This window comes from Botryllus schlosseri, chromosome 4 (genome assembly GCF_051294905.1).
Source record: "Botryllus schlosseri isolate E-star chromosome 4, Bs_hap1, whole genome shotgun sequence".
Taxonomy (NCBI): Eukaryota; Metazoa; Chordata; class Ascidiacea; order Stolidobranchia; family Styelidae; genus Botryllus; species Botryllus schlosseri.
Genome location: NC_137239.1, coordinates 20,193,891 through 20,315,786, shown reverse-complemented (window position 1 = coordinate 20,315,786; position 121,896 = coordinate 20,193,891). Strand labels below are relative to the sequence as shown.

At 41.4% G+C, this 121,896-nt stretch overlaps 8 protein-coding genes and 1 non-coding gene across 12 annotated transcripts; 5 read left to right on the top strand and 4 right to left on the bottom strand.

The window, feature by feature from the left end:
* The first annotated feature begins 672 nt into the window (after nucleotides 1-672).
* Nucleotides 673-3,892, top strand: LOC145437329 (dynein axonemal heavy chain 2-like). The gene is made up of 2 exons (XM_080314535.1): nucleotides 673-890; nucleotides 3,552-3,892. The coding sequence occupies exons 1-2, from the start codon at nucleotides 704-706 to the stop codon at nucleotides 3,704-3,706; spliced, it is 342 nt and encodes a 113-aa protein (XP_080170661.1). The 5' UTR covers nucleotides 673-703; the 3' UTR covers nucleotides 3,707-3,892.
* A 19,810-nt stretch (nucleotides 3,893-23,702) lies between these two features.
* LOC145437328 (organic cation transporter protein-like) lies at nucleotides 23,703-35,643 on the top strand. Its single transcript, XM_080314533.1, has 13 exons — nucleotides 23,703-25,114; nucleotides 25,231-25,309; nucleotides 26,282-26,437; nucleotides 26,492-26,595; nucleotides 26,663-26,817; nucleotides 27,035-27,224; nucleotides 27,399-27,528; nucleotides 29,992-30,142; nucleotides 30,212-30,388; nucleotides 31,054-31,162; nucleotides 31,229-31,328; nucleotides 34,610-34,767; nucleotides 34,834-35,643. Exons 1-13 carry the CDS (start codon nucleotides 24,972-24,974, stop codon nucleotides 34,904-34,906), a joined length of 1,725 nt encoding a protein of 574 aa, XP_080170659.1. The 5' UTR covers nucleotides 23,703-24,971; the 3' UTR covers nucleotides 34,907-35,643.
* An 8,497-nt stretch (nucleotides 35,644-44,140) lies between these two features.
* LOC145437324 (organic cation transporter protein-like) lies at nucleotides 44,141-53,605 on the top strand. 2 transcript variants are annotated; one of them, XM_080314530.1, is made up of 13 exons: nucleotides 44,141-44,375; nucleotides 44,474-44,552; nucleotides 45,495-45,650; nucleotides 45,706-45,809; nucleotides 45,874-46,028; nucleotides 46,220-46,409; nucleotides 49,950-50,079; nucleotides 50,452-50,602; nucleotides 50,674-50,850; nucleotides 51,726-51,834; nucleotides 51,895-51,994; nucleotides 53,227-53,341; nucleotides 53,402-53,605. In XM_080314530.1, the coding sequence occupies exons 1-13, from the start codon at nucleotides 44,233-44,235 to the stop codon at nucleotides 53,413-53,415; spliced, it is 1,623 nt and encodes a 540-aa protein (XP_080170656.1). In that variant the 5' UTR covers nucleotides 44,141-44,232; the 3' UTR covers nucleotides 53,416-53,605. The 2 variants fall into 2 exon arrangements, with proteins under 2 accessions (XP_080170656.1, XP_080170655.1); XM_080314529.1 differs by having other exon boundaries at nucleotides 44,143-44,375; nucleotides 53,227-53,384; nucleotides 53,451-53,605.
* A 156-nt stretch (nucleotides 53,606-53,761) lies between these two features.
* LOC145437323 (organic cation transporter 1-like) lies at nucleotides 53,762-66,481 on the top strand. 2 transcript variants are annotated; one of them, XM_080314528.1, is made up of 13 exons: nucleotides 53,762-55,237; nucleotides 55,342-55,420; nucleotides 56,789-56,924; nucleotides 56,981-57,084; nucleotides 57,153-57,307; nucleotides 58,079-58,268; nucleotides 60,542-60,671; nucleotides 61,428-61,578; nucleotides 61,645-61,821; nucleotides 64,594-64,702; nucleotides 64,762-64,861; nucleotides 65,675-65,832; nucleotides 65,900-66,481. In XM_080314528.1, exons 3-13 carry the CDS (start codon nucleotides 56,802-56,804, stop codon nucleotides 65,970-65,972), a joined length of 1,470 nt encoding a protein of 489 aa, XP_080170654.1. In that variant the 5' UTR covers nucleotides 53,762-55,237; nucleotides 55,342-55,420; nucleotides 56,789-56,801; the 3' UTR covers nucleotides 65,973-66,481. The 2 variants fall into 2 exon arrangements, with proteins under 2 accessions (XP_080170654.1, XP_080170653.1); XM_080314527.1 differs by having other exon boundaries at nucleotides 56,769-56,924.
* Nucleotides 66,482-66,538: 57 nt separating this feature from the next.
* On the bottom strand, nucleotides 66,539-71,200 carry LOC145437327 (uncharacterized). The gene is made up of 2 exons (XM_080314532.1): nucleotides 70,565-71,200; nucleotides 66,539-67,550 (listed from the first exon to the last, which is right to left on the bottom strand). Exons 1-2 carry the CDS (start codon nucleotides 71,053-71,055, stop codon nucleotides 67,202-67,204), a joined length of 840 nt encoding a protein of 279 aa, XP_080170658.1. The 5' UTR covers nucleotides 71,056-71,200; the 3' UTR covers nucleotides 66,539-67,201.
* A 1,137-nt stretch (nucleotides 71,201-72,337) lies between these two features.
* On the bottom strand, nucleotides 72,338-82,063 carry LOC145437322 (uncharacterized). Its single transcript, XM_080314526.1, has 12 exons — nucleotides 81,851-82,063; nucleotides 81,419-81,641; nucleotides 81,192-81,361; nucleotides 79,299-79,688; nucleotides 77,719-77,824; nucleotides 77,178-77,660; nucleotides 75,946-76,576; nucleotides 75,485-75,858; nucleotides 74,920-75,155; nucleotides 74,760-74,853; nucleotides 74,588-74,689; nucleotides 72,338-74,173 (listed from the first exon to the last, which is right to left on the bottom strand). Exons 1-12 carry the CDS (start codon nucleotides 81,936-81,938, stop codon nucleotides 72,460-72,462), a joined length of 4,611 nt encoding a protein of 1,536 aa, XP_080170652.1. The 5' UTR covers nucleotides 81,939-82,063; the 3' UTR covers nucleotides 72,338-72,459.
* Trnam-cau (transfer RNA methionine (anticodon CAU)) lies at nucleotides 78,446-78,518 on the bottom strand. Its single transcript has one exon. It is a non-coding gene; the product is annotated as a tRNA-Met (tRNA).
* Nucleotides 82,064-82,142: 79 nt separating the features above from the next.
* Nucleotides 82,143-88,925, top strand: LOC145437326 (stabilizer of axonemal microtubules 4-like). The gene is made up of 9 exons (XM_080314531.1): nucleotides 82,143-82,390; nucleotides 83,315-83,461; nucleotides 83,519-83,641; nucleotides 84,453-84,567; nucleotides 84,640-84,749; nucleotides 87,697-87,800; nucleotides 88,271-88,391; nucleotides 88,455-88,633; nucleotides 88,708-88,925. The coding sequence occupies exons 1-9, from the start codon at nucleotides 82,221-82,223 to the stop codon at nucleotides 88,911-88,913; spliced, it is 1,275 nt and encodes a 424-aa protein (XP_080170657.1). The 5' UTR covers nucleotides 82,143-82,220; the 3' UTR covers nucleotides 88,914-88,925.
* Nucleotides 88,926-93,238: 4,313 nt separating this feature from the next.
* On the bottom strand, nucleotides 93,239-101,156 carry LOC145437321 (uncharacterized). Of its 2 annotated transcripts, XM_080314524.1 has the most exons (8): nucleotides 100,958-101,155; nucleotides 98,691-98,878; nucleotides 98,498-98,623; nucleotides 97,665-97,808; nucleotides 96,243-96,356; nucleotides 95,144-95,241; nucleotides 94,282-94,447; nucleotides 93,239-93,528 (listed from the first exon to the last, which is right to left on the bottom strand). In XM_080314524.1, the coding sequence occupies exons 1-8, from the start codon at nucleotides 101,025-101,027 to the stop codon at nucleotides 93,442-93,444; spliced, it is 993 nt and encodes a 330-aa protein (XP_080170650.1). In that variant the 5' UTR covers nucleotides 101,028-101,155; the 3' UTR covers nucleotides 93,239-93,441. The 2 variants fall into 2 exon arrangements, with proteins under 2 accessions (XP_080170650.1, XP_080170651.1); XM_080314525.1 differs by lacking the exon at nucleotides 97,665-97,808 and having other exon boundaries at nucleotides 100,958-101,156.
* Between the last annotated feature and the right edge of the window lie 20,740 nt (nucleotides 101,157-121,896).

The window sequence follows — 121,896 nt, the reverse complement described above, 5'->3', positions numbered from 1 at the left end:
GCTAATCCTCTGTTTTCTCGAACAGCACGTTTTAGAAAATAGCATGATACGGCGCCATTCCCCATATTATAAGTCCCGTAGTTTAGTCGAAGAGCAATACGGAGAAGTTGTAGTGTGTAAACACTTTGCGCGATTAGTAAACGTTAATAAAAAAATTGCTCTAAAACTAAAAAAAAGTCCGCCATGGACATGCCAGATAACGATATGAATGCTAGATTGCGAAACATCAGTTTCAAACGTTATATACTGTGATGAATTATTTGATATGGACGAAGGGCGACAATGTAGTGTGAACGGAACCACGCCAATCCTCTACCTAAATTATATTCACCGATACTTTCGTGAAAACATACTGGCGACTCCGTATCCAGCACTGCGTGCGAAGCGCGACGAAAATTCTGGGCTTTACTCAACTTTTATGAAAATTAAATGTTGATACTCCGTGAAAATAGCCCCGAAATTCCTCTGGCTATCTTCCTGATTGGAAGATTAACTACTTCTACTTGACAAACTGAAAATAGCGAAAAGTAAGTAAGTAGATCACAAAATATTACGAAGTAGAAGTAGAAGTACCGAAAATCAGATTTACTTGAGTAAGTACCAGAAGTAGAGGAAAACTACTTGAGTACTTCGAAAAAGTAGAAGTACTTCGTTACTGACCACCTCTGCTGTCGACTCGCTGTCTTGGGAGTTTATCGTCTCCATGATGGACGACAACCACATCACATCTCCGCCGAAAGACGGGGTTTGGATCAAGGGTCTGTTCCTGGAGGGTGCCGGGTGGGACAAGAAGTCGGCTTGCCTGGTAGAAGCGTCGCCCATGCAGCTGAACTGCCCGCTGCCCACCATACATTTCAAACCAACGGAAGCGAAAAAGAAATCAGGAAAAGGTTTGCAGGCTTGGATGTTATGAAGTCATTTGTTTTTGCTTGGTCACCGATACATCCGTGCTATTGTAAGGAAAGGAAAGGACGGAGTTTATTTATGTCCTTGATGATTTTGCGGCATATAAACCAACTCATGATACACATACACGCGATCTGCGCATATGCATACCATGAGGACATGATGTGCATATGCCGCTGGACAAGGAAGTGCAGATATAGCCTTTACAGCTTTTTAAGTCATGCACCACCCCTCCATGCTATCCCAGTAATGCATGAGCGCCAAGCAGGGAAGCCATGGATACCAGTGTTACTAATCAGGTCTTTGGTCTGGCCCCGGCCTACCGATCAAGAAGCAGGACGCTTAACCATTACGCTATCATTGTTAAATTCTCATTGTCACTAATATGTTTTCAGCCAATTCATGGTCAAAGCAGTAAGCTTGCTACTGAACTTGTAACACTGTAAATTTCTACCAGATTACAAGTAAAAGTATCAATTTCCAAGGCGTGTCAAAACTGCTTTAAATTATCAATAGAAGACTAAAGGTCTGAAATAGACTCGTTTTTTATAAAGGATAGTTTTATAAATTTGATTTGGTCGTGGGACTGGGTACATTGGTCAGAATTGTGAGATTTCTCTTTGTATTTAACAAAAGAGATTACCAGCACTGCTAATCGATGAAACTTCGGAAAATGTATTCAGTTACGGTCGTGCAGGGGCTATTTCTTTCATTTCCGAATCTACCTGGTTTTTTACAAAATTGAAAATGTAAAAAGTAAGTTTTTTGCCTAAAAAAACTGTCGAGTACAAGTGGAAGTAGTAAAAAAACTAAACTACCCGGGTAAATAGTACAAGTTGGTAAAATCTGCATCAGTACCCCGAAAACGTATGAATACTTCGTTACTCCTCTGCGTCCGTGTCAGTATACATTGCAACCTAGAACAGCTAGAAAATTTTCAGCTGTTCCGAATTAGATTCGATTTAGAATTATTGCTACAGAGTTTTTTTGAATAGCATATTCATATTGAAATGAACCCGAATATTTTCGGCTGACACTCGTCAGGGGTAATCGTCAGCAGCTAGTAGAGAATCGGAAAGAACTTCGTATATCAACAGTCGTACCACAAAATATGATGTCACCCGCATGAAATTTCGAAATAGAGAGCGTTCAATTTACCATTTTAGGTGGTACACGAACTCCTTTTGTTGACAGAGTTTGGGTTGGTGTATTTTGATAAAGGTCTACTCCAAGGCACACAAATGAAAGTGTGAACGGCCCCTTCTGACAACGCGTGACTGTCGTCCCGATAAGCTTTCGCACCAGCGGGATTATCCGACAGATGCTTGCCAATGGCACAATTTATGGCCTTCAGATTAGATTAAAATTACACTTAAACAATTCTATTTTCAAAATCGATTAGAATTGTAGTTACTGCATTCGCGAAAACTTGATCGTTGAATCAAGTTTGGTTGATGTCAAATCATAGTTCATCCTAATGAGAATTGAGAATAGCAATGTCTGTACAGTACAGTGTACACTGTACAGTAATCTAGTCTCGTTTCTCACTATACAATCCTCTTGTAGCAAGCACAGGAAAACCAGAACAGAAGCATTTCTCAACTTAGATTGGAGCAAAGATACATTTCACGTATTGGATTAAAATTAGAATCAGACTCGAGTCACCTTTTTCGTATGACTTGACTTGACTCGAGTCACTTTGCTAAAATGACTTGACTTGACTTGACTCGGCGTATCAGAAATGCGGATTGACTCGTGACTCGGAGCAAAATTCACGAGTCAATTTCAAGTCATCAAGTAATCGGGGTCGATAAAAATCACAGTAACTTGCATATGTTCGTATTGTTCGCTAAACACTGGTTTAACCCGTGAGTGCGATCAATCATTCAATGATCATGCGTTTTACTGAGCCTCTATTGCTCTCTCACAGATAAATTGACCACAAACGAAGTGATCGAAGCTTATAGCTTACGTTGTCGTAAACTAGTATAGTGAATTCATTCGATAGTAAAATTTCTATTTCTGTTCTCTATTCTTAGCTTAACCAAACCTCCTGTTTTATTGAAATTGAATTCGAATATTGTTTATTTAGTCCTTAACCATTGTCGCAGGCTCGATTTGATCATATCAATATGTAAATGGGTAATGTGATGTTTTGCATCTTATCATCTATTCATTCATATCATCTATTCATCTAATCATCTATTCGTTTCTCTGTTCTCTATTTTGCCTGGTAACTACAAACTGAGGCTATGAATACGTATTTTAGCGATACAGCGCCTTCTTGCGTGTATATATTTAACTCTATATTCGTTCATCGGTTCGAAATCAATGAACACTCAATCTGTATTTCAGTTAGCTAACATAATGCAATGACGCAATCATGCCTCATACTTCGAAAAGGCAACTTGACTTGAATTGTGACTTGACTCGTGACTTGACTTGACTTGACTCGAGTCACCTCAAAAAATCGATTGACTTGACTTGACTTGAGTCAAAATGTGCAATGACTCGAAATGACTCGTGACTCGAAGGTAGTGACTTGATCCCAACACTGCCACATTGAACTTATTCGTGGCAGTCCAAATCCTAGCACTTAGACCACAAGTATGATATCTCCGTTCAAACCCAACTTTTTTTGACAGGCATGTACAGCTGTCCCTGCTACTACTTCCCCAACCGCGCTGGGGCGACAGGGCGTGCCTCGTACGTTGTGGCGGTGGACCTCAAAGCCGGCGCCGTCAACGCAGACCACTGGGTCAAACGAGGAACCGCCATTCTGATGTCATTGGACCATTAGAGAATTTTTGTCTTCATTTTTATGTGTAGTTGAGAATGAGCATATTGAGCAGTGTTATCTATGCTGGATTTTTCGTACCTTTGAGCATTTTTTCCCCCGTTTCGAGTTTATCTTCCGTCTGGCACTTTGTAGCGACGATGCAATGAACGAGTATTTAGAAAGAGATGATAAAGAGGTATTTTTGCATGTGGTCTGCGGACAAATGTCGTGTCTTATAGTCGTTTGTTCCGCAGTTAATAGACGCAGAATTGCAGAATGCAGACGTGTAAACATGTGTAAAGACACGCAGAGAGACAGAAGTTTTTGAAGAGACTGTTGGAGCTACAGAACTTCAATACACAATTGATTAATATATTCATGTTGAATAAACTGAAATATATTTCCGACTAACACTTGTCCGGTGTAACCGTCGGCAACTAGTAGAGAATTGGAAAGAACATTGTACATCAACAATCGTATCACAAAATATGACTCCAATGGCATGAAATTTCGAATAATCAAGACCCGTTAGTTTAGATCTCAGGGGTTCTCAACCCGCGGACGCTTATTATGCGGCCCGCGAGCTCTTTCAATATGATCGCAATTACTACCGGCACAGTATTGTTGCATATTAATTTAGCTACTTAAGCTCTCTTATCGCACCGTCTCTGTTTCATTTGATTTATTCTCATTCTTCAGTGTGTCCTGGCTTCTTGATATATGGTCGAGTTTAGATTCCTATTGTTTTGAATAGGTCTTCGGACAGTTCCATTTGGAGTTATACATATCACCTGATCTCAGAAAAAAGCGTTGCTAGCTTGGTCTCAGGCCCAGAAATCCATATTTTGAGGCATTGTTGTGATTGCCGACGACGTTAAAGACTCATGGTTCAAAATTGCTTGGTATATCGCTGAACCAATGAAATCTGCTAGAAAATATGTGTCTCCAACAAAACTATACTGTGCGAATCTCCGCTGTTTCCGGAATTTAGCAGCATGGACAACTTCACCTAACAAATTTCGAAGCTGCAGTTGTCTGATTCAACCGTGACAAGAAGAGTAACAGCAATGTCAGTTGATCTTTTGTCGCATGTTTTGAAACACGTTGCCGCGCAGACTACTTTAACCTAGCATTGGACAAAATCCACGGACATTGCAACGCTATTGTATTGGAGTATTCTATCGGGGTGGATATATTTGTAGACGTAATGCTAGCCGGGCAAACGTCGGGAGAGGGGACTAGCAAACAACATCAACTTGACAAAGCTGACATCTGTAACTATTGGTGCAGGGCATCAGCCATGGAAGGAAAGGAGAAGGGTTGATTGGTTTGCTCAAAAGTTCCCCCGAACACGAGACTTCTCATATCACTGAGAGCTCAAAGTGACAATGGCCTCTGCAACGAAAAAGTCACCGTAATTTTATACTTGCTCGCTCACGCATTAAAACAGAGTGTTCAGTTCTGTGGTGCAAGGGTTTGAAGGTGCACATACCGACTTGGGAACGAATGCAATGTACGCTTCATGAAGGGATTTACTTGTTCCGTCGGAAGATGACATAATCTCACTAGAAACAGCAACTGAAAGCTTAAGCACGCTGCTGTAGAATGCATACAAATGTACTAAATGCCCATATACGACAGGTAAATAGGCTATATTAGCCTAAATATAATAGTAGTCCACCAGGGTTGTAACCAAGTCACAAGGCTCCGAGTCACAAGTCAATCTCACTTTTTTTAGTTTTGACTCGAGTCAAGTCGAGTCATTTTCACTTCACCACCGAGTCAAGTCCGAGTCCAAGTCATTGAGCAGAGGATCAAGTCCCTAGTCATTGTATTATGACTCGAGTCCGAGTCCAAGTCAATGTGTTGACTGCTCAGTTTCCAGTTAAAGTCTTGTTAAACTCACTTTTTATTACTCTGTTTGCTGATATCAAATGGTTCGCATTTATAATATACTCATTTTCCTCACTTTTAGCAGTTTCTGGTCGCATTTTCAAGAACCAGTACCAATAGACGAAATTCCAACAGTGTGGTTATTTTACTTCTCTTCGAAATTACAATAAAATATCGTTCTTGGCCGTCTGGGTCTCGATTCATATGACTTGGTTCGAGTCATGCGCAATGACTCAAGTCAAGTCGAGTCATCAGAAAATCGTGACTCGAATCGAGTCATGACTCGAGTCATTACAACCCTGTAGTCCACAAATATACGGTAATAATGCTCTGCGGCCCGCAGCGGTTTTTGCTGTTGAGATGCGGCCCGTTATGCAAGGAAGGTTGACAAGTTGTCAATGACAACCCCTGGTTTAGATACTCAACCATCGGTTCTCTGAACATTGTCGGTCCGCCTCAACTCTCAGGCCGGTACGCAAAATGTTAGACGCTGAACCCATATCACTTTTTGGAGAAATATAACACCGACATATCCCACATCACAATGATGCAGGTATATAATCATAAAAGAAGCCTAGAACTCGGTGAGACCATTAATCTTTAAAAGCTACGAAGACTTTTTAGACAAGAGATGGCGACATTTGACAGTATACTAAAATCTAACGAACAGCGAAGTCACATTTATTTCGAGAGGCCCGAGTGTCAAAACTGTATTGCTGGTTTCAACGGGATTTTGCCTAGCAGAAATGTCAAGAGAACCACGCATAATCGGTGTGATATCAAAAAGATAGCAGCAAATTTCCTATTGAATTGAAGTTCCAATACTTCGTTTCAGTTGCATATTTGTCGCAATTAAATTTTGGCTCAATATCGACAGTTTAAACTTCATATGTCCCCAAAACTATTTGCAGTCCGCTTGCTGAACGGGTTGAGGCACCGCTGGTTTAAACAGATGTATTGCACAGATGCCGTTATTTTGGTTGATTGGTACGGTGGTGGGATGGGGTGCTTGGCTGTTGTAGGCTTGTGTACCCGAGCGACAGGTTTTCCAACTCCCTCAGTAAAATCCATGGTGCCAGTTCCAGGATCATGTCATCAACTCAGAAATGCTATCATCTCGAAAGTACCAACAAAACGCAGTTTCTTCGAATCGAAAGTGTGATTCCTTCACTCTTTTTCTAAGTAATTATTCTGATTTATTCTGACTGCTAAGGATTCCGAAGCTTATTTTGCAAGTACCGAATCTTGTGCCAAATCATTTACCTGTGTTGATAGAGTACTCCACGTACTGAATCATCTTCCACTTGTAAATCTTCATAATGACCACTGGTATAACTAATATCCGAATCTGCAAGGGTATGAGCTTGAAGGAACACTGGAACAGCTGAATGAGACATTGGACATATAGCCGATAGTATAGTTTACGCGCCATTATTACCCGTGCTCAGCAACAACATGATAGTGCGCTAGCGTTGTTCAAGACACATATGTAGTCACGACGAATATATTCTTTTATTCTCAACAAAATTCAAATTTCATTGTGGAATTCTTTATTGTATGATGTTTTTCTCAGTTTCACAAATCGAAGAAAGTACACTAGACCCGATTTTCCCAATAAGCTTCGAACACAAATTCACATACACAGTATACAAAAGTATAACATGCTTGGCTCGTTTCGCACTATACAGTTCTCAAGTAGTAATTTCTGGAGAACCATCAATTAAAATTAGAATGAAAAGAGACATTCCAAAAATTGCATTATACTTAGATTACCGACATTTCGTTCTAACGAACAAGTAGCATAGACAAGCAAGTAATCATTATTAAATTTGTCCAAGTATGAATTAGTGTACGAATTCCCAGTGAAGGCACCGAGGCACACTTTTTCAACCTCATGAGGTGTGTCAAGGGCGCAGCGAAATGGATACGCGCGCTTTCTTTCCCGCCGTCCCGAAACCGTATGTGAATCTTAATGGACCCAACGCAGACCATTCTCAGCGATACACATCGATAGACTATCATGGAAACACCGCCGAAAATATGATCGAAGGTTATGGGGAGCTGAAGCAGTAATCAAAAATGCAGGTCCTCACGAAACCACAATACATCTTAAATCTATATCAAACTAAGAATGCCATTCAATCTACTATTCACTCCAAGCATTTTTCTGCTCACGTGGCAGCTTTTAAAATCCTATAAGACTTCTCAAATGATTCCGAAGCAAATAAATGAAAGTCGCAGAATATTCATATTCCAATGAATTTCATGATATCCATGAATGGAACTACTTGCTTCAGATTTCACAGTTTGCTTTTAAACTTCCGTTTTGATATGACATTTCATATGCGAAACATAATTAGATTTATACCTGAATTCTCTGTCGCATATTTCACAAGAGTGTGGCTTGCCGTCCTGGTGGATCAAAATATGACTTTTCAGATGAGACTTTTCCCGAAAACGAATATCACATATATGACACACATGCTCTTTGACGTGGCTGTGAATTTTCATGTGCTTTTTTAAGTAAGACTTGTGACGAAATGATTTACCGCACATTTCGCAATTATGTTTTTCCTTTGCAGCGTGGAGTCCGGAATGGAACTTCAGGTATCGTTTTTGCAGAAATGTCATATCGCAGACGTCACACTTATGACGTTTTGTCTCGATATGAATTAACGAGTGACGTTTCAATCTGTACTTCTGCGAATAGCAAAGTCCGCATATATCGCACTTGTGGCGTTTCATTCCGGAGTGAGTGTTCATGTGTGATTTCACGTTGGTCATCCACCGAAATCCTTTACCGCATATATCGCACGAATACTCTTTGTCTTCGGTATGAATTAAAAAGTGAGATTGCAGAAAAGGATATGTCCTAAAACACTTCCCGCATATCTCGCATTCATGGACTTTGATTCCGGTGTGGATCGACAAATGCTGCTCCAAGTAACGCTTATTTACAAACGAAATCCCGCAGATATCACATTCCAAGTCCGTCACTCGGTTGTGAGTCGGAAAATGAGATTTCAGATCCCACTTTCGCAGGAACGACTTGCCACATATATCGCACTCGTAGTCTTTCGATCCAGTGTGAATCAATGAATGACTCTCGAGCAACCCCTTTACCATAAACGACTTTCCGCATATGTCGCACGCATGTTCTTTCAATCCCGTGTGAAACAATGAGTGTCTTTTGAGTAACGATTTACATGGAAAAGACCTACCACATATATCGCACTAATGTTTCTTTAATCCGTCATGAACCGACGAACACGAATGGCGATTCAGGAGATACTTTTCCAGGAAAGATTTGCCGCATGTGTGACATTTGTACCTTTTCACTCCGGTGTGCGTTTTAATATGTCTGATCAAGCTACCCTTCCAGTTGAATGTCTTGCCGCATATCTCGCACGCCTTATCGTCGACTGGCAGATTTCGTCCATAATCAGGCTTTCTTGTCCCGGTTTTAAAAGTCATTAGAACCAGAAAATTAGAAGCCTCTCCTGCTAAATGTTGCAATTATTGCAGAATAGTTGTATAATGTATAATGTATATACTGAATACTGATATAGTATATAATAGCTGAAGTCGTGCTCTGTAATATATTAATAAAAAGAATTTTACTATGACACACTGCTATTCAAATCTTGAAATTAAATTAAACGTGAATGATGACAGGGGTGGCCAAACTTTTGGCCAGAGGACCCATAAGGTTTTTGAAGCCACTGCGCGGGCCACTAGAGTATTGATGATATTTTATTTAGAGAGGGGTTGCCAACTCAAAACGGGTCACGAGAAACTTCTCAAATTTCGTAGAGGCCGCAAGAACGCGATATCGAGACAAAATAAGCCCCACCTTTACGTCAGTACAATGCTTTGGTCACCGACATGGGCGACGGTATATAGTACTGTAGGTAATTCAAAAGAAGTACTATTTCGTTAAACGTAAGACCTTGGTAGCTTTCACACCTTATTTAACGTCCACTTGCGAATTAATATAACTTCATTAGTTACACGAGCTTTCGGAGCGCCGCTCCCTTTACACACGAACTAATCAAATCTGGCTATGATCGACAGCTAATAAAGAACCAAATAAAAAAGGCCCACATTGTACGATGAGGAAACACGAGATGGCAGGGGGCCGCTGATCACTACTTATTTCCCGGGAGCAGAAAAGATTCGTAAGATTTCACAAAAACATCAACGAATACTCATCAACGATCCGAAATGCAATGAAGTATTTCCGAGAAGACCTATTCTAGCCATCCGGCAATCACGCAACTTGCGTAACATTTTGGTAAACAGCAGGCAACCTCGGTCAAGACGAGAAAACGGCGTGGAAAATTGCGGATTGCCATTGCCATTTTACTTGTAAATCAAGTAATGTCGTATATTTGAATCGCTGTCGAAAAGGATGAACGAATGCATGGTACGTTGGAGAGGACAGTCAACCTCTCCACAAGAGGGTAAATGGTCACCGACATGACATATCAAAAGTTAACAATCGAAGCCGGTTGGTGATCATTTTGCTTCGGCTGGGCACTCGGAGAACGACATGACAATCTACGTATTGGTCGGGAACATGGAAGACTCTACCCTCCGCAAGGCTACTGAACAAAAATATATTGACAAATTTCATATTTTCCGACAAGGGCTGAATATAGCTGGAGGATGTATGTCTCACTACACCATGAAATGCTTGACTTGACACGTTTTGTTCATGTGAATTAGCCTATAAACTAGGGATGGTGTGAACTCTGAAAGGTTCAGGTTCGTGTGAACGCGAACCCTTTTGAAAGGTTCTATCATAGAACTTCTATGTGAACGCGAACGTGAACCTCATGACGTCACGTGACGTCATATAGCTAATTCCAACCCTGCATTGCAGTGCAGTGATATATATTAATGTACAGAGGCGACTCGGGCCACATAATGCCACAATGCAGAAGTACATACTGACTTATTAAACGTCGACATGGGTAGATAAACTGGAGCTATCAAATGATATAATAATCCCATAAAATCAATATCTTCCGTCGCTTTGCCAACAATTTCGAAGAGGACTTGCAAAAGCTTGATCTAGGCCAGACCGGGCAATGTATTCGGCGTCTGAGTGTTGCTACGCTGATAATGAGCAGACTGTAAAACGGGTTTTACCCCATTAACAAGTTATACAGCAGTAGCCAACACCTAGCTACAGCTAGATTTTTTTTACCTCAGACAGCGATATCAATTTCATTGATTGATTGAATAAACATCATTCCCTGACCTACATATAGCGTATTTCGCTCTTGATGTTGTGTGATTGCGGGTCAAGCTCACAGCAGAGAGTCACTAAATATTCACAAACAAAAAGCTGGATATTTCGAGCATGCTTTTCTAATAAAGCCGGTAAATTAATTGAGATTATCAAAATACATGCTCGTTTAGTGTTGATTTTTATGCTGCCAGCGCCATGCATAGAGTGGCCCGCAGTTGTGATGCAATAAATTTCTGCCAAAGACGTTAAAATGAAGTGGAAATTGTAATATATGAAAAAGGTTCACACTGCAGAACCGATCACGGTTCGTTTGTAAACGTGAGCCTTTAAATTTCCGAGGTTCGCACACAGAACGCGAACGTGAACCTCACGTTCACACCATCCCTACTATAAACACACCTTATGGAATCCAGTTTTAGGAACACAACTTACTGTATGCATTTCAAATATAAACTTGATATTGGTGTCTATGACGTCACAAAGTACGCGGCTTTGGAATCAACAAATTCTTATTTCCTATGATGTCATGATATGCATATGTTGAAAATCTTTTTGCGTTGCTCTTTTCGCGTTACTTTCGCTTTAACACCTGATGAAGGAGCGGCGCTCCGAAAGCTCGTGTAACTAATAAAGTTATATTCATTCGCAAGCGGACGTTTAATAGGGTGTGAAAGCTACCAAGGTCTTACGTTTATATATATCGTCTGCTATCGGCGCAACAAAGCATATTTCATTAAAGAAATACAAATACAACAAAAAATAGCATGCTCGTCAATTTCATTTCATTTTCGACTATGAGGCTGAGCTGCGCACGCTACCTGACAGCCCTTTTCAGTGACCAAGGAGTCGATATCGGGGCTAGCGAGACACGGTACTAGCTGAAATACTATCTGCCTGAAAAGCTTGCTCTTGTGGAGAAGCTCTAAGCCGATTTTTTAAGCGTCTCGATGTTGGTAGCGCCTAGCCCTAGAAGCTGGTGCATTGCACGTCAAGGCAATATGCCCAGCCCATTCATATCAGCTGATTCTTCCTCGATGGAACGCTGTTGCCATCGCCGAAACCGTGTCAGCTAGTGAGGAATTGTGATATTGGGCACAGGAGAAAAGCTAATGTTTCGACAACAACAACAACAACAACAATATATGTAGAAACTGAAATCAATCTCAGCATTTCAAAATGCTATACTGACCGTTCTTGCGAAATTTGAAATCAGATCGTGAGCCGCGTGTTGGTGACCCCTGATTTAGAGCTAGATCAGATAACAGTGAACTTATCTTACTACGCCCAAAATCGCTGACATTTAAGTCATAAAAAATCTGCCGACTGTGGTCATTCTTGTTATAGCCGAGCGAAGCGCGAATATATTCTAAAAGTAACGTATGAATTCGGTCAATAGCATCAATACTTGCATGTATGTATTGATTGCATGTGTTGCGGGTCACATTTTTACCGTGAGGCTCAGATTGTAACTAAGGAAGTAGCTATTCGATGCATGTACAAGTACAATGTACATTGTACAGGTTTATGCCAACGCGCCTCGATCATTTTGGTAGCTCACTCGCGGAATCGAATGTTTGCCTCCATTTTCTATGCCTCGAGTGACCTGGCTTGCAGATGGCTAGCTCTGAAATGCTGGTCCTGCGGACTGCACACCATTAGACTGAAGCATACGAACGGCCTCACGTAATACCGGGAATATTCCGTTCTCTCATAATTGCAAATACAGATCGACTCAGTTCTGTGCATAAAGCATATATATTAATTTTTCGGAAGAATTACTAAAAGCAAGAAATCTGGAGACATATCATCGAGCGAAACAATGTGAATAGGACGTTGCATGTTATCTGTCCTTGAATGTTTTTTCGGCATATACACCGACTCGTGATATACTTACTAGGGGTCTTCAAAAATGACTTTTTGGTTCAAATCGTACTGGCTAATTGATAAAATTGTTAGGTTACCTAATTTAAGCCTACACACCAAATTTGGTTCAATTCCAACCAGTAGCCGCATTGCTACAGGAGAAGAAAGTTTCTATTTCTTATATAAAAATAAACATAAAAAAATTTGAAAATTTTCTGTTCACCCAGTGAAAGTGTTAGGTTGTCTTGACCCTAACCCTAAACCTAGTATCCCCCTCCCAACCCTAATACCCATCAATCCTAACCCTAATCTTGGGATACCTTAACCCGAACCCTAATATCTCCCCTCCGCAACCCTAATATCCCACTCCCAGCCCTAATACGTAATACCCATTACCCCCAACCCTAATCATGGGATACCTTAACCCTATCCCTAACCCTAATTTTATCTCTCCCCCAACCCTAATATCCCCCTCCCAATACTAATACCCATCACCCCAGCCTTAATTTTGGGATACCTTAACCCTAACCCTAAGTCCCTAACCAACCCAAATATCCCCTCCCAACCCTAATACCCATCACCCCCAACCCTAATCTTGGGATTCCTTAACCCCAACATGGACCCTAACCCACCTCCAACCCTAATGTACCCCCTACCCACCCACGGCACGTAAAATTTTGCACTGAAATCATGTCGCGGACCGCATGCGGCCCGTGTGCTGGTAATTCCAGTACCCAATAACAGTGAACAGGTAGCGTGCGTGGTGGAGTCTCGCACTGCGACATCTACCACGGCACGTAAAACTTCCATATCTGAGAATAAAAATTCGTATTAGATGCATTTATAACGGCCGAATTTACCGAGGGCCGAATTTACTGGCAAACGTCATAACAAGAGACGAGAGAAAATCAAATCATAAAATACACGGAAGACAACACACAGACAAATAGCGATACATATTAATTGAAAATTTTAAGATTGTATAGAAATTTCTTCTGCCGGCATAAATCAGGATTGGTCAATTTTATGATAGTTGACTTCAAGAAGCTCTTTAAATGTATACATATATATTAATCAGACTGGTACAAACCACTGCGTTCTTAAAATACGCTTCTACAGCTAGAACTACTGAGACATCTACTAGTTGAGTGACCGTCATCGAACTAGATTGGTATAGTGCAGGGGCGGGCAACATACGGCCCGCAACGGGATTTTGTCCGGCCCGCGGACAGTTTCCCGACTTACATGATAATGTGGCCCGCGGCCCCAGTTTACCGAGATTCCCCACTTCGTGCTTAAACGTAAAGTTTTGGTGACTGTATGCAAGACCCTACCTGCCGCACCGCAAACCCCCGAATTGGGGGGCGCCGAGCTCGGAAGTGGCCAAAAATATTTTGCGAATTTAAACGAATTATGAGGTATTTCTTTAGAAATTTGTGCAACTTTTTTAAACAAATTTTTCGCGCTGCGCACGATTTAATGTTGGCAATTACCTTCATTGTTGGTACCCTTCCCCCAACAACAATACGCATGATTTATAGAAATGGAGACTTTGGCGTTGGCCATTACCGCGCCACTACGCACCAAGACATGCTGCAACATGCGACTCCGAGAAGTGTGTCAGACCGATCAGCAGCAAGAAGACCTTGGCCGAAAAGGACTGCCCTCGTGCTGACCGAAAACTTCGATATATATATACTATAAAATATATGTTTAAATGTCCATTGGCGCCTAAATGGCTGGCGCCGAATGTTCCTGTCCTGGCGCTCTGACCCCCACAAGACAAAGCGATGTTCACCAAATTTGGTTCAATTCCAACCAGTGGAAGCGGAGGTAATGCCGTCGAACATTTTTGGATTTGAATAAAATAGTATTTACGGTGACCGATTCTTTGTTTATTTATTATAGTTGTGCTCACCGTAAATACTATTTTATTCAAATCAAAATTTTTCGACGGCAATAACTCCGCTTCCACTGGTTGTATGTACACTGAAGCGTACAAGTCTGTTATATATGTCATGAGCGAGGACATCGTGTGTATCACGCTGAAAATTGTAACTTGATCAAGTCCGCTGCTATGCAATGAAAAAGGCGATATCTCCATCTAACTGCGCCATTGCGACTAGCAATATCTGCTTCAAAAGGTTACTAACAAACTCTCCTCATAGACTCACTAGACGCAGACTAATCTACATTTTGCGCGCTAAACCACTACAACGAGTCATCAATAACTACCCATCGCTTTCTCGTCGCATACGACAGAAAGCGGTCACAGTCGGTAAGGAGTCCATTGTGGTGATTAATACTGCTTTGTTCCCGCTGACAATCGTAATTTATTTCACGGCGTGAAGCGTTCGCCTGATATAGACGCAACAAAGGTGACAATTATACCTGATCAGTACCAACAAATCCTTACTATATGCAAATATAACCATCACGGAGTTATGCTCATAACGTGATTGGCATTGCTAACGCGAATGCAGGAATCACAACAAATGTGTCGTAATGTCCATACTGCTATATCCTTCCACAGCATAGACGCCCTATGCCCTAATCGGCTTGCAATATAAGACTCCGGATATACCTGTGGCGAATTCAATTTCGTTATATAACGACTCTGCTGAACACGGCGTAAGCTATCCCCGCATAGTATGCAGCTACGCACCATTATCACTCAAAGTTGCAAGTGATTTTAGTCGATTGAATAAAACACGAGTTGCTGAGAGAACACGCTCGAAAGCCGGTATTTATCGCCGACGCTCTCGTGGGATTAACCGAGCGCCGACAAAGCAGTGATTATTTTTAGCAATATGTATCACACGTGTTAAACAGCAACATGTAACAATGATATAGTGCCTTTTCGCCTTTGCTAAGAGCTAATCAGGGGTCAAATATTAGGAGTCGACATTAAAATCGTACGGCCCGCGGCGTCTATCAAGATCGCAACTAGAACTTATGCCGAGTCATCACAATGGAAGTCAGCATTTTTTATGTCGTCATTTTTTAACACAGTGTATAACGGCCTAAAATCCCTGGGAATGCTCTTCACTGATTAATTCCAAAACAAAAACTATAATGTAGGCAAAGCGGTGCCATTTTATACACGTGAAAATCGGAAGAAAGCATTCCCTATTGGTTGTCCAGTTAATGCCACTTTTCAAAAGACGGTGTTTATACACGGGTGAAAATGTCGCCCTTGTAACTCGAAACTACTGCTACTTCCTGGCTTGATGTCTTTTGTAAAGGACAAATCAAGGACCAATAACCGTGGTCCCGAACAGATTTGATGATCAGACCATAGCAATTGAGGGAAAATGTCGCCAAGAATTAGGGGGACACGAAATTTTCTCCCAAATTTGTTGGTACCCCAACTGCAACAAAAATAAGTACGATTGTCTCCCAAAGTAGCCTAATAGGTAAATATATATATTTACGATATATATGCGATGAGATCTCTTGCATTTTTTACAACTGATTAGGAACTGGCATTAAATTTATGTTTCCTTTTATATATTTTCTATGACTGGTTTTCTGAATTTAGACTGTGCTTTGTATGCTTTTGTTATACGTGATGAATTTCAACAAGACAAACATTGGCAATGAAAAATTATTGTCCACATTGTGATGACTTGCAACATAAGGGATAATAGCGATTGTAAGCTGTATAGTGTATAGTAACGGCGGCAATAAGAGCTATGAAACTGCGGCTAAGTGCGATAAGTGATTTTTTTGAAGCATCATTCAGACCGATAGTATCCAATTTTGTTGACTGGGGCGGCTGAAGGCCGACATTTCCACAGGATTTGGAGCACTATATGTTCGTTTACTGAAGTCAGCCGCGAACCAGTCTTTTTAGTTTATGGTGAACCGAGTACCGAGGAGGTCTCTGTATCTAAGGAATATAGTTTGAGTCGGCATTTTATAAGAAAAATTATGTAGTGAATACCTATACACTGGACCGATGCAAGGCTATTTTAACAAGCAATACATAGCTACAGCACAGCCTAATTTTAACGCATCCACAACCAGAGTTGGATCAATTGTAATTTGTAATTGAGCTGAATGTAAATAATTACATTTTTTCATGTAATTGTAATTGTAATTGAAGCATTTCCATTTTGTGTAATTGTAATTGTAATTGGATAGAAAACTTACCCAATTACAATTTCAATTACATTGTTATTGAAACCTGACAATCACAACATACAATAATTAGCCTATATACATCGGTGTTCTATACGTGCCTCCTTAACTAGATAATTCAGCCATGCTAAAGTGTTTCCCATACTTCAGTAGCAACAGAAAACTTGATGAATTTCAATATAGGCTAAACTAGTGGTTCTCAAACTGGGGGCGTGCCCCCCCCCCCTCGGGAGGCCTGAAGCTCCGGTTAACTGAAATTTTTTTCGCGCTTGACACAATTTACCTCCATTTCATAGTTGTTGCTTTGTGTATAGTCCGAATTTCATATTGGGGAATTCTCTCATCAACAATCATAACCTTCCATGCCATCAAACTATCTGTAAGGATTGCTAACATTCTGGTTTCATTGTGTGGTATTGTAATAAGGGACACTATAAATATTTCACTGCCTAAAAAAGTTAGAGAACCAGTGGGCTGAACAAAATCCGAATATTTCTAAAATGGTTGAACAGCAAGTAAACTCTTCTGAAACCTGTGCTGAATCATTTCCTGGTCGGGGCAGGGATATCGGGGCAGGGTCGGGGCAGGGATATCTAGAACTTATTGAAGTTCTAGATATCCCTGGGTCAGTGTTTTTTAATCTCTTACCAGTACTGAGGCTTGTTGCAACAATTGAAAACAAGAAATTCAAGTTTTCAACCAAGGCTTTATCAAACTTGATCACGCATTTGTGGACATTTTATCCCAATCTTACCTCCAATCTCAGACAAATTTATCAAGGCCAGAAACTTTCCGCACCCTAATGTTCATCAAATCTAATCTAACAGTTTTTGAGCAAATGAAAATGTAAAGGCGAACCAAAATTTTGTAATTCGTAGTTATCAGGAGCTTCTTTCCTTTTGCATTTGTTTTAATTTTACACACCTTATCGGTATCATCCTTATCGCTGACGCCTTACCAAATACTAGGGATTGTGTGAACCTCTGAAAGGTTCAGGTTCGTGTGAACGCGAACCTTTTTCAAAGGCTCTGTGAGAACGCGAACGTGAACATCATGGCGTCACGTGACGTCATATTTCTAATTCCGACCTTACATTGCAGTGAGATAGCCTATAGCCTATATTAATGTACACGATACGTAGCGACGACTCGGCCCACATAATGCCACAATACTGAAGTACATATTGACGTTTCAAACGCCGCCTAGTGTATCAACTGCTGGGATCAAATGATATAATAATCCCAGAATATCTTGTCGCTTTGCCAACAGTTTCGACGAGGACTTGCAAGGGACTATAAGCTTACGCCTTATCTTCTAGGCCAGACCCAACAATGTATTTGGCGTCTGAGTAATGCTACGCTGATATTGAGCAGAGTGTAGACGGGTTTCTATACTTGCTACCGATATTACCCCATTAACAAGTTATACAGCAGTAGCAAACACCCCAATCGCACGGATCTGGTTTTTATGATGCACTAAACACATGAAATCAAGATTGACCCTTGCGCCTGCTAGATTTTTTTACATCAGACAACGATATAAATATCATTGATTGGTTGAATAACCACCAATCGCTGACTACCTATAGGTACCTACATGTTGTGTATTTCGCTCTTGATGTTGTGTGATTGCGGGTCAAGCTCACAGCAGAACGAGTCACTAAATATTCACAAACGGAAAGCTGGATATTTCGAGTAAACTTATGTAACAAAGCAAGTAAAATTTTTGAGATTGCCAAGGTGCATGACTGTTTGGTGTCGATTTTTTCATGTTGGCGGCGTCGTGCATAGAGTGGTGCGAAGTTGAAATGCAAAGAATTGCAACTAGACGTGTAAAATGGTAGCCCATGAAAAGATTCACAGTGCAGAACCTACCAAGGTTCGTTTGTGAACGTGAACCTCTCATTGTAGTTTTCAGCACTCATGATTCGGAATAGTTCGAATACGTTCGAGTTTTTTTTAATTAAAATGTATTCTACGTATCATGAATGAAACATGAATAGCTTGAGATTGTTGCTAATTACGTTGCTACGGTTGTCAAAGAACACCTCTCTATACCGAATCAATTACATGTTTAACAGTAATTGTAATTGTAATTTAATATTTTTAGCATTGAGTAATTGCAATGTAATTGAAACATGCAAGGGAGTAATTGCAATTGTAATTGTAATTGAACTGAATTAGTGTAATTGATCCAACTCTGTCCACAACATGTGAGAATAATATAACTCACTGATTCCGATTTAGAAATAAAACTGCACGCCGCAGAACATATAGTCCAGTGGTTCTCAACCTTTTTGACCCGCGGACTATTTTCAAGCTCGCCTATGTATCCGCGGACTCAAGCTTTATATTAACGAAAAGTAGGTTTTTTGGTTTCTATCCACGAGAGTGTATTACGGTAACAATAGAAAAGCAAGCTCTGTTTTCACCCAACCCACACTTAATGAGAGGCTTGTCCTTGATCTTGCTTGACAAGTTTATCAAATTCCGGAATTATGGTTGTCAATGTAGGCTCACATCTGATGTGATCTTCTGGTTGTAGTCTATTGCTATACTTCTTTTGTTTACCGTGAGAGTTGAATAGCCAGATTCCCACAGGTAGGCTATGTGGCCGGAAATAGAAATAGCAAAAGAGCTGTTTCTGCTTGCTAGCAAAGATCTGAAAGACTGTGCTCCATCGACTGCACATTTGGCCAAAATTGATTCAAGGAAGCTTTTTTAAACTTGTCTTTCCACATCTATCGGCTTGCAATTCAAGCAACTGTTCAGTAATGCAGTCCATATCTGGAGTTCCACTTATAGACCACTATAGATTGTCTTTGTGATTAGCACATTTCCCTACGATTTATCAATATCCGAATAACGTCTGTGAGTGAAAGAGTCGCAATAATCAATTACCAATTCTCAGCGTGTATCGCGCCGCAAACGTGTGCTATGTGCCTACGTGCAGGACCGTAACAGCACTTCGTCAGCCCCCCCCCCACAAAACGTTGGTTTTGGGCCCCCACAGGGTGATAAATCTAACTTATGGGGGGGGCTTCGCCCCAAACGGCTTCGCCCCCTCTTCCGATACCTTTTTACCCCTACTTCTCAGCTAAATTTTTGTACTGTTGAGTTAGCCATCTCGTTTCGAATGAACCGCGCGAAGCGCGAAAATATTCTACATTTGGTCAACATGATCGGGAATTGCATATATATTGCTGTAAACTTTTTATCATGTCTCTGCTCATGTAATGAGATTTACCGGTAGAACTGAGTGAGTCGTTTCGGAAAATGATATAATTCATGCGTATTTTTTCTTGGGGGAAGGGTACCTAATAATCAAGAAATTCGACACCATTAAATCCCGCTTAGCGCGATTTTTATTTAAAGTTGCATAAATTTTAAAAAAATACTCTATAATTTATGTTAATTCACGAAATAGTTTTGGCACCCTTCGAGCTCGCCACCCAATTATGGGGGTTTGGGGTGTGGCAGTTACAGTCCTGCATACGTGTGTTTGAGGAACTGTCCTAGGGGTTTATACCTGGCATATTCGGTATGTAAATTGTGAATACTAATCATTAAATTCCGAGTCCATTCGTACTAAATTCAAGTCAATCCGACCAAAATTGTACAGTTTATGACCATGATAGAATCGCTTATGACAATTTTAACTATAGGCTACCTTGGACATAAAGTTTGAAAAATTCCAGTTGGCGATAATAGGGGTTTATACCTGGCATGTTTGGTATCAAATCAGGAAGATGCTACAGATGTGCAAAGCATACCCGTTTTGCTTGTGATACTTGCAACCAACTGGTTTGCCCAAGTCACAGAAAATCTCAGAAGAACGAATATTATTTGCAGTGCTGTTTCGTTGTTCTTGCGTTTGAAATATACGTGGTGAAACATCGCTTATTGAGGTATCCCTGATATTGCTTTCAAAACTATATTCGCTGCAGTATAATTTATTCACGTGAAGGCATTTCGTATGGCCCTTATCAACAAGAGTCGGCACAATAAGAAGCATATAGAAAGAGATTCAATTGAAATCCAAATCGACATAATGTGACGTAACAACGCAATAATAAAAAGTAACGGTAGCTGGCCAAAGTCAGCTGTACCAGTACTCCGGTAGTCATAATAAAGGGATAAGAAAGAATCAAATTATACAATACACAGAAGACGTTACATAGACAATTAGCGGTATACAGATTGTATACAAACTCGTTCTCCTTCTTATGGTGCCGTTAATTCTTGATAAGGGAAACCTGAAAAGCCACCGAGGTAATAAATTCTACTGCAATGAATGTATAGTTCTGAAAGCACTATTCAAGTTGAGTACCGCCAGTCACATATTTGAGGCATCTATGCATTTTTTATGACAGCTATTAAGGTTACTGACATTTCAAAATAGGTATTACGCAGCCTCATTCTCAAATCGGGATTTGACGGAACCGGACCAGGACGGGGCTCATTCACTTTCGGACCAAAAAGCTATTTTCTCCGTAAGGCTGCAATGACTTTGGTCCGAAAGTGAACGAGCCCCGTAGGTCCGTCAATTACATGTTCCGAAATCATATCGGAAGTGAAAGAAATAATTGAAAATTTTGACGTTTCGGTAGATTTTCGACTTCTCAATCTAAAACTAAGTCCGTAGACCGCTAGATTAAGATCCATGATCGTTTCTTAAGGTCTTATCGATATAAAATTACCTAAAATAATATATTCACTATGAGACTGGCGTCTTTCCATTGAAAAACACGAGGAAATACAAGGTTGACAATCTGTCAACGTGTGTGCCGATAAAGTTACTTAAAATTACTGGGCTCGCGGACTCACCCAGGACCTTCCGCGGACTCAAATGAGTCCGCGGACTCGGGGTTGGGAAACACTGATATAGTCTAAACCAGTGCTTTCCAACCGGTGGGTTGCGGAGCCATTTCTGGTGGGTCGCGAAGAATTTCGAAATATACGCGCTTTCTCGTTTGTAATCGTGTGTTACGCGTATTGATTCTTGTCTGCATTATGTGTGACGCGAAAGCGTGGTGTTCAACAGCTTATCGAGGTCGACTCAAGTGTTGGAGTTTCCCGTAAATGATGTATCAAATAAATACATAAGTGGGCCGTGCTACAAGTCGACAGCTACGAAATAAAACTAAAAAATATCGGCCTCGTGTAAAGGGTCATCACAGTCGAAAAACGCCATGAATAGGCTACCACAAAACAACAACAGCGACGTACTGTGAGTTGAATTACGTTTTCATTAGTTGTCATATCTCATGGGTCGCACAATGAAATTTGGATGAAAAGTGGGCCACGAACTGAAAAGGGTTGGAAATTACTTGTCTAGACCTTTGTCTCGTCCCGCCAGTGTATTTTCCGCTTCGCATTTGGCCCGCTGGGATACCTAGAACGATCGCCGGCGATAAAGCCTTGACGCCGGCGCCAGATGTGCCTATCCTTGCGATCTGAGTTCCGGGGTACAAATGCGACCAGCAGAAGGAAATATTAGTCCCTGTGAATAAATGCAATTGGGAACCGTGCGCGTCTCACCAAAGAAGTTTCTCTTATATTTACTAATCTGTATAATTTGTATTGGGGCACGAGAGCGACTTTTTGAATGGAGACAACTTTCGCTTTGAGGTCACAAAATAACAGCTTGTTTCAACAAAATAATTATTGGCAATTCACCTGCCTGACACTCACCCTCGTGAGACACATGAATAGTCGTACCGTGCCGCAGAATCATATAGTTCGAGATGTATGATTACGTGCCCACTAAATCTTTGATGACATCGCTTCTATCAGCTCTAACGGTAAATCTGAAAATGATAACGCATATGCAATATGCAAGTAGCTATGTTATTGACCAATTTCATTAGTTTAGTTTAAAAAAAGCTACGCCCTTGCTTATGGTTCTCGAATTGATATAGGGTGCCTCGAACTATGTTCCCTTTGAGAGGGTGCCACGACGAGAAAAGCTCGAGAACCACTGCCCTAGACATACTGTTTTATGGGGTCCGGCGGAAGTATATTTCTGAAACTTGAGAGAAAATATTTCTGTGAAATGATGGTACAGCGAGAAGCGACATTCGGTCATCAAGTCAGCAGGTCACATTATTCAGTCATATGGGCCTATGTGTTATATAAATAAAATTATTTGAACAGATGAACGACGGTACTAAACTTGAATATCAAGGCTCATCAACATCGGATGGAATTCGTGTTTAATTCTGGTATCTTTGGCTAATTTTCGGGGCGTCGTTTCCACAAATTTCATTAGTTTTTTCTACCATCGATCGTTAGCCCTCTGTCTCTGTATAGAAGCCTAGTTATGAGGCGGGTAAGGTATAAATTACAGAGCGAATGTTTGTTTGATATTATGCATGTGTAACCTGACTCCGAAGGTTGCGTTGCATATATCTTTCTTTCGACGATCCGGACGTCATGCATGTTACCGTAAATACGGTATAACTTACCAATATATCTCACACCAAGCGTGAGGTATGATGAAAGACGTACCGGGCATTTCCTGGGAATTGGTTATGTTCAGAGATAATGCGTAGTATCTGTCTGCATTTACAAGTCCTTCGAAGGATACCGTACCGAGATACACTACATAATAAACAAGCACAATTCGCATTTGGTAATATGCCGTCGTTGTTGAGCTGTGATCTCAGCTCTTCTATATGCCTCCATGCATTTAGGTAAATGCGGGAAGTCCAAAGCTCAGTTATAACTCATATATGCTGTAATGTTGTAATCTGCGTCGTCATGGCGGGGTTTGGCTATTTTTATTTCTAAACTATTTCTCCGTCACAGGTATTTAAAACAGTCTTGTATCAAAGTCACAAGGTTCCGAGTCACAAGGTTCCGAGTCACAAGTCAAACTTAGTTTTATGGTTCTGTTTCGAGTCAAGTCAAGATATTTTCAATTCAGAACCGAGTAGAGTCCGAGCTCAAGTCAGGGAGCGAAGGGTTGTGTCATAGTGTTGGGCCTCAAATCCTAGTCAAAATCATTGTGTACAGTGTTCATAATCGAGTTCAAGTCATGTTCATGTTCAACTCACTTTTTGCAACTTGTGGGAATGCGCATGCGCACTTGCGCAGTGTGTCGAGTACAAGTCGAGTCAATACGCAAAGTGACACAAGTCGAGCCGAGTCGAGTTCGCTCTTCGTCATATTTGTCGATTCATATTTTTCTTTCTGTTTCCAGGCACTGATTGTATACGGCACGTTCTGTGTAATCTGTTTGAAACGAAAGATCAAACTAAAACGTTTCACGTCGCTAATTCGAGTCCACAAATTAGAATTTGACAATTCGCCAAAAATAACATGTTTTGAGCATTTTTTAATGTGCGAAAAATAACTGTGGCATCATCACAAAGCGCTACGAAAGACTCGTGATTAAGAAATAGGCTACAACATGGTTTTCAGTAACTGCTTTCGGCCGAAAAGGGGATACATTTTGAGGTGTTACATTTTTTTTAAAGTCAGCGGTACTTTCCCTAATTAGGGATGGAGACTCCAATGGGGCCGTCTGCCTATTCTCTGGGGTCGCGGAGACGATCATTAATTACCAATGATTATTAGAAAAATGTCAATTAGGCGGAGGCCATCGGCGGCTCATTACTGAATATGTTAGTTCATTTTTCGAAGTAGAAAGAAAAACTAATGCCAGCCCGGCAAACAGGGAATCAGATTAGTCGCAGCGTCATTTAAAACGCCGCCTAGTACAACTCAATGTTGGGATCTGGTCATTAGTATATATGAAAATTAAAGCGTCCGGAGCATAGAAACCAATAGGACGGTTATATTTCCTTGCGGGAAGATTACAAGTGAACGGTAATGCTATGTGTTAACAATATATATTACATACACCGGACGCATGTTATAATCATGTAGTAATCAGAGCGCAAAATTGAGAGTTGGGGTCGCGAAACATTTTCAAATCGAAATTTGGGAAACCCTGCTTCAAGCAAACCATAGGGCGGAAAAGACGAGCTCGTAATCACATAAACTTCAAGCAGCTGACGTAGAAAACATTGTTTAATTGTCGCCGTTGCAGATTACGCAGGGTGCGATACAGCAAAGGCTACTATTACAAGCCTGTTATCGGACAAATAGTCTATTCTCTTTTGGCATGGATCTCGACGACTTGCAGGAAGCCTTGGGAGGAATAAGCTATTACCAGATTGGAGTAATTATTACGGTTACCGGACTTACGCTCGGGACGGCATGTATGGCTCAGACCGCAGCAATTTTCAGCGCAGCGCCGAAATTCAGGTTGGTGTCGGATCGGTGAGGTAGTTGATCACTTGATCAGGCCTTTACCATATTTCCCGGTTCATTTCCATTGACCTAATGCATAAATATCCATAATAACATAAATTTGTCGACAGATGCTTCATACCTATTTTGGATAACGTTACGCTACATCCAGAGTGGACAGATGAAGAAATAACACGCCTGATGGTACCGGTATGTAAATTACTGCTTTGGACTTCAATTTGTATACCGATGACTACTTGACTAGGCTTCATAAAAATAATATTAGGCATACCCGTCATTGCTAGCTAACCACATCATATTTCGGCTGCTTGTCAACGTCAGTACGCTGTATTTCGTCGCATAGATCAAAGTCAAGTGCTAGGAAGAAGCATTAAGGTATGGGCATGGCCAGTGGTGTCCCTACGATTGGGGGGGCTGGGCGAGACTTCCGGGGGCTCCCTATAAGTATGATGTAATCGCAGCGAAAGTGTTAGGTTGTGTATGGAAACGATGCTCATCAAATTTTCTGCTATTTATTTTTAGATTATAAATAGAAACTTTCTTCTACTGTAGCAATGCGGCTACTGGTTGGAATTAAACCAAATTTGGTGTGTAGGCTGAAATTAGGTAACCTAACAATTTTATCAAGTAGCCAGTACGATTTGAGAAAAAAAGTCATTTTTGAAGAGTCCTAATGAACAATTGAACATGACTTTTTTCGGCCTGTACGATAGTATTCAATGAAGCTCCGTCGCATCACGCCGAGGCCTCTCATTTTAGTAGTTAAACAGTCTCTCAAGAGTATCTCGTTACACTAACAGCACAATCCATCGACAATGACGAACTGAAGTGCGTGCGTTTTACGATAGTATATTATGATCTTACTAATCTGATGATTAATTTTCGTGTGTAAAGCTGACCTGACGAGCATCATGTTGAAAACAAAAGCAAAGTTCAAGGACAAAAACCCATGAACCCAGGTGATGCTAAAAAGCAGATCTGTGTGGAAAATCCTAGGATTGGCATGTCTGCTTTCGCCCCTAAACACGCTATCGAATCATTGAATGACTACACGTCACTAAAATGTGCTCTGGAGGCATGTCATGCATGAACAATTGGACATTGTACTATTTTGTTGAAAAATTCCTGTTTGCGATCTTGAATTCTCATTCTGCATAATAGGAAGGGGACTCCTGCTCCAGATATGACTACGATTTAAGCCTATGTGCTGCATACGGCAATTTGTCTTGTGTCACGGGGTTACCTAACGCCACAATACCTTGCGATCATGGTTACATTTACGACAAGACGTACTACACGAGGACAACTGTCTCAGAGGTATAACGAAATGCACAATATAAAAACTATCTTGAGGCATGCAACTATTTTCAGTGGGACCTTGTTTGTAGTCGCGTAACATTGGATTCCGTTGCTATATCCTTGTACTTTGTCGGAGTACTGATTGGATCAATGGTTATAGGGCCGATTATGGACTGGTATGTTGGCGAAACTTGTAACTTATTTTGGTTGTTGTAGCTGTTGGTGTTTTCCATGTCCTTCAAGGTTTGGGCGGAAACAGAGCATGCTCGTTGGCTGTTGCGGTACCATTCTGGCGGGTATTGGAGTCGCATTTTCTCCGTCGTATGAAGTTTATATTGCCATGAGGGTTCTAGTCGGAATAGCATCAACGCCGTGCTTTATGGCTGACTTCACATATGGTAAGTTCAATATAAATGACTTAATGAGGTAAAGGAGGTCAAAAAGGTGCGTTGGGTACACTCAGTTACTTTTCACATCAGCAACCTCTCTCTTTATCTCCGGCTCATCTTTTTAATGAACATTTAAACATTAAAATTACAACTATAGACTTTGCTAGTTCGCTCTTTCTGTGCGTCCCTGGCTGAATAGGTGACGCGCATTCTAATTTCTCATTAGTGATCGAAATGTCGCCCACAAAGTGTAGGAATGCCGCAGCGATATATGCAACCGCTGTCACCGCATTGGCTCATCTTATTCTACCCGTATTTGGCATGCTGATCCGCGATTGGAGAGACTTGGCAATATGCATCGCTTGTATACCCGCTTCTTATCTCGTGACATATTTCTTCATTCCCGAATCGCCAAGGTAAAGTTATGTTGCTGTTTTTGTAGGCTTATATGATGCTGATCACAGCGAATCATTGTCGTACCATACTCTATAACGTTAAGACGGAGGAGCACACAGAGCCTGTGGTCAACGTCGTATACAATGCGCCTTCAATAGTTCATCAGAAAGAACACATATGTCTATTTATTGAAGGTGGCTCATAGGAAAGGGCCGGATTAACGACGCGCGCAAAGTGGTTGAAAGGTACGCGCGAAGTCACAAAAAGCCGCTAAATGAAGATCATTGGGAAGCTGTGGTGCAGACTGAATCTGATAACGTGAATGTATGTGAATGCCTTGCCTCAAAATTCGTCGATTTCAAAACTGAAGCTGTAACCTTGTGACGTGATCCAATAGCGACTCGAGATTTTGACTATGAATCACGTTACTAACTCCTAGTTCAGTTTGAAATAAGCGGTTCTGGATCGGACTCTGGACTCTTAACATTGCGTTCGGTCCGAGATGCGTGTAAAAGTGATTGATAGGCCTCCATAATTGCATCTATCTGATGTCCCTTTTCTTTCGTCGTGATCAATTAGTACGCGATGATATTTTGATGATGTGCATTGCCTGTAAACCGGTGTTGGGACAAGTCACTACCTTTTACCTTCGGGTCACAAGTCACATCGAGTCATTGTACAAGTACATGTAGATTCGAGTCAAGTCCATTGTCTCCCGAATTTCTGTTTATTTTACTGTACGAAAATTTGGGGTACGTCGAGAGACTTGTAGATTTGCGCATGTAAGGGTCAGTCAGGTTAGTACAAAAACAGTTAAGAACCACTGCTGTAATCGATTCGTTTGCGTTCAATATATTTGTGACAGCACAATCGAGCCTCAATAAAACCTGACTGAACCCAGTGAGGTATTCTACTCGGGGAGTGTGGTCTACAACATTTTCAAACGAACCTCAGTAAGCCCATTTACATGGTCTAGTCGTCTTGAAGCCAAGTCGTCTTGGAGTGACGTCATGAGACGGCTTGCCAAAGTGATCGAGTTTAGATGGTCAATGGTCATTTGGTCATGTTAATCACAGCTCGAGTGATACTATAGAATATAGATAACTAACCTACGTAGTTATCTATAGTGATACACAGCACTTTGGGATTAAGCTCGGGAATATGCTCCGACTCCGACTCCACCGACTCCGACTCCACAGCCCTGTGCTGAACAAATAAGACCAAGTGCGTATTATAAAAGCAGTATCATGTACTGATAGAGCTTTCATATTCACCCAGTTGAATACGTGCCGGTTTCGTCAAATAGGAACATGAAATGTTGGTATGTTGCTGCAGTCTGGATTCGTTTTGAAGTACCGGTAGTGTTCATGGGTAATGTAAATGGGCTAAATGTCTTACTCAGCAATCTTATGATGATGCGCCCATTCACAGATTTCGATATACTTACTGGAAGGGAAATATATCCCCATATCACACCCTCGCAACCAGTCCTGGCACACATAGCCATAGTTGCAGACGCAAAACTAACTCCATACCCGTACCACCCAACCACAATCAGGCAGATTGTTAATTTATAAGCATAAGCATTTAGCAACATTTATTTGGTCGACGCCGATCGCTTGATATTGACTAAAAAATGCACAGAATAAGAGCACAGTCAAGTCAAGTCAAGACGTATTTGCCAAGTCGCTCGTGTCACACTCTGGTCGTCCCCAGCACCGTAACTGCCGCACCCCAAACCCCCAATTGGAGGGGGGGGTGAGCTCGATTGAGGGCCCAAAATTATTTCGTGAATTAGCATAAATCATATAGTGTTTATTGAAAATTTATGCAATTTATTAAAAAATTTTTCGCGCTGCGCGCGAATTCAAGTAGCCATTTAGCTTTATTATTGGGTATTGGGCCATTACCGCGCCACGACCAACCAAGACATACAATCAAGTTTTAGGCCATATAGCATGCGACTCCAAGAAGTGTGCCAGAACGATTGGCAGCGAGAAAAGCTTGGCCGAAAAGGTCTCTGCCCTTATGCAGACCAAAGACTTCGCTATATATACAAAAACATATAGGTTTAATTGTCCATAGGCGCCTAAATGACTGGCGCCGAATGTTCCTGTCTTTGCAATTTGAACCTCACTAGACAAATACCATCCCGCTGGGAAAAATTTTATGCCAGTGAAGAAATACCAATTTGAAATCGGACAATAAATTGACATATAAATTGATAGCATATCATATATGCAATCGCCGATCTGATTGACCGATTTTATCATAAATTATCGAAAATTTTCGCGCTTCGCGCTGGCTCACAATACAGTACAGGTAGTGTCGTGACAATCGCGAAACAACGTGAACGAACAACGTTTTATTACCCTATGGGAGCCCAAAACCCACGTTTTTTGGGGCCTGACGAGGTGCTGTTTCGTTCCTGTTAACGGGCATATGCCCGAAGATGTTTAATTAATATTGAGTGGTCCTACCTTTTCAAACACACCTCACTCAGCTCTGCCGGCAAATCTGATTACGTGAGCAGAGAGAAGATAGATAAAAATTGATAACAATGTATGCAATTTCCGATCATACTGACCGATGAAATCGTAAATTCTAGAAATTTTGCGCGCTTTGCGCGCTGAGGCGACAAAATCTCCTCTCAATGAATATGATGAATAGTGGTAAACAGTGTATCGCCGGAGGGGGGCCCAAGACCAAATTTGGGGGGGACTGGCGAAGTGCTGTTACGGCCCTGGTCGTCCCAACACTGCTATAAACTTTTGTATCGTTTTGCAGAAAGCTCGAGCAAACGGCGGACAGAAATTCACAATTCGTGATTTGTTCCGGCTTCCAAGGATGCGAACAGTCTCCTGTTTAGTAATTTATCTTTGGTGCGCGTGTAGCATGGTATTTTACGGACTAGTGCTGAACGTGTGGAGACTTTCAGGTACGTTACGACGAGCGTGCTTTAGGCGTATGTTAATTTCACAGCCTCAGTCTACTTTTTACGACACAGGCAATCCTCACATCAACGGCATCCTGAACGGCTTGGTCGAATTATTATCGTTTGGCGTACTCTGGGTAATATTCCGCTATGCTGGGATGCGAATTTCGTGCTCTATAACATATTTCATGTCGGGTTTCTGCTGTCTCCTGACAATGCTTCTTACCCAGTTTTCAAGAGGCAACGAAGGTAAACTTTTACACGTAATAAGAAGGCAGAATGTAGCAAGCTAACCAACCATATCTCATCAGCAAAACATATTCATTGAACTACTTTTACAAAGTATGTTTACTCGAGCGCTTCTCAATTCCCTGTTAACTTCGTATGCAGTTACCTCCTTGTACTTGAAGAGCTACTGAAACAATTAATTCTACGTTTTACCACAACTTAACGATTTCAGCAATGACTGCTGTCACCTCACCACCCCTGCAGCTAGGGTTGCATGTAAACAAATAGTTGTTTAAAAGGATTTGTTTAAAACATGTTTAAACAAAGGCATTTTAAAAAAATTGTCTTTTTTCAAGTTGTAAAATCATGCCATAATTGTGTAAATACTTTCCAAAAACATGTATGAGCCTACGGACAATTACCATCCGAAATAGCCCACTTATATACGATATGGGATGGTTGGAAATGTTTTAAACATGTTTGTTTTGTATTGATTTTTGTTTTAAATGCAACCCTGGCAGCAGATATCAGCGACCCTTTTCCGTGCACCGCAGCGATAACTAAGCGAAAAATCGTCCCGACTCTGGCAACAGCAATCCCGCGTGCTTATCGATAACCACAGTTGCACATTTTCTATTTTGATCGAGCCCAAAACATTACCTTCGTTTACGTATACACTCGTGCAGGGATGATTGAAGGCGCGAAATGGTTCGCACTGACAGGAAAGCTGTTCGCTACCATAATGTTCGCTGTGATTTTCAAATTCACTACGGAGCTTTATCCTACATTGGCCAGGTACGGTGTCAGTGTTTACCTACATTACACAACATTTCCAATCTATCTTTTCATGTACATGTGCAGGGGTACGGCCCTTGCAATGGGGTCTATGGCGGCCCGAATTGGCACTATTATATTGCCTTTCACACTACAGCTGCAAATGTCAGTACCATGGCTGACACAGGTGAGCGTTAGCTCGTTTTACTAAAGCCATCTACAGGCCATAGCTTCCAACTCGTTCGCCAACTCAAGCCGCATTATTGAACATTGAACATGATTTCATGGCAGCACTTTTTCGTTAGCCTACTGTTAACGTTAAGCGTTACTGATTAGTGATAAAATTAACCCAACTTTGATACTTCCAATCTGGTAATGCCATTACCGCATTGACGTCCAGATTAAACTGTGCCCGAACAGAAGGGTCTGTCGATTACTTGCGTGAGAATTTTGGCGAAATTTCCGTTCAGCTAACGGTCTATCATCGCGCAAACAGTTCATATATATTTTGAATGTTAGTCAATTGTTGTGTTGCGTTACGTTACGTTAGAAAATGTTGAGCCTTGTACATATGTTGTCAGATGAGGGGGGTTTGGGCTGCAAGCATAGGTGTCGCTAGGATATAAATTTAGGAAGGGAAAGGGTCATTTCTGAAATAAAGACGTACTGTTGGGATCAAGTCGCTACCGTCGAGTCACAAGTCATCTCGATTCATGACATATTTCGACTCGAGTCAAGTCAATTCAATCGATTTACGAAGGTGACTCGAGTCAAGTCAAGTCACTGAAATTTTTGCGGTGACTCGAGTTAAGTCGAGTCAAGTCAAGTCAAGTTGAATTTTAAAAGTGCGAGGCGTGACGCAAAGTCATTGCATTTTGATAACTTTAAGATAAAGATTGAGTCCCCATTTATTCTGAATCGAGGAACGAAATATAGATTTAATACGCGCAAAAGCTCACGCATAACTGCTAAACTACGCAAGTAACGGTACAGCCCTAGTCTTTATCATTCAAAATACGAGATAGAATACCAAACCACAAAAAGTTTGCCATGAGGTTCAATTTAATCCTGAGAAATAGGTATAAAAGGTATATAAACGATATTAGGTCGATGTAAATCATACAAAAGTGTCGGTTACACGAGCACTGGGCACTGTGAGCCGTTAGAGACCATAGATATATTGCTATTGAATTACTTTACTACTAGTTTACGACGCCGTAAGCGGTAAGCTCTGATCACTGCGTTTGAAGTCTATGTAATTGTGACATAACGATGGATGCTCTTTAAAATGCACAATCATTGATTGATTGGTTGCGCTCACAGTATCCCAACAATCCGAACATTTACAAGATACAGCGATTTAGTCGACACCCATTACTCGATGACTTGAAATTGACTCGTGAATTTTGCGCCGAGTCACGAGTCAATCCGCATTTCCAAAACGTCGAGTCAGGTCAAGTCATTTTTGCAAAGTGACTCGAGTCAAGTCAAGTCATACGAAAAAGTTGACTTGAGTCATCCCAACACTGGGACGTAGTAAAATGAACGATGTCATTATACATAAGTCGAAATTCAGAGGGGCGTTCGCCCCTTTTGCCGTCTGAATACACTGGTGCCAGATGTGGTGAAAGAAGGCTATAGACCAGTGGTTCTCAACCGCCGGTCCGCGACGACATTCCTGCCGATCCGCGAGGTATATTACAATTTTATACTTTAATTTCAAGATGGAATGTTGAAGGCTTGTCCTTTGATAAAATAAATAAAACATCTAATTTTAAACTGATTCAAAATTTCGTGAGGTAACATTAGGGCTTGAAACATGTTCGATTTGACTTAAAGTTTAAGACGTTTCATTTGACGACATGCGAGCGACAAATACAGAACAGATGCGAGCGAGCTCATTGCTAAACAGCGCAGTTTGATCATTGGTTTTCGATTCGTTTATTTTGTGCAGGGACATAACTGGGGCACCCCAAACCGCCCTATTGGAGAGGGGCCGAGCTTGAGAAGGGCCCAAAATTATTCCGCAAATGAACATAAATCATATTGTTTTATTTGAAACTTTTTGCAACATTTTTCAATTTCTTGTGGGGCTTTACACGATTTCGTGTCCCTGAATGTCTTGCGTATTAGGTGCCCTTCTCCGAGAAATACGCATGATTTATATGCCTTTCGGCGTCAGCCATTACCACGCCACGGCGTATCCACACATAATGAAGTTTAGGTTAACATATTGGACTCCGAAATTTTGGCCAAAAATTTGGCCGCGAGAAAACCGCTACAGTCGTGAATGATCGAAAATTTTCGCTATTGTCACGATAAGCTACGTAAACTCTCTGCCTACGCTGAGTAGAATGGATGTGATCACAAGTAAAGGTGAAAACATCCATCTAAGTGTAGGGTCTTGGGGCGAAACCCCCGGAAGTTTGGCTTATCGCCATGTGGGGGCCCCAAGACCAACGTTTTGGGAGTGGGCTGACGAAGTGCTTTTTCGGACCGGATTTGCGGATAGCCGGTATAGCTGCTGTAATGTGTTTTCTTGCGGCGCGCATGGTAATCGTAGTTGCCAGAGTAGCCTGCGTCTGGTAGCAGTGAGAAATCAACAAGGTAGCACGACAAGGTGCTTGGTTCGACTCCGATACGCTTCTTCTCTTGATATAGTCAAAGAGAAGAATATTTTTTGAGTTGGCGTGACCGTTTAAACCCACGGCCTTCGGCGCGAAAGACTGTAAACGACTCTCGGCGGTAGCACGTTTATCTGGACATGGCAATTTTACCTCGACTCAGCATACTCATGCACTATACCATAAAATCACATGGAGGCCATCATGAATATAATTAAATACGATGAAAACCCTCTAAATGTCACTCGCTAGCATCAAATAATTGCAAAAAACGGTTGCATGCTTTACATTTTGGCTTCATTTCAATATTGACAGTTAACCGGTCCGCCAGACATTTTTTGAAATTTTACCGGTCCGCGAGGCGAAAAAGGTTGAGAACCACTGCTATAGACTACTTTCCTAATCATGTAAAAGTAAAAGCAAAGGCGTAATAGCAATTAAGTAAGCAAGTAAGAGGTATCAAAAAGATTTGGTCGAGAGTTCTCATACTTTAGCAGTTAAGCGCAGATGACAACTTTCGAAATTCCAAGATGCGTCTTCACGGCTAACGCAAAATGATCACTGACACTGTACAAATAGGTATAGTCTTAGAATATATATCCCGTTACCGTGATTCCGGACTATTTCACGCGGCTTCCGCGACAATTTCACTCATTAGTAGTGATGCAAACTTATGGCAAAAGTAGAATGGGAAGTAGCTTGAATGCATAGCCACTCGAATTGGTAGTGCAAGTTTATACTTAAAACCTCCGAGAAGGACTCCGTCATTGACGCCTCTGCAGACTGCAACCAAAGTCATCAGAATTGTTATCACGATTACGGCCGCCCGCAATTCATTTGACAGACGATATTCGGCATCATGGGAATCCTCGGAGGCGTATTCAGCTTGCTGCTTCCGGAAACCTCTGGCGTGGATTTACTTTCTACTTTCGACCAAGCGGAGGATTTCTACAAAAAGAGCATGGGGATATCGCGTCTATCAGGGGAAAAGAGTCGATCCGGGTTCGCAACAATTATAAGAAATGTCGCATGAGAAAAGCACGTAAATTCGCTCGTTTAATTCGACAGTGACGGGTCCAGTTATGCGGCAGTGGTGATTAGCGGTAATGAGGAGAAGATCCGCAGTGACACCATTTTGTGACTGGGATGCCATTCCAATTTACAATCCGATATGAATTGGAATGCCTGCTGCTGGCGATGAAATGGCATTTCATGAATTACTTCATTACTACTTTGTTTTCTTTTTGTGTTTTATTCGCGGTATACTTCCGGCTTTGGGAGTTGTAGATTCTAGTTGTTCTAGGTCAGTGGGTCCCAAAGTGGGTGCCAGCGCTTCCCGGTGGAGTTAGCGACTTCAAAGGTAGGGCTAGCTTCAAACTGGGTGATTAGGAGGTACCAAGACGAAATGGGGTCGTTGTGCACTATAAAAATCAATGTGGGAAATCCATCAAATAATATCTATATTTTTGCACTAAGAACAGATGTATGAATATTTGGTCACGTCGTTAAGTGTTGTACAAGGCTCATTCAATCTGGAATCGTCACCATTGCTCTCCAGTGACCATAGATGTTCTTTGGCATGCAATATTGAGTTTTCTAACCTATCGATTAAAACCAACAGAGTTCTTAGCCAACGAGGCCTATTTTATGAACATTTATAACGAGTATTATGAACGTGTTATAGCTTAATTCACTGCAATGAAGTAAAATGACACTTCAAGGGAAATTGGTGCATATTCCTTATTAGTATCTTTCCTAAGATTTCTAAAGAGACGTGACTCTGAAATACCGTGTAGTGTGCTGCCTATGAATTTTATTATCCTAGAAAGGGAATAAGAGCCAACGTTGTTTGTGTGAGCAATAAACAGACCAAGTTTATATCGATGTTTGGGCGTTGCGGCGTTCGGTGCCTGCATTATTGACCAAGGGGCGTTGTGTAAAAAATATTTGGGAAACACTGTTCTAGGTGATAGAGGGGAATGCCGAAGGCGGTATTTATTGATGTAATATCTACAAACGACAGACAAGATCTGAGTAGTGATTTTAGATTGTTGTCCAGACTAATTCGAGACAATTTTAGGATGAATACCAGCGATCACTCCAATGCAATGTAATGAGTCAGCGTATCAGGTATAGCCAGGTGCGATATTTTCTGAAAGCTACAGATATTCGGACGTATTGGATTAAAAACATATGCAGTAAATTATTGGCCCGTGTAAAAACAGTTTGACACGGGGCTATATACCATTTGTTCCTAGCTGTTTGTAAACGAGGGAATCCGTCGAAATTACGGGAGAGTGACAGAGACAAAGTGAGCAAACGTCGAAAGTTGGCACTGTATTAATTTACAGGACCTGATCTGGAAACGAAATCATATAAACTACGTCATGATTATAAATCTAGCAAGAATGTAATGGTAACTGTGTAACACGACACCAAGCTAGTGCGGATGAATAAAATGGGGCTGACTGTCGTCTTCACTATTTGATCCAAGCCCCTTTTCAGTGATCATTTTTACTACCTGTGCTGCTTTAAATCGCCTTTACTCGGGTGGGCTCCAGGGCGACGCAACTTGCGTAAACGCTGTTACTGTTACCAGGGCTGCGGAGTCGGTAAATTTTACCACCGACTCCGGCTCCGACTCCGACTCCACACATTTTCAATATACTGACTCCGACTCCGACTCCTGAGTATTTAAACGTACCGACTCCGACTCCGACTCCAACTCCGACTCCTGAGTCTTTAAACGTACCGACTCCGACTCCCGACTCCGACTCCGACAGCATTACTATCAATTTACTTCGAAAATTATATGCCACATTTGTCGGTTGAATGACAATCATACAACCATAAAACATATGCAAACATATTATTAACGGTGGCATGCTAAATTGTTTCATTTTGGAACAGCTCGAATTATCCACTATGCAATTAACATGAAAGAAAGATTTGCTAAATACCCTTCCTTTTTCAAGTTTTTATAACATGGACTCTCTAATATCCTGAAATGTATCAATCATTCAAATATAGCGGATATTTAATCCTGTATAATAAAAATGTAGATAAAAAACCAAGTGTAGCTCTTGTGTATGAGTCAGCAACTAATAAAGAGATTGAACTTACTAATTTTGTCATTGCACACTATCCTGATTACAAGCACACACACTCTTACTAATAGACATTGGTCATAAATGGAATTTAGTTAAGTAGTCAAAGACCATAGCCTATGTCTAGTCTACATGTACTCAGGACCGTAACTGCCGCACCCCAAACCCCCCAATTGGGGGGCCCGAGCTCGAAGGGGGCCCAAAATTATATCGTGAATTAGCATAAATTATCAAGTATTTTTTTTTAATTTATGCAGCTTTTTCAAAAAATTTTCGCGCTCCGCACGATTTCAAGTTGTCAAATATCTTCATTATTGGGTACTTTTCACCCAAGAAAAAATACGCAAGATTTATATAAATGGCCATATCGGCGTTGGCCATTACCGCGCCACGACGCACCAACATATAAAGTTTTAGGCCATGTAACATGCTACTCCAAGAAATGTGCAGGAATGATCGGCAGCGAGAAAACCTTGGCCGAAAAAAGCTGCGCTTATGCTGATACGTATAGGTTTAATTGTCCATATGCGCCTAAATGACTGACACCGAATGTTCCTGTCTTAGCAATCTGAACCTCACAAGACAAATACCATCCCGCAGGGAAATATTATATGCCAGTGAAGAAATACCAATTGGAAATCGTGTGCGTCTTTTAGTTTAGTACATTTATGCGATTATATATTTTTTGATACAGCGGAGGTCACGAAATAACATCATGTAACGAAGTCATACTAACGGGTCCGTCCACCTGAAGATGTTTAATTAGCCTATTATCTACGGGCCCTACAGTTTCCAAGACACCTCACTCAGCTCTACCGGTAAATCTGATAACGCAACAGAGAGGACAAGAAATTGATAGCAATATATATGCAATTCCCGATCTTATTGACCTATTTTATTATGAATTATTGAAAATTTTCGCGCTTGGCGCGTGCTAACTAAACAATACAACTAATTTTGTGGTAAAAGCGAACAACGTGATGGGAGGAGGGTCGGTTTATCACCCTATGGGAGCCCAAGACCCTAGTTTTGTGCGGGGCCTGACGAAGTGCTGTTTCGTTCCTGCCAACAGGTATACGCCCGAAGATATTTAATTATTATTGAGTGGTCCTAACCTTTCAAACACACCTAACTCCGCTCTAGCGGTAAATCTGATTACGTGAGCAGAGAAAGGATAAAAATTGATAGCAATATATATGCAATTCTCGATCATATTGACCGATTCAATCATAAATTATAAAAAAAATTCGCGCTTCGCCCGGTTAATCGAGAAAATTGCATCAATTTTGACTGCATCGCGTAAACGCATATTGCGATTTTCTCCGCCTCTGCAACTGAGTTGCTATTTGCAAGTGATGTCTAATTTCATCTATATCAGGGGTGGGCAACTTTTTCGGCCAAAGGGACACCTGAGATTTACGAACCATTGCGCGGGCAACTGGAATGTTGATAATTTTTATGTAGTCGTTCGATAGGAGCGAACCGAATTAGGTAATATTGCAAACAAGACTTATATTAATACGCTCCAAAATTGATAACAATATGTCATGCAACTGTGCAGCGCACCATCAGGCCCCGGTCGCGCGAAGCGCGAAATTTTTTTGCAAGATAATGACTGACATACATTGGGGGTCGCATCTGTATACCACTGGGCTCATTTGGAAGGACAGGATTATTCGACGTTTAGACATAGCAAAATCGACGGTATCAGTAAACATGCCTCTATCATTTTGTGCAAATGTTTTGTCGACGATCTCGCTGCGAGTGCACAAGCGAAGCCGCATGTTGGACGACACGTTATCTCCTAATTGCGAATATAGTTAGACTCAATTCTGTGAATAATAAGTATTTATAATTTTCAGAAGGGGGGCTCAAATACTGAATGCAAGAAATCTAGTGACAATGAATCATGCGAAGTACCGAGAAAAATTTCAAGTCAAATAAATCTGCTATGAAATATTCTACTTTATGGTCATATACGAAGATCTGAAATAAATGTGGCTGGCCCCTGGATACGTCAATGCGTCAGAACTGTTGTTTTAGTCATCATCAAATTTCGCGGTCATGCTAATCAAATTTTGGTTGGCCTTGCAATTGTACCTGAGGTCATAAATAATTTCGAGAATTACCACACCTAACCTTCTCGTGTGCCAAATTTGGCCTGCGTGCCACGGGCTGGCCGCACCTGATCCGTATGGTTATTAATAACAGTGATTGGTGGTACATAAAAATTCTATTGAAAATTCTTTGAAAGCAAATGTTTTCATGATAGAGAAGTTGGAGTCGGAGTTGGAGTCGTAGTCGAAGTCAGAGTCATTCTCACAAACTCCGACTCCGACTCCAGTCAGTATTTTCCCACCGACTCCGACTCCAGCTATTATTGTTTTCACGACTCCGACTCCATCAAGCGAAAATTACCCAGACTCCGACTCCAACTCCACCGACTCCGACTCCGACTCCACAGCCCTGACTGTTACACAACTGTACCACAAGCGTAATCTTGTCAGCAAAACCACGCATGTTGATCGACTTCGGTGAAGCGCGGCAAAGATGATTAGTTGATTACTATCGTAATGTCACCGCGTTGTATAATGAATAAAGTGGTATCCTGTCATAGGTTGTGTTTTGCGTCTGTGAAGCCATGGTGTCTTTTGGCGAAACCATCCTTGAACATGAACATCCTTGAAGTAAGGCTGACTGGCGTCCTTACAATTTACTACTGTGCTACTCTGTAAATGATCATATTCACTGACTGTGCCGACTGACGCACAACAAACGCGATGTTTCAAAAATGGATCGGATAAACAGAAAACAAAACCACTTGAGCAAGTAACTGAAGTTAGGAATGCTTTGTTACTGACCATGACCACCTGTAACAGGAATTAGTTTTGTTTCAGTACTTGAAGTAGACTCAGAAGTAGTTTGAAAACTTGATCACTTGAGTAAATAGGGAATGTGACGACAAAGAAAACTAAGTGATGCATGACAACCACATCAGCTCTTCATCGAAAGAAAGAAAGGATAGTTTCAGATGATGGCTCTGTTCCTGTAATGGACCGGGTAGGGCAAGAAGGCGGCTAGAAGTGTCTCCCATGCAGCTGAGCTGCCCGCTGTCTACCATACATTTCAAACCTACCGAGGCCAAGAAAAAAGTCCGGAAAAGTCAGGCGCGCCAGGAAAATTGAGTGACTGTTAATTTGGTCATTGTGGCAACATACGTGCTCGCTGATTCACAATGGACCCGTACGTCATCGTTAAAATGTCGTACTCAGCGCAGCACTGCCATGTTTTTATCTGTGTATGTAGATTTGGTCAAAATATAGTCAGTATTGCTACTCGATCGGAAGTAGAAGTAACCCCTCTCTCCTCGTCTCCAATATTTATAAGCTCATTTGTATCACGCTCTTGCGTTTCGACCGAACACTTTTCAAGCACTTTTCAAGGTGAAACCTCGCATTTCGGAATTGTTATCTGAATGGGACAACAGAAAGTCACACTGATTTGCTATAACTATCAATTATTATTTTTTCGTTTAGTGTGAAAAAATATATTTTAAAGGTTTTGTTCATTTAACATGCCGTTGATGCACAGATCATTTCATGCAACAGCAATCTATAGTAGGCCTATAACACTGGTCAACAAAATGAAAAAATCCTTTTGGTAGAATATCTAGGAGCCGTTTCTGGGATTTTCAAGTTGCTGATTACAAATAACACATTATAGTTTTGCCTGATTGGCTCTAGAAAAGAAGATATTTATACCCCTAAAAAAGCTTGAAATCACTGTATTTACCCTTGAATATTTCACTTCGTAGGAAGTAAATCTTAGATTTTTAACTTTTATACTGCGCATATATAGATAATTGACTATGATGCACACTCGTGTCGTTTTCAGTTACTCCATCAATATTAACATGACCTGATGCGAGAACTTTCTTTCAAAAGAAGTTTGTCAAGCCTAACAATTGTACTTTTGCACAATGGAAATATATTTTCTCCTGTATCAATTGGTCATCCTACCAAGATGAAAGAGAAGTATAAAGCTATAAAATTTGTCCCTGAAAAGCTTAACTAAAATCCTCATATAAGTCTCATCTCTTCTGACTTGTAAATGGATAATTTTCCGCTTAGCCAACAAAGTTGGTATACCTAGTATCCATATCAAAAGAGAAGCTTAAATCTGGAATCTTTAATGGACCTCAGATTCGGATACGGAGGAGATATTGTAGTGGTTACGATAAGCGCCCACCAATCTGACGGATCGAGTTCGATTCCCGTCGGAGGTTTATCTGGGCTCCGCTTCCCCCGCCGTTGCCGTTCTTACGGCGACAAAAATCCATGTAGAAGACCCGACGCAAGAAAGCACTCACAAGGAATGGAAAGAACTAGTAGAAGGATTCCAATTTCACATTAAGAAAGGTGCTCACTGCATGGAATCCCTTCTAGGGTGTAGTAAATGAAACTTTTTGGAAGATAACAAAGCACTCAACTATATCCAGTCGGTGCGAGAATTTGTATCTGCATATGGAAACCTTGGAGAAAATATGAGCATTAAATTTATCTTCCTGTTCAGTCATCATGCTATATCTTCTGATGATATTGTTGATTAGAGCGAATAGAAATGGGAAAGGTTCGATCAATACATCAAAACAACAAAAGAAAGACATCAGTGCAGATGCGACGAACATATTATGACAGACTATTGCTGGAACATTTCGAAAAACTGCACTATATTGCTTGCAAGCGAAAATAGTACAAGAAACAATTTTGCTTTAAGATAAGTTATTAATATTATATTCCAACGGATTATTTTGAATTTTAAAAATGTGATTGACATAAAACTAATTCAATTAATATAACGTTATTTCAGGGATATCTGGATATCTATTCTAGATGTCCCTGCGTTATTTGAGTATCTAGGTAAATACTTATATACATGATTGGGGTTTATTTATGTACATGATATCCGTGAAAGTCTCCAACTATGATAAATCTAATACCCCGAAATATAATTATGTTGATGTATTTGGATTTAAAGCAGTCTTCAGCGTGTCAAATTAACCAGTAGGTTGAATTTCTGAACTTTACAGTACGATTTAGCCGATTTTTTATCCAGCCCATACAGCGAAAATATGAGATTTTATTCAAAATAGCCTCATGGGTTATCTCCAGAACAAGAGCCAGTTTGAAAAAAATAAGGACATAGCCTATTCGGAATCAGCGCCCTTCAGAACCCCAAAAACCACTCTTACTTTGTATGCCTAAAAATATGTGCTGACCAATGATAATTATAATGCCGACGATTACCCCTGAAGAGTGTTGGCTTGAAAAGCTTCAGGTTTTAATATATTTGTAACATGAATATGTTATTAAAATGTATATTAAAGTTCTGTGCCCCAAAAAGTCTAGTCCTATTGTGGTTAATGTGGCCGCTGACCCTACAGTAATTTACAACTTGAGTTGCGTCTCACGAAAGTTTTTCTTTTAGTCTGCTGCGTTTGAGCCACTACAATATATTTTGATTATATAACAAACCGGAGGTCACGAATTAAGAACATACACTAAAGTAATTATTAGGGATGGTGTGAACGTGAGGTTCACGTTCGCGTTCTGTAGGTGAACCTCAGAATTTTAGAGGTTCACGTTTACAAACGAACCTTGGTAGGTTCTGCACTGTGAACCTTTTTCATCTATTACAATTTTCACTTTATTATAGCATCTTTGTATGAAATTCATTGCATTTGAACTGCGTGCCACACTATGCATGGCGCTGGTAGCACGAAAAAATCAACACCAAACGAGCATACCTCAAAATTTTACTTGCTACCGTAAGCATCGAATTTTGCGAATTGTCGAACTATATCGCTTCGAAGTATCAAAAGTAAATAAATATTTTTCCAATAGTCTGCCTCATGTGTTTGATGACTTTTTCATACCTGATAAAAATGTCCATTCCCATTACGCGAGATCCTCGTCAGAGGGAAATATCTACTTACCACCACCCAATAGCAACCTAACTAAGAGATCTATTGACTACTCGGGACCTATCCGACACCGACAAGATAGCGTAATGGTTAAGCGTCCGGCTTCTTGATCGGTAGGTCGTGGGTTCGATTCCCGGCCGGGTCAGACCAAAGACCTGATTAGTAACACTGGTATCCATGGCTTCCCTGCTTGGCGCTCATGCATTACTGGGATAGCATGGAGGGGTGGTGCATGTCTTAGAAAGCCGTAAAGGCTATATCTGCACTTCCTTGTCCAGCGGCATATGCACATCATGCACTCATGGTATGCATATGCGCAGATCGTGTGTATGTGTAACGTGTATCATGAGTCGGTGTATATGCCGCAAAAACATCAAGGACAAAAATAAACTAAGTCCTTCCTTCCTATCAACTGGAATGCATTACCACCGCATATCCGTGAATTGTGATTGAATCCGTGAGCGATTAACCACTATCCAACCAGTCATGAGTGCAAAGGTTAAATGACTTTTTCGTACCTGCTAAAAATGTCCACAGTCATTACACGAGATCCTCGTCGAAGGGAAATATCTACTTACCCTCACCAAACAGCAACCTAACTAAGAGATCTATTGACTACTCAGGACCTGTCATTTGGAATTGCCTTATAATAGATTAAAAAAAGACCTACTTGATCACCTCCTGTCGTTATACTAACACTGCCCTATCTCGCCCAGACATTGCTTCATTGATCATTTGCTACCATCGTTTAATTTTTCTTCTATTTTACTTTTTTAACTAAACATATTTTACAGCCAGACTGTTCAGATTTAAGTGTACCTGTTCGATGCTGGTGTGATCAGACTAGATGACCTTCACGGTCTTATCGATCATTCCTATCTAATACCGAATACTGTGCATGCATATTTTCTGTACCACCATCACTGCCGTTTGTTATGTATTTTGGTCGGATGAAAATAAAGACTCTCTCTCTCTCTCTCAACAAAACCGCGCGTGCTAATCGGCATCTGTGAAGCGCGATAAAGACGATTTATCATTGCGTCGTAATCCACGCAGTTTAATCGTGCAACAGGCAGTAGCCGTACCGTGGCGGTAACCAATCGGTTTGAAACCATCCCTAAACTTGAGCGAGATTAGCTTGGCTGTTTTCTGTTTGGTATGTAGCATTATTTTCCTCGACACTGCAAATAGAATACATTGTCGAGGTGCGACATTCTATCAGGTTTGCGTTACGTATACAAACCCTAGGGCGGGAAAGACGAGTCGTAATAGCATACGCTTTAAGCAGTTAGGTTTTCGTCGTTTCAGATATCAGCATAGCGCGATATAGGCCTGTCAAAAGCTACTACTACGCGAGTGATCTCAGTCTTTTTGGATATGGATCTTGACGGGTTGCAGGAGGCCTTGGGAGGAATTAGCTACTACCAGATTGGGGTAATTGTTACGGTAACTGCACTAACGTTCGGGACGTCATTTATGAGTCAGTCCGCGGCAATCTTCAGCGCAGTACCAAAATTCAGGTCGGTGAAGTGGTTGATTATGTTTTTAATATATTCCTCGGTTATCTTTAAAGTAAACGAATGGAAAAATATCGATGATAAGGAATATCTGTCAACAGATGCTTCATACCTCTGTTGGATAACAGCACGCTATATCCAGAGTTGACAAATGAAGAAATATCGCGTCTGATGGTACCGGTATGTCTTTAACTGCTTGAGATTAGGGCTGGGAACAGTGATTCGAGTACTCGAATCTGAATCGAGTAATAATTATATTGATTCGAGTACCAAAAGACAATTTTTCGAGTACTGAAATAATACGCTCCTCGCAACTGAAAGTTAATTTACCAACGAGAATCACACCTTTGATACTATTTTCCACTGAGAAAGCCTTGAAGCCTTGATTAGCCGTGTCGCAGCATACGAGACATAGTACAAAGCTACGATCGTTACTGGAAATAACACATTTCTGAAGTCATGATCATCACACAACGTTGTCAAGAAGTGCAATGAAATCGGTAATGTCGAAATAATACCAAAGTATCTTTAATGTGACGGATAACATACGTTATATTCTTTCTGGTGGCATAAAAAGGTACATATTTGAACTTTGACATAGTACATTGTGTTGTGACGCCATGACGAGTGATACTCGAATACTCGACTCGACTCGAAGCGTAACACGTGATTCAGAATCGAATCACTCAGGTAGTCCTACTCAATTTTACCCAACCCTACTTCAGATTTCACATTTGTACCGATAACTACGTTCTTTACTGCACCAGCGTACTGCACACTGCACAGTGCGAACTGCTCACATCCTATGCCGCCTAGGATTGCCAGGGCCAGTATCTCTATCAAGTCGCGTGTGTCAGAATCGAATGGTATCCAATCCATAGGCGTAAGACCAGGAGTGGATTTGTCAACGACACGTTGACGTCACGGATTCATTGTGACGTGTAGTTAACACAGACTACACAATGATGCCCCTCAAATGCCATGTGAGCAGTGAGCATATGAGGATATCATGCATGAACAATTGAACAAGAATAATTATAATTATAATTCATTTATGCTGTCTGAAATTTATATTTTGCTGTACTCACCGGATCGGTTTTGTGTTATCCTATTGCATAATAGGAAGATGACCCCTGCTCCAGATATGACTATGATTTAAGCATGTGCGCTGCTTACGGAAATCTGTCATGTGTTACGGGATCAGCGAACGTCACAATACCATGCGATCACGGCTTCATTTACGACAAGACGTACTACGAGAGGACAACTGTGTCGGAGGTATAACAAATGTATAAATACATTCATACCTTGCGGCATGCTCAATTATTTGCAGTGGGACCTTGTTTGCAATCGGGTAACTTTGGATTCTGTTGCTATCTCCTTGTATTTTGTCGGAGTTCTTATCGGATCAATGTTTATAGGGCCGATGATGGACTGGTATATTGACAAATCTTGTTACTTGTTTTGGCTGTTGTTTTTAATGTTTTCCATTCAATTCAAGGTTTGGACGGAGGGTAAGCATGCTCGTTGCCTGTTTCGTTACCATTTTGGGAGGGCTTGGTGTAGCATTTTCTCCGTCGTATGAGGTTTATATTGCAATGAGAGTGGTAGTTGGGATGTCAGCTCTACCGTGCTATATTTGTTACTTTACCTATGGTAAGTAATAGTAAATACTAAGAAGCATGAAACTGCTCAGAGATCACAATCCATCCTTCTCTCTCTCTCTCTCTCTCTCTCTCTCTCTCTCTCTACCAGTGAGTACTTTGAGTACACGCTGATTATACTTCGCTCTCACTGTTTGTGAGCTGCATCGACTGAATAAATGATGCGTATTTTCATTTCTCTAGTGATCGAAATGTCGCCTACAAAGTGTAGGGTTGCCACAACGTTATATGCAAACATGGTAAGCGCAATATCACACGCTATTTTGCCCGTCTTTGGCATGCTGATTCGCGATTGGAGAGACTTGGCAATATGCATCGCTTGTCTACCAGCCTCCTATCTAGCGGCATTTTTCTTCCTCCCCGAATCTCCCAGGTAAGATTACATTACAGTCTTAGCTGGCTAAGATAGGATGCCAAGCAAACCTTACAGCGAAATGAGTCAAATGCTATACTCGTTATGTATCCAGGGGATGCGAAAGAGGCCATGCCATTTCCCCAATCTATTCAACTTGAAATTTTTCTACGCTATTCCTTGTCACTAGATTTCTTGACTTCAATGTGAAATGAAAAATGAAAATGAACGACAAAGCAATTGATAACAACGGATCTGACCGAGCCCAACCTACGACAGCCTCATGAATATTGTCTTAACTAGGGATGGTGTGAACGTGAGGTTCGCGTTCTTTGTGTGAGCCTCAGAAATTTAGAGGTTCATCGTTCATAAACGAACCTTTGTAGGTTCTGCACTGTGAACCTTTTTCATATATTACAATTTTCACTTCAATATATAACATCTTTTGTTGAAATATATTGCATTTCAACTGTGGGCCACTATATACATGGCACTGGCAGCATAAAAAATCAACACTAAACGAGCATGCACGTTGACGATCTCAAAAATCTTACTTGTTTATTACAAAGGTTTGCTCGAATATTTAGTGTCTCTCTTCTGTGAGCATGACCCGCAACCACACAACAACAAGAGCGAAATACATGTAGGTAGTCAGCGAATGATGCTTATTGAACCAATCAATGAAATTGATATCGTTGTCTGATGTTAAAAATCTAGCAAGCGTACGGGGTCAATCTTCATTTCATATGTTTATTGTACCATAAAAACCAAATACTGCGATTGGGGTACTGGCTGCTGTATAACTTGTGGGGTAATATAGGCAGCAAGTATAGAAACCGGTTTTACACTCTGCTCAATATCAACGTAGCAATACTCAGACACCGAATACATTGTTCGGTCTGGCCTAGACCGTTAAGGCGTAAACTTATATTCCCTTGCAAGTCCTCGTCGAAATTGTTGGCAAAGCGACGGAAGATATTGATTTTATGGGATTATTATATCATTTGATTGCCCCAGTTGATACATTTGGCAACGTTTAAAACGTCAATATGTACTTCAGCATTGTGGCCCGAGTCGTCGCTAGGTATCGTGTATATTCATATAGGCCAGTGCTTTTCAACCTGTGTGACGGTTCGCACTTGTGCGAATGAAAAAAATTGCAGTGCGAATGACGAAGGTGGTGCGAATAGTGCGAATGAAAATCCGGATCAAGTGCGAATGAAAATCGTGATTAATTGTTTACTTTTCTGACGTGGAATAATTCAAATAAACCTAATAGGAAATTTAAGATCAGTGTAACATTTGTAGTTGCGACGCAATTGTAAAAACTTGATACGACGCACCAGTAATCGTAGCTCTCACAAGCCGTAGTGAATTAATATTCCCGCACTATAATTATTACTTAACGAAAAGCCTGGTTTGGAAGCTGGTGTAGTGGCAGTATAGAGATCTCTATAATCTATATAGTGGCAGACCTACAGTATATCAGCCGGTCTGAGCCTGCGACAGGCTGCTTTCTTTCGCTAAACAATCATAGTATTTTCGTAATAACTGTTCGATCAGCGCGAGGCACGAGAATATTAGTAAATACCATCATTACATACTCACATTTGCAAGTTACTGTAACGCAAATTTCTACCCCTAAGGGTTATTAAAGTATGGATCGCAAAGGGTATAATTTTGGGTCGACACGGCGCCAGAACTACCTGTTAATATGTATGTAATATTTGTTGTATTTATTGCAAAAAATCCTGCGATCGTTTTTACATATCCAAGATTACTGTGCTGGGTACTGTAGCCAATAAGCGAGACGCGCATTTAATATGGCTTATCATGAGAATTCATGATAAGATTTGTCCGACTGTTTTTTCTGGAAAACATGGTCGAAGACCGTTGGGATGAACTAGTGTAGGAGTGTGCAACGAGCGAGTTCAGGCCTATGAGACTCATTCATTGCGTGGCCAACTCCTTCTGCGTCGGGGCGCAAGAAGACGTAAAGTTTTGGCGAACAAACCGCTGATAAAATGCGGTGCCAAAAACATAAGCGGCGACAAAACCTCGGTCTAAAATGACCTATGCTGGATGGCCAAACCTTTCGAGATGGATTGGATATGCCCCGTTGTCGGACGGAATAGTCCCGTTCTTGCAATCTGAGTAGACAGTAGTACAACTGCGATACGCAGAGGAATTTAATTCGCCCTACTTTGAAATCGCGTGCGTCAGACATGTTTTGTAGAGCTGTGTTGGTGAAATTGTGGTGTGCGGGTTCTGTATGTCATACATACCCGTAAAATTGTAGCATACAACTGTAATATTAAAAATAAATTTATTTTCATGGGTGAGGCTCGGGTCGCGAGATGCCACAAAAACTCAGGTTTTGGTGGTAGTATAAAAGCTGCTTCACCGTTATTAAACTGTCATGAATTCTCAAGTTATATGGAGCTAAAGAGTAGAACACACAGTATCGTGAGTTATTTGCTCTTCTCATAAACTTGCGAGACAGAAGTTGGAGCAACGTATCATCAGGTAGCGCGCTCTAATGTGCCTATACTCTCCTTGATCGTTTTGCACCCCATGTTCCAAAGACACAAGGCAAAAGCCTCAAGACAAACATATGGGTTTTTCATCCTTTCGAAAAACTGGAGCCTCCGGGATATTTGTGTCAGCTCTCAAAAACGATTTCTGCCAGCAGGGATTTTTCACTAACGAAAAATACGCTGTATTTTGGATAGGAGTGCAGAACAGATTTTAAGACCTGACCATCCAAACACTAGTAGACGTTCTTGTACAAATCCCCAACAACATTGTTTGGCCGAGAAGGATTTATTGAAATAATTTAAAGCAAAACGAGCGAAAAAAAGTTGCCTTTTTAATGAGACACTTGATAGCTTAAGCTACATAGCAGCCAATTTATTGCACATCTAAACAAAATATTGTTAAGTATTGGCCTAACTTCATCTTCTTTTCGCATAACAATTTTCGATTAGTTTGTGCGAATGAAATTTATTTTACAAAAAAAGTGCGAACGGAGCTCCGAAAGGTTGAAAAGCACTGATATAGGCTATCACTTTACTGAAATGTAGGGTTGGAATTAGCAATATGACGTCACGTGACGTCATGAGGTTCACGTTCGCGTTCACACAGAACCTTTCAAATACGTTCGCGTTCACACGAACCTGAACCTTTCAGAGGTTCGCACCATCTCTAGTCTTAACCGTGTGCTCAAGTTTTATCAACACGATAAATTTCTCGACGACGCTACTTTATTATTCGTATTGTATATGCAATATATGCAGGTATCAATAGTATTAAACAACTTCATACATTTACCTTGAAGAATTTTCGCTCAAATGAAGTTCACAGTGATTTCTCATAACATAAACGATTTAAGCTCGTTTATGAATCGATCGACTAATACCGAACTTGGTTTGCGTGTGAGTACGTCTATGAATCGTATGTATAAAAGGTAGTGCTGAAATTGCCCAGTTGACCAGTAAAGCATTGACAATTGTAGATTTACCAGCTCATCCAAAAATGAAAAGGATATATCTATTATTGAAGGTGGCTCATAGGAAAAGGAAGGATAAACGACGCGCGCAAAGTGGCTGAAAGGTACGCGCGAAGTCACGAAAAGATATTGAATGAAGAACATTGGGAAGAGGTGGTGAAGACCGAGTCCGATAACGTGAATGTATGCAAACGGCTTTTACTAATTCATCTATTTTGAAACTGAAACTGTAACACGCTACCCATTTATCTCAGATCGTGATTCTGACTTTGAATCACCGCTATTAACTATAGTTTATTTTGAAATAAGCTGTTCTGGATACCCCTTTGTCACTGAAAATTTCAAGGTACGGTGCATATTGGGACAGACGAGTCGTCGGTACCTCTCTAACCACTATAGATTTAAAGCTGAATTTTCAACCTTATGTACGGTCCTTGATGCGTAGAAAAGTAAAAGATATGCCTTGAAACTTGGATATATATTTGATATCCCGTTGTGACCCTGTAATCTTGTGACCATGTGTTTCGCCTATGTTCTTATTTTTTCACTTTGCAGAAAGCTCAAGGGGGCAACGGACAGAAATTTACTATGCGTGATTTGTTCCGACTTCCAGGGATGCGAACAGTCTCCTTTTTAGTAATTTATCTGTGGTGCGAGTGTAGCATGGTGTTTTACGGACTTGTGCTGAACGTGTGGAGACTGTCAGGTAAGTTACGACGAGCTTACTTGAGGCGGGTTTTGATTACATATAATCTGTATCTGTGTGTTACGTCACAGGCCATCCTCATATCAACGGCATCCTGAATGGCTCGGTCGAAGTACTATCGTATGGCGTACTCTGGGTAATTTTCCGCTATGCTGGGATGAGAATCTCGTGCTCTATTACATATTTCATGTCGGGCTTCTGCTGTCTCTTAACAATGATATTTACTCAATTTTCAAGTGGAAACGAAGGTGAGCCTTTGCTATGACTGTGGGTCACTTAATATCAGGAAATATAGCACGCGTATGGTATGGATTTAGCCATTAACAAAACAGTTAGCATTTGAGATGGTTATCTTATTTTGCAGTTTCGTACTAAATCAATTGACCTGGATTTGATATAACTTCCATTCTCAAAGCAGATTAGATTCTCCAATGTAGAGAGCAGATCATATGTAGGCCTATATATTTTGACTTCTATTTCTAATTCATGGGCAATGTTTTTCAAATTCAACATTTCTGAAGCAGCTTCTTGGAGGTACAGAACTTCATTATACAATTGAATAGTATATTCATATTGAAATGAACCCAAATATTTTCGCCTGACACTTGTCAGGGGTAATCTCTACTATAGTTGCTTACGATTACCCCTGACGAGTGTCAACCGAAAATTTTGGGTTCATTTCAATATGAATATGCTATTCAATTTCTGAAGCAATATTGAGAATAACCAAACCTACAATTTTGCTTCAGCAAATGTTATACATTGAGCGCTGCCTCGGGATATTGACGAGAATATGTATGCAAGTGTAAATATATGCTACGGTATACATACAATATAGACTAGATTTACCAGAGCAATTTCGAAATCCTCAATATCTTCTTTTAGCAGTTACCTCATTATACTAGCAGGGCTATTAAAACTATTGCTCGTACCTAAACTTGATTGATTTTCAACAGTCCTAAGCGACCCTTTCCGCGCACTGTTGCGATAAGCGAAAGAAATTGAATTCACAGTGTACCTAAAGTTGCCATATGACATGTTAGTCCGATTCTGGCAACAGCCACCACGTTTGCTTATCAATTTGATCAGTTTCGATTTTGATCTGTAACGGTGTAACGCACAGGGATGATTGAAGGCGCGAAATGGTTCGCGCTCGTCGGAAAACTATTCGCAACGATAATGTTTACCGTGATTTACAAATACACTACGGAACTTTATCCCACATTGGCCAGGTACGGGTATCGTCGAGTATTCACCTTCATGTCGTAGAATTTATGTATTTACATGTACAGAGGCACGGCCATGGCAATGGGGTCTATCGCTGCCCGAATTGGCACCATTATATTGCCTTTCACGCTACAGCTGCAAATATCAGTGCCGTGGCTGACTCAGGTGAGCGTTTTCTCGTTTTTCTCGAAGCCAACCACGCGACATAGCTTCAAGTTTGTTCGCCAACTCAATCCGCGTATTTACATGATTCCATGGCAGCAATATCACGGCGTGGATAAACGCAAAGCGTTACCGATAGGGTTGCATTTAAAACAAAAATCAAATTAAAACGAACATGTTTAAAACGCGGTCCTTGTTTAAAAGGTGTTTTTATTGTGTTTTCAGGCATGACGTCACAAATAATTGTGAAGTCACAGTGGAAGGGCATTGACAATTGAAAATATAGGGTAAATATGCCTCCTTTGTCGAAAAAGGCTTCCGATCCCTGTCTTAAACGGACCAAAAATATCTTTGACCAGGTCTACATCGTAATGCAGGAATTTTGCGGTCGGCGGTCATCATCATAAGAACATCCATTCCGTACCAATGATGTGCATAACTACGTGCTATAACTGTTGCACCGACGACGATTACGAGGGTTACACATTTCGTATAAGTCATGAAAATCGTCTATTGGCTCATACTACATGTTTCTTCGAAAGTATTTATACATTCATGTCATAATTCTACAACTTTTGGAAGAACAAACAATAGACATTATTTTGATCGTGTTCGCATAAACGTCATTTAGGTGAACTTTCCAAGTCATTCATACTGATATGACATCATAATAAGTGATACCCGATTCAGTATCAAATCAATCTGTTATTGCTAAGTATCATTTGAATGACGACTTCAACTCAATGGTTTTGTTCGCCATTCTCGCGATAATTGTTAAGTTCATGCATTAGACGACTGAAATCGTTGACAGAATGAAATCTATGACATCCTTGAAGAGCCGTGAGTCTGTCAGTAGGACTTACAATTAGATTGGTACTCTGAGGAGCGAGTATTTGTTAATCAGCGCTTTCCCTTGGCGAGTGTACTTTCGACAATCCATTAAGTAGGGTGATACGTCAGCTATAGTTCATTACACCATTTGTAATTTTGAGAATCCAACAAACCAATTCTGTTGAGATGTGCTTTTAATCCGCAATGCCGGATTTGTAGGCGGAATAAAACTGCTTGGCTTTTCAATCCGGTATTCTATTTTGTCCCACAACTCCAATCATAATACATGAATCGTAAATTGGGAGCAGGCGTCCGTGTCTTTTGCCTCACCCCTCATGGCTGCACCGCTGGCTGTAAACTTAAGAATTGTTTTGTCATGATTACCTCTGCAATTCATTTTGCAGACAATATTCGGCGTAATGGGTATCCTCGGTGGCGTTTTCAGTTTGCTGCTTCCGGAAACCTCTGACGTCGATTTACTTTCGACTTTCGACCAGGCGGAGGATTTCTACAAAAATAGTATGGGGATATCTCGCTTGCTAGGAAAAACGAGCACACCCGGGTTTGTAACATTTATAGGAAATGTCGCATAAGAAAGGCACGTAAATTCACCTGCTCAATTTGACAGTGACGGCTCCAGTTATGCGGCAGTGGCCATCAGCGAAAATGAGGGGAAAGTACGGAGCGATGTCGTTTTGTGACCGGATCATATTGTTTTAATTTCAAATCCTTTATGTGTGAAGTGGAGGAACTGCTGAGGACGATGAAATAGCGTCTCACGAATTTGTTTGTTATCATACAGATTATATACCATCACGGGGAGTTCTAGGTGAATGTAGAGGTGACTGCTCAAGTCTATATATATGTTGTAGCGAAAATAACATTTATATGAAATGGTCTATCATTGTGACATGCTTAAATCTAGAGAAGTGGGTCCGGAACTATTTTGACTTATCGTCTTCTATTCAAGTTCGGCATATCTTTAGCGCTCCCTGAATTATCTCTACTTTTACCGAATACTCAACTAGTTTAACGGTATATATCTTGATAATTATATTGGTAATTATAAATAACACATAGGATATAGTCAGTAGAATATTTTGAAACATGATACAGGAAATGAAATATTTTGGTAACGCCGTATTATGGTTATCACATATAGTATCTCGAAACGTTATACAGGAAATGACAAACGTTCTACTGACTATATCCTATGTGATATTCATAATTACCAATATAATAATCAACATATATACCGTTAAAACTGGGTTGACATCTACTTGTATCACTTAGTGGGTATGTTTGTATTCTAGTTCCGTCGTAACTGACACAGAAATACTTACTTTTCGCATAGGCCTATACTTACGTCTGGTGAAAAGTTTGGTATTTGAGCGGCATTTTGAGCAGCAGACCGAAGTGGCGTAAGTATGCTATAGCTAGGGATTCAAAAGTAGTGCACAGGCCACTTTAGTCGACCACTAGAGGCAATGTCATATCTGCTGTCTGATGAGGAGTATAAGGCTAAAAAGCACTGGAATCTATACCGTCAAGTCCCAAATCCCGCAAAATGAATTCAGATGTATATAATGCTGTATATTACTACGGCGGGATTTCGAACCGGACTGTATAGGCTCCCAAAGCAGTTTGACACGACATTATCATGTTTCCTGCTGTTTGTGAACGAGGGAATCCATGAAATTTACTGAATAATGCCTTGAACAAAGCCAGCAAAGTCAGTGATTGTAAGTTTTGCTGTTTTGGGACGACTCACCACAAACGAGATGTTTCGAAAATGGATTGAACCGTGAGAGAGCTTCAGAAATAGTCAATGACCATATCGCGTTTTGCGCTATTAAGTTTTCCTCGCTCGGTTGGTCATAAATGTGTATTTGCGCGATAACGGAAGCAACTTTTCATGTATTTATATTTGAAACACAAATGTGGAGAAAAATTTTGTAAGACGTCATTAGAAGAGACATCTCAAGACCCTATATTTCGTTGACATTGACATTCAAAGAGCAATCACGAAACGCTCATGCAGTTGACGGAATTAGCGTTATGCCACGTACTTTCCCCTAGAACACTGAAGCCTTCGCTTCGGCGACTCTTATGCGCCAGTAATCGCGAATATTGGATCGCATAGAACAAGCTTATGGCTTTATAGGACGCGCAAGCGCAACCATGCGATACTTGGTAGCATTGTGGCAATTGTATGAACGAGAATGCAGCCTTTTCTAAGCAACAACTTTTGAAAGGTGGCATTTCTTTGAAAATGGATCTGGACGAGCTGCAGGAAGCCTTGGGTGGGATAAGTTATTACCAGATTGGCATAATCGCTACCGTGACTGCATTGGCATATGGGAATAGCTTCATGGGCCAGTCGGCGGCAATATTCAGCGCCGCGCCCGAGTTCAGGTAAACGAGACATTAGTAATGCCATTTTCGATCGACTTGATAGTATTTCAATACACCGCAAAGAAAATAATATCAGTGAACTTGGTGTACAAACTTATTGGTAGATGCTCCATACCACTTTTGGACAACACTACTCATTATCCTGAATTGGCGAATGAAGAAATACGGCGCCTGATGCTACCGGTAATAATTCTTGTCAAACTACTACCTATTAATAATTGATGATCGTTGAACAATGAACATTGAACTACTACCTTTACTGCTGCGTTTATAGTCCGAGGACACATCGCCTGCGATGGAGCGATTAACCACTAACCAAAATATAACCCAACGATATTATATTATTATAACCAACCAGTCATGAGTGTAAAGGTTTGATGACTTTTTCGTACCTGCTAAAAATGTTCACTCCCATTACATGAGATCCTCGTCGAAGGAAAATATCTACTTACCCCAGGGTTGTAACCAAGTCACAAGGCTCCGAGTCACAAGTCAATCTCACTTTTATATTTTTGACTCGAGTCAAGTCGAGTCATTTTCAATTCCCACCGAGTCAAGTCCGAGTCCAAGTCAGCGAACAGAGGGTCGAGTCCGAGTCATGGTATTATGACTCGAGTCCGAGTCCAAGTCATTGTGTTGACTGCTCAGTTTCCAGTTAAAGTTTTCCTAAACCCACTTTTTTAACTCTGTTTGGTGATATTGAATGGTTTGGATTTATAATATATCAATTTTCCTCACTTTTAGCAGTTTCTGGTCGCATTTTCAAGCACCAGTACCAACAAACGAAATCCCAATAGTGTGTGTTGGCTTTGAAATGACAATGAAATGTCGGTCTTGGCCGTCTGAATCTCGAGTCAATGACTTGCTTCGAGTCATGCGCAATGACTCGAGTCCAAGTCGAGTCAATACACAGATTGACTCGAGTCGAGTCGAGTCATTTCCGTATTTGGAGAAAATGACTCGAGTCGAGTCGAGTCATTCGAAAATCGTGACTCGAGTCAGACTCGAGTCATTACATCCCTGACTTACCCCCACCCAATGGCAACCTAACTAAGAGATCTATTGACTACTCAGGACCAGTCATCTGGAATGCCTCACCACAAAATATCCGTGAATTAGCCTACCTTATAATAGATTTAAAAAAGACCTACATAATTACCTCTTGTCGTCATATTAACACTGTTGCCCTACCTCGCCCAGACACTGCTTGATTGATCATTTGCTACCATCGTCTATTTTTACTTCTTTTCCTTTTTTTAACTAACCTTATTTACAGTCAGACTGTATAGAGACAAGTGTACCTGTTTGATGCGGGTGTGATCAGACTAGTCGACCTATACAAGATCGTATCGATCATTCCTGTGTAATACCAAATACTGGGCATGCATATTTTCTGTACCACCATCACTGCCGTCTGTTTGATATGTATATTGGTTGGATGAAAATAAAGACTCTGTCTTTGAAAAATAATAAATGCATCCCGCTACGAACGCAAGATGCATGTTATAAATTATTTTGTTCGATTTACTAGAAAAACGATTCCTGCTCAAGATATGACGTTAATATGAGCATGTGCGCTGCATCCGGGAATTTATCGTGCGTAACGGAATCTCCGAACAGTACAATACCTTGTGATCATGGTTACATCTACGATACTACGTACTACGATAAGACAACTGTATCAGAGGTATGCCATAACCAACTGGATTCGCAGTAATTCATCAGTGTTGCTATTCTTTTCAGTGGGATCTCGTTTGTAATCGAGTAACTTTGGATTCGGTGGCTGTCTCCTTGTACTTCCTCGGCGTACTCGTCGGATCACTGATTATAGGACCTATGATGGACTGGTATGTTGTATGATCCTGTCGCTTGTTTTCGCCGGTGGTTGTTCGGTTAATCGTTTCGTGTGCGATAGGTTCGGGAGAAGGGTCAGCATGCTCGTTACGTGTTGCGCTACCATCCTGGCGGGACTTGGGGTAGCCTTTTCGCCATCTTACGAAGTTTATATTGCAATGAGGACGATAGTTGGAATCGGATCGGTCCCGTGTTATGTTGCGTATTTTACGTACGGTAAGTTTCCAGGCGAATGAAATATCACGGCACGCCTTCACCGAGCGTCATATAGGTATAGATGCATCACCTTAGTTTGCTCTAATTATATGTTTCAGCACCGCGACAACAAAACTGTCGCCGTAAATGCGTATCCAATATTTGTTATGGTTTCGTGCTCCCCGACTTGCCGAATAACACGCAAAGCGGCCTTGACCTGTGAAACTACCCGCGAGGCTATAGGTTCATCCTTCAAATTGACGATGGACAGGTCATAATATCGAACGGAAACTACTGGTTTCGGTAAAGGTTAAAAGTAAATGATATCGAGTCCGAAGTAAGCGTTTCTTCATGGTCAGTACTTCATTCTTTCTCGCCACAACTGCACGTTTTGTTAACCGACACGCAAACGATGTCGTAACAGAATCCAATACAATCAAACTATCGCCCCCTATATCATCATCATCATCATCATTGGTTTATTAGCAATTTTATCAGTTCAATACACCACAAATGCAATACAATGAAATGATAGAAGGTGTCGAAGCGACTTGGAGTAGTTTATGGAATCAGACACCTACCTTGACCTAGGTCCTACGCGATGTAAAGACGAGGCATGCACACTGAATGAAAAGTAAAGAATATATTATAGAAAATAGCAAGCAACAAGAAATGAGGTGGCATGTCATAGATGGCGAGATCGATCGGTCAGTCATGGTCCAGTAATCTTGAGCATGGACTAGTATATAGCTATCTAACTATGACTTTCACTATCATACAATTCAATTTCAGTAATTGAACTCACCCCGACAAATAGCAGAACTGGCGCCACGGTATTTGCAACATTAGTGACTGCACTATCGCACACCACTTTGCCGGTCTTCGCCATGGTCATTCGGGATTGGAGGCACCTAGCAATATGCCTCAGCCTTCTGCCCGGATCCTATCTCGTCACATTCTTCTTCGTTCCTGAATCTCCTAGGTAAGCTTTCGTCACTGTCTACAAAATAATCTGCATGGGGCGCAAGATGTTGAGGATAATCGAAATATGCGAGAAAGATTTCGATGTCTGAATGATCCCGAAGCATTGTATAAATGTCAAGTCCGTGGACTAGGACGGTGCCATCCCATATAGATTCAGCGTAACCAATTAACGGGCAAGGGTGGTCAAAGTAGTCGCCGTCGGTACTCAAGTAGAAGTAGAAGTAACGCCGTCAATTTCTACTCAAGTAGACGTAGAAGAACCTATTTCCAAGTGAGTAAAAAGTAAGTATTCTTGGTCTAGTTTTGCCCAAAAACTGAAAACTGCAATTAGACGTACAAATACTAGTCTAATATCATCATCGACTTGAAGAGCTAGACAAGTGAAATAACTTCTTTACTGGCCACCTCTGTTAACGGGTAAGTCCAACCATTTTCGAAACGTGTCGAATATTCCCAACATTTTCCGTGCGGAATTGCCTGATCGTGCGTGAAAATGTAAACCGATCAAACTATAGATTACTAACCTACAGCGTACGGATAGAGGCGCAGCACGTGGCTGCACGGTTGGACAAGCAGATGCGAATAGTAATTTCTTGCTGTTTCGTAAACAGAAATATAATATACGCACGCGGCTGAGGCGTATGTTCGTTATCTATGATCGTTATCAAACGCCGGTAGATGGTCACACACTCACGCTCCTGTGATTTCCTCGCATTTTTTTTCTATAGTCGCTCAACAATAGGGTTATCACTTACCATATGTCCTCATTTTTCAGGTTTTTTGAAAATGTCCTCCGAGGAAGGCTAAATGTCCTTCTTTTGGGCATTTCGTCCTCCTTTACAGCTCTTACAGCTAAGATAATGGACAGATTCGTGTGAAAATCGGCATAAATGAAGCTAAATAGTAGGGATGGTGTGAACCTCTGAAAGGTTCAGGTTCGTGTGAACGCGAACCTTTTTGAAAGGTTCTGTGTGAACGCGAACGTGAACCTCATGACGTCACGTGACGGCATATTGATAATTTCAACCCTATATTTCGATGAAGTGATAGCCTATATTAATGTACTTGTACACGATACCTAGCGACGAATCGGGTCACATCAATTCCACCATGCTGAAGTACAAATTGACGTTTTAAACGTCGCTAAATGTATCAACTGAGACAATCAAATGATCCCATAAAATCAATATCTTCCGTCGTTTTGCCTACAATTTCGACGAGGACTTGGCAGGGAATATAAGCTTAGGCCTTAACTGTCTATAGTCCAGACCGGACAGTGTATTCGGCTTCTGGGTATTGAGCAGAGTGCAAAACGGATTACTATGCAAAACGGGTTACTATACTTGCTGCCGACATTACCCCATTAACAAGTTATACAGGTGTAGCCAGCACGGCAATCGCACGGATTTGACTTTTATGATAAGTAAGCATATGATGTCATCGCCTGCTAGATTTTTACATGAGAAAACGATATCAATCTCATTGATTGGTTGAATAAGCATCATTCGCTGACTACATGTGGTGTATTTCGCTCTTCGTGTTATGTGATTGCGGGTCAAGCTCACAGCAGATAGTCACTAATAGATATTCACAAACGGAAAGCTGGATATTTCGAGCAAACTTTTGAGATTGTCAAGGTTCATGCTCGTTTAGTGTTGATTGTTTATGCTGCCAGCACCATGCATATAAAGTGCCCCGCAGTTGAAATGCAATAAATTTGAACCAAAGATGTTATAATGACGTGAAAATTGTAATATATGAAAAGGTTCACAGTGCAGAACCTATCAAGGTTCTGTTGTGAACGCGAACCTCAAAATTTCCGAGGTTCACACACAGAACGCGAACGTGAACCTAACGTTCACACCATCCCTACTAAATAGCAAAAATGGACGTTCGAGCGGGAGTTTTTTTTCAAGTAAACACCACTAAATTTAAGTAAAAAAGTATGTAAATCGGAAGTCAATCGAAAGTGCTGACCTTTTTTAGTCAACCCGCCAAATTCTACAGCAAAAATAGCGAAATCGAGTGTTGTCAGTCTTGATCAACTAACTTTTTTGATTTGATAAAAGTGTGCTCCTATTGCGATTCGAAAATATGGTAACCCTACTCAACAATCGCTTATTTTACATGAAGATATGGGCATAACACATCGCCTTCAGTACCTAAATTACGTGTGTGGTGTAGAAACAGTCGACTTTACACATAGTGTAAAATCACAAATTTGTCGCACACCAAGTATAACTGATGTTATCAAGATGGCTTGCTATAAAGGTGGCTACTAGGCAAAGGAAGGACAGCTGACGCTCGTAAGGTGCTTGAGAGATACGCGAGAAGCCACCAAAAGTCGCTGAATGACGAACATTGGGCATTGGTAGTGAAGACGGAGGAGGAAAACGTAACTGTAAGTGAAGATTGAAGATACATTGTCTAAAAAATTAATTTTAATCTTTTCATCACCGAAAGTCTACTTTCAAATACAAATCCGGTGTTTCAAGTATTGCAAACGCCATTCGTATTAAAATCGAAGATTTCGGCGAACATGCGTCTGTCGTTTTGTGCAAAGGTGTTATCACCGACAATCTTTCTGTGAGTGCGAACGCAAAGTTTCATGTTGGACGACACGTTCTCTAATAATTGCGAATAAAGTTGGACTCGTTTCTGTAAATTCGGAGTATTTCTAATTTTAGGGGGTACCAATGCTAAAGGCAGGAAATCGAGTGACCATAAATCGTGCGAAGGGCTAAGAAAAATTTCAAGTCAAATAAATATGCAGCGAAAAATTCTACTTTATGGTCATATATGAAGATCTACGATAAATGCGTCTGGTCCCCGGCTACGCTAATGCGTCGGAACTGATAATTTAGTCATAAACAACCCAAATTCCGCAGTCATACTAATTAAATATTTGCTTGATCTTGTAAATACGTCGCGGGCCACGGGTTGGCCGCCCCTGATATAGAATATAGATCTTTCTTGATTATTGCATAGGCGTATGGATTTCCATTTGAAAAATTATAAATTGAATAATTTATCCAGATTTGGTTTGGAGATTTTGCTGGTATTAAGTTAGTGTGTTTAGTTTCGACGTCAAAATGCGTATAGGCCACATTAGCGATTAGGGTTGAGGTTGAACGAAACTGGACCTGTCTTTTCTCAGGCTGCTAAAGCGAAAGATCGACATAGGTACACAATGCGCGATTTATTCCGGCTTCCCATGATGCGGATAGTATCTCTGGTAGTACTTTATCTCTGGTTCACAGCCAGCATGGTGTTTTACGGACTTGTGCTGAACGTGTGGAGATTGTCAGGTGAATGTTAATGGTCATGCTCGACATGACTCACGTATTACGTGTGTTACGTGTATTACGTCACAGGTCATCCTCACATCAATGGCATCTTGAACGGATCGGTTGAGATACTGTCCTATTTCGCTCTATGGGGGTTCCTCCGCCTTGCAGGGATGAGAATAGCGTGCTTTTCGTCCTTTTTCTTATCGGGTGTATGTTGCCTCATGACAATGTCGCTGACTCAGTTCTCAAATGGAAACACGGGTAAGGAAAATTCCAGGGTTGTAATGACTCGAGTCATGACTCGACTCGAGTCAGACTCGAGTCACGTTTTTTTTTGTGACTCGACTTGACTCGAGTCATTTTCCTGAAATGGGAAAATGACTCGACTCGACTCGAGTCAATATTTGGATTGACTCGACTTGTACTCGAGTCATTCATTACGCATGACTCGACCCAAGTCAATGACTCGGCTTATTTTATATGACTTGAAGATGAATAAATTTGCGAATCGTAATTGCTAGTTCAACACATCTGACGAATTCTGCCGACATCGCTATTTGTCACCACTGCTTTCGTTGCACTCGTCTGATATCAAATATGCCGCCGCAAAAACGACAGACAATGGTACCATAGTGTCCTATATGGTGTCGACACAACCAAATCTCACGCCTCAGAAATTGATTCACGTCACAATTTCGATTTGGCTACAGGCAATTTGAAGGTCATTTTTGACCGGCTTGGCGAGCATTAAATTTGGTAAAACGGGTATCAATCGAAAGCTGACTCTGCACTGCTTACGAAAATATAAATGTTATTCCGCTCGTGGCCCTGGAACCCCCACAATCGGCCTCGAATTTTTCATTGTTATGGAGATTGGCATTGGGACGCAACAATGCTGCCTGGCACATTTGCTCTTGAACTACTCTCTCGTTTCACCAGACAGCATTGTTGCGTCCCAATGCCAATCAGGGTCGTACCAACCCTGCTATCACTCAACAACCATGCGATTAGGCACATCCTCACTGTCAATTAGTTGCGCGCATTAGTTGAAGCATTGAAAAATTCTATTTTAAAGCGTTTTGCAGGAGTGTTTGTAAATGTGAACATGATCACAACTGATGAGTCTTTGGATTGGCCTATCGGTAATCCCAAACCGTTTGGTGAAACCATCTTCTTCACATCATGCGTGTTCGATCCGAAATTTGCTTTCCATTAGCTTATGGATCTGATAAGAGACTGATAAGCTTATGTGTAGATTTGAAAGCGATGATTCTTTGCATTTTTGGGCGACTCGAAAGAATGAGTATCCTATGCTCTTCAGTGTGGTTCAAAAATGCTTATCAATTCCTGCATATAGTGCACCAGTGGAACGTGTATTCAGTAGATGTGGATTTATTCTAAGGCCATGCCGCTCTAATATATCTGAGGATCTCCTTTCCACTTTGGTATTTTTACAGTGTAACTCATCATCATTGATGTGATCTGCTGTCTGTGAAAACACATAATACCCTCTGTCAATTTGAGGTTTTGTTAGGTATGTGCATTGTGCACGTGAGTAATAATGAATGGCTAATGCTGCGTGATGTTTGTAGAATAGCACTGTTCAAAAGTAACTTCTTTTTTATTTTACTCGGTGGCTACTTGATGAAATTGTTACGTTGCATAAAAAGAACATTTATTCTGGCTCAATTTTAAAAAGTAGAATCAATGATATGATAGGAGAAAATTTTGGATTTGAAAATAAATGAAGTATTTTTAGTGAGAAATTCTTTCATATAATATAATTACATACTAGTAGTAAGCCGACTATTTTTTCATATCCAAAATATTCTACTCTAATAACTTCATTTCTTCTAGTTGGGATTTGCTATGAATCATATTTTTACACAATGTAACAATATCATGAGATAGCCGGTAAAATTCGAAAATCTCTATTTGTAATTAATCTAAAATTTTCTTTCATAGCATTGCTTTTTACTGGTTGGAATTGAGCCAAATTTGACTTTTTTAGGCAATCTAACAATTTTAAGAAGTAGCCGGAAGAAGTAGCCAAAACTCTGATAGGGACAAAATGAGCATGTTTGGCAAGCTAGGAATTCGATATCACCCAAGCAGGATTGAAAACATGAGCTGAACATGACTTCAATACTGTGACTTGGACTCGACTCGAGTCATAACACTATGACTCGGACTTGACCCTTTAAACGGTGACTTGGACTCGGACTCGAGTCGGTGATGAATTGAAAATGACTCGACTTGACTCGAGTCAAAACCACAAAAGTAAGATTGACTCGTGACTCGGAACCATGTGACTTGGTTACAACCCTGGAAAATTCCGATTTCCCATGTATAAATTCCGATATACACACTGGGTTTGCGACGCGACTGAAATAGGGAATTCCCGGATCATGTCGCACTATCGGGCCAGTTGCGTGCTGAGCCGATGCACACTGGTACATCGAGTCGTAGCTTATCGGTACCCACATGTCCATTGTTCAATGTCCATGTCCATCTCACAGCACAAAAAGTTAATCCTAATTATCATTGAAGACGCGCGAAGCTACTTCCTATAGCCTACGCATACTGGCCTACTTCCTATAGCCTACGCATACTGTGGTCTATAGCGACTTTGCAATGCGTAGGGTTTGAAATAAAGTTTCTCCAACTTTCATGCTCTGCGACTTCAGAAAATTTATGGACGAAGCAACGTATTCGTTATCGACTGAAAAAAATGGCAGTGGGTATATTCGGAACAGCCCTTATGGCGGCATGTCCATGAGTTAGCCGAGGCTCGCGGGTCCAATCGGCATAAATGACGTGAGTGCCATGCCACGGGTATGCCATGGGTAGGGAATGGATAAGGTCGATTAAGGTCAAGGATTTGTTGATTTCTCATACATCACTGTCATAATCAACATGATGCACAATTCCCACATTTATTCACGTACGATTCAACCTCGTATATAAAATAGTCTGCGTCGTGTGCAATGTGCATAAGAATTTGGCTACGGTACACTCTGCGCATCTATATAGGAATGATGGAAAGCGCGAAATGGTTTGCGATAACGGGGAAGTTTTTTGCGACCGCCATGTTCGCAGTCGCCTACAAATACGCCGCGGAACTTTATCCCACTATGACCAGGTGCGTTTAGACATGTCGTAGCTCATTTTGTAAAAGCTTTCGTGACGTTTACTAAATAGGGGCAACGCCGTGGCGATGGGATCCACAGCGGCTCGAGTCGGCACCGTGATATTGCCTTTTACCCTGCAACTGCAGTTGTCTGTACCATGGTTGACTCAGGTAAGATCAAATCCTGCGCCGTGTATTGAATCATGTGATATCAATTCAGCCAACATATGGGCCGAAATGGACAAGTGCAATCACCGCCGGTTATGAGCGTATAGCTATAGAGGTATGAAGGCGCCCTTCTCTCATTTCGGAGATTATACTATTGTGTATATGTGAACTCTGTGTGCTCTCCCTGCCATTGATGAGCAAAGAATATTATTTCCCTGAAATTGCATCAATCCGACGTCAAAGGAAAAAAATCGCTACATCATTAGAGATGTATTATGTTCGAGAGAACAGGCAGAACGATCGTTACATGCATATTCCATAATTTTACTAGAAATCGCAGCACTATGCGATATGACACCACGACACAATCTGTAGAATGTTGAACAATAAACAGTTTTAACACTATGGTCCGTTTTACAATATATGTTTTAAATGCGGTTTCGTTTCGAACACTACCCTACAATTTATATGCATAAACGAAACCTTTGTTTTATAATTATCTGCGTATATTTCAATAGGCTTGAAATGTTATATAGCAGATGGTAATTAATTATTAGATGGCATTGTGTGACTTGTATATCGCATTGTACATTGTGTGTGTGTGTGTGTGTGTGTGTGTGTGTGTGTGTGTGTGTGTGTGTCTTGGGCAGATGGAAATATAATCACACGATTATTGATTATTTTGATTATGGGCTATTAGTGTCTATTTAGGTTTTCGCAATTCAGATACATCCTTGGCTGCAGATCATGTGATAAGGTGGCCTTATGTCAATGCGTAATTCGCATATATATGACGTTATCGCGATTATTTCGCAGACAATATTCGGTATCATGGGCATCGCTGGTGGCTTTCTCAGCTTGCTACTTCCCGAGACATCCGATATTGATCTGCTTTCGACCTTCGAGCAAGCCGAGAAATTTTATAAAGATAAGATGTGGATATCGCGTTTCTTCCGAAAGACGACCAAAACCAGGTTTGTGTCAGGGCAGAGATATGTCTTAGAAATCCAGTATATTAACCTGCTCCGCTTTATTCACCAGGGCGGACCCCGATTATAATGCAATTGCAATGCGCGACAAACTGGGCCAGGATCAGGACGAACTCCTGGCGTGAAGTCGCTTGTTCGGTTGCAAGACGGAAATGACTGAATCCCTGGACTTATGAATAACAAGTCATTGCCTGATTGATATTATGTCAGAGATATGTGGATAGAATACTCAATATCACGAGATACTTGATATATACCAGTTGCTGTTGGTACGTAGACCAGAAGTGGTCTAAGTAGTCCGCGATCCTACTCAAATAGAATAAGAAATATTATCATAAACATACTTACTTTTACTTGCTAAGTTACTGACCACCTCTGCATATAACCAATTGACCATGTGGATACAACTTTATCGCCTATCCCTGATAAGACTATCGATCATGTGAGTTTAAAATTCCAAAATGCGGATGTGGCGGATCAGAAGTCAATACTAACCTCGTAGTTATTATATCTATATATCAGTCGTATTCGTTAATAGATGATGCGCTGAGCAGCTACGAAATATTCGGTCCTAAACATGTTTGCATTTTTCTCGAGATGACGTTAATTTATTATTCATTGAATGTCTTGGCTACCTGCATCTTGTCACTAAGGATCTGCTCTACGGGTTGCTTAATCTATCCTGCGAATCACGAGAAGACATTTTATTATCAACAGAAATGAATATTATACACATATATTTCTACCAAGCACAGTAAAGGGATTTTGCTATTAGGCCCACTAGTGAAAAGTGTAGTATAGTATTAGTGCTCTTACAATACCACACATAGCTGACGGCTGACAGCAATGTCTGCCATGAAAATCATATAGGCCTACATTTCACGCGCAACATTGCCTGTTTTGTAACGATTTGTATTCCATTCCGTGATCGAAGCATGGCCGGCTGTGCACATTTCAAAGCGTCAGGGCCCCTTATAATGAACAGAATCAAAGCAGCGAAAATATAACTATAGATAACGAAAAGAATGAAATAAGTTTACAGGACTAACTAATCCAAAGCAGATAATCACTGGATTTTGAATTCAGATTCTGAAACAGGATTTGATCCCAGTTAACATTATTTGTATGATTGATTCTTGGGCTTGAAAAGTACACATTCCCATTTCATGAACCTGAGACCTCCACAAAATATAGCATGCTACATCGTAATGTAGTTCACTTTCGCATGATCAGATGTGTAGGATCGTAGGTGCAACACCACGTTAATGGTCGAACAAGTGTTAAGCTTTCATATAATCATATTCAATCAAATACCCTACGTTCACACAGTAGTTGCGGTGTACTAGCTAGACCGCTAAAGTTTATGCTGATTAACCTCTTCGAGGACTTTTACGAACATAATAGATAGCGCAGAGCTCATGATCATCAACGAAATAGTATTCACGTAAATTAAGGTCCATCCGCATGACGCAAGTGACCCGAGTAGGCTTGTTGAACAAAACAAAATGTTCGCGAGTAGCGCCGTCCAAAACATTACTCTCACTCGCGATCGAAAGTAGTGAATTTTGTAAAATTCGTAAATGGCTATGTTTGACAACAATCCGGTAACAGTGATGAGAAACGCGTACATAGTCGAGTGGATGATTGTCAAGAAGAATGATGCTACTGCGATGGCGAAGACTATTATATTTCTTCGTAGGTACCTGAAACAAAAGCAATGAAAATTGAATATCGTGGACAGCAGCTTCGAGAAAATACGAGTCCATTGGAAACCCAATTACGTGCAGCTTCAGTGCAAAAACCACAATATATGTACTGTGTGATATTTGGTTTACAAGTCCTTTGTAGGGTATAGTGTGTTTCATTGTTTGCCTTTATAAGCGTTCACTTAACACTAACTGGCTATGGAGGTTGTCCTCTATCAAAACTTGTATCCAAACTACTCAACTTAAAATTTGTCACTTAAAAATCAGTTTTAAAATATATTTGTATCATTTTCGTGTCTAAAATCGTCGTAATCAAATAAATCACTACATTAGCAGTACCTTATAGGCAGGCCGTGTTATTTTTGGCATTTCAGCAGCCAGATGCCAAAACTGCCAAAAATAAAAATTTGAAAATGCCAAAAATAAGCAATTTTTGGCATATGCCAAAAATAACACGATCTGCCAAATAGTGTATTTCGTTCATGGTGTTGTGTTAACAGGACCGCGTCACAAGCGAGAAGAGCGTTTGTGAAAGGCAGGTTTCTTAATCTGGGCCCAGCCCACCCATCAGGGGTGAAAGCATGGTGTCCTAAATGGTGTGGGCACAGTGAGATTGAACGGCTGACTGCATTTGGTTTACGTCATACTTTCCATTTGTCCAAAGGCAATTTTACGACAATTTTTGACCGGCTTGTCGAGCGCTAAATTTGATAAAACGGGTATCAATGAGAAGCTGCCGCAGTACTGATTATTAAAATATAAATTATATTCTGCTCATGGAACTGGAACCCCCAAAATCAACCACGATTTTTGCATTGTGATCGAGTTGAACATTGTGACGCAACAAACTGTCTGGCTATTTCTGAGCTGCATAGTCTCGTTTTGCCAGACAGTCTTGTTGCGTCAATATATTTAAACAAGCTAACCTTCCTAGGACTCTTCCATGCGAGTTGGTAATATTAAAGCCACCTGAAGTGACAAAAGTCCTCCGAAAATATATCGGTAGACTGAAGGAAAAATGATAGTCGGGCTACTAAATAGAATTTGTTGAGAGACAACACACGAAACTCCTGGAAAAGTATCGGGAAGAAAATTCTTTCCGCAATTAGATCGATGGCACTGGCGAAGTGATCTCTTTTCAATCTGCATAGAAGCCGGTTCGGCCCTCCAAAGATTTCGAAGCTCTGAAAGCCTTTTGTGGATGACTGGCAACATTCTTTCCCTCAACGGCTACTGTTGAAGCCGATATTTCCCAGATTCGCTGGGCGAGAAATGAATTTAGGAGAAACCTATAGCTGACCAGAGTTTGGAAGCACTGTTACAGTGGAAACGATTCAAGTCTATTCAACAGCTGTAACAATCAGCTGTTGAGCGTGTTTGTTAGGCTTTTCTTTCTTTTTGTGCTTATTGGCACCGATTCCGATGGATACTGCATATTTTGTGGTTTCGTTTGATAATATTAACCTATGAAATCGTTAGGTATTTTCTTCTTATTGTTTGGTGGCACTGATTATACGTGGATGCTGCACATTTTGTGGTGTCTTTCGACAAACTAGCCCAAATAAAGCGTTTTTGTGACTACTTCGAGGCTGAAACTATCTATTTAGAGGACGATGCCAAAACTGCCAAAAATAAAAATCGAAAAATGCCAAAAATAAGTTATTTTTGGCAGTTTTGGCATATGCCAAAAATAACACGGCCTGCTTATAGGGCTACACGTTGAAGCTTCAATAGTCATGGAAGAGCATTTGTGTCGTTATTAACTAGGGATGGTGTGAACCTCTGGAAGGTTCAGGTTCGTGTGAACGCGAACCTTTTTGAAAGGTTCTGTGTGAACACGAACGTGAACCTCGTGACGTCACGTGACGTCATATTGCTAATTCCAATCCTATCTTCCAATGAGGTGATAGCCTATATTAATGTACACGATACGTAGTGAAGACTCGGTTCACATAATGCCATAATGCTGAAGTACATATCGGCGTTCTAAACGTCGCTAAATGTATCAACAGCGGTAATCAAAGGATATAATAATTGCGTAAAATCAATACATTCCGTCGCTTTGTCAACAATTTCGACGAGGACTTACCAAGGAATATAAGTTTACGCCTTAACGGTCTTAGCCAGACCGGACAATGTGTTCGGAGTCTGAGTATTGCTACATTGATATTGAGCAGAGTGTACAACGGGTATCAATACTCGCTACCGATACCACAAACAACAACAAGTTATGCAGCAGTAGCAAGCAGTTTAATCGCTCGGATTTGGTTTTAATGATACAGTAAAGATATGAAGTAAAGATTGACCCCGTACGCCCGTTCGAGTTTTTACATCAGAAGCCGATATCAATGTCATTGATTGGTTGAATAAGCATCATTCGCTGACTACGTACATCGCTCGTGATGTTGTGTGATTGCGGGTCAAGCTCACAGCAGATAGTCACTAAATATTCACAAAGGGAAAGCTGGTCATTCCGAGAAAATTTTTGCAACAAAGCAACTAAAACTTTTAAGGTTGTCGAGGTGCATGGTGCATGCTCGTTAAGCGTTGATTTCTTATGCTGCCAGCACCATGCATGGAGTGGCCCGCAGTTGAAATGCAATAAATTTGAGCCAAAGATCTTATAATGGAGTGAAAATTACAATTTACCAAAAGGTTCACAGTGCAGAACCTACCAAGGTTCTGTTGTGAACACGAACCTCTAAATTTCCGAGGTTCACACACAGAACGCGAACGTGAACCTCACGTTCACACCATCCCTATTATTAACCTCCTTGTCAAGCAAATGATCTTATTATTGAATAAATAAATGATTCCTTTCATATTCGAAGTAGTTTTGGATATCGCTTACTTCTACTACTCGTGTCAACGCCAATTGTTAAATCAGTTCCTCTATACATGCGTAGCATTGGTGCTACCTCTTTCTAAAAACTGCCATATTGGAAGGAATACCATCTTTTCACACTAGGTTTGTGGTTATCATGTTTATCATTGTGTAAATTATAACTTACCGTCCTCGTCTGACATGCCTGCTCCATGCTATCACCCAGGCCAGCATCGGCAAAGTCGCCCAGTCTGTGTACGCTTTAATCCTCAACACTTTCTTAAGAAACTCGTTCTCTGGTAAGTTTTGAAAATAGCTGACATATATCAGGTAGGTGCCGACCACCTCCATGAATGTAAGTCCCGAAAATACAACCAGGAAGTGAAAATCCAGTATCGTTATCTTTTGGCGCAAAGCTTTCCACAATCCCCGACAACAAAGTACAACCGGTATGGTCAAGAAACAAAAGTGAAATCTGTTCCAAAGCAGGAACCACACGTGATCTGAAAGTCCGTGCAACCGTTCGACATTCCTGTATGAAACATCGAAGAATCCTCCTTCCACCGATATATAGCTCACCGCACCAAAACAGACTAGGTAGAGCAGACCCGAATACAAATTCATGATCAAACCTAGGCTGAAAGAGACATTAACAACAATTTTTACCCGGAATATCATGATGACGTGCAGTGCGGAATGAATGAATCTGCATCTCCCTTTTTATCGAACATTCTGTAGTCTCCTATGCCACAGTTTTGCTGTCGTGGAACAGCAATTGTGGATATAACCCTAAGTCCTATCACCGCTCAATCACAAATACCTGTCTGGTGCCTATCCTAATCTCGTATGACTGCGGAAATGCATATTGACAGATTCATGTAGACCTCAATAAAAACTGAGCACTGTGATCAGGCATCGGATGATTACAGTGCAAACGTATATAATATATCAGACAATCGTACGGATAAATCGCCTGGCAGGCTAGAGGTAGTCGCAGTGTCGCGAACATTGACGTCGAGCACGCGTGTCACTGTGTAAATATTAGTATAACTACTCTACCAACATAGCGATACAACAGAAACCGAATAGGATCTGCGTATGATTTCTGCGTGTCGGCTTTCATATCACAGAGGTCACATGATGATGAAGTTATACCGCATGAACTCCCATCACGCCATCCGGCAAAAACAAATCAAGTACAAAGTCCAGATTGTTTCAATAGGTATATTTAGTCTGTGGCGCCAATAGTATGGAATTCACCATAAGCAAGAGTCATCGGTGCGGCTGCACCAACGAATTATACACATATTTGGCCTATCGATATCAATATATTTATTTTCTCTCGGTCGAACTGCTCGCTGACTATAAACTCGATACAGTAAAACCGGGAGGGTAGTACCCATCCTCTCTTGACAGTTGGATGAATCAACGAACGAACGGCTACACACCAGTGATGAGCGGATAGTGCTTTTCGAGACTCCGAATCCCTCCGACAACTTTAGTGCCTGAGGAAAACTCCCTCCGACTCCGAAGAGCTCAATCCCAGACTCCGATGAATCTCGTCAAGTATCCGAAACAGTGGCAAGCATGGTACATGGTACACATGGTACATATGATAATACGGTTGGCCTTATCGTATTGTTTACTCTCCCGTCTCCAATTGCAGTGCAGGTGGCTGATTTTTATGCACTTAGCAATCATTTTTGCATGTTACCCGTCATATTACAACTTTACAAGGGGGTCAACTGTCTGAGTTTTGGTTTGTAATCATAATCAATAGTGTATTCTGGTAAGAGCTATATCCAAAGATATCGGAGACAAAAGTTACAATACTCCGAAATCATCCGAAAAAATATCTGTAGTAAACTCCGACTCCGCTCCGACTGTCACAAAATCGGCAAAACGCCGCTCCGAATCCACTCCGATGCTCATCACTGCTACACACGTGCTGTCAACGCCCTTATCGTTGTTAGACAAAATTTATTATAAAAGTAAAAGGCAAAAAAGAAGGCTCAGCCTGAGAAATCACAGCGACCGAATAAAATATTGCACAGCCCAACGCTCACACCGAGATTGTAAACCTCACACGTTCACCTTCCAGAATTCATCGTTGTCATCGCTAGAAGAGAACGACTCGTAGTCGTCCTCGTAAAAAAACTTGTCCGTCGCGGACCGCAGCGCCGTCCTAGGCGTGGGTCGATCGGGCGGATGTTTTTTAAACGTATTCGGGTGCAGCGTGTAAAATCGCGGGCTGGCCGGCGCGTTAAAATCGTCCATTGTCGATATCAAGTCGGTTTCGTCCGGGTGGAGACACGGCGAGTTGGGTAGCGATAAGTATTCGTTATCGCCGTTGCTGGACTCGGAATCAGTGAAATCCAGCGGCGGTACAATCACTGATAACGGCGAACTGGGGGGTGTTGATAATTCCTCACGATCAAGTTGAGATCCGGCATTTTTTTCAACCGCAATATCGCCATACTCACTCAGTTTCGACACAACCTTACAAGAGTCGCGTGTGGGAGGGTTATTATTATCATCGGTCATATTCAATTTTCCGCCTTTATCCGAATAAACGAGGTCACGTGACTGCCGATTAACTATTACATCACGGGTTAGTCTGGGCCGCGAGCATTCGTTTTCGACTGTGAGTCCAGACGGTACCATGACTGCATGCCTTGATGACGCTGAGTTTATGTGAAAAGACTTCGGCTTTCTCAGAGCGCTGTCCGCGAAACGACTGGCTGGTTTTCGTGAGGCCGTTTGCTGCACTGAATCTTGCCGGGCTTCAACGGACTTTCCTGGTATCACGGCGCTGCTGCTCACATTCGGGATTTTACTTCGAGAAGTTATTTTCTCAATGCATTCTGATGCGGCTTTAGCTCCGTTAGAATCAACATTAGCGTCGCGCCCTGACGTATCAGAAGAGCATTCGACTAATACACCAGGCGTCGATCTACCCAGCGCGCGTACTGTATCATTCCCATAAATCTCTGACACTGTCTCCATAACATCCGGAATCTCAATAGCTACAGAACGCGGTGGCGTTATGTTATATTTTCCCGACGACTGCGAATGAAGTGAGGTAGTTCGTATCGGCACTGGCGGGCAGTATGACGGCGTGCGTTTGACTGGATTCTCGCCAACGAATTCCTTTCCGCCTGGCGATTGCGGAGAACTCGGCACGTCGTCGATTTTCGAGATTGGACTATTTGGTTGTAGAGAGATGGCCTCTAAACTTGCGTCAGCCGCAACAGTTGAGATTTGTGCGGCGTTACCATTTTGAAGCGTGTCAACATCTTTGTGCACATCACTAACGTGAGTTTCACTAACTGGTGACTGAAGAATCGCTTGATTTACGGATGAATGTGACATAACCGATGGGGTGTTGGATAAATTGGGTCTGATATTTTTTTTGATGTCTCTTTCCGCGTTACTGCGATTCAATTTCTGACATTGTATATTTTCTTCGTGTCTAAAATCTTTCTTGTATTCGGCAGTGGTATCCACCTGATTAACCAAGCCGCTATCGACACTTGGCGGAGAGGCTGCGCCCTCATTCCGCGGTTGCACAAATGATGTAACACTGTTTGAGAGCGAAAGGCTGACTGATGATTTTCCATCTCCGACGTGATCGGACGAGCGTGACGATATCGACGAGATGCTGACGTCAGAATGGTCGGATTCCATGCAGTAATTTTCTGCTTCATCCTCTTCTCGGCTTAATGATTTACTCGCTTTGTCGGAGAGAGCGTTTTGAGGTACGCCGCTTCGAGGCCTGTGTTCCCGACTTTTTGAGCTTGAAATAATATATATCATGATTGGAGAGATGTTAATTACTACTGCATATCATGTGCGCGACTAAAACTTTAATCTGATGTCAATGAAGGGTGAAACGAAGCCCTTGCGTTTAGGTCTCCTGCTGGACCAGTAATGTAGTGTCACCAGCCGTAGACATATCAGCATATGGTATTGAGACATGCGACACTTGAGCATGATGGCCGAATTAGCGTAAGGGTTCGAGTTAATTTAAGGGTAAGTTTCAGGCTATAAAGTCACATGCTGAAATGTCGGGAAAACCAGTTTCACCAACGAAGGAAGAACGAAAACTGCCGGCTTAGCGCAAACTTAGCAATCACTTAATAACAATATACCTGACCTCTCCGATAAACGGCACACACACTAGTTCTAAAACCATAAAAGTTGAAATTACCGAATAGGCTTTGGCAGCTGACTTGTAACCGACGCTCCATGCGAGGATATCTCGCCCGCGTTGGACGCTTGTGAAACTTGGTGCGCTCTTGGCCTTGGCAACCTGCGATAAACGTCAAAGAAACGCATTAGGTACACAAACACACTTCCGTAATGTCGTCAATAACTAATACCTGTTTCCTAAAGTGAGAATCGGCTGCGGCACATCCGCTAGAACAGACCTCGGACTGTCTTGAGAAGCGTGAGATTCGAAGTCAGCCGCGCTCGCTGTGAATTAGAAGGGAAAGGGGCCATCAAACTCTCCTACTACGAGAGACGATGTTATTCTCTCACCGTTGGAGGCCGAGCTGTTCCCAAATTGGTTCTCTTGCTGCAGGCACAGCAGTCGGCGCCTGCTTCTTTGATGTGAGAGCCACATCCGAGAGCGCGATCTTCCTCTGCCTTCCTCTATCACCATTTTCCGCGGTCTCGTTTTGGCTTCCCACACTCGTAGCAGGTCGTTCATGTGCTTGTTCTCTCGCTTGAAGTATTCCTTCGTTCGCTCCAGAGCGGACTTGTCGGAGTGAGCGCTGTTAAAATTTAAAGTCTTGTTAATTAAAAACAAGGCATACATCGATGTTATTGAAAAGACCCTTGGAGGTACAGAACTGCATAATACAATTGAATAATATATTCATATCAAAATAAACCAGAATATTTTTGGTTTACACTCGTTCAAGGGTAATCGTCAGCAACTAGTAAAGAATTTGAGAGACTGTCGATATTAAAAGGTCTTTTGAATTCATTACTAGTTGCTGACGATTATACTCGTACCTGTCTACCTGCCAAAATATTCCTGTTTATTTCAATATGAATGCATTATTCAATTGTACATTTATATGCATAAAATCATACTCACCTTGCGTCTCCCACATGCTGCGTAGAGCTGGAATTTCTGGAACCATCGGAAGATGTAGTTGAACCGGTTGAACTTGTGGAGCTACCGGGCAATCTCAGATGCTGGATGGCTTCTGAGGAAGACGAAGACCTTGGCGTTCTTATAGGAGGCGGTGTTCGCGACATTCTAGGGGCCAGATGAGGGGGTAGTGCAGGTCGTTCCAAGCTCCTCGATTCCGAACGTGTTGGAGGTGGTATTTTGCCGCCTGGCCTTGACTCGATATGAAGACCGCGTCGATTATAACGCTGGTTCGGGAGTGGCGGAAGACAATGCACGTCAGAAGGTGGCTCTCTCGAATTCCTGGTGTTTGTTGGAGTGCATGGACGCATAGGAACCTAAATATAAAATTTTATGTCAAAGATGGTCAAAGCAATCGTCGTTGCAATGATACTTCCAGTTCCGAAAAAGGCAATTATACTTACTGCGCATGGTGGATGCTCGTCTTGCTCGGTGTTTTGCGATTCCCGGCGACTCAAATCACTTCCGCTCTGGTCCCGAACGGAAGCAGACGTACCGCAAGACGGATATATCACTCTATCCCTGTTTCCGCCGTACGAGCTCCCTTGACCCGAGTCCCGGAAGATTTTGATTGGATGCGCGCTGTTGAACCTGCCGCTAATATCCGTTTTCGGAGTGACCCGTTCCCGCGCCTTTTTCTGTTGTCCCGTCGCGGTCTTGTCTCCTGTACTTTTGCCTTCTTTCGAGCTCTGTACCTTAGTTTTATTTTCATTGGTGCGATCATGTCCAAGAGAAAACGAAACGCTTTTTCCTTTTCTCTCGCTCTCCTTCCTGTAAACATTGACCTCGTCGGAAGAGCTGTCGTCGCTGCTCGAAGTCGAAGTAAGCGGCCCCCTGCTGGGCATGAACTCTCGCGGGTTAGCGTTCTTCTTGTCGAGCCTTTCCGCGTCCTTGCCTCGACGCCACGCGCCGTAGCAATCGCGCGTGTAGTGGTAAATGTACGTGAACGGACAAAGGAGTACTGTCACGCATTGAAGCAGTCGTTCGCATATCAATTCTGACCAGCCTACGTTCGTGTTGCCCATTGCGTATCGTCTGCAAATGAAACAGTCGCTATTGAAGGATGCGGAAGTCTGCTTGTGGTGATATATATAATCATGATTGTCACCCTAACGCGGACATGCCAGGGCATATGGATAAGACTGACAATGATACATGATTTCCTCAAATAAAGCAGCGGCAAAACTAAATGGAAGAGCTGTGAAGATTGGTAAATGAGGATACCCTGCGTGTCATCTCCATTCCCGTGTACCTATAATCTAATACACCCGTCGTCCCTCAGAATCCAGCTGACTTGGAAACACTATCCAGAGTTGTGCGCGCCATTGACGTTGGAATGCAAGCACCTGGTCCACTCCCCTCAATGTCTGTCTTAAGCGTTAGTTTTTATAGCTTAATTTACACCTTCTAAACCCTCTATCCTACATCGCATGCTATTGTATTCCAGGCGCATTTTTGTCTGAAAAACTGAAAACTCTTAAAGAGGTCTAAAATCATACTCTTGAGTAGGCAATGCAAGTATACGAGATCTATTTAAGTACTCCGAAAATGCCGAAGTATCATGCTACTGACCACCTCTGCAGAATACAGCAGATCGATCAAATACACATTAGCAACATCGCTGCTCAATTCTCACCCTTCCTCCATAGTTTCCGCCTCGTTTTTCCCGCCAAAAAAGTACGGACTCTTGCGTATTCTGGTCTTGAACCTCTGAAACCTCTCGTTGCTCTTAACCTGCTCCAGAAACCCGCTGCCTGTCTTTTTGATCTTTTCCCCGATACCCAAGAATTTAGAACCGCCCTCATCATCATCGCTGTCGCTCAACAGCGTTTGATTTTCGGCTTCGTCGCCCCCGCGCACCGAACTGAGAAATTTACCGACGGCCTTGCTGTACGTGGCAAATTTTTCTTGTATGCCTGCGCTGACCGAAGGGGTCGTGTTATTACTGTCGGGTTTACGCTTGGACCAAAACCACGATGTGGCGGTGCCGCCTGACTTTTTGTCATCGGATGGCGGATTGCTTTTTAACGGAGTTCGCGCGCGGGCTTGTTCGCGCGGGGAATTAACGCTTTGCTCTTGCCGAAGTTTGACGTAATCGTTCGTACCAGACGCGTGATATCTAGAATGCATGGAAATAGAAATAATTTCGGATATGTTAATTGAAAAAGAGAGCCTACTTTTGGACGGCTCGGTTATAACCGCAAGCGCACAAGCACGCCATCAGGATTGACATCGCCAACAAGATGATGACGGTCGCTGTCGGCCCGAGTCGCAGGAACAGATCTGAAATGCAAGCAGATTCCACTGCATGAAGGAATGCTAGATTGCGCCGGAGATTATACCGGACCACGATCTGACATATCTATTTCATCTATAGAGACGTACACACGTCGTTCTCATCGCGGATTCTTTTTCAGTTATCTGCTGTTACATTCAACTCGGTGTAAAAGCCGCTTATCTACATGTTCCAGGCCAGTGTTTCTTAATCAGGGTCCAAATGAGCTCCAAAATTCACTGAGTCAGGTTCGGCGGAGGTCAAGAGCTCAAGACACACAGCCTAGTGATCTTCCTCATACAGCAGAGTCACAAAATAATATTTCTGTTGTGTGTGAAAATGGTGTTTTAACGGCTTTTAACGCTGCTGTTGCCGAAGACTCTTTACGGTATAATTCTTCAATATACAATTGAATGATATATTCATTATTCATATTGAAATAAACCCGAATATTTTCGGCTGACACTCGTCACGGGAAATCGACTAATCGTTAAGAGGAGCTCATTTTGTGTAGAAGTATGGAGTTTGATTGAATGACTCCTTCCTGTCATTTCATATTATCGGTGTTTCGAAATGATGAAATCATCAACAAACCGCGATAATCTCAAACTGTAACAAGGCAAAAAGTGTGCCCCGAGTGAGGATCGAACTCACGACCTTGAGATTATGAGACTCACGCGCTGCCTACTGCGCCATCGAGGCTAATGTAGCAGAGGATGGTTTCGATCCATCGACCTCTGGGTTATGGGCCCAGCACGCTTCCGCTGCGCCACTCTGCTGGGAGAAACACCGCTACCACTCTCGTATAAATTCACGAGTTCTGTGGTACACGCTCTCTCGATTTGACAAACGAGAGAATCGCTGTCGTATTCTTTTGCAGATATCTTGGCTGGCTGATTACATTCATAGTATTGCCTCATCGCAGCTGCTATTGTGTAATATGCTGCGGGGAAATGTCTCTTCGGGCTCTGCGTGCTTTTGAGTGAAAATGCGCTTTGTTATCACTAAATGCTGTCATTGCCGCCGCAACGATACACTTGGAATTAATTGCTGGAGCTGCCAATAGCCATGCATAATGCGTATTGTAGCAGTTCAAAGCAACTTACCTTGAGACTTATTACCTCTAACGCAGACTAATTACAGGGAAATGTAGGTAATCTCGTTCTAATCTAATTTATGGAATGTTTCTATGCTCTAATTTAATTTTAATATAATTCCTGTTTTTCTTGAAAACGTTACAGAACAACTGCCAAGCTTAGTGTAGAGACATTTGCCATTCTCAGGCTTATCACAATGAGCTTAACTTGTTTTTTATTACATTTCTTTCTAATTCTGAATTTGTAATCTAATTTGATAGGATGGACGCAGTATATATTTATCATTGATGCTTTGGAATTGGGAAGAAACTGTGTAGCTATAACTCTTATTATGATCTAATCTGGAAAAAGTGAAACTTTTCAAGTTAGTCCAACTTGGGCTCACCTGCGATAAAGCCTTTGACATCAGTTGAAGCTGCGTGCGCAGTTTCATTTTTGGAGTGAACTACTACCACCCCGTCGTCGGCAGCACTGCCCATCGAATCCTGCGAATTTATATTGAAGGGGTCCGAGTTTTCATGCAGCATATCCGGTGTGTCCTTCACTTCATACAAGGAAGGAATCATATTGGGTTCGTCGGAGCCTGAATAGAGTCCGCTTTTGATGAGGGTTTGAGTGGCTTTCTGTTTTTTGTTGTCTACAAATTCTTGGAGATCTGGATACTGCGCATTAGGATTTTTGGGTGTTTCAGAATTTTGCTGTAGTCCTTGCTTTTGTTGTGAAGAAGGGAGTGGAGCAAGGGAATTTCCAGGCGGCCGGTATTCTTCGTATTGACCTGTGGAAATGCATGAATTAATATCTGCATTATATTGTTTATAGCATAATTAACTGCAAGTGCAATGCACTCATTTCAAACAGCATCATTGTCAGTTTATCTTTAGTCCTTTAACTTTTCTATAAATTGCAGTATAATTTACTTGCAAAATCCTAAACATTGATATCCTGATACAGATGCTTAGTCTGCATCACTACATATTACATGTTATTGGCAATATAATGTTTGTAATTCCAAACTGTAAGGCCTACAGTGGAATTTTACTGCAATTATGGGCTTGAATGAAATTTATATGAAATGCTGAACTTCTTTTTGCAAACTGGTAGGATTACTCAAGTTTTAAGTACATACTATTGCTGTTCAGAATGACAATGGTGTGGCAATTCAGCTAGTTATGAGCAGGAGACCCAGGGAGTTTACAGTATACCTGTACATCCAATGCACTATTTTGATAGCTTAGGATAGGATAGCTCCTAAGTATTCACTGATGGTTCTCAAGTAGAAGTAATGCCATAAAATGCTATCTCATTGCAGGTAATACCGGTAGTACTTTTCAAGACAAATCATGTAAGCCTATAAGTAGAAATATGAAACAAGAGTTATGATTAGTAAGTAGTTTGAATTGGTAGATTGGGACAGCTTATAAATTGGAAGTTGCATCTTTGCGATCAAAGTTTAATGGCCGCTCAAATAGGTGCAATTTGAGAGTAGATACAGGGCTTACTTTGTCTAGCTGTCATGACCAGTGCACTCACTGATATGACACAAATCAGTCTAAGCACTGCTTGCAACTTGACAAAATCGAAATAAAAAACTCAAGAAGTGGAGCCCATCTGGAAAAACCACTGGAGAGTAAGTACTGCAAGTAGATGGTAGAGCTGGTCAAGAACCAAGTCCTCTACTTTTTTGGAGTACTGAAGTAGTTTTGCCTACTTTCACTACATACTCAAATGTTTACATTATTTTATTACTCCTATTTCTACTCGGCAGTATTATAGGCATAAACTACATACTTTTTAGACTTTGAATAGAAAGTAGTTTGGGGATGTTTCTATAATGAATATGATGAAAATGCCATAACACCTGTTGGAAATAACACCCGTATGATGGGTAACTGAACGTATTTTCGACAAATTTCATGAATTTGCAGTCTAATAAGCCATTTTGAATGGTCGCAAAGACACAACCTGTAATTTACGAAGTAGTCACCATCGGCCGACTACTGATAAATAGGTGATATCTTGACCAAATCTACTTATTAAATTACTTCTTGAGGACTTCTCAAATTTTCATGCTATACTTCCAAATTGTGTATGTGTAGTTTTGACATATCTTGGATATCACTACTTCTACTTGTAATTAAGTAGAAATTTACATCATGGCTTTAAATTGTGTAGAAGTAGACTACCTCTGGACTAAACAGAGCGTATTTGAAAAGGTAATTTTTTCTGACTACCTCAAAATTTTGAAGTGCAAAGTTCAATACATTGATAGGGTGTTCACCTGAACTTTGTCTTTCAATAATGATTTCTTGTTGAGACGTAGCCTTATGACCCTCGTACTTGACGGAAACCAGGAAATGGTGACTTGTCAGTCCAGTATCGAAAGAAGTTTCGTCACTCCTAGCCATGGCTTCGTCATCAAGAAGGGGTACGACACACACCAGCTTATATCTGTTTGAAGCGGATCAATAATACACCAATATTATGAGAAATATAGGCTTAGGTTACCTGCACTGCTGCATCGAGAGCCGCACGCCCTCTTCCATTAACCGGAACCAACTGACGTCTACGTTCCATGTAGTCCCGAACGAAGAACTCCATTTTTTCAGCAATCTTTCTCTAGCTCCTTCTGGACGATGGACCGAGACTTCCAGTTTGTAAGAGTCTTCATCTGCATTGACCACCCCAAAGCCACCGCGAGGGCGGACGACATTCAAGCATGGAGCGCCGTCTAAAAATAATACCGTAACGATCAAGTTAACACACCATTTATGCGACGGGAAGCAACGATTTTGTTGTAAAAGATAATGATATATAACGATTTTAAGAGCATTCTGTCGACCTCGTCAATCCAAACTATCCAACAGCGGATAGAAGAAGTAAAAAAGTAATGCATTGCGTGACAAGTAAACTGGGCACGGTTGTACGCAGGTAACTTACCGTTACATTTCCAGTTGACGTTCAACACCTTCGTCGAAACTGCATTTGCAATAAAAACAGCTAATGCCACAAGCTTAACGGATAGCATTGTGGCAAATCATTTAAAAACGTCTTAACTGGTCGCATTTTGGCGACATTCAGCATTATTTAACCTCATACTTTCTACGCTTTCATGAGCAGCTGCTCGTGTATCAAGGCAGTGCGAATTTTGCAAATTTTGCAGAATTTCTATTTCGCCAGACGTCTGTGACGTCACAGAAAGTACCCGGCTGCTGATCAATCTGCTAAATGCAGATATATCACTCCGAGTTTTCTCTGCGTGAAAATTCCAAGCAACTTTCGCGTTTTGGAAGACTTTATCAATTTCACGATGGGAAAACACAGGACTGGACCGCCCACGTATATTATCAGGGCTAGTAACGGGCCGTCCGCCAATATATTTGACTTCTATTCCACTTCATACCAGACAACTCACGGAATCGAAAATTTTACGCCCACCGAAGTAAAGCCTCGCGGAACAGGCTATGAAGCCAATTTCAGGTAAATATAATCTCGTAACTGAAGTACTCTCTGCCCTATTGAAAATCTTGCATCACCTAGTTCGCTATACCCTATCGAAGGCTCGGTACAGTCTGCCGGCGATGGTCACAATACGGGGTAGGTTGGGCAAAACACAGCTTGGTTACGGTTGTGGTATGGTTCTGATATCCTGGCAATTATGTGGTCTGACTGCTGCAAAGTTATTTGTTGACTTGTCTACTTTTGATAGTCTATCAAGTGTGACCAGCCAGTGGAGCCACGCATGATAAACAGGATATCGCCGATAATCCGACAATATTCGGACATGTCCGACGTCTAATTTGTCGATGTCCGTCGTTCACATTCCAGTCAAAATGCGCGCAGATTGTATGGAATGACTTCATGACAGAGCTCGAGATAACCGCCCTCGATCTGACACATCACCCTCACTTTCGTTGCATTCCACTTCATTTTCACCGATTTTGAATTTTATTCTATCTTCGGTGACTTTGCAATTTGCATTCATTGACCCTCAAAATCTGTTACGCAGGCCTCCGACCTAACAATAACATCGTTCGTTCCGTTCATATTAGTTAACGTTGTCTGGTGCTGGTATAGTAACTTGATATATGCGGGTCAACTCTGCGTCATGGTATCAGCCTATGACTCGTTACTGCAGGAGTGCATATTCAGACTTGTGAGAATCTGAATAGATACATTAGCCTACGTGAAGGTCGAAGCCCTGATGGAGGAGTATGGTTTGGTATCCCAAAATGGTTAAGCGTTAAACCGAAACATATCGAACATGAATCAAGTCCTAACCGAATTCGTAATATATCCTTGAGTTCTATATTGGGTTTGAACAATTTGCCGCTGTGCAAGTGTGCAATCTGTGCATCTCCTTTTAGTCCCTTATAGTAGGCCTTAATTTTCTCGTGAACCAAGGCCACAGGTCTACTACGACGCACGCCTCGACCTCTTGGACAACGTCCAACTTGGAGAGGAGTTGAAAGATAATTATGTAACATCTTACGCGAAGAACCACAGGCAGCACCACATGGGGTGTAATGGTACCGAAGAAATGCCTTCACGGTAAGGAAGTGTCTTATCGAATGATACAGCATTGAAACGCTGCAATATGTCACTCAGAATTTTGCATCGCGGAACTGCGTTCACGTGGAAAAACAGCGTTACCCTGCCTGATTCAAAGACGGTGGCTCAAGCGAGAGATGGTTCAATGTTTGGCGGCTCATATAAACCGCTTTTGAAAAGGTTATTAATTTTGATAATACATCTCCTTAGCAGAGGTGGGCAAAGTAATCAAACATGCTGCTCCAGAACTAGAAGTAATACTGCAAATTTATAGGCCTACTCGATTACTTGCCATGTTAGCGATTTTTGACAAAACTTCGTAAAGTATTGATATCGCAAGGTCCTAAAATTATGGGCCTACGTAGATCGGAGAAGTAAAGAGGACAAGTCGTCGCAGATTTTTTATGGTCAATCGCCGTAGCCGACGACATCTTTCGGAGTTGCCAGATGTAAATTTGCGAATTACTTTCACCCGGACGCACTACAAATTGATCCAAAAATGACTGTCTATGTCAGAAAAAGTTAGAATGTATAAAGTAGTTTCACTCCTAAAGATGCTCAAATGGGAGTAGCTAAAACATAAATACTTTTATAACCCATAACTGCGTGAGTATTCAACAATGTAGGAGTATGCTACATCGATCGTACTACGTCAATCCAAACATTCGTTTCACTAATGTCGCATTTGCTATAGTAGCTTGGGGTGTGGATTACGGCACCCCACGTCCTAATATGTCTCTGGATAAATAGGAAAAAATGCTTGCTGAATTTGGAAAGCATTTGATATTTGCTATCGGGTATCTATTGGAGACAGATTGGTCAGAATGATAACCTAATCTGCACGGGCAAAACTCGAGTAACATTTTGTTAATAAAGCATCGACATCGACATGTCCGCTTGCAAACATCCCTTTCACACTCATCATTGTCGTTTACCTCACACGTATAATATTCAACAATATACAATATATCTCTTCAATCTTGGCGGTCAGGATTAAGATGAAAAAAGTACCGCATTTGGATGACGTCACGCCGTTGCCTATATCAGAGATGGGCACTTGTTACCAGAGCAAATCCAATGCCGCGGAAACTCCAAAGTCTTCGAAGGTAGCGATTGCGTGGGTTAATCGTTTTTAAAAAATGCCGACTAATATGATACTATATTGTCATGTATCAAAGTCGCCAAAGTGCATGGAGCCTTCTGGATTCACGCATTATTGTCCACTCGACCCGATATTACATCTGAACAGAGATCCGTTTGACCAAGACCCGGATCGAACTATGAAAAGGTGACAGTTACTAGGATTGTGGTGGGTATGTTAATCAGATTGACTATATATATCGTGGAGCTGCGAATTTCTTCGGATCAACAAGCTGTAGCAGTGCATTCGGTGTGCTATTCTATAAAGCATTTTCGATAATAAGCACACGGGTAAATTGAGCAAGAAATATTCCAGCGCGTATAGTAGAGGTCTCAAACTGAAATGAGCCGGCCTATATCCAAGCTTGCAAGATGCTGCGGATCGCAGTAAAGTAATACAAAGGCGTTGTTCAATGTCGTGTCACCCTGAAATGTCGCACGCGTAGTGATAGTACCATTACTGCCGCAGTAAAGCATACAGCGAAAAAATCATAATTGTTGTAGTTTAGACAGATTATATGCATAATTTGTGACAATTAGGAGATATAGACATTAGACACCGCGTGCGCACGACGACCATCGACCAATTAGCCATTTTATCACAAAGGCTGCAGGACAATGTTCCCTGCTGCGCACATGCGCAAATGCGCAGTTCTTTCACGGTCTCTGCGCACAGAAAATCTAAGTTGCGCACACAAAATCCGAAGTGATGACCTTTTTTAGTCGTTACGCACTGTTTTACAAGGGTCTGCGCAGTGAGTTGGTGAGTGTGCGCAGTCTCGTCAAAAATTAGAGGGGACATTGCTGCAGGACCTATAATTTTGCAACTATAGCTGCAATCGAGCCGCGAGTCTGACATTTGTCAGGCTACCAGTGGTTCTCAACCTTTTTTACCCGCGGACTCATCTCAAGCTCGCCAGTATACCCGCGGACTCAAGCTATATATTACTGCAAAATATTTTTTATTCTATCCAGGAGAGTGTAATACGCTATCAACAAAAAAAATAAGCTAAAATTGAGTCAAGGAAGCTTTCTTAAATCTGTCTTTCCACATCTGTCGGCTTTGCAATTCAAGCAACTATTCAGTAATGCAGTCCACATCTCGAGTTCCACTTATATTAGACAACTATAGATTGTTTCTGTGATTAGCACATGTCCCTACGATTTGTAATTTTCCAAATAGTCTATAAGTGAACAAGTCGCCATAATCAATTACCAGCACTCAGCGTATATCGCGCCGGAAACCGGTGCAATGTGCCTACGTGCAGGACCTTAACAGCACTTCGTCAGCCCCCCTCAATAACAAAACGTTGGTCTTGTGCCACATAGGCCATAAACCTAACTTCCGGTGGGCTTTACCCCCAGACCCCCCCTTCCGATACCTTTTTACCGGTACCTCTCAGCGAAATTTTTGTACCGTTCATTCAGTCGTTTTGTTTCGAATAAACCGCGCGAGGCGCGAAAATATTCCATAATTCATGATTGACATGATCGGGGATTGCATCTATATATATATAGCTGTAAATTTTTTATGCTATATCTGCTCATGCATTCAGATTTATCGGTCGAGCTGAGTGAGACGTTTCGGAATATGATATAATGATATAATTTTTCTAAAAAGTTGCATAAATTTTCAAAAAACACGAATAGTTTTGGCCCCCCTTCGAGGTCCATCCTCAATTATGGGGGATTGGTGTACGGCAGTTACGGTCTCGCATACGTGTGGATAAAGAGCTGTCCCAGGGGTTTATACCTGGCATATTCTGTATGTGAATTGTTAATAGTGAACACGCAGCATTAAATTCCGAGTCCATTCGTACTAAATTCAAGTCAATCCGACCAAAATTGTAGAGTTTATGACCGTGATAGAATTGCTTATGACAATTTTAGCAATAGGCTACCTCGAACATAAATGTAGGGCATTTTGAAAAATTCCAGTTGGCGATAATAGGGGTTTTATACCTGGCGTGATTGGTATCATACCAGGATGATGCGACAGATGTGCAAAGCATACCCGTTTTGCCTGTGATACATGCAACCAACTGGTTTGCACAAGACACAGAAAATCTCAGGAGAACCAATAATGCTTGGAATGCTGATCAATTTGTAGTGGTGCTGTTTCGTCGTTCTTGCATTTGAAATATACGTGGCCAAACATCGCTTATTGAGGTATCTCTAATATTGCTTTCAAAACTACATTCACTGCAGTATAATTTATTAACTTGCAGGAATTTCGTATGCCCCTTATCAACAAGAGGTAACGGCACAATAAGAAGCATATAGAAAGAGATTCAAACAAAATCCAAATTGGCAAAATATGACGTAACAATGCAATGATAAAAAGGAACGGTAGCTGGCCAAAGTCAGCTGTACCGGTACTCCGGTAGTCATAATAAAGGGATAATAGAGAATCAAATTATACAATCAGCGGAATATATTAATGGAATATTGAAAGATTGTATACAAACTCTTTATCCTTTTTATGGTGCCGTTAATTCTTGATAAGGGAAACCCGAAAAGTCACCGAGGTAATAAATTCTACTGCAATGAATGTAGTTCTGAAAGCACTATTGAAGTTGAGTGCCGCCAGTCACATATTTGAGGTATCTATGCATTTTTTATGACAGCTATTAAGGTTACTAACATTTCAAAATAGGTATTTTGCAAATCACTCGGCCTAGTTCTCAAATCGGAATTTGACGAAACCGGACCAGGACGGGGCTCATTCACTTTCGGACCAAAAAGCTATTTTCTCCGTAAGGCTGCAATGACTTTGGTCCGAAAGTGAACGAGCCCCGTAGGTCTGTCAATTACATGTTCCGAAATCATATCGGAAGTGGAAGAAAACGCGTGCCGAGCCGATTAAGTTACTGAAAATTCCTGTGTTCGCGGACTCACCAAGGACCTTCCGCGGACTCAATTGAGTCCGGGGACTCGGGGTTGAGAAACACTGGGCTACAGCGATAGCTAGAATATTTGACAGTTCGTCAAAATCGAATTTGATATAACAGCATCTCTGCAATATATGGGCCTAATTTATGTTCCGGGCATTGTTCTCATGTTCAATTGTTCAATCGCAACATTTCGTCTCACAGGCCGACAGGTAACAGCCTTTATCAGCAACATTTCGCAGAATGGCCGACGTTAACGGGGATGGAGAAGAACGCTGGAGTAAGGAGCAGATCTGAACGGCGATCAGGTTTCCTTTTATTTAGGGTTACCATACGTCCTCTTTTAAGAGGATTTGTCCTATTTTTTTACTTTTTAAAGTGTCCTCGGAGAACGCCCAGGTGTCCTCTTTTTTGAGAATTTTGGTTAAATCGAGGTTAAAATTCAACTGAGATACAGAAATCAGTAGTGTAGTAACGTTCCGGCGGGTATTTCGGGAGCTGGCCCGGAAAGGAAAGTTGACCCTTTTTTAGTCAACAGACCACCAAGTTGGGGAAAATTTACCATTTCCCCGGATTTTACTCCTGTGATGTAAATCTGAAAATGTTGAAAACGTGTTCTTATTTGAGATTTCCAAAATATGGTAACCCCATTTTATTCCTATCACCGTAGCCGAATTTAGGAAGACATCGAGCTACTCTCGAACCAAATAGCATTCATTGAGATCTATGAATTGTGGATTCCTTTCCTGCGCACTTCTTACCCGTTAACGTACACCAGGGTATAGCCTCGAACCTGTCAAACCACGACATATCAGCGCCAACACAACCCTGCCATGCATTCAAACGAAGCCATCTAAAGTCAAGGATTTCAACAAAAAGCTAACTAGCGATAACCACAGGTTCGCCTACTGATGAGCGTCATTCTTTCATTACGCGGGTTCATGCTATTTTTCCATCTTTAGGAGCAGAGCTAGGCCTACATCATCCAAAAAGCGATTTACTAAGCTGCCAAGGACGCCCTTGGTAATCGGAAGGAAAGAATCGACAGGATTCACAACCAACAATCACGTCAGCTCTACCACGGACTGGGCCAATACAAAATCACAGCCGCTCAAAATTACCCAAAACACTACCGGTAAAGGTAAGGCTGGTGAAAGCTTACGTATCGTGTCAATTTCAATCAATTTTCTTCCCTTTGTAACTGTGCGCGCGCAGCCTCTCTCGCAGTTGACGAAAGTACAGACAGAATCACCGGATTCTCAAAGGGAACCTGCGTACACAGCTTCGGCAGCCGATTGCCGTTCCAGCCGGCGGTTGACATGGACGGCCTGCACCCTCACGCCAAGAAGGCGAAGAAATTATCGCATCCTTATTGTATGGAAAATACGAATTTTAAATTACGTTCGCCGATAGTAAAATAGCGCTTTCGAAAATCGCGTTCTCTTTCTTTTAGTTCAGTGTGGAATTCAGGACAGGGTCGCTGGGCAAAAGCTAGGTCTGACGAAGTCCCACTTGTATTATCTTGTGCTTAATGGACCACATGGTTCGATGGCTTTAGCGATGGGTTTGCTGACCAGAGGTTCGAGACTTGCCCGCGGAATCGGAAAATATCCCGCTATTTTTTCGTGGATGCCTTGCATATGCACGTTCGCAGTGAAGAATCTGGATTTTTGTGTATTCCAAATATACGGTTGGAGAAGGATCGTCTCCCTTTCTATTCGGTCAAATTCAATGGAATTTACGTTTAAAAAACCGGCGACCCCTACCGTTGCCGTCACACCTCGTACATTACTAGCTTTTGAAGCTTCCGTTTCTATCAAACTATTACCTGGGAACTCAGGGAAAGCATTCATATTTTACATCTACTTCCTTGGCATAGCCCTGAACTCGCTACTTCTAGACCAGCTGAATGCGAAATTGTGTCATCCACAGGCTAATCAAATAGCATCAGTTCGTTGTCCGAGATTTTGCACTCTCAAACATGGCAATCCTAGCGCAGTTATTGGGATGATTTGGGACGGGGTGTCAAAACTATTAGTGGGTTGATTTTGTTTTCAACTTGGTGTTACAGTGACTACAGACGAACAAGTCAAAACTCTTGAGCCGCGAAAACGCTATTATACAGGGTTACCACTTACCATACGTCCTATTTTAGGAGGATTTGTCCTCCTTTTTCAGGTTTTTGAAAATGTCCTCCGAGAACGCCTAAATGTCCTTCTTTTTGTCCTCTTTTTTGAGAATTTTTGTTAAATGTAGGGCAAATTCGACTGAGATACAGTAAACCAGCATTGAAGTAACGTTCCGGCGGCTATTTTGGAAGCTGAGACGGAAAGCTGACCTAATTTTAGTCAACCGACCACGAAGTGGGAAAAATTTTACTCTCTTTTCTAGATTTTCCTTCGGGATTCTAAGTTTAAAATTTTTGAAAAAGTGTCCTACTTTCCCGGTTTCAAAATATAGTAAACCCTATTATTATACCCTGCCATGGCGATAAGGCCTACGCTTCAACAGTTTCGGGAATGAAATCCGTATTCTGTTTCCGACCCTGAATTCAAGTTTAGGATCCGAAAAAACCCTGCTTTCATTTTGCCATATGGCTGATAATTTCTAAATAGGCCTACACCTTGCCAGGTAGTTGAAATTACTAAATCAATATGCACATTCAGGTGTCCGTTAAGATCTAATCCGTTTACTGAGATAGGGTCACCATATTTTGGAATCGGGAGAAGAGGACACTTTTCAAAATTTTCAAACTTAGTATACCGGAGGAAAATCTTGAAAAAATGGTAAAATTTTACTACTTCGTGGTCGGTTGACTAAAAAAGGTAAATTTCTCGCTCAGTGCCCAAAATACAGTTATTCCTTCACATTATCAGGTGGTTGACTAAAAGAAAAAGGTGAACTTTCCGACTCAGCTCCCGAAATGGCCGCTGGAGCATTACTTCAGTGCTGATCAGCACCGTAACTGCCGCACCCCAAACCCCCAATTGGGGGGCCCGAGCTCGAAGGGGGCCCAAAATTAGTTCGTGAATTAGCATAAATCATAGAGTATTTTTTGAAAATTTATGCAATTTTTTCAAAATTTTCTGAATTAAAGTAGCCATTTATCTATATTATTGGATATTGGGCCATTACCGCGCCACGACCCACCAAGACATACAATCAAGTTTTAGGCCATATAACATGCGACTCCAAGAAGTGTGCCAGAACGATCGGCTGCGAGAAAAGCTTGGCCGAAAAGGTCTATGCCCTTATGCAGACCGAAGACTTCGTTATATCGTCGCAGTGGAATCAAAGTGACCTATGTCCAGTTTTCAAATTTGGAAGGTTCATTATTAAAACTTGAAAATAATAAAGTTTTTAAAAAAAATTCATACTTTTTCGGTCATATCTTGGCCATGGTTATGACTGTTTCATTAAATCAAAGTTAATCAGGGTCAATATATGGCTGAGAGAAGATGAAAACCTTACGTAAAGTCAATTTTCTCAAAATGTGTAAAATGGACATAAGTCACTTTGATTCCACTGCGACGATATAGGCTATGCAAAATACATATAGGTTTAATTGTCCATAGGCGCCTAAAGACTGGCGCCGAATGCTCCTGTCTTTGCAATCTGAACCTCACAAGACAAATACCATCCCGCTGGGAAAATTTTTATGCCACTGAAGAAATACCAATTTGAAATTGTGTGCGTCTCTTAGTTTAGAAGCCTACGTTTGGGCGATTCTATATTTTTTGATATAGCAGACTGGAAGTCACGAAATAACATCATGTAACGAAGTCATATCAACGGGTCCGCCCGCCCGAAGATGTTTAATCATTATTCACGGGCCCTCCCGTTTTCAAGACACTTCACCAAGCTCTACCGGTAATCTAATTACGTGAGTAGAGAGGACAATAAATTGATAGCATAATAAATATGCAATCGCCGATCTGATTGACCGATTTTATCATAAATTATCGAAAATTTTCGCGCCTCGCGCTGGCTCACAATACGGTACAAATAATTTCGTGACAAACGCGAACAACGTGATGGGGGGGGGGGGTCGTTTTATCATCCTATGGGAGCCCAAGACCCACGTTTTTGGGGGCCTGACGAGGTGCTGTTTCGTTCCTGCCAACGGGTATACGCCGGAAAATGTTTAATTATTATTGAGTGGTCCTACCTTTTCAAACACACCTCACTCAGCTCTACCGACAAATGTGATTACGTGAGCAGTAAGAAGATAAAAATTGATAACAATATATGCAATTCCCGATCATACTGACCGATGAAATCATGAATTCTAGAAATTTTCCGAGCTTCGCGCGCGTAGGCGACAAAAGCTGATTCACTAGACAAATTCCCAATGAATATGATGAATAGCGGTAAACAGTGTATCGCCGGAGGGGGGTCTGGGGGCGACGCCCCCAGAAGTTCGGTCTATGACCCTATGGGGGGCCCAGGACCAAAGTTTTTTTTTTGGGGGGGGGGCTGACGAAGTGCTGATTTACTGTATCTCAGTCCAATTTGCCCTACATTCAACAAAAATTCTCAAAAAAGAGGACAGTTCGAGGACATTTTCAAAAAAACTGAAAAAGGAGGACGTATGGTAACCCTAACTGAGAGAACGTTGCAGTGGTACCTTCGGCCAGAATAACAAATCGACATCTTTAACAACCCCAACTTATACACCTTGGAGGAACAAAGCGAAGTGCCAGGATATCGCACGAGCAGCGATTACGAACTCGGCGGAAAAATCTTGGTAATTCAGAACGCACGCATGATCAGGTTACAACCCTAAAGCGCCGAGTTGATCATTGACAAGGTTGGTAAACAACACGCCATCTCAAACACTCCGATGAACCCGCTTGTTGGGTGTTGACGGTCAAAACTACCAAGAAAAGCAGCAAAGGCGTGCCCCACGATTATCTCGCCTAGACTTCACGCGCGTCGTCACAACTAAGGTCGACGCCAAGGTGTGATCCAATCATCAGCGATCACGCCCTGACTAATTCATTATTCAAAAGCACACCATACGTACTTTACGCAGGCGCGCCTTGATCGCTGAGCACACAAGTCGCGAGACGAATTACATCACCCACACGTCTGCCTATCGAACTGACTAAAAGTCGCAAGGGTAGAAAGACAACAACACACGAGACACACCAGTTCCCAGAGGTTGTATTGATCAATCGCGCTGGATATGGAGTGAATTTCTTAGAGTACTTTGATGCGAATGCGCGAGCAGCATATTCGAACAAAAAAACGTAAGAAACAGTAACTGAACGAACAAACGCTTCAAGACGCTGTCAAATCGAAAAAGCAGAATCGCTATAGATCAGGACGTCGCCTACAGTGGAGTAGCACCCTTCGGTTTACAATAGGAGGAATACTGAAAAATAGGAGTACTTTGGTACGTGGTAAATCGTTTTGAGTTGCAAAACAGCGACGCGGCGACATCACACGCCCTCGTGGGAACCGTTTTTTTTCAGCAAAAGAAGTCCAGAACAACATCAAACAACCGCTCTAAGCCAAATGGTCGGAAGCTAGTCCGAGTATATGACGCTTCATGAATTCAACGACACCTTCGTAAGCGTGTCAGCTAACACTGGTCTAAACCTAAACACAAAGATGTTACACAAGCTACAGGCATGCAATCGGCTCAATACTAGTAATTTGGGGTTCTGAACAGGTCGAATTTGAAGGGATGGTAAATATCAAATTTTCAAAATCGAATCTCGCCAACACGTGGTAATAAACCCCCGTGAGGTTCGCGTCTTCATTACAGAATCGATATTCGGCGGGTGGCGGTGCCCCGCGATTAGAAAGCCAGCGGATTTGTGTGGGCGGTAGCAGCATAAACGTAAAGTCTGTAATAACCCCGCAACCGTGAAATATCACCCCGGTGGACAATATGAAATGCTAATCGAAAAGGTGACGGAAACGCTATTGTCTGTCAAAGGGCTACGCGGCGGCTTCAACGGGTGGTGGTGGCGGCGCTGCGGCAGCGACGGGCTGAGGTTCGGCGCTACCGTTCTGAGCAGGAGCCTCCTGCAACATCAAAACGCAAACATCGTTAGAGAGCGAATCGGACTATACAAAACGGAAAGGGCCAAGGAGCTTCATAAATTTAGTAAACACATCCACATTCGCTCGACTTTGTGTGACAACAAAAAGTGTAGCAAGGGATTTCGGCATCGTCTTGTTTCCTGTTACACCTTGGCCCGTGAATAATGTGCAGAAATGCCACCTGTATTCAGAAGGCTTAATAACGACGGGGTGTAGCCCAGCATCACAACAGCTTCTCTTTTTCTGGTTTCCTACATTATCACAGCTGTCTAATATTGGTGCTTCTGCATTAAAAGCTTTTTATCTGTATAGTTGTTCGTAAATGACATAGTTACAATTGCCCCTGCCCATATAAAATTTTCATAATGTATTATTGAAGTACCCGATTTTTAAATTTACATCATGTTTACCAATGTCCTACTTTTTCAGAAAATCAAAAATGTCCTACGAGGACGCCCGGGTTGAATGCCTAAATGTGGTTTACAAAACAAGACCACAAAATCAACATTATCGCCACCGAAAACGTCATCATCAAGGTATGACCTTGAAATGTTACTCAAGAACTCGACTACACATCTACCCTTAATCAAGATATCATCTCCTGTGCGAACACCAGGAAAGCGTTGTTTGTGCAGCTTGTTTTAGACGGCTGCAGATTTCAATCAGCCCCCATCACCGTTAAAAAGAGCAACAAAAACATGTGTTTGACGGTAAAGCCGGAGAAAACTCTCATACCTTGGTAACTTCGCCTTCACCCTCCGACTTGGATGTCCTGGGTCCTTTCGGGCGGCGAGGTCTGTATCGCCTGCGCTGAGGGGGCTTCTTACCCTCGCCCTGCTCACCTTGTTGTTCCTCACCCTCCTTGCTTTCGTTCGTCTCACCGTCTGGGTTCGGACCACGCCTGAAAAAGACACGTTTACATTAGCACTTTCTTAACGTAACCTAATACTGAACCGTGTTGATATCATACAAGAAATTTGTTAACACGCACGGGCACGGGTCCGCGATCTGCAATTTATTTTGAAGAGTGGTTTAGTTCATATAAGCCATTTGGGGTACAGAACTACGACCATAAAGCTACGAAGGGTATTCTCTGTGTCGCCAGAAAGAAGGCCTCTAACAATTGTGGAGCATCTCGTGTTCTGAGTTGTTGTTCTCGGTTATTTATAATCTAATGTAATGTACTCGTTAACTTTGTTATGTATCGTTACTTGCCCGTCTGCTAGTTGTTTGTTTTAGTTATCAATTCACAGGCAAAATCGGTCCCACATTTCAAATTTGAATCACCCTATTACTGACGTAAGCAACTGCTGATATTCAGCCGAAAAAGCTGTTATGTAATCAAGTTATTGTTTCGACTTTAGTTATGCTTATAGTCCCGTTATTGTTATGATATCTGCATAAACATTGTAGGCCTATTGAAAAATTCGGAAATAGGCATTTTACTGAACTATGAGCGTGAACTGTGGTTCAAGGCACTTGATCAATTTGGAACTTGGCACTTGCTATATATGTATAAATAGGATAGCGTTAGGATTATGGGTCTCCAAGTGCCAAAATTCACTGATAACCGTGCAGTGTCGACGCAAAATCATACCGTGGGCGATAGCGTCGTCTTCTAGGAGGCGGCGGTCTTTCACCGGCGTCATCGCCATTCACTTTGGCGTCACCTTCTCCCGCGCCACCTTCCCCTTCCTGGAAACAAGCGAGCCATAAGGACACCAAACAAGGAATAGACTGACAGACCTAAATTACGCGAGCAGCATTTGGGAAGACAATGACAGAACATACACCTCTACTGGCAACGAGATCGAAATTAGGGCTGGACTGAAATTGACGACCTTTTTTCAAGAAGCCAGCTTCGCAAATCTCACAAAACAGCATACTCAAAAGGGATAGGGTTTCGTAACTATTCATCCCTTTCAGACAGTGTCGATTGGTTAAACAGGTTGGGAACCATTTCAGTGATGTAGAATAAACTTATTTCTCAACATATCAATAAATCAAGGGCTCTGTAACTGTGGGTCGTCATGTTTCTTTTTAAAGCCATAAAAAATCTTTTGAGTTGCAATCTTCTAGTCTACTTCACAATTAGCAAAATATATCAATTTAAATTTAAACTGCAAGATAGCTACCTCGATTGAGCTTCGAGAAAAATGTTTGAGCATATCTTGGGCAAACCTAAATAAAGCCGTCACCAAGCTTAATGAAAATGTCGTCTTACAAATCAGCCTGCTATACGACATTCGACTGGCTAGTAAGTAATGCATTATCATGTTAATTGTGTTGTTATAACTGTATCATTTGTATCATTCCATCATTTTAATTACCAGGTTACGGTACAAAGCAGTAGTCTATTAGTTGAAACACAGTCTCCTAATTCATTCAAAACATTGAAAAGTAAGGTAGCCGGAGATTCCTTCAAAACTCATAAAGGGGGACATGGTGTAAAAAATGGTTACGAACCGAGCAACAGTCACAGCAGCTTGCTGGTTACATCTGTGCTCTTGCAAACTAGAGGTCGCCGGTTTCATAACGATGTAGTAAACCTGCAGCGGAATCGTGACATAGATCACCGATAGGGCCGTGTCAAAGCTACATACAGGTAGGCGCAATCGATTCCATCGAAATAAAAGTCAGTAATATTGGCAAGTCCAACAAGAGTCAATCAACTCGGCATTGCCACAGACTCTTACCTCTTGGGCGGGTCTCGGTCTTCTGGGACGACGAGGTCTCTGACGTCTAGGGCGCTGCTGTTCGCCGTTCTCCTCGCCCTCGGGTTTTTCGTCACCCTCCTGGGTTTCCCCGTTCTGAACAGGAGGAACCCCCAAGTCAAAAAGGGATCGCGCAATCCTTGCCAGAAGCAGGCAGGGCACAACAAAGCACTATAGGTACTTGGACGGAGAACGAATGGGCATTTTCTAACTATTTCCAATTTCACAGAACGGGTTTCAATGCAAACTACTTGCTATTCATACTTTGGATTTTGCAGGAGGAAGTCTCAAGTTATCGTGACAACAGACCCAAATTGCATTGTGTCATGGTAACCAAGTATATTTTCAAAGAGCCCAATATTTACTTAGTCATTGCGCTGGCAAAGATGATCCTTTAATGCCTAAAGTAGCCATCTCCGATTGAACCGGCACTAAAAGTACATGACGGGGCTCGACCGAACCTCCTTTTCAAAGCGTCCTACTTCACTACTTTTCAGGCCCCTCACTTTACCGTTATATTTGGAAAAAGTTTCAATACATCTTGCAAATCACTAAGCTTCTATTTATAATTCAGCAGAACTATTACGATACTACTGGACGGAAGACTTTGAACAACATTGCAAGGTACCCACGAGACTAGAACTCGGTAACAGGGGGAATCCTTTGTGCGGTTCGATCACAAATGCCGCCGGCAACCACAACAGAAATCCCAACTCATTTCAGTCAAGTTAGTGTAACCGACATGCATAAACAGCGAATGGAACACTGATACTTAGTTATTCATCGTTATTTGAGCATGGCTTGCCTTCTAACATAACAAAATTTCAATCACCACGACTGGACTTGAAAGCAATAAACAGAGCATCCTACCAATTATATAGGCACACCGCCATTTAGATCCATTCAAGCATTGGTGCGCAAAAGAAATTAGTGTCAAAGAAACACACAAGGTGGCATACAAGGGAAAGCACGATGGTTATTGGAAGACCTTTGAAACAGACATTGCCTGTTGCCACTCATGTTTTAGAAAGTATTTGAAATCCGAAACATAAAATTTCACAGTGCCATATCTCTACATGCTGACTGCACTACCCTCGCTGGTTAATAGGCAGACATTAGTAAAGCAACAGCGGCCTTTGCTGACGGAATAAAAATGACGAGGGTTTAATATTAACATGATGACAAGACAAAAGAACATGCTACGCCATTGTGAATTCATAATACCTGAAAATCATGCATCACATGAGAGCCAGCCGGCAAATTCAGAATGCTTATCAACACGAAGGCTAAGTAACCTACACCTACAGCAAGCACCAAAAAAGCGTGGCAATAAACCCTAGACCTCTCTTCGAATCTGCCATAATCAGGGGCATATCGGAAATCGTCAGGGGCCAGAATGCTTACCTCATTCGGGTGACTGCGTCTATTTCTGAACCACGGGGGACGTCTCCGGTTGTATCGCCTCTGAGGGGGCCGGTCCTGCGGATCTTGCTCACCCCCTTCTTCCCCCTCGCGGGAATCCCCCTCCTGAGCGGCATTGTCGCGTCGCTGAACGCAGAAGACATACAGACTCTAGTAGCCGTCACGAACTAATTGTCGAATAAAGTTCTGGGGAGAAGCTTGGATTCAAAATGTCCACCAAACCACCTCTGGCGATACAATTACCATACATCTATAAATTCGCATTCCCATTCAAAATCCTAATTGAAGAACACTTGAACAATCGATTCAACATCGACGGCACATTACGAAACAACACTTCAGCGCATACTTCCAACACAAATCGTAATGGGGATATTCGACTAATGGACTTCATTGAAGCAGGAAAGTAGTTATTGATAAAACGAAGGGGGATTTTATTACTCTGACCCAATTACGGGTTGAGACAAAGTTTATTGCCAATATTTTTTCTACAGAGGCATCTAGATCTATAAGCAGAGAAGGATTTTATCCTTATCTTGGCTTAATTATCACGGGTTCAGACATTAAGCATATTACAAATCTATATTCCACGGAGGCTTCTACAACTATAAGCGCCAGCTATACCAGCTACAGATCTTATCGCTACCGTTATTAGACTTGGCATCTTTTTAACATTTCTGCTACAAACAAATCACCTCACCACGCCACCCCGAGTGTGACAATGCTTCCAGACTACATGCACAATGATTTGATGTTACGTCATGCCAAGAAGTAGACAGTCACCATGCCAAGTTTTCTAACTATGGTGTACTCACAGGCGCCATTGCATTTCTTGGACGCCGGCGATACTGTGGCCGGTATCTTCTGCGATCCGCTGCATACTTGCTGCCCTGGACTGGAGCACCGTCCGGTCCAGTTACGTTCGCAGCTTCGGGTAAGCCCTGAGACAATTTTTCAAGACTATCGTTGGGCACAAAAGCAGGGAAATAAAAGTGTGTGCGCATTTACCTTCTCGCCTTCAACCACGTCAAACTCGACAATTTCGCCGTCCCCAACACTGCGCAAGTACTTGCGCGGGTTGTTGCGAATTATGGCGGTCTGATGGATGAACACGTCTTCCTTGTTATCATCGCGGTTGATAAATCCATAGCCGTTACGGACATTGAACCACTTCACAACACCAGTGCAGTGTGTGGCTGTAAACAAACGTCAATATTAGCAAACTATTGGTTTAAAATAAATTTCGTATAGACCAAACATGATAGTTACGGTCATTGGCTCTTAGCTGATGGAATTATAAATGCAGTATTAGACGAGTTATTCGCTGTCAGACGCAAACGGCTAGAAGGCACCAGCGCTGTTTGAACAGCATTGAACTGACAAAGACAAACAGGATATACTGACACGATACAGCGAGACTTTGACTTTTCAAACAGCGCGTGTCCAACAATGGAATATAAATAGAATATAAATAAGTCAAAGAAAGGTGTTACACAAGACATAAAACTGATAAAGGAAGGCCTCTCAACAATAATGAATAAGTTTTGCTATAACCAATAGGCTAGGAAACTTGGTATTGTACCCTTTATTCTTATGGATTATTGACAAAGAACCAAGATATGGTGACTTGGCAAGTGGATGCTCAAAACATGGAACTCGTGTATTGTCCAAACTCATTGACGTCTGCAAATGTGACGGTGTTAAACTGCCCGTGTCAAATATGCCATTTGCATACGCAATTTCCGCTTGGTGGGATTATGGCCAGACTAATGCATTAAATGGGGCAGAATAGTAGCTAACTAATTCAAGCATGGACGCTCATCAGGCTATCGCGTCAACCATGCAGCCATTCCTGGCAGATCGCTCCTGAGAGGATTCAAGTAGAGCAGTTCTTAGGTGAGACGGACAATATCTATAGCGATTCATTGTGTACGGTGCAAAATATAACTCCACTTCGTCGCAATCCAACCATAATTACGACAGTCGTAGAGGGCAACTGTTTCAGGCGTATATTGTAGGTATCTAGAAAGTAGATCGCGCGCTGACCGGGGGTAACTTCCCTGACTTACAGTACAGTAAGTACAGTACAGTGAGCGTAGTTTGCTATAGGCAAAGTACAGTCATGGCGCTCATATTTTCAACAATAACTTTGTAGACCGGTGTTGGTATGGCCACTCTCAATATAAGGCAAATGAAGCATACCGTAATTTTTCGACACTGATTCACTAATCTTCAAACGATCCTTATTGTACCGCTAATACACAACCAAGCTACAGTTACGACAATGACAGGCAATTTTGACAAGCGAGGAGTATTAAGCTTAAGGTCAGATAAGAGATACTGCACTGTATACGATGTAGGATGCAAGCTATATGCCAAATCACAAAATTTATGGCTCATTACAAGACTGTATTGCAGAAGTCTGCTCTGCCTATATAACATTAATACTTAAGCTTATACAATTCACAGATAATTCCCAAGCTCCAATCAACTTTCAGCAATAACTTACTGCCACCTACCAACCAAAACATCAGTTACATCACCAAGCATAATTGATCAACCTGTTGTCCTGCTAATCTTATCAGTTCCAGTAATAATATTACCATTGTCAGAGTCGGAACTAAGTATTATCCATCAGCCTTAGTTCTTATTATGTTTTATGGGTATTTGTATAATTATGCTTTTCCACAGTGGTCTTTAGTTCAACTTCAACATAGTCGAGAAGTGTCGCGCCCACGCGACATTGACACGACTGGAATCTCGGTACGCTTAGCCTAATATAACAAGTTAGTAGCAATGATTCTGTAGATTCAAGTAAGGTACTTGCAGGGAATTATGTGGGCACGGGACAATGGTTCCATACGTGATTGCCACAGATATATTTTTGGCGCTGGACAAGGTTAAGGCCAGGCCGGAAGCAGGAATCATGGTCATCATCATCAATGTAACAACTGCGCAACTGTGACAATGAATATACATTTCTTTAGCACTCGTCGCAAATGGCGAGAAGTTACTTGCAAGCAAGCGTTTCAACGACAAACCGACGAGCATCAATAATTCAGGCTGCATCAATTCTTTTCAGATTAGACGTCGGGCTTGACTAGGTACGTACACCATGTTGCGATTGTGAGCAACGGTATTTTAGGGGAGAGCAGGAGTAATTTTAATGCCACAACGCGTTATGTAACTGCTGCAATTCATGAAGCCAGCAAACCATACTCGAGAATCACACGCAATTATGCCCATCTTACGTACGGCATACAGCGTTAACTCACCGAGAACTTTCTTCTCGGACTTCACATCATCTTCAGAGATGGTTTCAGTGGTTGTAATGGCGTCCGACATGATGTTTCGACGTCCTATAAGGGCGATGTTACAAGATCCCCGCTTAACCTCAATACTCTGCACGCTCTCTCCTTGGCGTCACTAGATGTTAGTGATAGAAAGCGCGGCTTGTTCACGTCACCCGGTCTTGCCGTTTGAAAGAGTGAGAAAAAGTGTCCGTCACAATAAACAAACTAAGAATTTCCAACTCGACAGCTGCGTATCTTTTAGCCTCGAAGCAGAGAAAACAGTTGCGTCACACTTGAGCGGGAGCCCTTAGGAATGGGGACCAAGAAGCCTATGTAAATGCTATGGATATTTCACATACTTAGAATAGGACTATAGACTAGGGTTGCCATACGTCCGGAATTCCCCGGACATGTCCGGAATTTTACTGTTCAAAGTAGCGTCCGGGAGGAATTTCTAAAATATGCCAAATGTCCGGAATTTTGAAGACTTGACGTAGGCTCATAATTTTTCGTAAATCAACATAAAAACATTATTATGGGGAATATTTGTGCTGATGCATGAAATTTTTCTTCGCGCTGCGCGCGATTTACCATCACATTGGTTGATTTTAATATGGGGACAACCACCCTCCCCAAAACTGCAATAAAATATAAATAAAAACAACCTTCAATTACTGGAATAAGGCTAATTGTAATCGCAATTACACGAGAACGGTATATTCCTAGGGATCGTTCAGACCGCTTAAATTCTTTATTCAAAGATAGTGGTTCCAAACGCGGTGGTGGTTTGCCTTTTATTCCGGGGTTCGCGAATATGTTTAACGTAATCAGCTTCCAAAATAGCCCGTGAGTAAGTCTGGGCAAAGGTGCTGACTTCTTTTAGTAATCAGCTCGTCGAATTTTCATCTGGGCCACACGGAACATTTTCAAAATGGAGATGGAGTCGCGACCATAAATAAACGCGACCATAAACCAATGATGATGATGAGGTTGGAAACCACTATGGTTTTGTCAGTGTTTATAAAGCTCCGTGGTGCGCGCCGGCATAATGCTGATAAACAATCTTATCGGTGGGACATGAACATGACTTACCAATCTACAATTACGCCCCCTGCATGTACGCTCCCTGTAACTCATCCTCCTCCTCCACCAGCTCTACCGCTACCACTGATCATGTGGGCGGAGAGTATAGTAACTATATATAGTAATATATGGAACAACCAATATTATTGACAGAATTCATTCAAAAAAATTTAACGACCAGATGCATATACACCAGTGGTGGTCAGTAACGAAGTATTTCTACTTTTTCGAAGTACTCAAGTAGTTTTCCTCTACTTCTGGTACTTACTCAAGTAGATCTGATTTTCGCTACTTCTACTTCTACTTCGTAATATTTTGTGATCTACTTACTTACTTTTCGCTATTTTTAGTTTGTCAAGTAGAAGTAGTTCAATCTTCCAATCACGAAGATAGCCTGAGGAATTTCGGGGCTGTTTTCACGGAGTATCAACATTTAATTTTCATAAAAATTTAGTAAAGCCCAGAATTTTCGTCGCGCTTCGCGCGCAGTGCTGGATACGGAGTCGCCAGTATGATTTCACGAAAGTATCGGCGAATATAATTTAAATAGAGGGTTGGCGTGGTTCCGTTCACGCCACATTGTCGCCCTTCGTTCATATCAAATAATTCATCACAGTATATATGGCTCATCATAACGCTTGAAACTGATGTTTCGCAATCTAGCATTTACTTGTCATATCGTAATCTAGCATGTCCATGGCGTGTCCAAATCTGGAAAGTGGACTCTGATTTTTTTTAGTTTTAGAGCTGTTTTAGCATACCACCTTTGAAACTTTCTGGACTAAAGACAATAAATACATGTTCTGCTTTTAGAAGTAGTATTTATATTTCACTTTCAATTCCCAGTATCATATACTTTGAGTTATAATTATTACCAGTTCTTCTGTCTGGATAACATACATGTTGAAGTATGAAAGCAAAGTGTAGTAATGCCTTTAATTTCTGGAAATAAAGCTATACAATATGGCATTTTTACGGTCCACCATATTTTTTATTGACGTTTACTAATCGCGCAAAGTGTTTACACCGTATCGTATACAACTTCTCCGTATTACTCTTCGACTAAGCTACGGGCCTTATAATATGGGGAATGGCGCCATACCATGCTATTTTCTAAAACGTGCTGTTCGAGAAAACAGAGGATTAGCATCGCATTTCCATATCAATACTATCATTTTCATCCCACGATGTGGACGAATACTTACGCTATCGAAAATTGGATACCTGCTGGCATGCATGATTATGATAGGCTTACCATACGTCCTCTTTTAAGAGGATTTGTCCTCTTTTTTGACTTTTTTGAAAGTGTCCTCGGAGGACGCCCTTTTGTCCTCTTTTTTGAGATTTTGTCCTCTTTTTTGAAAATTTAGGTCAGATTTAGAGCAAATTGCGAGTGATATGCCGCAAATCAGCACAGAAGTGACGCTCCGGCGGATATTTCGGAGTGAAAAACGGTGAATTTAGCTCTGAGCGAAAAGATGACATTTTCTTCTTTTTTTTTTTTTTTTAGTCAACCGATCACAAAGTGGGAAAAATTCACCGGTTTTTGAGAATTCTGCTCCGGTTTTGCATCTTGCAAATTTCTGAAAAAGTGTCTTCTTTTTACATTTTCAAAATATGGTAAGCCTAGATTATGAATCATGCTTGTCACCTATCACATATAGCCAGAGGTGGTCAGTAACGAAGTACTTCTACTTTTTCGAAGTACTCAAGTAGTTTTCCTCTACTTCTGGTACTTACTCAAGTAGATCTGATTTTCGCTACTTCTACTTCTACTTCATAATATTTTGTGATCTACTTACTTACTTTTCGCTATTTTCAGTTTGTCAAGTAGAAGTAGTTTAATACTCCAAACGGGAAGATAGCCTGAGGAGTTTCGGGCTGTTTTCACGGAGCATCAACATTTAATTTTCATAAAATTTGTTTAAAGCCCAGAATTTTCGACGCGCTTCGCGCGCAGTGGATATACGGGGTAACCCGTATGATATCACTATAGTATAGGTGAATATAATTTAAGTAGCGGGTTGGCGTGGTTCCGTTCACACCGCATTGTCGCCCGTCGCCATGTCGAATATTTCATCACAGTATATAATATTATGGCTCATCATAACGTTCTTTTTTGTATTATTCATGGTGTTTGTCGACTACTATGGTCTTTTATACCAGGTCGATATTCCTAATTTTTTTATTCCATAACTGCCGACTTATAGCACGGCCCACTTCTAGGCTTTTTGTAAGATACCGCTTACGCGGATGAGGGGATGAGATGGAGCCTAGATAAACCACCATCACTTAGATATGGGAATTCTGAAGTCGACTTCGGTCGGATTCGATCCCGCAACCCATTGGTGTTGCAGACGCGGATTATACCACTGCGCAATCTCGCCACTTCATCATAACGTCTGAAAGTGATGTTTCGCAATCTAGCATTTACTTATCATATCGTTATCTAGCAGTCCATGGCGTGCCCTAATCTGAAAAAGTGGACTCTGACTTTTTTTAGTTTTAGAGCTGTTTTAGCATACCAACCTTCGAAACTTTCTGGACTAAAGACACGAAATAAATGTTCCGCTTTTAGAAGTAGTATTTATATTTCACTTACAATTCCTAGTATCATATACGTTGAGTTCTAATTAATATCAGTTCTTTTTTTTGATAACATAGAGGTTGAAGTATAAAAGCAAGTGTGGTAATGCCTTTAATTTTCGGACATAAAACTACCCATATGGCATTTTTACGACCCACTATATTTTTTATTAATGTTTACTTATCGCGCAAAGTGTTTACACCGTATCATATACAACTTCTCCGTATTGCTCTTCGTCTAAACTACAGGCCTAATAACATGGGGGAGGGTGCCATACCATGATATTTTCAAAGACTTGATGTTCGATTAAAAAGAGGATTAGTATCGCATTTCCATATCAATACTATCGTTTCCATCCCATGATGCGGACGAATGCTTATGCTTTCGAAAATTGGATACCTCCTGGTATGCAACCTATGCATCCATAAGAATGAAGCGCTGTACCTTTCGCATAGCTCAATTTGCACCTTTTGATAATCCATGTCAACGAATTACGATCGTTTTCACAACTACTTACTTACTTACTTACTTACTTGAGTAAATTTAAAGTCAGTCAATTCTACTTCTACTTCAAGTAGTTTTAGGTTGCTCATGAAAGAAGTACTTCTACTTGTACTTGAGTAGATTTCTTCTTCGCTACTTCTACTTCTACTTGAGTAGCTTTCTTGACTACTTTGACCACCTCTGCATATTGCTGAATTTGCAACTTTTTACAATCCATGTGAACGAATTAGGATCGTTTTCTAACTACTTACTTACTTCAGTACTTTTAAAGTCAGTCAATTCTACTTCCACTTCGAGTAGTTTTAGGTTGCTTATGGAAGAAGTACTTCTACTCGTACTTGAGTAGATTTTTTCGTCGCTACTTCTACTTCTACTTGAGTAGATTTCTTGACTACTTTGACCACCTCTGTATAGAACCCAGATTCCTACAGTACCCCCCCTCCCCCCCAGAAGTGGCATCGATTACCCTATGTTGGGCTCAAAATCATTGCTTATTTGTACGAGAAGGGGCTGAAAAAATATGGTTTCGGTCCCGGTTACACAACACACAGCTACATACTCCTGAACCGGATCGTGACCACCTCTGGTCTGTGAGCAAAGCTTTGCTAGTATGACGTCACAACTCATTTTGAAATCCGGTGGTGGGCGCTAAAGAGTGTTCGGAATTTGGATCACAGAAATATGGTAACCCTACTATAGACCCCACAGTTATACTGCAAACGATTACTTAAACTGTACACAACATAACCGTGAATTGCCTTATATTTAGGGTTACCATATTTTGGAAACGGGAACTCAACTCCAGAAATACAGTTTTTCTTTCACACTTTACGTTGGTTGACTAAAAAAAGGTCGTCACTTTCGTTCGAACCACAAATTTCCTATTAAGTCCAATTTTCACTCGAATCTATCCACTATCTCATCTCTAAAAGCTGCAAAGAAGGACGAATTGCCAAAAAGGAGGACATTTGGGCGTCCTTGGAGAACATTTTCAAAAACCGAAAAAAAGGAAAAGTCCTACTAAAGGAGGACGTGTGGTAGAGGGTTGCAACCAAATCACAAGATGCCGAGTCGCAAGTCAATCTCAAGTCATTTTCAATTCCCCACCGAGTCAATTCCGAATCACGGAGTTGAGTGTCGAGTCCGAGTCATAGTGTCTTGACTCGAGTCCGAATCCAAGTCATTGTGTTGACTGTTCAGTTCCGAGTAGGGATGGTAAGAACCTCTGAAAGGTTCAGGTTCGTGTGAACGCGAACCTTTTTGAAAGGTTCTGTGTGAACGCGAACGTGAACCTCGTGACGTCACGTGACGTCATACTGCTAATTTCACTCTATATTTCAATGAAATTTGCACCAAAGATGTTATGATGAAGAGAAAATTGCAATACATGAAAAAGGTTCACAGTGCAGAACCTACCACGGTTCTGTTTTGAACGCGAACCTCAAAATTTCCGAGGTTCACACACAGAACGCTAAGGTGAACCTCACGTTCAAACCATCCCTAGTTCTGAGGTAATGTCGTGTGAAACTCACTTTTTACTACTTTCTGTCCGGTGATATCGAATGCTTGGCATTCATTATTTACCAATTTTCCTCAATTTTAACAGTTTCTGGCCGCGTTTTCAAGTACTATAGTACTGATAGACGAAATAATGATAGCGTGGTAACTTTATTATTCTTCGAAACTACAATGAAATGCCAGTCTTAGTAGACCCAATCTCGAGCCATATGACTGAGTCCGAGTCATGCGTAATGACTCAAGTCGAGTCATTTTTCATTTTTAAGAAAATGACTCCAGTCAAGCCGAGTCATTAAAACATCGCGACTCGAGTCATTACAGCCCTGCTGGTAACCCTACTTATAATAGATTTAAATAAAAGACCTAGGCTACTGAGTACTTAATCACCTCTTGTCGTCATATTAACGCTGTTATTGTCCCACATCGCCTAGATCCACATGCTTCATTGATCATTTGCTACCATCGTTTGATTTTTCTTTGTTATTTTCATTTTTACCTAACATTTTTTTACGGTCAGACTGTATAGGGTCAAGTGTACCTGTTTGATGCGGGTGTGATCAGACTAGTTGACCTTCACGGTCGTATCGATCATTTCTCTGATACCGAATACTACTGTGCAAGTGCATACATATTTTCTGTACCACCATCATTGCCGTCTGTTTGACGAGTATGGCATGATGACACAAAGCTGAAGTACATGAACGTCGCCAAATGTATCAACTGGAGCAATCAAATGATATAATAATCCCATAAAATTAATACCTTCCGTCACTCTGCCAAAAATTTCGACAAGGACTTGCAACGGTTCTGGCCAGACCGACAATTCTCGGCGTCTGAGTGTCGCTACGTTGATATTGAGCAGAGTGTAAAATGGGTTTTACCCCAGCCAACACCCCAATCGCACGGATTTGATTTTTATGACACAATAAACATATGAAATCGAGATGGATCCCGTACGCTTGCTAGATTTTTTTTTCTTTAGATGACGATGCCAATTTAATCGATTGGTTGAATAAGCATCCTTCGCTGACTATACCTTCCTACTCGTAGCGTATTTCGCTCTTGATGTTATGTGATTTTTGGTCAAGCTCACAGCAGCTTGAGTCACTAAATATTCGCAAACAGAAAGCTGGAAATTTCGAGCAAACTATTGTAACAAAGCAGGTAAAATTTTTGAGATTGTCAAGGTGCATGCTCGTTTAGTGCTTATTTTTTATGCTGGCAGCGTCATACATACTGTGGCCCGCAGTTGAAATGTGATGAATTTCAACCAAAGATGTTATAATGACGTGAAAACTGTAATATGTTAAAAAGGTACACTGTGCAGAACCTATCAAAATTCGTTTGTGAACGTGAACCTCCGAAGTTCACAAACAGAACGCGAACGTGAACCTCACGTTCACACCATCCCTAGTCTAAAGTCAATTATTTATGCGAAGTTCTTAAGGGAAGTCATTCGGACCTTATGAAGTCAGAATATTGTTGAAGTTCGTGACTCCTAGACATATTATTGTCCGCGGCAAACAAGGCCGAAAATGGCGACAGGAGCTATTGCTATACTTCAGCCTCAATTTAATGAATTCTGCTGGACTTTAAAAACAGCACCCTATACCGCGTGGTGGGGCGTTTGAGTAGCGAATAGTTCGTGATCGGGCCGTACAATGTTATGGGTTGCACTAAGTCCCTCGTTCGCCGTGAGTCGCGATCCTATGGCAGTGCTTTGGATGCTATGACGAATAAATTTAATGGATGAAGGTTAACTGCGAAACCGTAGAAAGATGATTTTGATATCAACCGTATACGAATATAGCCTACTTGTATCAGTTGCGGTATGGATAATCTGAATGCCAGATTTTGATGCCTCCCGACTACAATTGCATATGGTGAATCGACTCGGAGGTTGTCGAAGTTTACATGCCTGGAATCAAGCAGGGATATCCAGAAGTTCTAGATATCTCTGGAACCAGTTTGTGATCTCACGACTTGAAGAATTATGGCTACTTCTCAGTTGCATTTTCACTGTAGGAGGCGACCGCATAGCATTTTCCCTCGGAATTTTGATCAGTTCCACTCTTATGCAGTTGGAGAGAGATGAGTGGTAAGCTTACACAGCCGTGTTGTAAGCATTCGAAACACAACGATACGGTCACCGTCCGCTTCATAACGGCTGCATCTACTGTTCTGACTGACCACTTGATAAAGATAAACATCATTTAAAATTGGATCGATAATACGCGAATTTTCTTGATGATATCTGGTGAACCGCCTTATTAGCGATCTTGTTTTGGCTACTTTCTAGGAGTTAATACCATCGTGTATGCAATACTTACTTTGAATGAATGTAGCGAGTAATTGTTATCGTATTTCTATTGATGTTTATGTAGTCCAAGTCTTTGACAATAGGTTATTCAGTATAATGTTACATATAGAGGGATGATGATGCCGTGTATCTATTACATTCATGTTTTCACGGTGCTGACTTTTCTATGCGCACCAGGTCACTCGACGGAATGTAGAGGTGAGCTAGTTTTTCAAATTCTTATCTTCACTTTGTTCTGCCTAAAACACGCGATTGAATATTAGACGCCGACCACGCCCATACGATAACAAGAGATGGCCACAATTGTGTCCGTTTTTAGCATGAGATATCTGAGACAAACGGGCTCCTTCCACTTCACTGGGCCCATTTACCATTCGTATTCGGAGTTCTGTAATGCGGTAGACCTATTTTAAGTGTGCAATCATCAGACTGGGTGCACATTTCATGTCTCAATGCTCTCGATTGAGTGTTAGGATAGGATCGCGTCTTTCGATTCGCCAGTCACTTCGAGTCAATACAAATTTTGATTCGAGTAAAGTCAATTAACTCCACAATTTTTCAAGTAAAGTCACCACTCAAGTCACGCAAATTTCTAAAGACCCTGCTCTGATATCATGTATCGTGAAACCATAGTGTCGTATATGGTGTTGACATGAGCAAATCTCACGGCTCAGTGAAATTGGTCTACGTCACATTTTCCATTTGGCTAAAGGCAATTTGACCGGCTTGCTGAGCGCGAAATTTGATACAACGGGTATCAACCGAAAGCTAACGCGGTACTTATTGCAAAAATATAAATTTTTTCTGCTCGTGGTCCTGGAACCCCCCCCCCCGAATTCAGCCTCGAATGTTGCATTGTAACCGAGTTTGTATTGTGACGCAACCAAGCCGTCTGAGCAGCTCAGGAGCCAGTGAGCACGAGAGTGAGAGTGTGAATGCTCAATCAGTTGCGCAACAATGGCCAATACGCTGGCGGTTTGCACTTCTCCTCACCTGCTCCCAGAGGTGAATATTTTCAGCGCAGTGGTTCCATAAGCTTCTTTCCATGCCGTGAATCAGAATCATATCCATGGCAACCCAAATATTGATTTAGCCATTTAATGAATCAAAGTCAAAGACTCGGAGTATAAAACTGAATATGTTGTATTCCTCACCGCGTATACGCAGGGCTAACTTCGCAGCATGACTAAAACAAAGAGAGCGTGGAAATATCCCAACTTTATCGTATAGACAGAGCAAGTTATAGTCACTGCTGCAATGGTTTATAACTGCTGTAGTCAATTGGCCGATGACAGTTAATATCAATCATTTGTTAATTAAGGTTTAAGGTGTTACTATGAGCCCTATGATCCGTAATATTATATGTTATGTATACGCTTAAAAATGAAGCACCCCACTGGAAAACACATGTATGGATTTGTAACTTTTAGGTATAATTCGACTATGGTCCTGCCCAGAAGCGATCACAAGTTTTGATGTGGCGAGATAGCGCAGTGGTATAATCCGCGGCTGCAACACCAATAGGTGCGGGTTCGAGTCCGACCGAGGTCGACTTCTGAATTCCGATACCCAAGTGTTGGAGGTTTACCTAGGCTCCTCCTCGCCACCTCATCCGCGTCAGCGGTGTCTTACAAAAGCCTAGAGGTGGGCCGTGCTATAAGTCGGCAGTTACGGAAAATAAGAAGAATATCGGCCTGGTGTAAATGACCATAGTAGTCGACAAACACCATGAATACCCCTAAACAAACAAACAAACAAGTTTTGATGCCGTCCCACGACCCAAATTGAGTTTGACATGGGTGGTCTAAAGTATAACGGACAGGGTCAACAGAAAATCGGCACAATGGCGCAAACAGCTAATGCGGACGTTCGAGCGGGTCATTCGGGAGTCGAATGAAAGTGATGACCTTTATTAAGTGAGCACCATAGAAATATCGTAAAAAATTAGATAATGCGGGAGTCGAGTTATCACGGAACTATGGCCTGTTCTACAACCTTAGGCACTTCATGCCGCGCTAGGTCCTTCTGACACTCTTCAAAGCAAAGGTCTCAAACTCAAATGTGCTCGCGGGCCAATTTCCTAGTTTTTGATCTGGGATTTATAGAACTCCTATATATAACTTCAATACATCCCCGTTTTTGATGACGTCATGGGTCGCAGCATCAATAATACGGATATTCAATGTATAATTTCCAAGTAGGTCTTATTTAACGGGACCTTGCATAGACAGGCATTCCACAAACATCGCGGAAATGTAATTTACTATTGTACTATTCACGCTTGACACAGAAAAAAGTCACATTCTCAAATATTTGAATAGAAATGTTTTTGTGTCGGGAATAATTTATTAATTAATGAGTTATAGATATCATGCGAGAAGATGCATAATGACTTCGTACAACTGTTGGGTTATAATAGTGCAGCTAGTGAACCGTTGACGTGCCACAATTTTATGTAGAATATTTTAAAATCTACTGAAGATTGATCTGATATCAGAGCATTTGAGCGGTGAAGCCTAATCACGTATCAAAAGTACATAAGTACAACACACGCGTCGTCATCGTCCAAGTATCATATGGTCGACGCGAAAGATCATCGTTCAATCAAGTATGCCGGACCTGAAGTGTGGAACAGTATCTCGACGGCTGTTCCGACAGTCGTCGAGAATGTCCATTGTCCACCTTCAAGTCGAAATACAAGCAACTTCTTCTGAATGAATACTAGTCAGCCCTCAACATTTACCGGACCACTACCTGACATATCGATCTCACCTTCCCTCACAAGCCACCTGATCTTGTCGCTTATCATTTTATATTATCTTCTTTTACTTTCACTGAGTTTGCTTGCATGCCTCCTATTTACATCGCATAGGCCCAGGTGGGTGTCTGATCTCAAAGAATACTCCAAGTCGTTTCGGCACCTTCCTATCTACCATTGAATCGCAGTCTTGCGATGTTTTGAAATGATGAAATTTATGAAGAAGCTTGAACTTGAACAGAACAAGATTTCCAGTAAATATTTCAAAATTACCGTTTTTCAATTTCGGTAGCTTTTAGGATTGTGTAAGGGTGTCCTCCTTTTCGGTTTCCAAAATATGGTAACCAGGACCGTAACAGCACTCCGCCAGCCCCTCCAAAAAACGTTGGTCTTGAGCCACCCATTAACGAAACTGGCTTTGCCCCCAGACCCCCCTCTCCCGGTACCTTTTTACCGCTTTTCCGCAGCGATATTTCTTGTACTGTTTATTTGGCCGGCTTGTACCGTATAAAACGCGCGAAGCACGAAAAATTTCCATAATGCATAATTGAATCGGTCAATATTATCGGAATATTGATGTCCATTTTTATCCTCTCTCTGCTCATGGAATCAGATTTACCGGTAGAGCTTAGCGAGGTGTCTTTGAAAATGTATGGACCGTAAATATAACACTGCAACACAATTTTTGTTGACTTTGATCATACAATTGATTGTAACTAAGTTTTGGGCGCTGAATTAAAACATGACTTCCGTTTTTCTCCATCACGTCACGTTTCTGGGTTAGGTACCCACTACATTCTCTCATAACCCACATAATAGCACTACAGGCTACTTTTAATATTTTGTGTATATTGTATAAAAAGTTTCAAAAACCACAAGCAGTCGAAAGAAAATCGATAGACTTTAAATAAAAATTTGTACTGCTTAATTTGGTTGATTTAAACTGATATTGCTTCTACAGGACAGATAAAGTGCCAATTTCCACTAATAACTCATAATTCTGAAGGTTGTCTAGTTTGATACTCGAGCAATCGTCAGATAACATATAACACAAGCTCCAATCTACTCTGATATCTCTGACATTTTCTCCTTGCGCATCTCTGGCCATGTCAAAGTTGTCAGGGAAATTATTTAGATATTTTAGCTTTTTTGAATGTCTGCTATCCAACATGAACAGAACATATGGCAGTGGCACATGTGTATCATGGTTACATGTGCAATTGTGCATCCTTATTGTCTGACCACTAATAAAACACAATATTTCAAAGCATTTGATCCAATCGTGTTCGTGATATTCCAACAATCAATGTTTTTGTACTATTCTCAATGTTTCACGAAGATTAACTACAATTGTTACTGCACCTAAGACGTTGCCATTTTCGAGAATGCCACGCTTTACGATCGTTTCTGAGCTACCTAGGCATTTTCCATTCAATTGAGTTGCAAATCGGGATTCCAAACTCCTCCAGTAATCCATGATAAAGTATCATGCCAATGCCAGTATCATGGCAATACAGAAAGCTACCGAAAGTAGCCCTACGATGAAAACGCCGTTACGGTCCTGATGGTAACCCTATCTAAGGTGCACCACTCTTTGGAAGATTCTTTATGAGTTGTTGCTAGATGACAGCAAATATTATAAATGTAATCACGCGTCCAGTTTTGATATCTTTGGTTAATAGCACCTTCTGGTTGCTATACAAATATTCCCAATAAAGGAACGTCAGTCATTCAGTCATGTTATCGCGATGTTCATCAGATCGCCACAGGATTGTCATGCAATGACACCCATCTTGGCCAAGAGAGCATGGAAATAAAAGGCATGCTGCACAATCGATAAAAAGTGATAAAGGATAACATAAAAAGACAAGTGATTAAAATGAATGTGGCATGTGTCGCTAGGGGAGGTCGATATGTCAGATCGTGGCCCGCTATTCTTGAGGGCTGTCTAGTATTAATGCATATACTGGAATGACCGCAGATCCATTGTTCGCTGCTAAAAACTGGTAAGGTTGGGCTGAACTGTAGAGGAAATACATGGGCATTCGATGATTCTACAAATGAATTCCTCATACTGTCAGTTGAATAAGGAGCGAATGTTTGTGTAACTCACTGTTAGGTTCCAGGTAAACACAAATTGCTTTTCTTGAAACGCGAGCAGACTCAGCCGCTAAACATATCACAATAACATCGGCGACAGCCTGTTTATGAAGAATTCGAGGTTTGATGACATGAAACACGACAATACATAGATACGTTTTCGACACCCCATAACTTCGATCCATGGAATGTCAACATTGTGAAGGGACATTCTCGTAAATATCACAGTGTTACAGAACTCATAAATCCGAACGCCTAACGCGATCCAATCGACGAAGCATTGGAAAGTGTGCCACTGTAATGTGTTCAATGTTCTTGTTCATACCTGTTTGACATAAATTCGTCATATCACTCATTTAAATACAGGCCTCGGCGTCATTATAATATTAGGAGGAGTAAGCTATGTATAAATGCCTCGTATAGATCCACAACAAATTATATTGTTCCGTTCCTCCCGCTTTGAAGTTTGCCTTCCCGGCGTCAGGAATTCATGTTGCCTGTTTCGGCCTACCGCATGCCGCGGTTGTTGTCGGTTAATACGTCCTCGCACGCAGTCTTTTTTTCGGACAAGGCTACAGTCATATCGAACGGTTATATCGTATACCAGTGTCTGAAGAATTTTTGTTAAAGACTGATAATGTTTGTAAAATTTATTGATGATGTCGACAATTTCGAGATCATGACTGCTTGTCATTTATGTTGAAATCATCGTACAGCTTACATTCTTACATTGGAGTAGGGTAAAAGCGGAAAATATTGATGAATCGCGTGCTAAAACAAAACGATCATTGATCACAATGATTAACCACTACGAACACCGTTTTGTAGATAACGGCACCATAGACGCAACAGGAAGTGGATGCTTTTACACACGGTACCACCCTGTTAAAACAAAAGAAGGAGCGGTTGCTTGTTGCAATGAACCATTAACAGTTCTTGCACCAGCAAGCGATCCGTTTGACGACTACGGGAGTATTCTTAGATCGGGGCTGCCAGGACCACACTTCACTCCGTTCACGATGAGTAGGTATTCTGAAGAGCGCAAAACTGTGTTCAATGAAACACCAAACCGATATTCCTTACGCGGTTTGATATGTGTATTTGCATAATTGCGTCCCCTATAACTATATAATTATAATCGAAATATCGTGATGTTTATGATGGACGCGAAGAAGTTGGCAAATACTATCGGAATTTAGTAGAATGCGATTTGATCTTATATGCTAGAAGTCGACAATTGCAATTCCTCAACAGTATAATTGTTACAGACATATTCAATATGCATTCTAACCCATTCACACAATCTCCGCCTAAGATTTATGTATTGCTCGTATCCAGAAGCGGTCAACGTAGTCGGCATTGATACTCAAGTAGAAGTATAGACGTAATATCGTGAACTTATTAATTATGCAGCCGTCGACACTTAAGTCGATCAGAATGTGTTGGCCTCCGCCAACATGCAAATTGAATTTACGAATTGACTCCATAATTAATGAGAGGTTTGGATTGTTCTTAAAATTTTATTCGCGCAATTCGTGCGGTTCAATGCGAGTTGATTTTCGAATTTATTATAGTAGTATCCTTTGCAAGCTGAGCCCCCCAGTACAGATGCGAACAGCAGAGAAAATGATGCGCCCTATATAGAAATGCCAATTGGTAATCGTGTTCTCCTCATCACCGAGGAACTTTGTTTCTGGTAGGCCTACGTTTGGGCGAGTCCAATATCTTTCCACTTTACCGACAATCCTGATGGGAGTTCAAGAAATAACAGCATACAACAAATGGGACCAATAACAATTGGTCCACCCAAAGATGCAGAACAGAATTATTAACTTCACTATATTTTCGAAGACACCCCTGCATCAACTCTACCGGTGAATCTGGTCATATGGGCCGAGTAAGGATAAATATTTGATTGTAATATGTGAAACTATACTGATATTTATGACGAAATTCACTCATGTAAATGAAAATATTTCGCGCTTCGCGCGACTGGACTACGATTCCATGCGTCAATTCATAACATGACTACTCACGATTTCCTTGCACAGAGTAAGCCGATATGAGTAAATAGATTAGTTCGGAGTTCACCGGGTCTCTCGCGCCGATGGCGGTTGATTTATAACATTATACCACATTCTTCCAATCCATCGTTGGGCACAGTGACTATGCTGGATCATTAACAAGTATGTCCAGTCCATGCGCAGTGAGGTTAAGCAAACAATTAAAGCAAGAAATTCAAGAAACTACTCAACCTCGAACTTCTTTATAGTTGTTGAGGGTCGTAGAAAGTTAGGGATTTTATCGGTTTACCAATACGGATTCACAGTCTGGCCTGGATGTAATAGTTTTCCGGTTTTATATTTTGAAGCGCATCTTTTCTCGACACTTGATTTGTAGAGATTCCTTTAATAGCACTGCGAAGAAGATTAATTAACCAAGTCACAGAAACTGGTAAGATAGATGATGGTGTCAGTACAGCAAATGACAGCAGCTAATCAGAGCAAGTCTTAGCATGACGTATTCTTCATCATGAAGCATGATCCGCTGACTCTATGTAATTTACTGCATATTTAGATTGATAATGTACAGCTACGTGTGGGTGATTCTACTGCGTATTACATGTGGGCAAGCGCAATTTTGCAGGGCTGTGCCAGGTAAGCATTATGCTCAAACGTTTATATCGTTTAGTCTAGAGTTTAGACCAGTGGTTCCCAACCTTTTTCGACTCATCGCCCCCTTTTCAAACTCCAGACCGATCATCGCCCCCCAAATATTGGGAACCGAAAAATGGGCATACAGACTGAAATAACCGGCGAGTTGACTAAGAAAAAGGGTCAAATTTTCGGCTCGACCTAGAAATTACACTTTTCCAGCTAAATTTTGGTGCAAGTTGACTAACAAAAAAGGTGATTTCTCCGACTTGTTTCCAAAAGGACCGTAAAAGCACTTCGTCATCCCCCACCCCAATACGTTGGTCTTGACCCTCCTCCATAGGGCGATAAAGCAAACTTCTGCACCCCTCAGACCCAACTCCCCCGATACCTCTTTACCGCTACTTCTCAGCACAAATTTTTGGACTCTTTAGCAAGTCAGCTTAATTCGCGCGAAGCGCGAACAATTTCTATCATTCATAATTGAATCGGTCAATATGATCGGGAATTGCATATATATTGCTATCAATTTTTTATCCTCTCTTTGCTCATGTATTCAGATTTACCGGTAAAGCTGAGTGAGGTGTCTTGGAAAATGTAGGGTCCGTGGGTATAATGACTTCGTTACGTAATGAAATTTCGTGGTCTGTCTGCTATGTCAAAAGATATTCAAGTCGCCCATACGTACTAAACTAAAAGACGCACAGGATTTCATATTGGTATTTCTGAACTGGCAATTAATTTTTCTCTGCGAGATGGCATTTTTTGTGCGGTTTCGATTGCCAGGACAGAAACATTTGGCGCCAGCCGTTTAGGCGCCCATGGACAATTAAATCTATATGTGTATGTAGTATATATATCAAAGTCGGTCAGCATAAAGGCAGTCCTTTTCAGCCAAGGTTTTCTCATTCTGGCACACTTCTCGGAGTCGCATGTTACATGGCCTGAAACTTTCTATGTCTTGGTACGATAATGGCTGACGCCGAGATGCCCATTTCGATAACTCATGCGTATTATTTCTTGGAGGAAGGGTAACCAATAAGCAATAAACATGTTACCATGAAATGGCGCGCAGCGCGAAATTTTTTGGAAAAAGTTGCCTTAATTTCCAAAATAATACTTTATAATTTAAATAATGTTAATTCGCGAAAAAACTGCGGGCCCACCATCCCAATTGAGGGTTTGGGTGTGGCAGTTATGGTCATGAGCGCCAATATAGCCATTACAGCGCGCAATCGCCCCCTATCGCCCCCTTCGTCCATTTTCGCCCCCCTATCGCCCCCTTGGCTATTTTCGCCCCCCCTGGACCGACAAATCGCCCCCTGGGGGGCGATATCGCCCACGTTGGGAACCACTGGTTTAGACTCTAGAACCTCATCTCGATAAATAAATTGTACGATTGTTCATCCGATTTGGACCAGAGGCCTAATGGAGGAGCCCGGCTGGCTTCGAAATGCGATCCAGTAAGGGCGTCCTGAACACCTATATTATACCTGATATCATAACGCCGCCGTTTCACAATGCTAAATTCATGCCCGATGTTTAACCAACAATCGCATTACAATGGAAGTATAGTTAAAATGGGAATCGATGAAAGCACAGCTGACGTCATTAATGTAAGATGACTCCATGCACCAACAAACTGATATAATTGAACTATAATCATATCTCCAAAGATCCACAACCATTGCTCCGGGGCGAAATAAGAAATCATTACTGTGTGCGGCAAGAACCGAAAGTGTGCGGTAATAAAGCAATGTCGTATCATCGACCACGTGACAACTTCTTCAATATTAAGTTGGAGGATAGCGTTGCGGACGCTCTCAAAATCACACCACAAATGCATAAAATTGCTCAATGATGATGCAAGCTTTTACTTGCCATGAACAAGACGGGGTTTGCTAATTACAGACTGTGACTCTAATCCAGTGGCGCGCAACATGCGGCCCGCGACGTGATTTTGAGCGGCCCGCAGAGAGTTTCCGGCCGTACATGATAATGTGACCCGCGGCCAACGTGTGACGCAATCCCCCACTCCTTGATTATTACGTCAAATGATAGGGACTGTAGGTTTATTCTTCAGCGCGATGGTTCTCAACCTTTTTGTCTTCGCGGACCCCTTTTGGACCATCACGTATCTCGCGGACCCCCTCAAGTTTTGTTCAACATTGGCCCGATTATTGCGCAGCCGTCATCAGTCTTGTGGAAATATCAATTGTAGGCTAGTGATAAACAGCCTCAAAAGGACTTTTCTCGAAAATGACACCACATTATATGAAGAAGTTGGGAAGACTTTTATTATTTCCAAGCGAATTTTGCAGCTGTATTTATTGTCTTGGAAATACGCATCTTCGATTTGATATGAACGAGTGCCGAAAATCCATTTAACTAAGATATATTGGTGGCGAAGGTAATATTGACGCTTAGCGCTTCCAACGACACATTTTGGTGTGAGTTTTTAATGAACATATCACGTCCAGCCTGGTCATTTCTATCTAGCATCTCATGTTAAAGTTATTTAGCGGTTATATCACAAGAGAAAATGGATGCCGAAGTGAGTTTTCAATTCCGTCATTAAGACAGATGAAGAAAAAATTCAGGAATTTCTATTTCAAACGAGTGTTTACTAATTGGGCGAGACTGACAACTCCAAATCCAAAATGTTTTGCATACATTTCCAAGTCACCCTGTTTGAACTTGCTTTCTATCCAACATTACATTTTCCACAAACCCCAACAAACAGTGTGCATGTTTGCATTAACATCAGGCAATTGGCAATTTGACAATTAAAATTAGTTTGCACAATCGGATATTTCATCTCAGACGACGATATTGTTGATGTGAGTCCTTAAGTTTTCGCAATTATGAAACAAAACTGTCTCATATGCTTTCCCTGTTTAAAAAATACAAATTAGGTTATCAATCCTTTTACAACTTTAGAGGTTTCGCGGACCCCCTGAAAATGCTTCGCGGACCCCCGGTTGAGCACCACTGCTTTAGCGTGTGTGTTTGATTGGAGTGCGAGAGTGGAGCTTACGCTTAAGTTCGTTGACATGAAAAGGACTGCATTACCGGCATTTACGCATAAAGTCAACCGTACTGAGTTGATATCTGGGTAAATTTGGAAAAATCCGAAGCGTTCATTGGTATATGCATTATACCAGGGGCGCGCAACATACCGCCTCGCGGTCACGGTCAGCCGCAATTCTCTACTACTTGCTCACTGCGTCAAATTATGGTGACTGCAGGGTATTTATTCTTTTTTTCGGACACAAATAATAGTGATTCTTAGTTATTCTTTAGTTCTTTGTTTTCTATGTGTGCGACATGCAGCCACAGCTCAAAGAACCTGTTCACAAGTTTATGCATTGCATCAATAAATTCATTGAATACTGTTTTGGTTTCTATGCTTCAAACGTAAAATTTACATTAAATACGATTAATACTTGTATAGGTGGATGAATACGCGTTTATGAATCCGGCCCGACAAGTCCTTCAATTCCCCATGTCCGGCCCGCCGACTGGAGAAGTTGCCCACCCCTGCTCTAATTAAAAGTGAATTGAAGTTTTGTTGTTAAAACGTCCGTTCGAATGAGCCCACTCTGGTACTTATTTCTGCGATCAATACAGGACTATAGGGTGTCGAAATAGCGTCTAGTGGTATGATCCACAGCTGTAACACCAATGGGTTGCGGGTTCGAGTCCGACCGAGATCGACTCCAGAATTACTACCCAGCTATCGGAGGTTTATCTAAGCTCCCCCTTTCCATCTGATCCGTGCAAGCGGTGCCTTGAAAAAGCCTAGACGTGGGCCGTGCTAGAAGTCAGCAATATAAAGAGAATCGGCCTGGTGTAAATGACCATTGTAGTCGACATCACTATGAATGCCACAAACAAAGGAGTAGCCAATTAGCATTCGAGACGTTGTATGTGACGTGACTTTCCGTATACGATATATTTAGGGAGTATTTTCTTTATTACCTCTCATCGTCATCACTGTCTCATACTCATACTTTGTTTCGGATTGTACATGTTTGTTTATATAAGTTACCTAGAATTACTATTAAGTAGAGACCGTGTATTTGCGAGTGTGGGCAGACTATATAGTTGACCTCTAAAGTCGCAGAGATCACACCTATTTGATACTGTGTTTGCGTTTTGTTTTCTTGCTGTATCAATACTGTTGCTGTCTGATTGGTATGTGTTTCGATTCGATGAAGATGAAAGTATCCTTCTATATATTGAGTATATTGAGTAATGTTTTGCAGATTCCTCCCTGTCCGCAGGGGACTGCGAATACGTACTTCACGAAGCTGTCATATCACAACCGGTGGCACAGTACTGTTGCCAGAACGAGCGTACCATTCTCGCTCCCTCGCCGATCCAATTCTACGATTATGAGCGTTATTTGCAAATATATCCACAAGATCGATGGTACTTTACGTCCTTAACTATGCGTAAGTAGTTCCATAGTGGTCAGTATCCATAACGAATTGCTACTTCTTCGGAGTTCGAAGTAGTTTTTTCCTAGTTGCACAGCTTATACCAGAGTGGTTGTGTGTTAAAACTGTTCCCACTTCTACTTAACAGATTAAAGTCAAAATTACTTACTTTTCACACTTCATATTTCGTTGAAAGTAGTTTTGGGATATTCACGAGATATCAGCATGTTTCAATTCAACAAAGAAATTTACAACAATGGGCCCGCCTAAAGCTATCCCGCGAGTAACTCACGAATAGTCGTGACCGAGTGGCATAAACCATTGGCATTAAATATGGATTAGGACGCATAATGTCGTGCTCTAAATTTTCGAAGTCATCACCGCCACCAACTCTACCGGTCAATCTGCTTGATGACATTTGCCGATAAATATGAAATAGAATAGTGATATATGTAAGCACCAAAATAATTGAAAACTTCAATCGATTAACCTAATATAATTTCAGGTTTTGCGCGGTTGAAAAAGCTAATGCGTATATGCGGTAAGCCGATGGAAATAAATAGATAAAAAAATTGCGTTAGACCTGTGGTTCCCAAAGCGGGCACCAGCTCCCCTCTTGGAGCGTTCGCGAGCGCGAAGGGAGCGTGGTCCATGAAATGGGCGGTAAGTGGGTTCAAAGAGCAAATGGGGGCGGTGTAGGTTTAGTAGGCAATTGCTGTTTAGTATTGAAACGATTGCTGAATAAAGCAACTAAATACGCAGTAAAAATGCTAAATTGATTCAGGGTCGCCATCATTCGGCAGAATCCGTTTGCTGTGAGATCTACGAATTATTTCAGCAGTTATTGCTCACTGTAACGTGGGATGGCATTTTGAGAAAAACTGTCTTGCGAGATTTCAATCTTTGTTTCAAACGATCGTGGATTTTTCAGAGTGCTGCGACCGTGACCTTCGAC

Bases quoted from the DNA above. Each gene is read 5' to 3' on its own strand.
- LOC145437329 (XM_080314535.1), top strand. From the start codon at position 704: ATGATGGACGACAACCACATCACATCTCCGCCGAAAGACGGGGTTTGG. The intron at 891-3,551 runs GTTTGCAGGCTT...TTTTTTTGACAG, and splicing joins GAAAAAGAAATCAGGAAAAG to GCATGTACAGCTGTCCCTGC.
- LOC145437328 (XM_080314533.1), top strand. From the start codon at position 24,972: ATGGATCTCGACGACTTGCAGGAAGCCTTGGGAGGAATAAGCTATTAC. The intron at 30,389-31,053 runs GTAAACTTTTAC...ACACTCGTGCAG, and splicing joins GTTTTCAAGAGGCAACGAAG to GGATGATTGAAGGCGCGAAA. The intron at 31,329-34,609 runs GTGAGCGTTAGC...TTCATTTGACAG, and splicing joins CAGTACCATGGCTGACACAG to ACGATATTCGGCATCATGGG.
- LOC145437324 (XM_080314529.1), top strand. From the start codon at position 44,233: ATGGATCTTGACGGGTTGCAGGAGGCCTTGGGAGGAATTAGCTACTAC. The intron at 46,410-49,949 runs GTAAGATTACAT...CTATTATTGAAG, and splicing joins TTCCTCCCCGAATCTCCCAG to GTGGCTCATAGGAAAAGGAA. The intron at 51,835-51,894 runs GTACGGGTATCG...TTACATGTACAG, and splicing joins CTTTATCCCACATTGGCCAG to AGGCACGGCCATGGCAATGG.
- LOC145437323 (XM_080314527.1), top strand. From the start codon at position 55,035: ATGAACGAGAATGCAGCCTTTTCTAAGCAACAACTTTTGAAAGGTGGC. The intron at 55,421-56,768 runs GTAATAATTCTT...TCGATTTACTAG, and splicing joins TACGGCGCCTGATGCTACCG to AAAAACGATTCCTGCTCAAG. The intron at 58,269-60,541 runs GTAAGCTTTCGT...CTTGCTATAAAG, and splicing joins TTCGTTCCTGAATCTCCTAG to GTGGCTACTAGGCAAAGGAA.
- LOC145437327 (XM_080314532.1), bottom strand. From the start codon at position 71,055: ATGATATTCCGGGTAAAAATTGTTGTTAATGTCTCTTTCAGCCTAGGT. The intron at 67,551-70,564 runs GTAAGTTATAAT...CTTTTGTTTCAG, and splicing joins AGGCATGTCAGACGAGGACG to GTACCTACGAAGAAATATAA.
- LOC145437322 (XM_080314526.1), bottom strand. From the start codon at position 81,938: ATGCTATCCGTTAAGCTTGTGGCATTAGCTGTTTTTATTGCAAATGCA. The intron at 75,859-75,945 runs GTAAGTATAATT...TTTTATATTTAG, and splicing joins ACGAGCATCCACCATGCGCA to GTTCCTATGCGTCCATGCAC. The intron at 74,690-74,759 runs GTATTAGTTATT...CGTTTATCGCAG, and splicing joins ATTCTCACTTTAGGAAACAG to GTTGCCAAGGCCAAGAGCGC.
- LOC145437326 (XM_080314531.1), top strand. From the start codon at position 82,221: ATGGGAAAACACAGGACTGGACCGCCCACGTATATTATCAGGGCTAGT. The intron at 83,462-83,518 runs GTAAGGAAGTGT...TATGTCACTCAG, and splicing joins ACCGAAGAAATGCCTTCACG to AATTTTGCATCGCGGAACTG. The intron at 88,392-88,454 runs GTTCGCCTACTG...TTCCATCTTTAG, and splicing joins CTAACTAGCGATAACCACAG to GAGCAGAGCTAGGCCTACAT.
- LOC145437321 (XM_080314524.1), bottom strand. From the start codon at position 101,027: ATGTCGGACGCCATTACAACCACTGAAACCATCTCTGAAGATGATGTG. The intron at 98,879-100,957 runs GTGAGTTAACGC...GTTTGTTTACAG, and splicing joins GTCCGAGAAGAAAGTTCTCG to CCACACACTGCACTGGTGTT. The intron at 96,357-97,664 runs GTAAGCATTCTG...CCTCCTGTTCAG, and splicing joins GACGCAGTCACCCGAATGAG to AACGGGGAAACCCAGGAGGG.